Here is a 144,179-nt window from a genome sequence, read left to right as displayed (position 1 = left end):
GGATGGGAGGAAAGAATTGGGAATACTCTGTAAAACTGCCTCTACTACCAGGGAAGCACTACCATGTTAGCGAGAGTGTACCTGAAGTGAAAATGAATATTGCAACTTCAAACAACCTTTAATAAACTTAAAAGTCACAAAGTATGTGTGAGAGAATCTTCCTCTTCTCCTCTCTCAGTACTGTCCAATTTGCTTTTCTGTGTCCAGGCATGGTGGGCAGGTCTCCCAAGTTAGGTTTCATCTCATTGGTGGGAAAGATATACAGCAATTTTCAATAATTCCAAGAGAATGGAATGAAAGCTGAACTCTGACATTTCAAAAATGCAATGTGCTCTTTACTTCAGCTTAATCAAAGTGAAAAAACAGGAATGTAAAAAATATACCAGGGAGCAGGGCAGAGATCATCCATCATAAAAAGTGCTCAAAAATCCTCTACTTGAAGCAGACTATTTTGAAAAGTGAACATGCAACCCAGAGGTTTTTGATCTCAGATGAAGCACGTTGAATAATCAAAAGTTTGTGCCTGTCTGCCATTTTCTGTAATAATAACAAGACAATCAGTGAAGTAAAAGCAATGGTTGCCGCAGTAGATGAAGAAATCAGCGTGTCATTAGACAAAATGTTTCCTTGTCTTTTTTACATGCATTCTCTCATCAGTTAAGTCATATCTCCATGAGCCTCAAAGTAAAATTATGGAAAAAAATAATAAATGGAAGGTGTAAACTGTAATTGTTTAAAAAAACATTTAAGAAGAATGTGGTTACAAAGTAGATAAAAATAGTTATGCACTTAAAGGAAATATGCCATCACTATTTGTTTCTCTTTCTAGCCAAACCAAATATGAGTTGGACAGATTCACACATGTTACTCTATTGGTATTGAAATGAGTATTTCAATTATCATTCCCTCCAATCTCTAATCAGAAATCCAATCTGTTCTTTCAGAAAAAAAGCTCCTGGCTTAAAATTTTTTAATCTCTGCAAAACTGTTTTACACCCACATTGTTTTCTTTAATAGCTCCATCCTCTTAACTGCTAAAGTTTTATGTGTATTTATGTAAGGCTTGGAGTGATCATGCATTATGCATCCTGCAGTTAGCTCCAGGGCAACAGGGGCAATGCTCCATGAATGCAAGGGCATCTATTGAAAGTTTATGGATGATTTGGCATCTTTCCTCCAAATTAGTAATGATTTTCAAGTGGAAAAAAATAGATCCCAATGTGAGAACAGAAAACAATATGAAAAGGAGACAAAAGTAAAAAATGTCTCCCCAAGGCTTCTATTCCAAAATATGTTACCATTTTTTTTTAATCTTTTTTTTATCTTGAATTTTATTTTACTGCAGTAAGGTTCCATGTACCGTTTTCCTGGGCCCAACTAGTAAACCTCAGAAAGTGTGCCATTCTCAATTTCCCTGCTTTTCTGGTATGAGTTACTATAACTTCTGCAAAAGTCTCCTACCTTGTCTTCCTGCTGCTCTCCTTGCCCCAGAGTGTATCCTGCAAAAATAATTCTTAACACACAAGGCAGAAATCTGCTAGAGCCTTCTACAGTTCCAGTGTTAGGATGAAACCAAAACCTTCCAAAGGCCTAAGCGTCCTTCTGTGATCCTCATTCTTCTCCCTATTTTCTTCTTCCTCCTGCTCCTCCTCACCCACCCTGCTCCAGCACTCTAGCCTTTGCTGTTTCTAGACTATAATGGGCACAGTCCTTTCTGAAGGCTTTTGCACTGGTTATTCCATCTGCCAAGAAAGCTCCTAGCCCATATAACCAAAGTGGCTAATTTCCCTACCTCTTTTAGGAGTTCACACAAATGTCACCATCCTTGTGGTCACTACTTTGAATGCTTTATTTAAAATAGCCAATTTACTCCCACAGTTGCAATTTTGGTGCCCCATATTCTCATCTTATTTTCTTTGCTTATTTATTTGGTTGTTTTTTTCTTATTTGTGTCTCCCAGCTACAACATAGGAATTACAAAGGTGAACTCTTTGGATTTTGTTAGTTGATATCCCCAGCACCTATAGTACTGCCTGGTACACACGGGGCACAGAAGTATTTGTTGAATCAAATTGTTGAATTTCTTGACAACTTCCCCACCAACCTATTCCCTAGCATCATTCTTCCTATACATTCAATATTTGGCCAAACACAGAATCTCACAGATGATGAAAAAGAAGACTTTTAAATCCTTATTGCCTGCTATATTTCTGATAAATTGTAACCATTTGGTTGATGACCATAATAATAGATAATATAAGCAATGTATTTAATTTTTTTTTCAAATGAGCAACAGAGCATAAACCAATGTAAATTGCTCACAATTTATATTTCCACCCACTGCATTTCCTCTGATAAGAACCAGAGATCAACAGTCCTTTTATATAGTAGAATCCATCATCAACTGAGGCCAAGAAACTGGACCTTCGAACAATATGAATCAAGAAGAATGGTGCTGGGGCATTTTGTTCTACCACATAGTTAAGCTTTCTGTTAATACTAATAATATCTGACATTTCTTTGATTCTAAAAGAATCATGGCATTGACTAATCTTGTGCACAAAGCAGCAGGTCTTTTTTCACTGCCATCAATTGTCAGAGACCTGTCAGTTTTAGAACACTAGATGACAGACTTGTATCCTTTTGCTTCCTCGGAGTATGTCAGTTTTATTTCCACATATTGCTGATTACCTAATTTTCACTTGTATACATATTGGAGATGTTGTGGTTGATGTGATGTGCAGAATACGAAATTCTAATTCATTACTCATTTGGAAACCTAAAACTTTGAAATAAATAGTAGTAGGACTTCCCAAAATCTTTTTGAATGTCCTGGTGAAGTGTTGCTTGGTCCAACTACAATGTTTCATGTATAGTTGAGATAGTAATTCACATTAAGAAATAGAAACCTTGGGGTGCTGGGGTGGTTCAGTGGGTTAAGCCTCTGCCTTCAGCTCAAGTCATGATCTCAGGGTCCTGGGATTGAGCCCCGCATCGGGCTCTCTGCTCAGCGGGGAGCCTGCTTCCCCCTCTCTTTCTGCCAGCTGCTGTGCCTACTTGTAATCTCTCTCTCTCTCTGTCAAATAAACAAATAAAATCTTTAAAAAAATGAAATAGAAATCTCAGTTTCTCTTAGCCTATAAATTCTAGATTTTACTCCCTGACAAAACAAAACAAAACACACACACACACACACACACACACACACACACACACACAGTACAAATACCATTTAGAGAGCAGGAAGTCATTCTTCGTCTGCTCCTGACTGGCACTAGACTTAGAGCAGTCATATCGCTCTCCAACCTCCTTGAGCAAACAATACAGCATTCTTGGAGAGTGAACTAGAGTTTGTCATGTCTCCTTTTAGTTGTCACCTTTGGCATGATCATATCTGACATGCTTTCTACTGTTGCAAAGATTTTCCCACTTACTATCTTTATGTAGCTTTATAACAGCCCTGTAAAAAGATGTGATCCATCTTACTCCCCAAATGTTCTGTGAAAAGAAATTAAGACGTTAAAAGATCAAATGCTTTCCATAAGGTCAAATGTTGAGGTTAATGCATTTTAGGGAAACAATCCTTGTGCCCTGCGTTTTATCTCTTTTCTTTTAAGTATTATTCTACATGTTGTGCAGTACACATGCAGAATCATTCCTATGATAAAACATGAATTCAGTGCTAAATCTGAAATAGCCTCCATGCTTCAATCTGCATTTGTTTAATCTCGTCTTTTATGGATCTCCACTGTTACTGCTGGTTATCCCCAGAAGGTTTTCACATGTGGTCTCAAACAAACCATATCCATCTGGCATGGGGATCTTCTGCCAGCCTGAACTGGGTGACCCCATGCCCACTGAGCAGGCACCATCTCCATGTGTTCTCAGTTAATGCTTCTCTAGGAGATGACTGTCTTACTGAGCTGTAATACCCAACACCAGACCAACAGCCTGCTGCTTCCTGTTGGTCCTCATTGGCCATCTTCTCTCAGAAATGGGAAGAATGGTCCTTTTCCATGAGGCTCTGACCACATAGATTGGGTAGAGAAGCCTCATTATTTTTTTTTCTCTTCTTAGCCTCCCTTTTCTCTTACTCTAAACATATGAAAAGATGCTCAGCATCACTAATCATTAGAAAAATGCAAATAAAAACCACAGTGAAACCTCACCCCCACTGGATTGGCTTACTATGAAGAAAAAAAAAAAAAAAAAAGGCTGGTCAGGATGTAAAGAAATTGGAACCCTGTGCATTGATTAACGGTAGAATCTAAAAAGTTATAATCATTCTGGAAAACAACATGGGGGTTCCTCAAAAAACTTAACATAGAATCACCATTTCATCCAGTAATTCAACTTCTGGAGATTATATATATATATATATATATATATATATATATATATATATATTCAGCATCACTAATCATCACTATCTAGAATTGTCAAATTCCTAGAGACCAAAAGTAGAAGAGTGGCTACCAGAGGTGGGTAGGGGGAGATGGTGAGTTGATATTTAAAGGGTACAGAATTTGAGTTTTGGAAGATGAATAATGACAGACAGTGGTGATGATTGAACAACATGAAGTGTGAATACACTTTAGTTTCCATTTGTTCAAAATTCTTTAACTAGTCCCCAAAACCCTACACTATCAACATCATTTCATCCAGTGCGCATTAAGCTTGTATGTTTATGCCCTAAAGGGATCTTGTTGCAGCTAGCAGAACATATCTTTTGTTTATCATAGCCTTTCTATATGTTATTCCTTCTAGATGAACTGTTCTACTACATTCAGAATTTTATACTTTTACCAAAAAAGCAACACACATATAAGTATTTTGTGTTTTGAAAACTTACAAAATCTATGTAATAGTATTAAATATATATTTGCAACTACTTTTTCATACATTATCTTACGTATTTTAACTTTATATCTGAGATAATTCATTTTAATTACTATGTAGAATTTTATTGCAGTAATACACTAGAGTTAATTTATCTGTCTCCATACTGAGGGAAATTAATATATTTTCCCTCTAATTACTTATATTTATTTCCAGATGAACTTCTGAAAGAGTTTGTTAAGAGTACTATGAGTAGAAGCAAAGTTGATGGATATTAAAATATGATATATGAGCATCATCAAGTTTGTTATTTTGCCAAATTGAATCTTTTGGCAGCTACAATTTACAACCTCATAAGCAACCTGTAAAAATGCTCATTTTACTGCATCCTTGCCAGCAACTAGCATTACAGATTTTCAAAACATTTTTTTCCGAGTCTGAAAAGTGAGGAATTATATATTTTTGCGTAATTTACATTTCACTGATCAACAGTAGTGCTGAGCATCTTATAATATGTATATTTGCCTTTTGGATTCTTATGTAAATTGATTGTTCAAAACCTTGTTCCCTTTTGCAATTGTGTTGATTTGTCCTTATTAAGTTTTAGGAGTTCTTTTTATATTCTAATTAAAAATCTTTTATTGCTTGTGTGTGTATCTTGGCAAGTCTGTCACTTTATTTCTACAGTGTTTATAATATTTTGACTATAGTTTTCAAAGGACAATCTAGCTTATTTGCACATATTTATAGTTTGCACTTATTGGGTCTTAATAAATCCTATCCTATTGCTAGATTCACAACAATATTTTGATATATTTGTTTAAGAGTATAAAAGGTTTGGTTATAATATACAGAGTGAAGTAGGCATCAATTTTATTTCCATATAAGGATCAAATTGTCACAATACTGTTTTTTGAGTGTCCCATATTCTCCTGTAATGTGATATGGTTCTTTCCTAATTATCTGGATCCTATATATACATGGGAACTTATATATAGGTTCTCTACTGCTTTCCTTCAGTCTGTTTATCTAGATCTGCAACTATCATGATGTTTTAATTATTTTTGTGTTAATTAAATCTTTATATACTGTAAAGAAAATCTTTGTTCTTATTTTTTCTCTGCCTTGAATATTCTTAGTCCTTACTCTTCTATGAATATTAATACATACTTCTAATTCTATGATATATTTTATCATTTGCCAGTTTCCAGATTCTTTGATTTTATATACAATTTTATTACTTATAAATAATAACAATTACCACATACTTTTTAAACCTTGCATATTTTCTTTCTTTTTCTTATTTCACTTCATTTACTCAATTCTCCAGTAAAATGATGAGTAGTAATTAAGAAACAGATTTTTTTTTATTGTCCCTGAATTTAAGGGAATTTGTCTAATGCTTCACCATCAAGTACAATATATTTGACCAATTTGATTGGATATCTATTATTAATTCAAAGAAATTCTGTTATAGTACTACATTTGTTAATACTGAATTTTATCAAAAGTTTTTTCTCCCATGTGTTTGTTTTCCTCTTTAATTTGGTAATATGATGAATTGCTTTAATACATTTTCAAAATTAAATCATCCTTGCAGGTTGAAATAAATACTTCTTGGATTTTTAATACATTGCTGAATTGAATTTCCCTCTATTTTATTAAGGTTTATTGCATCTATATTTATGCTTGAAAGTGGTACATAATTTTGGTTACTTGTCCTTGTCTGGCTTTGAATCAGATTTATATTAGCATTATAAAGTGATCTGAGGAGCATTCTAATATAGAGTAGGATTGTCTGTTTTTTGAAGATTTCATACAATTTCCTTAGCCTGATGGATATTTTAATAGTAGAGGATTGGGGAAATTGTGAACTACTTATTCAACTTATTTGATGGTTTTAGACCCTTCTAGTTTTGTTACTTTTTAAAGCAGTGTTTCTGTTAAATTTTGAGCTGATATAAAATAGATTCATCACATGATAGGTGGGATCTATAATACCTCATCTTTCTTATCTTTTAGCACTCTTTAGTACTGTAAGTCAGTCCCTGCTCAGGCCTCCAAGCCTCTGTTTGCTGTTTTCCCTCTAACTCTCTAGTTGCCCTGTGCAGTCTCCACTCAGGTTTCCCTCATCTACCTAAGATCTTCATGTGGAGTGCCCCAGTGATCAGCCTTAGTATCTTTTCAGGTGACACTCATTTCCAGGTGGTTTCATCCGATCTGATGCATTTATATCTTCAGCTCAGATCTCTTCCTTGAACTTCAACTCATATTCTAACTGGCTAGCTGGTATCTCCATCTGGATATTCAATAAGCATCTCCAAGTTAAAATGCTAGAGCTTGTGCCCTGATTTCACCCAGCTAACTACTCTTCTTGCAGTCTTCTCCCTCAGTGCAACTCCACCTTGATTACAACCTTGGAACAGACACTGAGCAGAGGTACCAGCTAAGCCCTATATAGATTCCTGACTCACAGAAACTGTGAAATGATTAATGTCTGTTGTTCTAAGCTACAGTGTTTTGGGATGTTTTATATAGCAATAGATAACTAATACAAAGTAGATTCATTTTTTTTTTTCCTATTCTTTGAAAGTACTTGTGTAAGATTGATGGATTTTCTTACTTCACAGTTTGGTAGAATTGATATGTAAAGCCATCTGTCCTAGGGCATTCTTTTGAGGGAGGTTTGTAATTATAGTTTCAAAATTTCTTTAGTAGTCATATTAAATATTTCTCCTAGTGACAGATTTAGTAGGTTTTATTTCGCTTTATGTGTCAGATGCTTAGAAATTGTAGCTCTAGGATGAAGTACAAAAAAAATACACTAATTGAAAAGATGATGATGGCAAATATTTACAGCTATCTTAAGGGCACCGTATCATAAATGGAAGAAGGTCAAGATTGGTGTCGATCATAGCTCTTCAAACTTTCTTAAGCCTCAGGTTTTTTCCTTTCTTTCTAACCACAACTCAATTACAAGTATATTCAACTGTGCTAGTCAGGGTTCTTCAGAACCTGAACTGATATTCATGTATATAAGCATATGCATTGTATTTACATATAAAGTAGTAATATTTGATACAAAATTCAACCAGAAGCCTGAGTTGGCATTTAACAAATGTTTTCTAAGGAATATTTTAATATAGGGGTGACTGGGTGGCTCATTGGGTTAAGCCTCTGCCTTCAGCTCAGGTCATAATCTCAAGGTCTTAGGATTGAGTCCTACATTGGGCTCTATGCTCATTTGGGAGCCTGCTTTCCCACCTCTCTCTCTGCCTGTTTATGATCTCTCTCTCTCTCTCTCTCTCTGTCAAATAAATCTTTTTTAAATAAGAAATATTTTCATATATATTATAATCTTATAAAATGGGTAAGGGTTGGAAGTGGTAAACATTTATGATATAGGCCTTGCTAACAGGGATATCTACTACATTATGATTGGTCTTTAAATTTTGTATCATTTATGAAAAGAGTTGAAGTGTAAAGTGATTCATTTATTGAGTAAGAAGGGTTTTATTGTAAAAGATGTTAAAGAGTTTATCTTTGGGTACCTTAGAACTATAATTTTGAGAATTTCTCTAATGGTACAAAAACATTTTGATTTAGTTTAAATCAGAATGATTTTATTTCTAAGGATTTTGAAATGAAAGAAATAATAAACAGCCAGTGTACAAACCTGTAAGTTTACTTATAAGAAATGACCTTCAAACAAATCCCTTTGCTGTAATTCAGAGGATCCTTGATCCTCTAAATAGTAATAATAATTTGGTAAACACTTCACCACCTAAGAAGTTCTTGAAGCAGCCCAGCACATTTTCATCTTAGCTTCCTAATCTTGATAAATTCTTTTTCCAGTAAAGAAAAAGAAAAAAAAATTCAGATAGGATATTACCTAATAGCCTTGCATTGTAAGTACTCATAGGACCTGAGGAAAAACAATAGCAATGATCAACTGTTGGAATTAAACAAGTTTCCTAACTAAAAAGTCTTTAGTTACTTCCTTTTATACTAGTATATGACCATTTATCTCATAAGATTTCTGTGGGAAAATCACCAGAGTAACCAGAGGAAAGAGACAGACCAAAGTTAAATAAAGATACTGTAAGCATGAATTATAAACTACCAGAAACTCTGTGTTTCTTCTTCCTTAAAGAAAATGCCATATTTTGAACTAAACAGTCTATGAGCATTTTCATAAGCAGACTACATTTTTCCTCATAAACCAGATAACCTGACAGAAATCTCAGAAACAGGGGTGCCTGAATGTCTCAGTTGGTTAAGTGTCTGAATTTGGCTCAGGTCATAATCCCAAGGTCCGGGGATCAAGTCCCACGTGGGGCTCTCTGCTCAGCAGGGAGCCCACTTCTCCCTCTTCCTCTGCCTGCAGCTCTCCCTGCCCATGCTTCCCACGCTCTCTCTCTCTCTCTCTCTGTCAAATAAATATATAAAATCTTAAAAAAAAAAAAGAATCTCAGAAATAGGGATAGAATGTGTTTTCAGAAGAAAACAACACTACATTTATTTTCATGAACTTTTGAGGACACCAGAGAGGACAGAAGGTTCTGATAATGTTGTCAAGCTACTGGTGTTAATGCACAGGGAAGGGATGGTGCCATACTATTTTCCCATCAGAACCTTAGATGGTACTTTGATACAGTAGACTTCAACCTTCTGTGTGTATAAAAATAACTTCAGAGCTCTGCTGATGTGTACATGAGACATAACAATAGACTAAAAGATAAAGTAAAATTCCTTTTTCTACCACTCCTCCCCATGGCAACCATGACTATCATGAATACACAAATATAAACATTCATAAACACCCAGCATACCCAGACATGCTTCCCAGTCCAAAGATTTGGACCAAAGATTATTCCAGATAGGGTCCTACAGCTCTGTGATCCTTTTAAGAAAAAGGTGGTGTGAACTCAACATGTAGGTCAGTGCTATTCATCTAGAAAACATATTACTATTAAAGACCTCTTGCACATGACCATCTCAGTTAACACTTACAGATATCTGTTAATAGAAGTATTCTTATCAATACCATCATCATAATAGATCATGCAACTCTCCTGTTCAAAATCACTCATTTCTCTCCATTATTTTAGGTTAACCTAGGTCATTTCATGGTAAGAGCAAAGAACTTTGCCTTCATGCTAAGCTGGACTTTTGCATGTGGTCTTTTCTGTAGCCATTTAATCTCCCTTTACTCTTCCATAATGGTCTGCTTCTGTCAACCGCCCTTTAAACGTAAAGAATCTTGGCACACTTTCACAATTGTTTATTTCAGCACATCTTATACATCACTAAGATTTATTTTTATTTTTGAGACGATAATACAGCCACATGGTAAAAAATCAAATAAAACTGGAGATATTATTCATAAAGGTAAGATTTTCCCATCTCGCCCCTTTCTAGACTTAGAGCTTAAAGGCAACGTTTTTTTTTTAAAATGCCTATTTATTTTTAGTTCTCTGGCAAGTATCCCCATAATTCAAAGTCACATGCTTTCACTTCTATTTCTTGATTTATAATTTTAAATCATATTCATCACGCTCATGATATGAAAAAAAAAGATTTACCTTCACTTATGCTGCCATTCAATCCCTCTGTTCACTTCCCAGTTTAATTATTTTAAATATAGATAATCAATAGCCATATCCCTGGGGTACCCTAAAAAGCGTTCCCAGTTTCAAATTCAAATGCCCATCTACCTTTAGATAATCAACTGTCTAAAATCATGTCACAAATTTGTTTTCAAGATATTGAGAAAAAGATTTCTTAACTGTTTTAATCACTTTCTCATTTTGGGGAGTCACTGGCACATTTATCCTCCATTATTATCAGATTAAGCTTTTCTTTCCTTTTTTTATTCAAGAAACATCCATCTCAAAGCAGATGCTCCCAGACCTTTCCTTCATTGCCCTCCTTTACTAGACCAATTTTTTTCCTACAGTGCCTGTCTTTCATTTTCTTGGTTTATTCTCTCCTTTTGCTAGAAGTATCTCTAGCAACTTATAAACAGTTAACAGAAGGTAGACTAACTAAATTTCTGAATGACTAAATATGTTGTTCTTCTGTTCTTCCACTTGATTAAGTACAGAACTTTACACAGACCATTATTACCCCTCAAAACACTAAAAACTCCATTGTCCATTGTGTATGGTATCCCCTGCTGCAGATGAACAGTTTAATGGCAGAGTTTTTTTTTTTCCTTTCTTTGCTTCTTGATTGTTTCCTGTCCCATGCTGGAAGTATTGTAATCTCTTTACTGATGCCTTGGTGAAATTCAAGATTATATATGTTTATTTGTGGTTGTTTTCTTCATTGTACTAAATGGGCATTCAGTGAGACTTTTCAATCTGAAGAAAAAGTCATGTGCTTCTTCAGTTCTAGAAAAGTTTGTTTTGTTTTGTTTTTAATATTTCTTTGCTAATTTCTTCCTTTCCATTTTTTTTACTGTACCTCTTCCTTTTATATTTTTAATTTATATGTCTTTTTATTCTACATGATGAGAACATGTATTTCCAAAATAAAATAGACTTTATCTAGTTGGATTAACTCCTCCAAAAGGAACCATATTTTTTCAGGCTAAAAGTCATTAGAGAAAAACATTCCAATTGTCTTACATGGAGTGTTTGCCAGGGAACAAATACTGACTACCTGTACTTTCAATGTATGGGTGAGACAAGCTTATTGAGGCTATTACAGTTGTCTTCCCCACTAATTTTTTTTGGGAGGGGGGTAAATTCTCACTCACACTGTCTGCTAATTTTGTTGTCTCTTAGTTTATGGTGTTCTATGGCCTGGCAAAGAATGCCCACCTCCCCATATACATCCTACCTAAATTGCAATTTGTCTTATCTGCCATCCACGACTACCCAATTGCCATTTCTACAGAAATTTATTAGTAATTCTCATTACATTGTATGTGGTGCTGTGGAACTATTGCTGTTTTGGCCCCTGACAATTTGTTTCAGTAAGATGTCAATAGGGAATAAAAACAAATGTGCATGCCCTATTTACCACCACGAATTAGCTATTTTCTAACATCTCAACATCTCATTTGTTAAGTTACTGGAAATAAATTTATTTTTATATGGGGGTATTTTTATTGTAAAAGCCAGGCTGCTTTTAATAGAGTCAAACATTAATCAAGTTTCTAAAAGGAACCAGACACTGTGGATAGTAGATTCAAATGCACTGTAGATCTAAATGTATTAGGCAAACAATACCGTTTTCAGACACAGACACAGAAGGATAGCTTTGTAGTCTTGATATAGTTAAATATTTCTTAATAAAAAAATTTAAGGTGCCATTCATTTTAAAAAAAGCTACCTTTTATTAAAATCTAGAAATGTTTTTAATCAGAACACTAATAAGAGAGTTGAAAGGCAACCCACATCAGGAAAGGAAAGTAGAATGCATATAGATTATTTTAAAAACTATAAACATTAAGAAAGAAAAGTAGTTAAAAGACTTGAAAAAAGGATATATAAATGACAACAACAAAGACAACAAAGAAGAAGGAAGGCAAGTGGGGGGAGAGGAGACAAAGGATAATTGATTTCACTAGTTGATAGAGAATGCAAATTAATACCATAGGAGATACAGCACTAACCTACTAGAATAGCTAGATTGAAACACACAGATCTTGATGAGGATGTGGAACAAAGGGAAAGAACACTCTGCTGGTGGGAGAGTAAGCTGCAAACCACTTTGGACAAGTTTGGCAGAATCTGCTAAATCTGAGCGTACACATACTCTCACCCAGGAATGGCATTCTTAGATATATGCCTGACATAAGTTTTCTCATTAAAAAGTATGGATTAGGGGCGCCTGGGTGGCTCAGTGGGTTAAGCCTCTGCCTTCGGCTCAGGTCATGATCTCAGGGTCCTGGGATCGAGCCCCGCGTCGGGCTCTCTGCTCAGCGGGGAGCCTGCTTCCTCCTCTCTCTCTGCCTGCCTCTCTGCCTGCTTGTGATCTCTGTCTGTCAAATAAATAAATAAAATCTTTAAAAAAAAAAAAAAAAAAAAGTATGGATTAAGTGTTCATAGAAATGTTATTGTTCTTAGCCCTAAGCTGAAGCTATTCGAATAATTCAAATACTCAAATATAGACTGGAAAGAAAAAAATATAGCATTCATATGATATACATATGATATGTACATATGTATGATCTACATATTGATATGATTATTAAATAGCATAACACTGAATAAAAAAGAATGCAGATACTAAAGAGTATGTGGTATGTGATTCCATAAATGTGTACTTTCTATAAACTGTAAAAAGTACAATAATAGGCAAAATTCATCTATGTTATTAGATGAACAGCATTCTAAGGTGCGGGAAATTAGCGTTTTTCTGAGGATTGATAAGGTTCTATTTCTTGATCTAGGTACTTATTCTATATATGTGTTCAGCTTGTGAAAATTTGTTGATACTCTGTACACTTGTTTGTATGCTTATCATGTTTCAATCAAAAGTTACAAAAATAATTCAGGTTGTGATGGGAAGACAAGAGGGCTAAGTATTGAATAAATCTGGTTATATGTTAATGATTGTTGAAATGAGTGATGAGTACATGAGTTCATTCTACTATTCTCCCTACCTCCATGTGTTTGAAATTTTCCCAAATAAAAAGGTAAAAAAAGAAAAAAAAAGTTAAAAAAAGAGGTCTTTCTTACTTGCAGATATGTCTGCAATTTACGTCACCAAAGATAACTTGTGGAAAAGTAAACATAATAGATCATGGTGGTTACTATTATATTCCAAGTGCCTGTAACAGTGTGTGGCACATAGTATCACTCAATAAATACTTGCTAAATGAAATAATGATTGAATCTAGAAGAACACATATTTGAGATAATTAAACTGTGGCAAAAAGGTATAATAAAACCCCCAAAGTCTAAATTAGGAGATTTTGGTTGTGTTGTATAAGTGCAGAAAAGATAAAATATGGCTTTCATTTATTCAGTTTCTACATTCTTTCCCATAGATTAGAAATCTAAATAACTTTCTTAAATAAAAATAAGCCCCCTGTGATATATGTAACAATGTTTGTCTTTTGTGTGAAGTAAATGCCTCTGCTTTACAATCCTATCTAAGCCACTCATTTCTTTGTGCTTTCTTCCATCACAAACAGGAGCCCTTAAACTCCAGGTAGCCAGTAGTGTATGTCATTTAAAAATACTGTGAGTTACTAGTTCCAAAGGATGAGAACATATATGAATTTGCATAGTATTTGATTTTCTTAAGATGACAGAATCAGCTTTTGGAATATTTACATTATTTTGTGCAAAACAATTTTGATTAAATATGTAACTTTTCAGATTTCCTGTTTCTCATAAAATAGATACCTACTAAACTCATCTCTTTTAAAATGTTAATAGCAAATCCCCCAAAATAACAAATTCCTCTAAAATATTTGTATGGTAGTTTATTTATATTTCAGTCGATTCTGAAGTTTAAAACTATGGTTACAAGTTCTAGTTCAAGTACATTTAACATCAGTTATAAAGACCTATAAAATACTTCGTTATTGAGTTGCTTAGTTTCACCTCCTATATTATATGCCTTCATTCATGTTTCTCACATATGTAAATAAAATATATCTACATTATCATCAAATAAATATAAAAAAATGGATTTTAAAGATTAAATATATGAATGCAACTATAAGCTTCTTAACGTTTCAAGTTTATGTATTTAAGATGTTTGAGGTATAACATATGTAGTATTTATATAAATGTTGACATAATGACCAAAAAAACCCAGTGGATTTGGACCCAAATTGAAAAGTGCTCTCTACTCCAAATCAAATTAATAAAAAAAGATATGACATTTCAGTGACCTGAAAGAAAGTCCTAAGCTATAAGATATCTTTACTGGTTTTAAAATAAGAATAGTATATACTCAGATTATAAAATATTAAAAACTGCTTTAAAATAAAAATCTGAAGCTTGAAAATCTACTTTTTTAAAAAGCTTGTTTTCCATTCACTCTTATATACACCAAATGTGTTTACTTGATAAAGACTCCAGAAGGTATTTGGTTATGTTTTCAAGCAACATTTTATATTGATTGCAGGACATTTGGCCAACAGTAATTAGTAGTGGAGTTTCACCACCTACTTAAATGCAATCTGTTTTACAGTAAAAGTGCTTACTTTAGAGTGTAGATTTTGCATCCCTTATTAAACAGGAACTCTAAGGCAATGACAAAGAAAGGATGATTTGAAGCTTGGATTCCATATTCATGGAAATTCTAGTCTTATCCCCCTCCAATCCATTCTCTAAACTTAAGTAGAAAATGAGCATTCTAAAATATGAATTTGATTAAATTACAATCCTATTTAAAACCCTCCATTGACTCCCAAATATTTCTTTAAGAAAAAGTCCTTAATCATTCCTAAGCCTTTGTCTTCTGTCCTCTGAATACTCCTTCAGTATCATTTTGAGGACTGCTTCTCTCACATTCAACTACAGTTCTTCACATGTGCCAGGGTTTCTTTTGTCTTCAATATATTCAGTCTTCTTCTGGAATTTCCCCACTCAATTCTACCAAAGTGTAGCTTCTAAAATTCCAATTCACTTTCCCTGTGAATTTCCAATTCACATTTCCCTAACTTCTGAGGACTAAGTTAATGGGTTCTTCTATAGGCATTCGTAGCATAAGAATTTATAGTAATTATCAAGCTTATCTCCCTAAGTTGCAATTGCCTGTTTATTTGTCTATCTCCACCATTTCTCTAGAAATTTCCTTTTGAGAGTATGGATTTATTTTTCTTTTGCAATCATGTGCAAAGTATTTAACACAATGTCTAGCACATGATAAGTTATCAATAAATATTTGTTGAGATAACAAATGAAAATATTATGAGACACAGATATTGTTAGTTTAAATCCTGAATATATTGGTCATAAACAGTTCAAATGCAGTTCCATATTATCGTAAATGTTCACCATCCTGAAGGTTAATACTTCAGGCAAACATACTTTTTCAAGTTAAATCTGTAACATCCAGTTCTCCAGTCCTTAAAATTTACATACTAGACATTGAAATGTAATTTATTCTCCCATATTGAACTTGTTATTAAATGACTTATAAGGACAAGTAAACACTTTTCAAAAAGTCTACCTTAAAGAGATAAAAACAAAAAATATCTGACCAGCTAGTTAGGTTTAAGAAAGATCAATGATTTGTCAAATACTCTGGCTTCTTCTGTTTTCCCCTTCCAAGTCACATGAATTGTTTGCCACCTGAGTATTTGTCATTTTTATTTCAAGGTTTGCAAATGTCAAATACAACTTGGATCTCTGACCAACAAATAATTTATAGCTGGGGATTTTTTCTCAATGGACAACTCCCTCCTATGTAAAACTAGCAGTGCCAATTATAGTAACTAACCAATCATATTTGTTTATAGTAACAAAACCAAACAACTACCTGAAAGTTCTTGTCATAGCTGGTTCACTAAACGGAAAATAGTTTATGCATCCCTGGGGGGGGACATTAGAAATTGACTTCAGGGAAAGCGTTGTCTATGTACTTGTTATTCAAAATTCCTCTTCCTGACAAGATCCAACTTGTGACAAGAAACTAAACAAGCATGCTTACATTCTAACACCCAAAGAAAACTGGAAAAGACTAGAAATTATACAGCTAGACTCCTATATAGAATAAGGACTATTTGGGGCTAGAAGATCATCCAAATCATTCAAACAATCCTGTCCATGCTCTGTTGGTGATTCAAGCTATCTTGTTAATGGTCAAGACTATATTCCGTGTTTAGAGATAAGGCAAATTTGTACTCAGGAAATAAAAATCCTATCTTCTCTGAGATGATCTTACTTAAATAAAAACAAAAACGAACAAACAAACAAAAATTAACCTTTTAAGTTCTATCTACTTGACTTAAGGTACTTTAAATATTATATGCTTTGACTTCCAGGATATCTGATTTTTATTTCCTTTTTCCTTCCTGTAATAAAAAAATAAATATGACTCCATTTTTTAATGTTAACAGCCAACAGATTTCAAGCCCCACCCGTCTCTCTTCCCTTTCAGCTCCACATCTGGGTAAGGTGGTAACAAAGCCTGGGTGCACTTTCCTTTGGTGCCAGTGGAAAGTTCAAACCACACATGCCCCAGCTTGTGGCAGAACACTTACCCAATTCTCACCCCCTAACCACCATAAAACCCCAAGCCATTCTCCTTTCCTGATCACTCAGGCTATTTCAAACCTGCCTGAGAAGCCTGTCCTGCTTTCCCTACAGAAAACCTAATTATATGAATTATAAACCTTTTCATACCCTCTTGGTGACTATTTGAACACAAGAGTTTCAATATCCACACCAAATTTTGTGTGACCACATTATGTCACACATTGTCTATAAATGGAAATCAGTACCAGAAGGCTGTGGACCTATAGAACATATTTTAAATATGGGTGAGAAAAAAAGAAAATGAAGTTTAAAAAAAATTCAAAACAGGCTAACCCCACTTAAGAAATAAAATGTGTCACAATGATCCCAAACAAACCTATCTATGTACTTCATTACCAAATAATGTGGATAATAGTGGTGAATGCATGATACCCAAGGACTATTAATCAGTTTATAGGGCAAAAGTGGAAGGTATGTAAAAAGAAATGAAGCAGATAGAACTGTGCAACTGCATATATTTTTAATGCCAAGAAGAAGTTAAAATAAAGCTATACGTCACCATGAGAAGAACAAAATCCTAGGAAACAACTTATAAGGTAATACAGCATTATATTCTAACATGTTCTCGTTCCTTGTCAATATAAAATAGAAGATATGTTCTGTAGAAGGAAAAAAAGATTACCACCACTTATTTTTTTTTACCACCACTTATTTAAAAATTATTTTAAAATAACTAATTTAAGACAGAGAAGTTAATACCTTCCTCAAGTGTCAGAACATTTTTAAAAGTTAGCTATATTAGGTATAATTTACATACAATAAAACACACACATTTGAAGTGAACAGTTTGATGTTTCAATAGATGTTTACGCCCGTATAACTGGTGTAGAAAATGTTGGGGTTCGGAGCCAATGACCAAGATAGAATTCTTGAGACATGTTCATTGCAAAAAGTGGTTTTATTAAAATAAAGCACAGGGATAAGACCTGTGGGCAGAAAGGGCTGCACTGGGGTTGTGACAGGTGACTGATTATAAGAGGGGTTGGAGGGGTTAGGGATAGTGTAAATCTCTAAGTAATTTTGGAAGCAAGCTTTCCAGGACCTTGAAGGGGCTAGCTATTGTTAGGAAAATGTCATTTTTACTGTCTAGTTAAAACTCAATCATGTAACTGTTTAGATGCATATCAGAGGGTCATATGCTTGGAGAATAATTGCTAACATGTATCTTGGGAAGTATAGATAAAGGAAGTTTTCAAAGAAATTTTTATATATTAAAAAAAGATTTACAGGATCCTGGGGAATAAGGATAATGTTAAGATTGCCTTCTGCTTGTAGCAAAGTATCAATATCAAGGGAAATGAGTTCCCAGAGGAAGGTTACTCTACCTGTTTCAGGGACTTATCAATGGGCTCTAGGCAGTAAGGAAATATAACTTTTTCTTTTGCCTTTGTTTTCCACATCATAACCACCATTTAATAATCAAGATAAATATTTAATCACCCAGAAAGTGTTTCTGTGTCCCTTTGCAGTCAATCCATCTCCCAACTTCTTCCCATAAAATGCAGATGTGATTTCTATCACGCTGAAATTCTTGACATTCACCTAAATAGAATTATACTGTATATATTTGTGTATAAAATATTTTTTCATGGAGATTTTGAGACTAATCCACTTTGTTTTATTATTTGCATTGCTGTATAGCATTCCACTCTAAAATAAACAATTATCTGTCCATTCACCTCTGATGGGCATTTGGGTTGTGTCAAGTATTTTGGCCTTTATAAGTAAAGATGCTATAAACATTCAGGTGCAAGTTTTTAAATATGAGGTCATATTTTTTTTCTTACTTGTTTTTATAGTTTTTGCTTTTATACTTAGTCATTGTTAATTACAAATTAATTTTCTCACTGGTGAAAGGTAGAATTCAGGACTGATTATTTTTCCTTTTAGAAGTCCATTTTTTCCAATATCATCTGCAGGGAAAAAAAAAAAAAGAAAACTATCCATTGGATTATCTTGGTATTCTTGTAGAAAAAAATGAACATATATGTGTGTGTCTACTTATGGATTCTATTTTGTTCTAATAATTTTTGTGTTTATCCTTACCCAAATACCATACAGTTTAATAAGAAAAGCTTTTTTTTTTTTAAAGATTTTATTTATTTGACAGAGATCACAAGTAGGCAGAGAGGCAGGCAGAGAGAGAGAGGAAGGGAAGCAGGCTCCCCGCTGAGCAGAGAGCCCGATGTGGGGCTTGATCTCAGAACCCTGAGATCATGACCTGAGCCAAAGGCAGAGGCTTTAACCCACTGAGCCACCCAGGCACCCCAATAAGAAAAGCTTTTTAAAATTTCTTGAAATCAGGAAGTATAAGTCCTTCAAATAGTTTTTGTTTGTTTGTTTATTTTTCCAAAACTGATTTGGCTATTCTAGTTGCCTGCATTTTCTTTCTTTCTTTTTTTTTTAATATTTTATTTATTTATTTGACAGAGATAGATCACAAGTAGGCAGAGAGGCAGGCAGAGAGAGAGAGGGAGAAGAGGCTCCCTGCTGAGCAGAGAGCCTGATGCGGGGCTCTATCCCAGGACCCTGAGATCATGACCCGAGCCGAAGGCAGAGGCTTAACCCTCTGAGCCACCCAGGTGCCCCAAGTTGCCTGCATTTTCAAGTACATTTGAAGAGCAATTCCAGTTTGTATAAAATATTTTCTAAGATTTTAACTGACCATTGTGTTATATCTACAGATCAATGTGAAGAGAAATAAGGGAATAGACATTTTAACAATACTAAGTCTTCCAGTTCATGAATATGGTATAACTCACCATTTAGTTAAATATTTCATTTTTCTTAGCAACGTTTTGTAGTTTTCAGTGAAGATGTCTTGGTAAATTTTCACTAATTCATTCCCAAGCATTTATTTTGTATGTTATTGTAAACAAAAACTGTTAAACTGACTTAATTATTATAGGTTTTTTTTCTAAATTGCATAGGACTTCCTATATAATCACACCTTCTATAAATTGCAAATTTCTTTTTTCTCCATTTTGTATATCTTTTAACTTCTTATTGTCACCTTACTCTGCTACCTATAACCAAGTACACTACTTTGAATAAAAGAGGTAGAGAACGGGCATCCTTGACTTCTTCCAAATCTTAGGGAGAAAGCATTCAATATTAACCAGTGTGTGTAATGTTAGCAGTAGGATTTTCATATATATCCCTTATCAGATTAAGAAAATTACATACTATTCCTAGTTTGCAGAGAGCTTTTGTCATTGAGAGGATTGAGTTTTGTCAAATCCTTTCTCTATATTCATTGAGTTGATCACACTATTTTTTCCCCTTATTCTGGGGAATTGCATTGATTTTTGAATATTGAAACCAAGTTTGCTTTCTTTGCATTCCTTCCTTTTCTTGGTAATAATAATACATTATCATTTTTTAAAATATTGGTGTGCTAAAATTTTATTGAGGATTTTTATACTTATGATGATGAAGAATATCAATTTTATCAATGATTTTGAGAAGTCAATTGTTGCCATGGATAAATTTCTCAGTGTTCTAGTTTACAATTTTTAAGTTTTTCCAGTTTATAATTTACAACATGTTTTTAGCTTGTTAAAATGGAAAATTCCACTATTTCCATCCATAGACTCCTCTAGAAGTATCCCATACAAAAGATGAAATATGTTGCATTTTCAATATCTTTTATTTAAAAATACACTTTTTTTGCTTGAACTTTCTTTTGTGATACATGGGTTATTTAGTAGAGTATAATTTAAGTCTGAAATATGGGGATTTTATGTTTGTTGTTTGTTACTGAATTCTAATTTAACCCACTCTGGTCAAAGAATGACAGTGTATGATTTCTAGCTTTGTTTTTGTTTTTGTTTTTCTAACATCTTTGGAAAAACCAAGGTGTTCCTAATGTTCTCTCTCTTGGCAAGACTCACACTCTAAACTCTGTATCCTGTATGGATTTTGATGAGTTTATCTTAGGTCAGGTATAAAGTAAAACCTTCCCTAAAACCTGGTCATTACTCTTAAGAATGTTTTTTCTGTTGTCTTAATTGCATGTTTAGGGTGTTAAAATGATTTATTTACTCTGAATTCTGAACTAGAATTCTACCATCTCACAGCACTACTCAATGTCTAGTGTGTCTGTGCTTGTTTTCTGCTCTATCACAGCCAATTTTTGGCAAAACTTGCATAACCTCACCTTTTTCATGTTTGGTTTTACTTTTAATGAAGAATTCATAGGGATCCTTCTCATACAGCTCTACATACACTTCCCCATGCAATCCATTGCCTTCTAGTACCCTGTCCACCAGATTCCAGCTACTTCCACATCCTTAAACCTTGAAGTCTTCAATTCAGTCGATCTAGCATGATGTTCCTGTGTTCTAGCCATCAACATTACATTCAAGAAATTATCTTCATGCAGAGAGGCAGGGAGACCATGAGTCTCATCTCATGAGTTTCCCCTTTTTAAGAGATCACAATCTTGCTCTGCTTATTGTCTGATACCTGAAAACTATTTCGCATATTTCCCCAAGTGTCATAGTTTTGTTTTTTGTTTAAGTAAGAAGTTTAGTCCAATGCCACTTACTTCATTGGGCCAAAATGAAAGCCTGACTAATTGATTTTGTTTTAAATTCTTTGATCAGTATTTTCTATCAGTTCCAATTTGATTTAAAATCTATGAAAAATTATCTTATCCATACTCTTATCCCCTTAAATCATTCTTGTATAGAAAGATTTTTATGTTGGAAATTTATGCACTTTTCTAATATGAAAGGAATTGTATTTCATCAATTCTAAAGTTTAATAGTCTATGATAAATTCTTTAAAGTAATATCTGCATTTTATCTAGCCTAGCTCCTCATGAGATAACTACAACTCGAGAACCTTGAAGGGCCTCCCAAAGAAGTGAAAAAGGATTCTACCCTGTACTGGATCTTGTTTTCATTACAGGGAAATGGCTTTCTTCCCCTGATTCTATTGGGCTTACTCTATAAAGTTGGAAATTTGTGTACATTACTTATTACTGAGATTCCAAAATGTCTCACGGTGTAACCAATATAAATTAATTCTCAAATTCCCTTTTTATCCAAGGATTCAATCTCAGCTGAATTTGATATGTTATAGAAGTTACAGCAGTGATTAAACAGAAACATACCCAAACCACTCTAGAATCCTAGGAAGGTTATTTATTAGTAAAAGTGGCAGTGGTTGGGGGGTATGGGGTAGAGAGTGTTTGTTTTAAAAAATATGTTCCCTAGCTGAGGAAATGTAAGATATTTAGAAAAGCAGTTTTATATAGTCAGGCACCCAAAAGCTTAAAGGAAATACACCTCTGGGCAAGAAGATCTTATTGCTATGGGAAGAACAAAAGAAAAATGGAGAGGTTCTCCCTGAGATGTGTTAGCAAGAGTGGAGACCTGACCTTCTAACAGTCTCCAAGCAGGAGCGATTATTATGCAAATGGATGTGTCCAGCTGTTGTTCCTTTTTATGATGGATAAAATAAAAGGAAATAGGCTCAAATTGCAACATGGGGTACTAAGGTTTGGAAGCTTTGCAAATGGTTCTTTGCTTACTAGCCCAAGGAAAGTGACAGCTGATGGCAGGAGGGTATCAAGGAATACTGATTTCATCATTGATTTATGGTTTCTCCACCCCCAATCAGAATTCAGACTAGTTAATGCTAGACTGTTAGAATACTCACATATTAAATCACATGTAATATAGGTATTTTATATACAATAAAAAGTACAGAGGAAATGTTACAGATTATTAAAATTTTTAAATGCCCTTCCTACCTCCCTGATTTGATTTCTTTTTTAAAGTGCTTTAGTTCAATGGTTTCTTATTACTATATACTATAATAATAATAAAAATAGCTTATGTGAATTTAGACTTTTCAATGTCTTTTTGCCTATATTAACTAATTTGTTCTTCAGATAGACTTATTTCCATTTTATAGAACAGGAAACTAAGGTCAATAAAAGATGGGTGCCTTGACTAAGTGAGTATTGATTGATAAGGTCTTGGACCACTATTTCAATATCAGCCTTCTCTTGCTCAGTCTAATTTTTCCACTTAAGCTTCTGGTGGTCTCTCAACAGAGTGGCGATGTATAGTCCCTAAAATTCCTCAGGAGGGTACCAAGGGGCTTGACCAGAAAAGCCAATCACAGTTCTTGCCATACCCCCAGACCTTTCTAGAAACTCTTCTCAGGAACTTGAGACTAGAGATAACCTGAGAAAATAAAACAACAGCACGTTCTGCTAGAAAGACTAAGAGCTATCATGATAACCTAAATAGGAAGCAGAAATTATAAAAATTCAGAGTAAGATAGGCAATACAAAAGGAATCACCAATTAGAAGGTGAAAAAGGCAGATGGTAGTCGAGTATCAGGAAAAAAGGGGAGACTGAAAAAGAACAATGTATCAGAGCAGTGCAGGTTCAACACAAAACATTGAAAGGATTGGAGATCATTTCCCCCTACGTCCCTGTCATAGTCTCTGATTCTGAGTGTCCTCCTAGGGGAACTCTCCATAAGGCATGTTTCTTATGGTCCCCCTTCTTCCTGAAGGCAGTCTCCACTGTACTCCCTTGTGATGTGCTCCTTCTGAAGCTGTAATGTTGAGACCTTCTTGGCTATCTGGGTGTGTATATCTTCCCACTATCCTTACCATCCCCAATATTTGAGGGTTTTTTTGGAAAGATTTTCAGTCCCTTGCTATCAAATAAATCAAGTAACAAAGCACTGACTTCAGCATTTTATAAAGAGTTAACATTGGGATGCCTGATGGCTCAGTCAGTTAAGTGACTGACTCTTGGTTTTGGCTCAGGTCATCATCTCATGGGTTGTGAGACCATTCCTCACATAGGGCTTCACCCTCAACGGGTGAAGATTGAAGATTCTTTTCCTCTGTCCCTCTCCCCACTTTTTTTCTTTCTATCTCTCTCAAATAAATAAATCTTAAAAAAAAAAAAAAAAAGAGTTAACGTTTGGTGCCTGGGTGGCTCACTTGGTTAAGCAACTGCCTTCGGCCCAGGTCATGATCCTGGAGTCGTGGGATTGAGTACCACATCAGGGTCCTTGCTTAGCAGGGAGTCTGCTTCTCCCGCTGACCTCTCTCCTCTCATGCTCTCTCTCTCTCTCTTTCTTTCTCTCTCTCTCTCAAATAAATAAATAAAATCTTAAAAAAAAATCAAAATCAAAAACAAAAACAAAACAATGTGGATAATTCAGAACAGAAATGTTTGAGAAAAAATAATTTAAAATACTAGTGATTTTAAGTTACACCAGGACATTTAGTTAGTAGGATACTTAGAAATCTGTCTTGTTGTGAAAGAAAAGTGTGAGGGCGCCTGTGTGGCTCAGTTGGTTAAGCAACTGCCTTTGGCTCAGGTCATGATCTTGAAGTCCTGGGATTGAGTCCCACACTGGGATCCCTACTCAGCAGGGAGTCTGCTTCTCCCTCTGACCTCTCCCCTCTCATGCTATCTCTCTCAAATAAATAAGTAAAATCTTAAAATAAATAAATAAAAGTGTATATTTGAGATAGGGAGATGAGTAGATGGCTTTTCCTACATATATCTTATTTCTTTGACATACTATAGCTGTTATTGATGGTCACTACGGCAAAATTATTCCTTTTAATCATTTTATTATTTCAATCATTTAAGGTACCTATCTTTTGTATGCCTTGCTAGCTATAATGAAAGCCCTTAATGAATTGAAGAATTCTGTATCATTTTCTTTACATATTCTTGCAAAGTGCCTAAACTGTGTGCCATTCTGAACTCACAGCGTATCATTGAAAAAGTCATGAAGTAAATAAAATGCTTTAGGAATGGTAGGAGGAGTTTTATATCCTTTGGCATTTAATATTCATAAAAAATTTAATAATTGTTATTATATTTGAGAATAGGGCATCTGAGAATGACAGGTGATATTGCTGTTATCCCACAATTGTGGGATTGTAGAGCTGGAGTTTGAAACCAGCATCTCTGATTTAATAGCCTCTAATATTTCCACCACCCAACACTAGCTCCCATCAATTCCTCCATTTATTCATACAACATAAATTTATGCAGAGATGACTCTGCTGGGCATTGTTCTAGGAACTAGGGGTACATACTAAATAAAAACAAAACTAACACTCCCTATATTATGAAGCTTCTATTCTAATGACTCTTTTGAACTTTATGGTTCATCAATTGTTTCCAAATCAGTGATCTCTATTCACATTTTCTCTCTCATCTTGAGTGTATGCAAAATTGGTATCCCACCACGTCAGCATTTTTCATACAGCTCTATGCCACCCACCCAATACAGACCTCCATTTTCAAGCTTAAGAAATGGGCTTATCTCTGAAGTCAGTTAAGGCACATACATATCCAAAAGGTAGAAATGGTAGATAATTATTTTCAGATTTTATGGCTTTTGTTAATACATCTTATTCTTTCCAAACCACATTTTGAAATTAATTTTCAATTGGCAAAACCTTCTGTTTTGTATTGAATTATTTCCCCCCTAAAGATATGATGAAATCCTAACTCCCAGTATCTCAGATTGGGATTTTATTTGGAAATAGTGTTGCTGCAATTAGTTAAAATGAGATCATAGCAGAGTAGGGTGGGCCCCTAATCCAACATGACCAGTGTCTTTATTTAAATGGGTAATTTAGACACAAATTCAGAGGGGAAACAATCAGAAGAGATTCAGGAAGAACACAACCATGTGACAAGGGAGGCAGAGGTTGGAATGATGTATATACAAGCCATCAAAACCAAGGATTGCCTGCAAACACTGAAAATTGGAAGAATCAAGGAAAGATTCTCCACTACAGGTTTCAGAGAGAGCACAACCCTGATGACATCTTGATTTGGGACTTCTAGACTCTAAAACTGTGAGTCAGTAAACTTCTGTTGTTTTAAGCCATCCAGTTTTCGTAACTTGTTACAGCAGGCCTAGAAATGAATACACCTTCCTTTTTCTCTTTTCCTCATATACCCTCTTCTCTCTTATTCATTCTTCCTTCTTCCCTCTAATTCTCCCTGTACTTTTCCTTATTCTGTTCTGTCACCCCTTACTCACCTTCTGTTAAAGATCCTGTTGGCAAGAATTAAAAAATCACTCTGCCACCATTTCTTCCTAGATTGATTTCCAGGTTTGACATCTTCCTGGCAGTTCCCTTGCAGGATCTACTGTCAAAGTTACTTAATAAAGATTCCCCTTTTATTTATGAGTGTTAAGGAATGCCTAGAAGGTTTAGAAACTCTCCTCTCAGTCCATATTACAAAATGCATGAGCTGATGGGAAAGTCTCAGAGCAATGTTGCTGTTCCCACTTAAAGATGCTGAGGCATATGTTTCATTGGTCCTCTGGCATCTTTATGTCTTCAAATATATGCAATCTCCTTCCTTCAGAGAATTATTCAGTGCACTACAAACGATTAGCAAGTCCCTGAACATGTGAACATGTGGATGCTTACCAGTCCCAGGTAGACAGGACATTTTTCCTCAGGCCTCAGTGTCATAACTAATCACGTTTCCCTCTCATGGAGGCACTGGGCCACTTTACGAAGCGATTTTCTACTCCAGATAATCACACTACCCTGCTGGCTATGCAAATAATTCAGTGTAGGGCATCCTTCCCAAAAACCTTTACTCAAGGAAATGTTATTTCAAAACCTGATTTTGTGCAACTAAAAAGGAACACTTGTCACTGCCCATTTCCTTCTCTGAACATCTCTGCTTGCAAAGTTTTCTTGGTTACTTTTCCCTTTGATGTCAGGAATAATAAAGAAGAGGAAAAAGGCACAAAAACATTAGCAAGACCTCACCTCTTTTTTTAGTCAATGTAGCTTATGTATATAATACACATTTTAAAAAAGAAACAATATTTTGACACACTGTATTTTCTTTAATAAATAATTATAAAGTGTTTTTATTATTCCTAGGGATTGATATAAAAGGGACAGCTAAAAACAAAATAATCCATTTCCTTATAGAGCTTTCACTCTAGTAAGGGAAGCAGACAAGCCCACAGATGACCACCTTTCATGCACAGGCCATGTGGTACAGGCTGGCTGGTATACTGGAAAAATGTGCAGACACTAAAGTCCAGAATGCTTGGGTTCAAATCTTGGCTCAGCCACTTGCAAGTCTCTGAACTTGAGCAAATTACTTAAGCTTCTTCAGCTCCAGTTTTCTCACCTGTAACTAAATCCCCCAGTCATAAGGCTATTTTGAGGGATTTACAAGTTAATGTCCATAATGCATTAGCATAGTTCTGGACACATAAGGAACTCCAAGGAACAGTAAGCGTCTATCTACAAGGGGAAAAGCAGTTGGGCAGAGGGCCTAAAGGAAAGTAGCTCATCACAATAGGATGGAGTACTGTGGAGTATTAACAATCTGGAAGCTATTCAACTTTGGCTGTGCAGAGTAACCTCACAAATCCGCTTAACTCTCTCCACAGAGACCAACTAGTGACAACAAGCAAAAGAGGAGGAAAAAAAAAAAAAAAAGCTAAAGGGAAAATGAAACAATGACTTAAAAAGAGGCAGTGACATTATCGCCACCTGCCCTCTTTCCTTCTCCTGAGGCATTAGCAGCTGCTCCAAGGAGAACACTATCTGTGTCATACACAGCAATTACTTGGTTGATTTTCTGCAGGGAGTTGCTATTTTTCTGTTGACAAGGCACGTTGAATCGATCATTTGGCATTACATCATATTCAATTTACTGTCTCATAACACTTTATGTGTTTTATATAAAGAGTTGTGTGCCAGGGGGCTCTGATGATGTTGAAAATGCATCATTTCAGTCACTTACCTCCACTGCTAATGGTTTTGCTGCCAGCTTTTTAAACTTGAATTAATTTGGCGATTTAGCACTCAAGTAGAAAAAAGTAGAAAATCTACTTTTGAACATAGGTAAAGCCAGCTGGAGGCTGAGGTATAAGGAAGGGAATTTGTTTTGTCAGAGGCTGTGATGCCAAAGTTTTACCATTTGTGATGCCAACTTTTTTTTTAAATAAACTTTTAATTTTAAAGTCGACTTACAGAAAAGTTGTGAAGTTAGTTCTGAGGATTTCCACAGATCTAACACTCAGTTTTTGCTGTTGTTAACATCTTATATTACTTATGGTACATATGAGGCAACCAATAAAGCAAATTCAATGCATTATTATTAACCAAATTTCATACATTATTCAAGTTTACTTAGTTTTTACCTGATGTCCTTTTCTGTCCCAGACTCTCATTCAGAATACCACATTCCATTCAGTCCTCATGTCCTGACAACAGAATACCACATTCCTTAGGCTCCTCATGGCTCTAACAGTTTCTCAGATTTGTCTTGTTTGTAATGACTTTGGTGGTTTTGAGGAATACTGGTCAGGCACTTTAAAAATTGTCCCTAATTTTTTTAATAATATTTTTCCTCATGATTAGATTGAGATCAGAGGTGTTGGGGAAAAAGACCACAGAAAGAAAGCTCTATTTTTGTCATCATTTCAAAGGTACCCACTATCAACAAGACTCATCATTGTTGACGTCAGCCCTCATGGCTTGGCTGAGGGAGTGTCTATCAGGTTTTTCCACTGCAAAATTACTCTTTTCTTCCCCCTTTCCATACTGTGCTTTTTGGAAGGATGTTACTTAAGACTTTGGGTTTATGTGCCACTTCGTTAGTAAAGTGTCTACATAAACTATGTGGAGTTCTTCTGCACTTGAGATTTGTCTCTTCTCCCCCATTCTTTTATTTAATCATTTATCAGTATGCAGCCACAGATATTTAGTTTATACTTTGGGTTATAATCCAACACTACATCATTGATTTTCTTGCTCAAATTGCTCCAGCTTTGGCTATGGGAACTCTTCCTGCTGTCTCTTGTGTCCCTTTTACATACTTCTGGTGTCATAGTAGATAATTTGTTTGTTTTAATACTTTTTTACTTTCTGGACACACAACATACCCCAGTCTAATATTGCTCTAGTCCTGGATTCAGCCATTTATCCAAGAAGCACTGGTTCATTTTATCAGCGAATGTATGAGAAACTTGCTATTAGAGTATCATTGCTTCTGATAACAGCTTATTTTACCACCGATTATTCCTCCGAATTCCCTAGGAACCATGGGGACTCAGACTGCTGCAGGCCCTGCCCTATAGTGGCTCACCCATGACAACTCTACAACATCAGCTTGTCAGCTCCAGAATCCTCTTTTTCCTGCCCCCCATCCAAAGTTACCCACTTTTGTTCTATTCCTTTTCTGCTCTTGCAGTCAGCTTCCAAAGATAGTTATCTGAACTTTGCACAGAGTATTCCTAGTGATTTTCAATAAATGTTTGTTACACTGAATTGAATCTGATAATCTAATTCCCATTAAGTTGTCAAAAACTGATAATGGATTAAAGTGTCACTACTCACACAAGATAATTGAATTTTTAATAGAGAACTTCTGGAGACACAGTTATTCCCCAAGGAAATGACACCAAAATGTAGCAGATCCTTGGAAGATGTATGCAAGCAGGTAAACCTAATTTTAGTGGGTGCTGGCCAGCATTTTGAAAAATTAAAGAAAACAGAAAATATAATGTACCACTCGCAATTAGAATAAATATTGTTTTGTGAAACTTTGGGGATATGTGCGTGTGTACACTGAGTCATGATGTACATTGCATCACAGTGTATAAATGACTATGTTCTGCTACCATTTTATAAAAGGATATAGAGAAGATTAGAAATCTTATGGATTTCTATGCCAAATCCTAATTTGGCAAAACAAATAATTTTGGTTCCATTTTTTTCTTCCATTCCTTTAGAAATATTTCACAATCCTTGATATGGTCAGTGGCATGCCATACTGGTGAGTTTGGCCATGCTGTGGTCTGATTTATGGATATAAAAAGATATGATCCATATGTAATAGGAGATCATATTCAAAGAATCTTTTACTTTCTGGTTTCCTATCTTTATTAGGATTTATCCTCATCCATCTAGATAGCCAGATAAGAAACAAGATAATATAGTATAATGATTAGAATGCAGGCTCTGGTTTCTTCATGACACAAGCTCTGCCATTTCTTAACTGTACTTCTTGAGACCAGTAACCGCAGTTGCCTTATATATGAAATGGGGCTAGTTGTGGTATTTACTTCATTGGCTTAATGTGACAGAAACATTATTACAGTGTGCATTCAATATATATCGTAAATAAGTCAGTATTTTGTGAACTGTAGATTCTAACTCCTAAGAAGATAATGAAATCAATGTGATGGGTTGCCTGGAACATTAAATAATAAAATAGACTTAACAGAATGACAGAGTATATCCAGGTAGTTAGAGTAAATTTGATTCCCAAAGCTTTCGTTCATTCGTTCTGTGTGTGCGTGTGTGTGTGTGTGTGTGTGTGTGGCACGCACCCATGTTCACTTGTATGTTTATGTCTATTGTACAGATGCTGGGTCATTAGGTAAAATACATTTCCTACTGATGGTCATAATCAGAAATATTTGAAGTGTCAGACAGATCTTTCCTCTCCCAAAACTAAATTAATCATCCTCCCCAATCCTTCAACTCTAAGCTCAGTTGTTTATCTTTCAGATAATGTTCCTTTACTTCCCTGTAAATCTATTTTTTTAAATCTTTTATCACATCATGAATCCCTGAGTTCCACCATTTATCAGAGCTGTAATTTTACATTTGTTTGCATAATTGTTTGATTAATAACTGCATCTCTCTTTTATGCTGTAAGTTCACTGACAGTCATGACTGGTCATTTTTGCTCACTTCTCTATTCCATGAACCTAACACAATATCTGGCACATGGAAGATGCTCAATAATTATTAAATGAGTGAATGAATGACTGTATCCTCCATTCCTCTAATACCGTCGATGTATAAAGCCATTAAGTCCTATGAATTCTTTCTTCTTAATATCTCTCAGATTCATTCACCTCACCACAACCTTTAGGGAACTTAATTCTTTTTGCCTGAATTTCAGCAATATCCTTCTAACTGGTTCCCTTATCTATGCCCTGCTGCTTTTCCTCCCACTCCAATACAATTAATTTTCTCCCTTAGTGCTTTTTGACTAAGATAAAAATATAATCAAACCACCTCTCAGCTTAGTATCTTTCAATGGCATCTAATTGCCCTTAGGAAGAAGTTCAAGCCTCTTATCATGCAGGGGGTATAGGCATTCACAATCACAAATGCCATTGTGCAAAGTTTTAACTTCTTTTTTTTTTTTTTTTTAAGATTTTATTTATTTCTTTGACAGACAGAGATCTCACGCAGGCAGAAAGGCAGGCAGACAGAGGGGGAAGCAGGCTCCCTGCCGAGCAGAGAGCCTGATGGCGGGGCTCAATCCCAGGACCCTGAGATCATGACCTGAGCCAAAGGCAGAGGCCCAACCCACTGAGGCACCCAGGAGCCCCATTAACTTTATTTTCTTATAACTCTGTTTGATTTTCTGATTCCAAACTATATATGCCTGATTTTAGTCACTTTCATGTAAACCTAGTCCAACTTAGTGATTTCTCAGTCATTTAATACCTATATTTCAGTCACCTAAAGATTATATATAACCCTCTTATTTTTATTTTTTGCACTACTTCTCTTAGGGGTTGAATCTAATCTTTGGGAGATTAAGTGAGGATGGTGGAGTGACTTACATAATTATCTCTCCATGTTTGAAGGAGAGGGCTTTTCCTTGGTCTCAATCTGCTTCAGATCTAATTCTGAATGTGTTCTCTTATTCTCAGTTGGACACAAACAACTCCATCAAAGACATTTGACTATCAGAGTCACAGTTTTGTTTTGTTTGTTTGTTTTTTAAGATTTTTATTTATCTATTTGACAGAGAGAGAAATGCGCAACAAGCAGGCAGAACAGAAGGCAGAAGGGAAGAGAGAAGCAGACTCCCCGCTCAGCAGAGAGTCCCAAGTGGAACTCAATCCCAGAACCCTGAGATTACAACCCAGGCCAAAGGCAGATGCTTAACTGACTGTGCTACCCAGGCGCCCCAGAGTCACAGTTTTGAGGAAACACTGCTTTTCCCTTCTTTGAATTCCGCAAACATCAAGGCCTCAAGGGGGGATTCTATTCTGTAAGAGCCCCTTGTATTTCTCTGTACTTGCTAAACCTTCTAGAATATGGTCCAACTGTAAATTCTCTCCAAAGCTTATAGACATTTTAGTGTCAGGTGTGAAAGGAAAAACTAAACTATGCCCACTTGCATCCTTAATTTTACCTTTGAAATTTATAACTCATAAATTTATCTTTGTTCATTTCATTCTTCCCATTTGAAAATGTCCTTTGGAGTTAATGGTAATCCAAAGCCTTCCATTGGAACGTGGATCGTTGCAGTTGGGAATTACTTGATTTTATCATGCACAATTCTAAGCATTTTCTTGTATTATTTCATTTAATTTTTACAACAGACTTCTGAGGAAAGTGGACTTATTTTTCTTATTGTAACCAATGAGGAAACAAAAGTACAGAAAAGAAGCAACCTGTTTATGGCTGTGCAGTATATGGTAAGCCAAAATCTGACCCAGGAACTCTTCATCTGGAATCTTTGTTGTCAATCCTTTCACTATTATTTTGCTACACTGCAAACACATTTTGCATCTCAAATCTTGCTACCAGATGCTCTAACTTCTGGGTGGAATGTTCTTTCTCCATTGTCCTTCCTCTTATCATTTGAAATTCAATTCACCACATTATCCCCTCTAAAAGAAAGTTTTCTCCTTTATCACCTATCACCCTCCCCACTCTAGTCCAATTCTGAATGCTCCAATGGATGGTTTAACTAGCTCTAGATTTGTCTCCCACTAACCTATGAGCTTACTGAAACCAAGAAAAGAACCTTATATTCTTGATATCTGTATTCCAATGCCTAAGGTAGTGCCTGGCATATAAAAAGTGTTTAGAACAATTTGTTATATAAATTAATAATGAATGAAAAAGTTTGAAAGCCAAAGGTACTCCACAGTGTTAAGGTAGAAACAATAGTAACTTTAAGAAATGGGAAACATGACAGGTTTAAATGCTTGTTTAATAATAATATACAATTTTACTTTTAGATCACAGACACACTTGGGTAAAAAGACAGTGAGTAAAAATTAGCTCCTCTGAGGCTAATGAGCTTCACTGTCCTTCAATATCCATCTTGTTCCCTCGGCTTTGAAGAAAACATCTAAAATAGTATACTAGATGTTTTCTCAGACATTTCTATCATTCATGGATTTGAGGTTACTGAAATACTAACACAATAACATTCTTTCTACAGCTTGCAAGGATTATCCATGCTCTTCCTGGAAATTAATCCTCAGAATCCCTAGGGATCTGGTTTTAAGCAATAACTATGGAAAGAGTCATGTGGGCAGAAGCCCGTGGGATGTGAAAAACTGAAGCAGCCACAGCACTGAGTCACAATTAGTTACAGCACATCCAGGAGAAGCAAAAAGACTTTTGTATTCCAAGGCATCTGGAATCTTGATCAATTCCCAACCACTTTCCCCACCAGAAATATCAATACTGGATGAGAAAAGGAGAAACGTGAGTCATACCTACTACACAAGCACTCATATTCTCCAGCCAAATGGCTAATTTTCAAGGCTACCTACAGCAAATACTCAAGCCTAAAAATTGCCAGAACTTGCCACTAGCCCATTCAGCAAAGACACATCTGTTCTGCTCTCCATATTCTCTAGGACAAGCACCTATTAAAGACCAGCAGTTGATTTATTAAGAAAAGATAAATCAAGAATTCCAGTAAAATGTTTTTCAAATGTCAGAGACACAAAAGGCTAAACTAATGACTTGAAAATAATTGCTTGGGATTTGACCAAGAATCAAGTGATTAGCATTCAACACCATCACTTTTGCATAAAGAAGGAAAATAAAATACGCCAAAAAGAATGGAAACTTTCTGGGAGTGAATAAAATAACAATAGCATATTTGAGGAAATCTGCATAATATGCTGTATCTTTAAGTGCAATTATCAAATGTTGATATAATATGCAGTTTGCTAATTGAATTTCTGAATTTAGTGTATGAAATATTGAAGGCAGTTTAATAAGCACAATAGTGGGGAATGGTTTCCAAGTGCAAATAGGTAATGGTGGAACAATTTAGGTACGATGAATGGTATCAAATTTTTCAGGCATGCATATATATCTCTAAGCAAATGCAAAAAATAATCATAGATTTGAAGATTCCTTCCTCCTCTATTTTTATTGTAGTAATCTCTTCTTGTAAATCTTTTATTAACTTTTAAATAAAATTGTGTCTTCAAATATCTTAATAACCAGTTTCTGAATCATCAACTATCTATGCAGGGTATTTAGCAAAACCTTCACATTTTTAAATAAAATTTTTACTTATTGTTATTCTTTGACTTTCAATTCTTCATTTGTCTGGAGGTTGGGAGAAAATAAAAGCTTCAGGAGGCAATCTAGCTGCACAATCCAGCTACATCACCCATCTCCCTACTGTACATATCATCAAACTGTTCTCAAGTTTTTAAGGTCAAATGCTATGGTCCTTCCCTGTGTCTCCAAAGACACATGCAAGCTAAGCGTAACTGGAAGCAGAAAATTAATAATCAACTGACTTTACTAATATGCCTCCCAGAACATGGCAAAATTGTGTCAGTTCCCTCATATAATGAGGCTTTTCTGGTTTTTTTTTTTTTTTTGGTCCCGGGTATTCTCCAATTCTAACTAATCAATCTTTAAGCTGGTTAAGAGTCAACATGGTATATAATTATTTTTCCAATGATATTAGCCAGCTTCCAAATATTTAATAAGCCTGTTTTCAAGATGCAGTACATAGCAAGAGGTAATGAGAATTGTTACATGTTATAATCTGGGTATTAATGACCATCTGGGAAAGCTGATAGCCCAAGGAAATATCCTATGGTGACTTTATGATTTCTATTATAGCTCATTTGTTTTATTTTAATTAGGTAAGAAAAGAAAAGAAATCTCTTCCCCACTGTGGCTGTCTGAAGGAATAATAGTGCCCTGGGCAACAGGTATGGCCATTTTTAATGAATTGGCAACAGAAATAAGATTCAGTTTCTTGGACCTGATTAACCCTTGGGGAAAGGGGAATCTTGAAAATACCATACAAATTGTCAGTGTCCAACCTTCTTAAAAAAAAAAAAAAAATATATATATATATATATGTACCCACACACTAGATATTTATACATATATAAACATATATTCATATATATGAATTTATATAAAATTTGTATTACATAAAAATATATAAATGAAACAACTTATGTCTAATTATAAAGCATTTGCAAAGTATTTTTTAATGTGTTTCAAGATTTTCTGACGAATCATCTGCAGAATATAGTGGATGTTTGCAGAACAAAATATTATGCTTTCTGACAAAATGTTGTGAGTGCTCTTTGATTATCATATCCAAAATACTGCCTTTCCAACAATAAACGAAGTTGGCTTTTATAATGTTAAGTAGATTGCATGTGTTTAATAGTGAATGGTTATAAAGATGTGCAGATTTTCAATGCTGTTATTTGGTTGGTTAATTTAAAATAAATGAATATTGAAATTTCATGAGTCTTCAGAAATTCTTATTGTATATTATACATTATAATCAGAAATGGGACATTTCAAAGCATGAAACACCAAGCAAGATCCTTTGTACCATAAAATATTACATATAAATTAGAAATAAATTGTTCACTAAAGGAAACAAATATTTTGCTTGCCTATTGGGGCAGAGATAGTTTATGAGAAAGATAAAATAGGACAAAGACAAGAAGAAATGAAGAAAGGCAGTAAATAGTATTGAGTGCAAAAGATGGAAAACCTATGGAGATAATAAAAAGAAGGCACTAAATGTGGAAAAATGATAACAAGATATTGCTCCACAAACATAGTAATAATAATAATAATAAAATAGATTCAATTTATTCAAAGGAAAGCTCCCTAATTTTTTGTTCTAAGGGATCATGAACATGTGTGTTTAATTTTTTTTTTTTCCCAGAGCTATTTAAATGAATACTTTATGGGCACTACCTCATTAATCTTTTATTACTTACTGTGCAGAATATAATTACTTCTATTTTACATTTGAAGAAACACGTTTATGGTCTATACTGATGTAGAGCATTGCTGTTGTTCAAAAAACAGGAATTGGGAATAAAGATGACAATCTGGCTCCACTTACCAAAACATGGACAGGACATAAATTTGGTTGGCAAAATGTAAAAGGAGATCCAATATGCTTTGTGTAATTTTTGTACATGTGAACTAAAGTGACAGATGATAATGAGAAATGTATCTCTGCCCCCATTTCTGAATATAAATAACTTTGTGAAACTATATCAAGTTTTCTGTGTGTGGAAGGGAAGTTACTTTTTTTTTTTAATTAAAAAAAATATATATATATATCAGTTTTGCAAAACAACTGGTATACCACAAAGAAAATCAGCAGATAGAACTATGTGTAAGTGAGAAATTTAATACTTGCTAGGTGATGACTTAAGTTTGGGAACCTCCACATACATTTTATTTTTGTTCCTATTGATCAAAACATTTTTGAACATCGTATTTAGAATATATTTTGAGCAAGTGTCACATTCTTACAGCTGTCCCTTGGAACATTAACTCCATCCATATTAGATAGTTATTATTTAGAGGAACAACCAAAAATTATGTAATGTCAATTCCAGAACCTTGCTACAGCAAATGTATTCTAGAAAAATGCAAAAACTTGTTACATGACACACTAAAAAGGGAAACCATGAAACTACGCCTCTAAAAATTCAAAATACATATAAGCACAGCTATTCACTGACACATTGTTTGTAATTACAAAATACTGGAAACAATCTAAATGCTCATACATATTTTTTTAAGATTTTATTTATTTATTTTACAGGGACAGACACAGCGAGAGAAGGAACATAAGCAGGGGAAGTGGGAGAGGGAGAAGCAAGCAGGCTTCCTGCCAAGCAGGGAGCCCGATGCAGAACTCGGTTCCAGGACCCTGAGCCAAAGGCAGCTGCTTAACAACTGAGCCACTCAGGTGCCCCTAAATGCTCACACATTTAAAAGTGGTTTAATTAAACAATAAACACAATGTAAATGCAGCTGTAAAATGAAAGAGGAAGATCTCAATGAAGTTATATAGAATATTTCCAGGGTACACTGCTAAATGAAAAAAATAATAGTACAAAAGACACTCTACTATATATTCCCTATCCTAAAAGACAGAAAAGAATATAAAAGTATATACAAAAATATACACATTTATCTGCTCATTAATGAAAAAAATGAAAGAAAAACAGATAAGATTGTCAGAAATGAATGAATGTGTTTACCCCCAGGGGATGAGTGAGAATGGCACAGAAAGATTAAGGAATGAGGACACAGTAGAAGAAATTTCTTTGAATATATCTTTGAGCTATGACATTTACAATTGAGTTAATATTTCACATACTCAAAAAATAAATTAAAAATTTAGATCAATAGGTAATGTGGGATAGTTGGAAATGGACTAGAAATCGTAAAAAGCAAAAACAAAAAACTTTTTCTTACTACAAATGAATTACATAACCACACTAAAGGGAACAAAGAAAAAAAAAAAAAACTAACCAAACTTAGTACAACGGTATTTAACAACATAATCTAAGCAAGTTAAAACTGTACACTACCGTTGCAATCAAGTTAGTAAACTTGCTTTTCATAGATCTAGGTTACCAATTCTCAAAATATGTGTATTCTAGAGCAAATAAGTGAATATATTGTGGATAATAAGAGCCAAATTTCTTATGTTATATAAAAGTGTTATAAATAAGGAAAGGGGGAAGGTCAGAATCAATTTTGAGGAGTTGAATTGGAATTAAAGATACCAGGATGAAATAATTCATTTGTAATATAGATATTTGATGATAAATGAAACAGAACTCAACATGAATATTCAATGTCAGGACAATTTCAGTGATTTAATAGATAATCATATTAATGAGTTATGTGATGGCTAATTTTATGTGTCAACTTGACTGGCCTTGGGGTCCCCAAACTGAACATTTTTTGGAGTGTGTATGCAAAAGTATTTTTTGATGAGATTAATATCTAAATTAGTGGATTCAATAAAGCAGGTTGCCCTCTCTAATATAGGTGGGTATCAATCCACTGAGAAACTGAATAGAACAAAAGTTGGAGGAGGGAGGGATTTGTCCTGTTTGCTTCCTGACTGCCTACTTGAACACAACATCTCATCTCACCTTCTCCAGCCCCCAAACAGGATTTATACCATTGGTTCTCCTGGTTCTCAGGCCTTCAGAATCAGTCTGGAACTTACAGGACCAGCTTTCCTGGGTTTCCATTTTGTAGATGCCAGATGCCTCCATAATCACATGAGCCAAGATAGATCCATGCATCTATCAGTCTGTCTGTCCATCTGTCCATCTATCTATCTATCCAACTAGTTCAGTTTATCCACAGAACTCTGATGAATATAGATTATAACTTATACTCTGATTGATTGAATAAAATTTATAACCAAATAAATATCCATGAGTCGAGACAGATAAACAAATAAATAAATGTGGAAAAAGAGAAAGCTCTACAAAGATACATATGAAGAGACAGAGAAACCTGGCAGATAGTACCTTAACTAGGTGATCATAGCTCATATTGCCATCAATAAGAAATATCTACATCATATACCTTCCAATATGATGCACTGAGAAATGTTCATCATCATTTCTGGGCTATTCCTGCCCCAAATTACTAAACTGAATTTAATCATGTGAAAACATGTCAAACCTAACTTGAGGGACATTGTACAAAAAACAAAACAAAACAAAACAAAAAACTGGCCATTACTCATGAAAGATTAAAAAAAAAAAAAAAAAGACCTGAAAAACTGTTTCCAGATTAAAGGAGACTAAAGTGATATAACAACTGTGTGATACTGAATCAGAACCTGGTCAAGAAAACAAGGGCATTAATGGGACAATGCATAATATGTAAATAATGTCTATAGATTGGCTACTGCTGTTGTATCAGGAATTTCTGGGTTTGATAACTGGCCATGGTTATGTAAGATGTTGACAGTTGGGAAAGTTGGATGAAATTAACAAGGACACTCTTAGTACTATCTTTGTAACATTCCAAGTCTGAAATTATTTCAAAATTAATTTTTAAGTATTAATATTAAAATAAACACACATACACACAATGGTACAACTAACTGTAAGACATGAAGACAGACTAATAGTTTTGAAACTCCAGATCTCAATGCATAATCAAGTGATACCAAGGTAGCACAACAGCAGCAGACTATTCAACTTGGGGTCCAATAATTACAGAAGGAAAAATTCTGAACACACCATGTTTGAATGTAAGAAAAAATTTCAAACAGCAGACACTGCAGCTTTACATTTTAAAAGACCATTTTCTTAAGTCAGGATTGGATACAAGTGTTTGCCATATTTGTTTTTGCCTCAAGACACTTATAAAACTTGACATCACTTAAAAGCAAAGGGTAATGATATGTCAGTGCCAAAACTATCCACACTACATAATGTAATAGTCTGCACTAAGACAGAAGACCTTAGAATTTTTTCTTAGATATTTACAACATCACAAGTTGTAAATATTTAGCACACATACTCTTGTCCATTGTTGGCAACTATTGGACAAGGCAGAGTAAGATAAGTTGGCCCCAGATCTGAAACAAGTCATAGTTTGAAGCAAACATTCCAGATCTACATAAATGTCTGTGAAACTAGAGGGGAAATAAGGGAACATACGGAGAACACACAAATTCTAGAGGTCTACATAGCTAACTTCAGAAGTACAAGACAAAATGAAACAAGTTAATACAAAGAAGCCAGAAAGCCATCAATGTCCCCATCTGGGAGATGAGCAAGACAGGAATAAGCAAATAAATGTTAATCATGATCTAGATGGACAAGCGGCAAAAGGAATGAGTATAATCCTCAGGCCATATTCCTTTCAAGTACAGGTACATAATAGTTACTCAATAAATATAAGTTATTCCTATTATACTAACATGAGCTTTCCTTTCTTTTTGTATCTTCTTTCATATTTCTATTTGAGGAATGTTTTATGATGAACATTACATATACGTTCTTATATGTAATTTATAAATGAGTATGTTGTATGGAAGTTACCTAAAAATTTTGTACTAGTGGGATAGAGGGTTGCTACTCAACACGTATAAAGTTTCAGTTATATAAGATGAATAAGTGCTAGAGATCTACTGAACAATGCTCTGTCTGTACTTAGCAATAGTGTACTGTGCACTTAAAAAATCGTCAGAAGGGTGGATCTCAAGCATTCCTATCATAATATAAATAAATAAATAAATAAATAAGAGAATGTGATTTTACAAATGTTGGTGATATCAGAAATTGTGTTTCTCGCTCCATTCTTTTTTTTTTTAATGATTTCAGTTATTTATTTGAGAGAGAGGGAGAGTATGAGCAGGGGGAGGGTTACAGAGACAAGCAGACTCCTCACTGATCATGGAGCCTGATATAGGGCTTGAGATAGGGCTTGACCTGGGTCTTGACCTGGGGTTTGATGCGGGGCTTGAGCTCAAACCTAAGCCAAAGCCAGACACCTAACTGACTGAGCCACCCATGAGCTCCACTTGTTTTATTCTTATTTGACACACTATGTATATATATATATATATATGTGTGTGTGTGTATATATATATACACACACATATATATATATATATATAAATGTTTGCACTTGGATATATGTAAATTATGTTTTGGTTACAAAAAGAGATAGTGTTTACAATCATTTTGGTTAGAAATTCTCCAAATTAAATATGGGTCAAATCACATATATGGTCAATTTGCACACCAGTGACTGTCAAGAATTTGTCTGACCCTGCTGGCTTCTTGGATCTACATTTCTCTCTTAATCTAGCCATACAAAGCTAAGTACTCTATTTAAGAATTAGAACAAAAACAAAGCAACACCAGTGAACTCATCTATGACCTCTGACCTTTGACCTAGCATCGCATTTCCTACTGGTTTAGAGCAAGATTGAGCCCACAGGTGACAATCTTGGGAAGAAAGTATGTCACAGAATTAGTGCTAAATCTCTTCCTTCATGAGGTGAAGTTGAAAAACTCAGTTGACCACAGAAATATTCATCAGAAAATATTTATCCTTCTGGTTGCCAAAGTTGCAGAAAACATGTCCACACATAGCCTCCATGTTAGGAGAAAATGCATTCTAAAATGGCATCCTAGATAGCTATGTGTGAAGAATATCTTCTTCCTAAGATCATTTAAGTTCAGCAACCTTTATGTCTGCAACATTAATCTCTTGCTATGGAGCTATCTCTGCTGAATAGAAATCCATGTACTACAAGAAGATACCCTTAAACCTCAATGTGATTTAGCATTCAAAGACTACATCTTTCACCTTTGCTTTTAACCCACCTATTCATTGTAAATGGCTTACAAGATCATACTTGAATGGTTTCTTGTAATTACCTGTTGAGAAAAGAAATCATGTACAACAGGGTGAGAGGTCCACTGAAGAACAAGAGGCCGACCTGAGGCACCGCAGGGGAAATGCCCTGCCCTATCAGTGAGGACAGTTAAAATAATCCCAGGTCTTCTGTGTTAGCCTAGGAGCCATCGAGCTTACAAAGGGAGGAAAGAAAACTCAGGAAGCTGCTCTATGGGCAGGGCAGGCAGGGAGTGCCAGGAGTATAGTCTCTACAAACGATTTATTCCAGTGAATGTCTTCCCTTGAAAAACTTACTTTTCAAAAAAGTAATTAGTCACATTATTATCTGAAAATATTTACTCTTTCTTCTGTCTTTACGTAGTTTCAAGCCAATAAGAATCCCTAAATACATTGTTTTAATATTTCTCAAAAAGGAAAAATGTAGACAGAAAACCGAGCAAGTTAATGTTACAAAACTGAGATCTAGAGCAGATACCGCTGACATAGCTGAGAAGGTCACATGAGTGCAAAGCCTTAGGGGATCCTTCCTGCACCCTGTCTGCTCCCCTTGTCCGTATTTTGATAAACCCTTCAAAAAATATTCTCACCCTTAAAGAGTCCTCGCTACTTTATCCTGCCCTGTAAGTTTTGTGTTTTATTGTCTTGCAATGAAGAATATTTTATAGCTCATGGATATCCAAATGACCTTTCTTCAGTTTCTGGTTGAAACCACACTGATGAAATGCCTTTCACTATAGCAGTAGCCTCACATTTTGCCTCCTGTAGCCACTTTTGTCTTTCCCATTGTGATGGTAATTTTATGTGTCAACTTGACTGGACCACAGAGTGCCCAGTTATAAATTGATAAACTGAGTAAAGCAGATGGCTCTCCTTAATGTGGGTGGATGTCAGACAATCAGTTGAAGGCATAAGTAGAATAAAAAGGTTGAACTTCTTCTGAATAAGAAGGTATTCCACCTGCCTGACTGTCTTGAGCTAGAATTGCCCCCCACCTTTGGACTTCGAACTAAAACATCGGCTCTTCCTGAATCTCAAGCTTGTCAGCCTATGGACTGGAATTACACCACTGGCTCTCCTAGGTGTTCCAGTTTGTCCACAGACCTTGGGACCTGTCAGCCTCCATAATCACATGAGATAATTCCTTACAATAAGTCTATATGTATATATGCCATAATGATATAGCTGTATGTATATAGGATATACATATAGATGCATTATATATAACCTATACAGAGAGAAATATACATATGTATCCTCTTGGTTCTGTTTCTCTGGAGAGCTCTAACATACCCACCATATCTACTCAAACAAATATCTATCTCCTCTCAAAGATGCAAAACACACATTCTATGATACATAATAATTCTTTTTCTTTTTTTATTTCTTTTGTCTTTGAGAGAATTGTCCTGCTACAAAAAAATGACTAAAAATTAATATCTGCTACCATTCCCAGTCCCAGATAATTTAAGTATTTATATTACGCTTTACTTCAAAGGAAAAGGAGAAAGAAAGAAAGAAAGAAAGAAAGAAAGAAAGAAAGAAAGAAAGAAAGAAAGAAAGAAAAAGAGACAGAAGAAAAGAAAGTTTGAGTATTCAAATAAATTGACTTCTGCTTACCTACTACTTAGGACAGTCTAATGATTCCTTCGAGTAACACGACTAAGAAAGAGATAACAATAAGTAAATTGGGGGTGCCTGGGTGGCTCAGTGGGTTAAGCCTCTGCCTTCAGCCCAGGTCATAATCCCAGGGTCGTAGGATCGAGCCCCGCATCGGGCTTTCTGCTCAGCAGGGAGCCTGGTTCCCCCCTCTCTCTGCCTGCCTCTCTTCCTTCTTGTGATCTCTCTCTCTGTGTCACACAAAACAAAACAAAACAATAAGTAAATTGATGTTTTCAATAAATGTAGCATATCTAATATATTTCTGAGTATAGTCCTAAATTTCTAGGAACACTGTCAAATATTATGTGTCACATATTAACAAGATTTTAGTTATTCATATCAATGAAAATCAAGATCATCAGGAAAGCCCTTACAGGATTACAGATGAAAAAGAAAAACAAAAACAAAAGAGAGGGAGGGAGGGAGATAGGGAGGAAGGGAGGCAGGGAGGAAGGAAGAAAGGAAGGAAGGAAGGAAGGGAGGAAGAGGGATGAAGAAAGACAAACTTGAAGTGATATTTAAAAGGCCTATCTGTTTTGATGAGTGGGCATCACAAAGAACACAGATATTTTTCTTATTATACCCTCACACCATAGTTCTGACCACCACTTCTCCCTCTTTCTTCTAAGCAGCCCTTTTGGACACAGTTCTTGTTCTACAACTCAGTCTTCCCGAGGGATCATAGACTTACCTGTCTGCACACCACCCACTTCTCAAGGAAGGTGAAGAAAACTCTATATACACATTTTAGTCTAATTAGAAATCCGAGTTGTCTGGGATGCTGGGGTGGCTCAGTTAGTTGGTAGCCTACCTTTGGCTCAAGTCATGATCCCAAGGTCCTGGGATGGAATTCCGCTTTGGGCTCCTTGCTCAGGGGGAGGCTGCTTCTCCCTCTGCCATTCCCGCTGCTTGTTCCCTATCTCTCTCTCTATGTAAAATAAATAAAATCTTAAAATAAATAAATAAATTATTATTTTTTTTTTTTAAAAGAGAGATCCCAATTGTCACCATCAATAGGTGGTGATCTCAGATTAACTAGCAAATCTCAGTATTTCTCTAATCACTGGCTGGCTGCGAGAAAATTTAGTGTTGTGATCTCACTAAGAGTGCAGCCCAAAATAGAAAATAATTAAAACAGCAGCTGAAACTGAAGAAAGGACATACCTTTGCACATGGTCCTTTCTCATAGTTTTATTATTTTTATTCATACTGTAGACATTTCTCTCTCCCCTACTTATAACTAGATTTTTTAAAGCAGACACGTGACTTTGTTCTTTTTTATCACCAACCCACTGCATGACACACATATGCAGAAAAATGTTACTCATTTGAAAAATCATTTAAATTCAAATGTTGAAGTTCAATTTGATTACTTTCCTGATATTTAAACTTATAAACTTTCTTTCAGGTTCCATCATATTCTTTGCTCTTAGAAAGATCCCAGACAACTTTTGGGCAGAAAAGTATCAGCCTTCCTATCTTTATGATTCTTTATTTCACTTTCTCAGACTAGAAATGTAGTTTTGCCAGTTCCTACTGCCTGGGAGTCCAGATCGCCTATTGTTGTGGTTTTTGCTCTACTGTGTCTAGGAAGTTGTCTAGGAAGTCAATACTTCCTCCCAAACCAGACGTTCTCCCTAATATGACAGCATTCCTTTAGCCTTAAAACATAAATCTCATTCAGAATTTCACATACCATCATCATGAAATAAATAACAGTTCATCATCTGAGTAGACATATTTCCAGTTAGCCCCAAAATATGTAACTTTAGAGAGTAAGGAGAGCTATGAAGAAGCTTTAACTTAGATATATTATCAACTTAGATATATTATCTTACTTAGATATATTAGAATTTCTCATGGTTTGGAAATATTTTGCATTTGCTTCTCTTAGCATATCACTCTATCATCTCCAAATATAGGTGATCAAATGGTGATAATTTATCTTCTGCTGCTAATCATTTTTCTTATATTTTGAGTAACACATACTCTTGCATAAACTTCATAGTAACATCAGAAAAAAAAAAAAAGGTTGTAAAATACATATTACACCTCAGTAAGATTTTGCATTGTTAAGTATATATTCCAAGTCCAGAATATCCACCATCTTATCTCAGCCTCACCAGTCATTCTGGTTAAAATTTCAGACATACAGCTCTGTTAGCCTCCACAGTCAAAATAGAAGTACCCATATTTAAAATTCAAAAACTTTCTGGCAACCAGTATGAACAGATTGCTAATTTTTTCACCCCCAATAAATCTGCAACATTCATATGGTATGTTAAAAAGTATGGTTTTCAAAGTCATCTATTTTCTGTCCTCATTTGCTAATGTTAATAGATACAATGTTATTTATTTATTTTATGAGTTGCCTTCCAACAGAAAACAGCTTTCTCACATTTGTATATTAAATAGCAGTAACCAAACACATTTCATACAGTGATTATCTGTTCAGTCCCATCAAAACAGTCACATGCCTGTCCCATATCAATCCAAAATGCACTTTACCTGGTCATGACTGGTTTCTTCTCCTCCAACACTGTATTTTAACCTGAGACCTAGTGACTTCAATTAAATTTTTCCAAAGCTATTTTTTTTTCTTACTTCCCAAGGATAAGAAGTAATATTATGAAACTAGAATTGCTCCAAATACTTATAATTTCTTATTCAATAGCCACTTTGAGTCAACCACTTAGTCTGATTCTGAGTAGGCATACATGGATTATGTATGATGACTATATCTACCTCGTGAATTTACTGTGGATGCTAAAAAGTATATATCTGTTCATATATATATATATATATATACATATATAAATATATATATTTCATATATATATGAAAGTAAATAATACAATGTTAAGTGACTTATATGTGTTATTCAAGGAGATTAAAAAGTATTCTATGAATAAGCCACCTAACTACAGATAATCCTCATGACTTTATCTTGGAACACAATCAGAACCTTAGAACATAATTTCTGCCTATGGCCGGAAGTAAAAGAGAAGAATATCAGAGGAGTGACACCAGCAACACTACCAAATAAGACTTCCCTTACTTTTAACCCTTATCAAGAACAACAATTTGGCATCCAGCCATGAACAAAGCGACTTTGTGGGAGCTGTGGGATCAAGCACAAAGGCCTCAAAGGAGTTCTGCTCACCCTTTATAGGCTAATAGACATACAGACTTCAGTCATGGCTGTGGACCCTGCAAAGGCACGCATACTAGCTCTACCTTCTGTTACCTGTGGTCTGGGAGCCTCTGGAGAACATAGTTTTAACAATCACCCATTGACAAGAAAGCCTTTATAGAAGTCTAGGGTAGATTATATATCACAAAATAAGTTATTTAAGAAGACAGAAATCATATCAATTATCTTTTCTGATCATAATATGATGAAATCAGACATCAATAATGGGAAGAAAACTGGAAAAATCACAAATATGTAGGGACTAAACAACATGCTACTTAACAACCAATGGGACTCAGGAAAAAATTAAGACAAATCAAAAAATATCTTGAGACAAATGAAAATGGAAACACAACATATTAAAACTTAGGGGATGCAGCAAAATCATACCTAACAGAAAAATAAGAGCAATAAATACCTACACCAAGAGAATGAAAGAGGTCAAATAACCACTTAACTTATACCTCAAGGAACTAAAGAAAGAGGAATAACTAAGCCCAAAGTTAGCAGAAGGAATAAAATAGCAAAGATAAGGGCAGAAATAAATGAAACAGACCTGAAAAAAACAATAGAAAAGATCAATTAAACTAATAACTAGTTTTTTGAAAAGAAAAACAATATTGACAAACCTTTAGGTAGATTAATTTAAAAAGACTCAAAAATAACAGAAATGAAAGAGACATTTCAACTAAAATCTCAAAACATATAACCTACCAAAACTGAATCACGAAGAAATAGAAAATATAAAAAGACTGATAATGAGTAAGGTGACTTGAATTAGTAATCAAACATCTCCCAACAAAGAAAAGCTTAGGACTAGATAGTTTCCCAGGTGAATTTTACCATTCATTTAAGGAAGAATTAACACTATCTTTCTCAAACACTTCCCAAAAAATTGATGTGGAGGAAACACTCCCAAATTTGTTTTATGATGCCAATATTACTCTGATATCAAAGCCAGGAAAAGACACTAACAGGAAAAAAAAAAAAAATGGAACCCTAATAATAAATATCCCTTATGCATATAGATGCAAAAGTTCTCAATAAAATATTAGCAAACACAGGGGCACCTGGGTGGCTCAGTGGGTTGAGCCATTGCCTTCGGCTCTGGTCATGATCTCAGGGGTCCTGGGATCGAGTCCCGCATCGGGCTCTCTGCTTGGTGAGGAGCCTGCTTCTCTCTCTCTCTCTCTCTCTCTCTCTGCCTGCCTCTCTGCCTACTTGTGATCTCTCTCTGTCAAATAAATAAATAAATAAATAAATAAAATCTTTTAAAAAAAAAAAAGTATTAGCAAACACAGGATGCCTGAGTGGCTCAGTTAAGTGTCTGCCTTCAGCTCAGGTCATGATCCCAGGGTCCTGGGATCAAGCCCTGCATTGGGCTCCCTGTTCAGCAGGAAGTCTGCTTCTCCCTCAGCCTACTGTTCCCCCCACTGTGCTCTCTTTCTCTGACAAATAAATAAAATCTTCAAAAAAATATATATTAGTAAACCCAATTCAACAGTACATTAAAAGGTTGCACACCATGAGCCCCCTGGGATGCAAAGATAATTCAACATCCATAAATAAATAAATGGGATACACGATATTAGTGGAATTTTTATTCCACTCATATGATGATCTCAACAGATGCAGAAAAAGCACTTGATAAACTTGAAAAGGAAGAAGTACAAATGTTTTTGTTTGCAAATGATTGATTTTATATATACAAATTCTTAAAGACTCCACCAAAACCTGTTAGAACCAATCAACAAGTTCAGTAAAGTTGTAAGATACAAAATTAACATATAGATATCTGTTGTGTTTCTATACACTAACTATATCTGAAAAAGAAATAAAGGAACAATCCCATTTATAATAGCAACAAAAAGAATAAAATACTTAAGAGTAAATTTAATCAAGGAGGTGAAAGATCTAAAAATTATAAGACATTGATGAAAGAAATTGAAAAAAGCACAAAGAAATGTAAAGATATTCTGTGCCCACACTGCTTAACCAGAATTTATCACCATTATTTGTTTTGTTGTGTTGTGTTTTTTTGTTGCTTTTTTTTACAAGTCCCCAGTGTTAGCATCAGTGATTCTCTGAGAAGGTTCTCTGAGAAGGTGCTTTGGATTTTTGTTTAGATCTGCCTCATGCAGGATAGGTTTGGGAGTAAATCTAGAGAAGGTAGTTCCCAAAGTGTCAATTCTCTTATTTCTTCCACTTCTGTAATTTAAAAGAAATGTTTTAAATAGTTGAATAACTTGAAAATCTATTAATAGCATAAAGGAGAGAAATGAGCTCATTGGCTCTAAAAATGCAGCAAAGGTTCAACATGGAAAATCCTAGGTTCTATTGTCTCTTGGCTGCTGAAGCTGTTATTACTACAGAAGTGTGTCTGTACATTTTTAAGGGGAAAATTATCACAATGATTTAAGTGATGAGGAGTAACCACTAAGCTCTTCATAAAAGACCCAAAATCTGGTTAGCATGAAGGGATGGTCTGCTAAGATACTTAAGCTTACCACAAGTTTCCTTTTTTTCATCTTCTCCTTCTTATTATCAAGGAAATTTCACAGACAGACCTGTAACCTAACAAACTTTAGCTTTAATGCTGTTGAAGTTATCTACACCTAATCAGTAAATTCAAACTTACCCACACACAAAGAGGAGACAGGGTGTAAATTGTCATGTATCCCATTTTCCAAGGCACTTAAGAATGTCGAACAGCTCTGTCATTTTACTATGTAAGTGAGACCAGATGTCACCAAAAAGTTCTGTACAGTAGATTTTCAGTGGAATAAAAAGCTTTATAGACATCCTTATTGCTTTTTGCTTGTCAAGAGAGAAAGACTGAAAATCCAAGCTGGATCACAAGGTAAGTATAAGGAGGAAATTTTTACCATAACTTTTGTGCAGTTGCTATTTCTCACTGCCTCCTCTTACTCAAGATGGAGACTCATAGGTCGCCCACCTATCCTCAACCACTTTCTTAGCTCTGGTAAAAACAGCTGTGGAAAAAAAATGTGGCTTTTCCTTCCCACTCCTTTCAGAATATACTGTCTCTATTTGTTAATTTTATCATATAACTCAGACTTTGGCACAGGCTTTTCACAGTTCTTGTTATCTGACTGTGGTTCTAATAACATATGACAATATTTTTTTTATTATACTCCCTGAAAAGTATCAAAAGATTTCATCTTCAAAAGGCCATTTTAACCAATACAATCTACCCATACTATTTTCTAACATAAAATCCACTTGAGATAGGTATAGCTCCAATAAGCTATAACCTTACAGTTACCAGAGTAATCCTTTCACCTAATATGGTACTGTGACTACATTCTGTAATACTCTTCTCCATCAGTTTTAAAGTGTTTATTTTACCTACATCTTGATTTTCAACTATGCAGGCATCTTTCCTGTTTATTAAAGTAAGATTTGATTGCATATATTAAAGTCTAATTTCAACAATTTCATCATACATTTTGAATGGGCAGACTTGAGAAGTTTTGTAATTCATGCCAGAACAGTAAATTTTGCAAATATAACTCATTCCCCCACTTATTCTAGTACCTCTTAAATACTTCTTTGGGTATTATACTTCATTAGCCTCTAGTTAGCTCTTCTTATTCACAGCCAAATTTAGCTTTCTTTGCATTTATTCAAGTATTTCAAGTATTCCCTTGTATTATTTTACATAAATAATGTAAGAAGAAGCCTAAGCCTTTCTCAAGTAACATAATCCCCTACAAACAATAGTCTCAATATATATGTTGGGTTCTTCCATATAACAGATGGGTGCCAAATGCCATTTATATAAAGCTTCATAGACCACCTGGACACCAAAAGGTGTTTATCAAGAGATTATCCTCTTTCATTTTATTTTTTATTTGTTTGTGCTTTTTGCTTTAGAGATTTTTTTTTTTAAATTCATTTCAGAGATTGAAAGAGTACAAGCAGGGGGAGAGGCAGAGGGAGAGAGAGAAGCAGACTCCCTGCTAAGCTGAGAGACTTGGGGCTCCATCCCAGACCCTGGGATCATGACCTGAGCCAAAGGTAGATGCTTAACCATCTGAGCCACCCAAGCACCCCTCTTCTTTAATTTTTAATACTTCTCATAACTAGATATATTGGCTCAAGTATGTTAAATATATATATGTAAATAAAATTTTTCATCTAGCTTTGTTAATCATTCTCTTGGCTTCTCTCATTTCAACAAAGCTCAGACATAACTCAATATAGTACAAAATAACATTTCTGTGACATTGTAATAAAGTCTCTATCCCAAAGACATCAATAAAGCAAGAAATTAAAAAATTTAAAAGTAAATGGAAGTAAATCAAATCAAGTCTTAGAGATATGGGTTATGCAGAGGCAAAGAAAACATGTAAATGGATTACTGACCAAAACAAGAAAAGGCAGCCAAAAAGTACCTAGAGCCCACAGAAAATGCAACCAATTTTAAAAAGATACTGCTGATGGGGCGCCTAGGTGGCTCTGTGGGTTAAAGCCTCTGCCTTGGCTCAGGTCATTTTCCCAGTGTCCTGGGATAGAGCCCAGCATCCGGCTCTCTGCTCGGCAGGGAGCCTGCTTCCCCCTCTCTGCCTGCCTCTCTGCCTACTTGTGATCTCTGTCTGACTTGTGATCTCTGTCTGTGAAATAAATAAATATAATATTAAAAAAATAAAAATAAAAATAAAGAAGATACTGCTAATTGAAGATACTATTGGACCTAGTTAATATAATATACCATTAAAATCAAGGAATAAAAAAAAAAATACTAAAGGTGTTTATCCCGTAAGTACTGATACATATTTCAATAGTGTAATTAATTAATTGTCAGTTATCCCAAAGAATGTGCCACTTTCTGTTTCTAGGGTTTTTTGTTTTTATTTTTGTTTGTTTGTTTATTTGTTTTTTAATTGATAAGCTGTATCCCACCATATACAAGTTATACAACCTCTATGGCCTTCAGTTTCTTCCTCTGTAAAATGACAAGGAGTTTATGGCTAAATATAGCTAAGATTGCTTCCAGCTTTTAAATTTTTTTTTTAAATTTTAGAACAGTTTTTGATTTACAGAAAAATTGCCAAGATGATATAGAGAATTCCTATAATACCCCAGACTTAGTTTCCTCTATTATTAACATCTTGCATTTGATGGAACACTTGTCACAATTTATGAGACAATATCAATATATTTTTTACTAAAGCCCATAATTTATTCAGATTTCCTTACTTTATATACCTACTGTCTTTGTCTATTACAAATCTTATCCAGGATACTAACATTGCATCTAGTCATCCTATCTCCTTGGGCTCCTCTTGATTGTGACAGATTTTCAAACTTCCCTTGTTTTTAATGACCTAGACAGTTTTTAAGAGTACTGGTCAGGTATTTGGTAAAGTGTTCCTTACACTTTACAACTTTATATAGTTGTCCTCCTAGCTTTTTAAAAACATCTTATCAATGATCTTTGTTGGCACACAGCAACAAACACATAGCACACCTATGAATAAATAAACAAATGGAAAACTAGATGTTTCATTCATGTATAGATAGTGATATATCAATATTAATTAAAAATTAATTATTCGGTGTGGATTTTGATATCAGATTGGTACTGTATTATTCCAGTTTAACAAAAACCAAGTTGGAGAATTTGATTATTTTTTCTTTCTGAATTGAATTTAGCAACATTTCAGAATAAGACCAATTTGGAAGTTTAATGAGAAAAAATAAAATATCATTGGAAAGTATTTACTGGTAAGAGAAATGCAAGTGTGGGAATGCAAAGGACATTTTTAAAATAGTGAGTGATGGTCAAATCATTACATTCAAATCATCTTCGTGTCCCACACAATTGGAGGAGGCATGCAAATATCAGTGAGGAATAGACCAAAAAATACAGTGAAAGACTAAGGATTCAGTATTCTGTTGGAATCAGGAAAATGAAATTAGATTATTCTGCCTATAGGGCAACAATGTGTTGGAAATGGAGTTATGCTAAACATAACCTTTCTTCAACCTTTATTCAAGGTAGTAGCTGAAAATTCTCTTTTCACACATAATTTCATCATGCAATTACCTCAGAGAAAAAAAGATAGCAAATATAACCTTGACTGGCAATGCAATCTTTTGAAGTAGCTTTCTTCTTTCCAAAAATCTGGGTCCTCCAGATATAATTTCAGACTAAATACAATGTACAATTTTCTGACAAGAAAATGGGTAATCACTATACTATTTAGTAATACACTGATCAATATATTTTGTTCTAATTCAGTAACGTAATAGCTATTTACAGAGTATTTGGTTGCATCACTACAATTTCAACTATGAGCTTGGCTAGATAATAAAACAATAGGCTTTTCCTCAATGAACTACTGCTCAGTTTTCACAATTTACTGTAAATATTAAGTTTAAAGAGAAAAGAACTTGCCATGTTATCAGTTCTTTCAGCCTGCTGTATTTTACCACAGTATAGCAAACTAATAATTATCAATCCTCAAATGCCTTTTTTTTTTTTTGCAAGTTAGTTTCAGTAAAGCAATTTAAAAGTTCCTTCATTTTTCTCAGTAGGGCTCAAGATAATATTCTTTTAATTGCAAGAATTGGAATGCCTGCTACTTTCCATTTTTAGTATAGTGCATTGACTTTTTCAGTCACTATTCCATTTTGTACTTTTCTGGTGATATTTACTTCACTGCTACTCTATTTCAGATAAATTAAGGAACACTTACTCTGATGCATTCAACATTGTTGAATGTTTTCTGTGTGCTGGGATCAGAAGTGCCTGTTAGAGATACAACAAGGTGAAGACACCTTTTTTAACCTAGCAACTAGGCACTCACAGTCTTACACAACAGAAGACAGAACTTTGCACCACAGAGAACAAGACCCCTTTAATCTATGTATGTAAGTCTTCTACAGATGCATAAAGATACTACTTAATACACATAACAAAACAGACACAATGAAAAATCTCTATCAATTATTAATATAGGTAAACTTAATTGGCTTGATTGTAATTTACTATTTTATCACATAAATATGAAATACCATGAAATCCAATAAAATATAAAACATAAAGATATAATTCCGACTGCAAAAGGCTGATTTCCGGGCAAACTAAATTTTTACCTTTTAAAGGATATGAAAAAGAGTATAGTCATTCAGTTAGAATCTGGGAAAATGGGTGTATTCCCTTGATTCCAGGTTTGCAAGTAGAGTTTCCTAGAGGCAGTGATATCAACTAAGTGGTTACATGATTGGCACAAAGCAACAAACACATAGCACACCTATGAATAAATAAACAAATGGAAAACTAGATGTTTCATTCATGTATAGAAAGTGATATATCAATATTAATTAAATTGATATACCAATTTATCCAATTTGATTTATCCAATGAGGATTGGAAATAATTAGCATGGGGGTATAGAAGTACCTTCTTAACCTCCTGTAAATGTGCCTCTCTGAAGTCAGATTAAGTAACACAGGAAAGTGATGGGAAGGTATTAGCAGTTAGCCCCATCTCAAAATGAAGCTCTTGACAAAGGAAATCCGAAACTTGAAAGAAATAAATTGGATCAAGAAAGGGTAAATGGAAAGTATATGCAATTCAAATACAGACAAGGGGAAGGTCTTAAAGCTATAGTTTGAGGCTGATGTGAGAATAAAGATAGGGTTCTCATGGAGCTCATAATGTGAAGGGTAAATTATATAAAAAGGAACTTAAAGGCAAGGAAGGCAGAGTCATCATTAACAAAGGCAGGACCGTGAAGAACATTGGTTACTTAGCATTTCCAAGGATGGCAACAGGCCCAATCATACACAAATTAATTAAAATCTAATTATTAAGTTGATAAATAAAGCAACTAGCAGAAGATAAAACTTAGCATTTCCTAAACCAGTGGTGGTTAACCACCGAAAAATATAACACACAAGTGATAAATGATTTTAGTACTCTCAGCCCCTCTAAGCATCCTTAAGCCAAGGCAATTGAATATGGCAACAGACTTACTAAGATCTGCAATTCTGATCTCTAGAAAGTTTTGGGGTGCTCCTTGTAATACCATAACTTTTTGGCTATCTTTTTCATTGAAAGGAGCATCTCACTGGGTGAGAAGTGGATGGAATATGATAAATAGAGAACTAACCAAGATCAAAGGTTTGGGGACAGGGAGGAGAGCAAAAATGAGATAATATGAGACACAATCAGAGATGTGGTTATTCAGTAACAACTCAGCTGTTAAGAACTCTCCAGGAAGCAAAGTACTTTCTGGTCAGCGAACACTTGGTTCAAAGCTTACCTTCATACTTGTGATATGATCTTGAGTAAGTTATTTACTTCTATAGTCTCTTTTTTGAGTTTTTAATATGAAAACAAGATTAATACTACTTCATTGATCTGAGGATAAACAAAACAACGTACAACAATGTGCTCTGCACTAATGCCAAGTATACAATAAACATTTTAATAAACGAATCTCTTCTTTCTTCTCTGTATATTCATATTTTCCACATATTTGAGATATTACACTGTATTTACCAAAACAATTTTTTCATATTTCAGCCAATATATGTCTTAACTGTTTTATGTTTTCCTTCCTTCTTATACAACTGCCTATGATTACCTCTTAAGCTTTCCAATGTCAGTATTTTAAATATCAATATATTTTTTTATAACACACTTGTTCATGAGTCCATTCATTAAATGGTCCCAAGTTCCTATGAGTTGTTTAACTGAGTTAGCTTTGAAAATATTTTTGTTAATGAATTCTGGACTATAAATGAAAACTTTGTTTCAAGTGACACCTGTATAGTATTTATACTTCTAATTATACTTTTTCCCCCAAATGATATCCCCCAAAAGAAAGCCCTCAAGTGAAGGATGGCTAGAACTCTGAACAGACAATAATGCTCCAGACTATGTATTTTCAAAAATTACTAATATAAAACCCATCAACTTTTTAATGAATCAAATTACATACATAATACTATGATCTGAGTTTATCTATAAAGCTTAAGTAAAAGTACCCATTTTCCCTCTTATACATAGCCATTTATAATCAACAACCCGATAAAACTAAGATTCAAATCATATCTATAGTAATATCTACTTAAGTCCGAAGACTCATGTTACAAAGCAGAGTGTTGGTACCTTGGCTCATATGAATAGTCACTGTGAATCAAAAATACTCCTCTTACAAGTACATATGTTAGGTGTTGAGCAAGGAACACAATTAAAGAGTCATGATATAACTGCTTGGAATCATTGCTAGAAAGAACATATTCAGTGTTCTCACTAAAAATAATAAATGTGATGCTGAAACATTTTGGTAAAACTTATTTAACTCTTAATAGTCAGGAAAAAAGAGAGACTCTTTTTTTAATTTAGAGTTCAAAATAAGAAGATATCATTACTGCTTAAGTAGCTGCTTAAAATGACATTTATCTGACATTTTCACCTATATAGAAAGGCATCTTTCCTTTAAAAAATGTCATTCAAGGGTTATTACATATTAGTTGTGAACTGTATCCTGACTTCCGGTAATACATGTTCTCAAAGGCCATACCTTACAACTCTTACATCATTGAAAATACAGTATACCTAGACTTTTTTTTTTTCTAAGTCCTTAATTTTGATAAAAGGTTTGACAAAGGAATTCTGTGGGTAAACAGTACATATTCAGGTATCCTCTGTCCATTAGTTGAGGCATTACAGTGGCTGGCCTAATTGCTGATAGCATAAATCGCACAACAAAAAAACACAACATAAGGCCTAATAAAATCTTCATAATTACTTTTTTTTTTTTTTAAAGATTTTATTTATTTATTTGACAGACAGAGATCACAGGTAGGAGAGAGGCAGGCAGAGAGAGAGGGGAAAGTAGGCTCCCTGCTGAGCAGAGAGCCAGATGCAGGGCTCCATCCCAGGACCCTGGGATCATGACCTGAGCGGAAGGCAGAGGCTTTAACCCACTAAGCCACCCAGGTGCCCCCACAATTACTTTTATAAAGCTAATATAACCATAACATTGAAACATGAACTAGATGTTACAGAGGAAAAATATGACTAATTCTTACATGTCAACAAAAAAGTTTTTTTAAAGATACATTAAATTAAGCAATATATTAAAATAATAATGAAATAGATGTTAGCAAAAAATTCCGAGTGAAAATATATTAATATTAGGCTACAAATTAGTGTAATCATACAAATAAGATGATTAAAGGATGAAAATAATGGGATACCTTTAGGGATATGGAGACTATAAGGTCACAAACCTGGTATTGCTAAGGGCCAAAATTATAAGCAGTTGGCTAAGACCTTTTCAATGTGCTTGAAATTTTGAAACACAATTAAGAAAAGCATGGATACCTAATGAATATTTAGAGATTCCCATAAATTAACTGAATGGAACTGCTCACACTCTAAGGTTTTTAAGACATTAAAGTTCGGTTGGAGGTGAGTTAGTTCCATGCTATGAAGTCCCGAGAAAGGATACCAAGGAAGGCAACTCCTGCAGGACACAGCAGTGAGCTGTAAGGTTTGCATAACTTTTCACTGCAATGGATTTCTCTTTTTGTGATGCTTAAAAATGAAGATTGCTAAACAGATGGATTCTAACTCATTTTGGAAAACAACACAAGGGAAAAAAAATACAACTTTCAAGAGAAATGCAATAGGTCAATCACTAACCAGTTGAAAAGAAAAAGGGAAAAAAATATATTACAGGGCCACCTGTCATTTAGTTTGGGTGCCTGTATTTGTTTGTTGTTTTGTTTTTCTACTGTAAAAAGCAGGAGATTAAAAGTAGATATTTGTCCAAATAAATTAGAATGTTTTATTCACTAATAACTTGTCAGACCTAGCAGACAGGAATTTAGACAAATTTGTCTAAAGATGAGTACTAATGTTCATTTCATAGTAGCTCATCCTGCTATCGTTAAAATGTACCCTCTTTATAGTAAATAAATAAATGAAGCCAATTAAACTCAATGAGAGTCTCAGGATATCTACACCAGCAGTCAATTACTGTTTGAGAAAATAGCTCTAATAAGTCTCAGATTTTTTTTTTTAAAGTAGAAGTTCATCATCGCTTTCTTCCTAAAACAGCATTTTTAAGCACATTTTTAAAGAAAAAAATATCATTCTCCCACTCAAGAAAGCTGATCTAGAATGTTTTGCTATTTGCAATTTATTATTTCCTATAACATATCAAAAGGCACCACTGTTAAGAACTAGCTTTGGCCATTGTAAATTACAATGCCAAAGAAGCTTTATATCAATGACTAACCATCTACCTTCTTACCAAAGGAAGAAATAAAAGATAATAATCAATAATTGGAAGGTAAAAGACATGAAACTTCTCTTGTTTATGTCATAAGAGAAGACTTTGACTATTCACATGCATATAAAATATGGTAGTTGTTTTAATTTTACTTTGGTAACTATACAAAATAATTTAAATAGCTTTACTTCTAGCTCCACAAGAAAGGATCATTATTAGTAAATTTTGGGAAATCAAGTTTACATCTGTTTCAGTAAGAGTGATGTGGATCATTTATATTTAAAAGATGGCATATGAGATACATATATCTTAAAATTCAGTTATTGAATAATAATAGGCCACAACTTTAAACATTTATATCTCTAAACAATGAAAGATTAACCCAGTGCAGACAGAGGCTACTACCAGGGAAAGGATGGCAGGAGACTATTTAATTTCCTTGTAACCTTAGTGATAGACCACCTAGAATTTAAAAATGTATATATTACTAACAGGGGGGATCCTCATCTATGGAACACTTTAAGTCTAACATACCTTGCGCATCTAAAATTGCTTATGTTAAAAGAGCCTGGCCTCATGGTATCTAGCTCCCTAGAAAATGCCCCCATATACCATGGATTTATCAGAGAATAAAATGGAAGTGTTTGGGGGCGCCTGGGTAGCTAAGTGGTAAGTGTCTGACTCTTGATTTTGGCTTGGATCATGATCTCAGGGTTGTGAGATCAATCCCCAAGTCGGGCTGTGCACTGGGCTTGGAGCCTGCTTGAGATTCTCCAGTTTCCCTCTTCCTCTGCCCCTAGCTCCCTGCTCATGGTCTTCCAAGCTCGTTCTCTCTCTCTCTCAAAAATTTAAAAAAAAATTAAAAATTAAAAAATGAAGGTGTTGCATGACATAAGCCTCCAATTCTGTGTGAAGGGATTGTGCTTCTCATTTAGAAAACTTCTCTCTTAATTGGGCTATTATTAAAAGTTAAGACATAGTTATTATTATTAAATATTATTAAAAGTTAACACATAGGTATAAAAGGTTGTATGTCATTCACCCTTGAGAATTGAGAAAACTGCCTTTTTATCTTTATTTTTATTTTTTAAAGATTTTATTTATTTGTTTGACAGAGATCACAAGTAGGCAGAGAAGCAGGCAGAGAGAAAGGAGGAAGCAGGCTCCCTCTGAGCAGAGAGCCTGATGCGGGGCTCGATCCCAGGGTCCTGGGATCATGACCTGAGCCGAAGGCAGAGGCTTTAACCCACTGAGCCACCCAGACGCCCCCTGCCTTTTTGAATTATTTTTTAATTTTGGGGGGATTGCGGAGAGTTACCCTGGGAACTTGTGATTGCCGACGGTATTTGTAGATCATGCTATGAACATTAATTTTATAGTCAGCTTGAGCCTCACATATTTATATAGTTTTATTATATCGTTCTTATACTTGGGGAACAAAAAATTATAATAGTAAAGTTCTGATATTGAACAAGATTTAAACACGTTACCACAAATATACAAGGGGAAAGTCACGATGAAATGAGTACATGATAAAAAAATATTTAGTCAGTTCTAGCAATCATTTAAATATTTATTTTTCAAAATATATATGTATCATTAAGGTTTCAATACAGAAAAAAAAAAAAAAGATGTTCCAAGTGTTTTGAGCAGTAAGAGATATAAGAAATTAAGGTTGATGATTATCAGAAAGGCTGAGAAATTGGAGTCAGCTGGTAATAGCAACGTAGTACATCCAGTCAGCTGACCAGGAAGTGGTGGTTGCCTGCTGCCCTCCACCCCCAGGCTGCCCCCCCCCCCCCCCCCCCCCCCCCCCCCCCCCCCCCAGCCCTTCCAGTGGTCAGGAAGATACAAGAAATTTCTGCTATTTTGGCCGATTCAAACTCTGGGTGTAACCAGGTAGTGGTACCTGGGCTCCACCTCTACAACAACTCCTCTCTATTGGAGTATGCAAATCAACCTCCACCAACGGAAGCTCCTCTGTACTTTCTCTGCTTTCCAAAGCTCATGTCAGTGCATCTCACTGGCAGAATTAAATCTGATTTACCACTGACATGACCAGGGAGTCTGGGAAATACAGATTTTGGGTTTTAGGATACTGAGTCTACAGAGAGTATAAAAGTGTGGCAATAGATGCTTGATTGCCCATAGATGTTTTTCAGCTCAATATATGTGTAGATTGATTAAATATATTTAATATCATTGCGTTACCACAAAGTTTTAACGGTGATATTTACTGACTTAGAGCTCAAGCTCTGTACTGACAGTCTTCAAATCATCTATCAGCTACCCATGGTGTGAGCTCAGATAATTAATCTATTTTTTTCCAAAAGATCTCCATGAGAAGCTAGTATAATAATTTTTCTTCTTACATATGAGGAACTGAACCTTACTTCAGGAATTAACGACATAAAGCTATGTTTGCATGTTTGTAGTAAATAACACCTATCACACGTACTGATACATAATAATAACTCAATAAATGTAAGCTATTCCCAATATATCAACATGGCCCATTTTATATATCTATATACATCCAGGTAATAAGATTATAGCAGAAATATTCAAACTACATCTTTCCATTATTATCTGTTTATATCATCCATTAAAAATATACTTTCATTTTTCCTTATGTATTTTTCATTTATAAAATGAAAAAAAATGCATTAATTGTTTAAGTGGACTATAGCTAATCATTTGGGTTGAGGATTTTAAAGTTGGTATAAGACAATTCATTAATATGCTAAAATCCATATTCAGAAATTAATCCACTTGCAAATGAACTATAGCTCCCTCAAAATGACTGATATTGCCAGATTTAGAGATCTTAATTGTATAATTTGAAAATCATTAATATTAATAACAAAATTAGTTTATTGAGTTTATAATTATTCCTAAAACATTTTAGTTATTTTTAATAATGGCATAGATATTACAGTTAATTTTATAGTTTTAAACACAAATGAGTTACTCCATTCTTCTTGGTGTCCCAAAATGCATGTATTTGATTTTGAGGATATGGATTATTAATTTTTTTAATTGTAATTTTAAAAATTTGCTATTTCTTCTCTGTGCTCCCAAAGAATTCAGTGTTTCTCTGTCATCATTTATCACCTGATGCTTGAACAGTCCTGTCACCATATAAGAAAGACGTACCAACATGTAGTAGCTACCAGAACCTGGAAAATTGGCTTCTTTAAGTACTCAATCAACAAAGCTAGCGATCCTAATAAGGCACATGCACACACTAATACACACACGATTAAGACCCTGTTGGGGTGCCTGGGTGGCTCAGTGGGTTAAAGCCTCTGCCTTCAGCTCAGGTCATGGTCTCAGGGTCCTGGGATTGAGCCCTGCATCGGGCTCTCTGCTCTGCGGACAGCCTGCTTCCTCCTCTCTCTCTGCCTGCCTCTCTACCTACTTGTGATCTCTGTCTGTCAAATAAATAAAATCTTAAAAAAAAAAAAAAAGACCCTGTTTACTAGGAGAAAGTATGAAAGTGTGATATCACCTCAAGTCTTTCAAATTTCAGATAAATGCCCCTGGCTGGCTGCATTTAAGTCACATATGGAACCCAAGCTGCAAGAGAATCTGAGATAATGCTGTATATGTTATTGTGTATATAAATGATGTTATTGATTCTAACCTATTCTCTAAATAAGGACACAAGTGAAGGAATCATAATGTCCCCAAGTAGCAATCCTCTCTTGGTTACATGTGCTATCTACCTTCACTTCAGCACTTAATCTGTACCACTTCACAACCCAATAAGATGGTTAATATTATCCCCACTTTACACAGAAGAAATTGGGGCTCACATAGGGACCTCACATTGTCTTAGATCATGTGGCTAGCAAATCATAGTGTAGTTCTAACACTCTTCTGAGCATGTTATACCTGAACTCTATATTAAATTTGTTTTTAAATAAGTCCTGAATTAACTGCCATTATTTAGGCAGACTAGTAGGGTCGTACATAAAGATTTGATTCTTATAATGGTAATGGTCATAAATTATCTGAAACAATGTATTCCTACTTTAGGGAGAGAGAGCTAGGGAGAATAATAAATACATTAGAGGTATGTATTGTGATCCTAATTCACAAAATTGGGTACAAAAGAAAAATCTAATCTAAAAATTTAAAAGTAGATGGTCTACTTAGGTTTTCTTGCTTGAAGGTGTCCAGTGATTTTGTAGTGCATGAACAGATGATGAAACCTAGTGTGGGAGATGTTTAGTAACTTTCCTGAGATCACAAAGTAATTGGAAACTCTGTCTCTAATCACAAAGCCTGGGTTTGTTCCATTATACCAGATGCATTCATGACACAGCTTCAGAAACTGTAAAAATAATTTAATAAAGATTTTTAATATAAATTTTAAGGGGACTATTTTGTTTTCATTATATACTTATTATCTATTATTTTCCTATTATATATATATATATATATATATACTTGCTCATATATTTTTATTACAAAGTAATTATAATTGAAATATAGAGAAATGTTTACCATCTGAATTGGGTTGAATGGCGTCCCTATCCCCATCCCAAAAATGTATGTCAACCTAAAACCCCAGAATGTCACCTTATTTGGAAATTGGATCTTATGTGGAAAGATGTATTCAAGTTAAAATGAGGTCATACTAAATTAGGGTGGGCCCTAATCTAGTGACTGGTATCCTTATAAGAAGAGGAAAATTTAGGGGCTCTTTGGTGGTTCAGTCAGTAGAGCATATGACTCTTCATCTCAGGTCATGATCCCAGGGTCCTGGGATCAAGCCTCACATCGGGTTCCCTGCTCAGCAGGGAAGCCTGCTTCTCCCTCTCCCTCTGCCCCTGCCCCTGCTCTCTGTCTTTCTTAAATAAATAAATAAATAAATAAATAAAATCTTTTAAAAAAGAAAAAAAAAAGAGGAAAATTTGAAAATAGAGACATGAACATAGAAGAAACATACACACAAGGAGAACATCATGTGACAGCAGAAGCACAGATTCAAATGCTCAATCTGCAAGACAAGAGACAACAAAGTCTGCTAGTAACTACCTGAAGATAGAAAGGGGCCAGGCAGGATCCTCCCCTGGAGCCTTCAGAGGGAGGAGGGTCTGCTAGGACCTTGATTTCAGACTTCTAGTGTCAGAACTGTGAGACAATACATTTCTGTTGTTTAAAGCACCCAGTATGCAGTACTTTGTGCTTTGTTTGGTTTTGTTTGGCTTTATCCTCATTTTAATCTAATTATCCTATTAAAAAGGGGAAAATGCACAAGCATGACTCCCCCATCATATAGCACATATAATTAATATGTAAGGACAACTGAGTTACATCCATGAGAGATGGTGTGACCTTAAACATTTTGCAAACTTGTTTACTGATGTTAAATCTCAATTCCTATACCAAGAGAGCCAAAAGGAAAACAAACAAACAAACAAAAGAAATAGTAATACCCTCCTTAAGAGAAAGAATTTACAAAGATAATTGCTTTAAACCTACAAATTAAAGAGAGGGGGAAAAAAAAGAAAACAAAACTCAAAACTATCAAGTTTACCCACTTAGCACACAGCAGATCAAAATTAACCCAATCAGTAAAACAGGCATGAGCACTAACCGTTAAACACTGTCAGACACCTAAGCACTACTTAGGCTTAAGCACTTGGCAGAAAAGCAGTATACCAAAAACGTGCATTCCTCTTCTCGGACATCCATTCCTTTACCCACACATATATTTACCATTACTTGGACTAGGCAGCAACAAGGACAGCTAATCTCCTCTGGGAAACTAAGAAAATGAAAACTTGAGTTAAGAAGGGCCTATGAGGGGCGCCTGGGTGGCTCAGTGGGTTAAGCCTCTGCCTTCCGCTAAGGCCATGATCTGAGAGTCCTCCCATCAGGCCACACATGGCGCTCACTGCTCAGCGGGAACCTGCCTCCCCCCCCACCCCCCGCCTGCCTACCCCACTCTCTCTCTCTCTTGCCTGCCTCTGTGCCTACTTGTGATCTCTGTCAAATAAATGGATAAAATCTTAAAAAAAAAAAAAAAAAAGGATTGCAAAGCAACAATTTCAGGGACCGAAAGTTATTTGTATTGAGGGCCTACTACTTCATCCACTGAAATTAGCTCAACCAGGTGCTGGAAAACGGGTTCATAACTGAACGAGCAGAAGCAAAGCAACACTACTAACAAGCAGCTGGGAGGAGCGGCACAGGAGGGAGGACGTGATGTCCTCCCACGTCACCACCATACCGCTCTGGCCCACCATCTACCCATTGCACTGGACCTGAACACATTGCGGCCGCATGTTGCAGGAGCAGCGGCATCTCCTGTTAAGACATGGGCCACCCCCTGTTCCTGTGACCACCTCTTGGGCATAAGCCCGTGGCGACGGCACTGTCCCCGGGGCTCAGTCAGACTCAGGGAGATGCGAGTCAGCATGAGCAGACAGTCCTCCTCCTGGCAAAGCTGTCAGGGCTCAGAGCCCTGGGGTAGCCCAAAGGCCAGGAGGGGCAACCTGGGGGCAGAGGCCGCCACATTCCTCCAGATCCCACTGGGAGAATCCAAGTCACCGGCAGACTCGGGGTTCCCCCCACACTCCAAGACCACTCTCTGCCTGATGCTTGGTGGGACCACGTTGCTCTGCCTCATGTCAGGCCCTCCAGCAGAAAGGACAGGGTTCCAGAGGGGTCCCCCAGGGAAAAGAAAGGTGGGCCACGGCACCCCAGTGCCAGAAGGGCCAAGCAGCGCTCTCGCCATCTGGTTGGCTCACCTTCCCCTCAACTCCGGTAGGTACTCTCCAGGCCGCGTCATCTCCACATGCTTGTCCGAGTGTGGGGCACCATTTTAGGAAGAACAAGCCACTGGGGCAGCTGGCTGTGTCACGTCCTGTTTGTGGTACTTTGCTCCCACAGCCCAGAATGAATATGCCATCTAGTGATAGAATATATATTTTCACAGATTATTTTACAAATTATTTTACATATAAATACACATACATGTAGGGGCCTGGTTAGCCAGAGGGAGCCCTTTAGTTGTAAACTTAGACTGACCCCGCCCCTCCCAGAGGAACTTACTTGCAAACCCCAGATATAGGGGTGGGCCAGGCCAGATGGAGACATCCAATCAGTGGGGCACACATATATATACTGTGGTGAGCTGAACTCCCATTGGCCACCTGTGTGTGGGCCGGGCTCAACCACCTCTATAAAGGTTAGTCTGTGCCGCAGGGGTGGGGGGAGTAGTAGGAGGAGTTAGAATAGCTATTGCGATAGCTGTTAGAGTAGCCATAGGGAGCCATTAGGGTAGTCCTGCCGTAATAGTTGTCGGGAGCAGCCCAGCCATGAGCAGCCTCGTTGGCTAGCGGCCTGGCAGGGAAGCGGCCTCGTCAGAGCCGTGTCATGTGGAGCACTCTGTGTCGTAGGGGTTGTCATCCTCGTCGTCGTCGTCACTGTCCTTGTCGCCTCTTCCTCGTTGGGAGCGGCCTCACCAGGCGAGTGGCCTTGCTGGGGAGCGGCGTTATCGTCCTCGTCGTCATGGCCTCTTCATAAGAGATGCCCCCACCGGTCGGTTTGATTTTCGATGCTTGGCACGAAATAAAGCTTTGTTTGATTTTTGCTGTGTGTCAGTCTTGTTCCTTTGATCACGACCCTAACAATACACATTTGAAAAATAGCCCATGAGGAATAAAAACATGTTCATATTTGGCCATAGAAACACATGCCTTATTATTTGTATTTATTTAGTGCATTGTTTTCTATCAAATATTTTGTAATCAGCTTATAGAATAAAATGCTGCAGAAATATATTCAGCTGAAATATTCAATACATAAGAATTAGCAATTATTTAAACATTTATGAAAATAGTTATTTGGTATATTAATATCTTCATTTAGAATTAATTTGCATATCTTAATTTTTATGTCATTAATTCTTATCTACACATTTCTTCAATGTGAATGGTATTGATTTTCTATATTTAACTTCTTGAAAATATAGTTGTGATTGAAATGTAGATCTTAAAATCTAAGGGGGAAAAACAGTGAATCTTATGTAGCAATGTGAGATTAAAGGAAATTTTAGCTTGATTCTTGACTTAACATAAATGTGTCTTTCTGACTTAAAAGTCCCTTAACTGTGTAAATGTATGGCATAAAGCACTGCCTTTTGTGAAATGAAAAATTTAGTAGATAATTAATCATGCCAATTGTTTTAAGATGGGTATTCATTTTTAATGCATAATTTGAATGAAAACTACCAAATTACAGAAATAACACGTGAAATCTCTGGCTTATGGGCATTTGGGGAAAGCTAAAGGATAGCAGTGAACATAAAACGTCCAGAAGAGATCACTTCAAAAGCTTTTTCCTCTCATATTAGAGAATGTTTTGCTGTTCAAATTCTGCTTTTTTGAACAAGAAGACATTCTCTAATACAAATCCTGGGAAATAAGAAGATGAAAGCCCCACATCCGAAAAGATGTGAGAAATTGTATGATTTTAACCCTACGTGGATTAAGGCAAAAACTGAGTAGGTTAGTTTGCAGTGTGTAGTGAATATAGCAAGAATCTATAGAAATGATATATAACTCTTAAAATCATGAATTATTGCTCTATTTTTTCCTACTGCTTGGTATATTTTTGTTGGCATTGGTTTTTAAATAACCATAATTTTAGTCTCTTTTTCTCTAAAAGAATCATAAATGAATGGAAAAATTAGAAGTACAATGTAAATATTTTTTATACTTTCTTGTCTATCATTCCCAGGTACTATGGCAGGTATTTTTTATAAACAAGGCCATTCTTCTTATAACCACAATAAAACCATCAAAACCAGAAGGTTTACCTTAGTAAGTTGCTATCATCTAATTATCAAAGTATACTCAGGTGTTGGCAATTGTCCCAAAAACATCTTTTACAGCTAAAGTATCCAATTCAGAATTACATGTTACATTTAGTTGTAATGTCTCTCTCATCTCTTTTAGTCTGGAACAGTTCATTAAATTTCATGAGATTGATATTTTTATAAATTACAAGGCTTTTTTTTTTTTTTTAAGATTTTATTTATTTATTTATTTGACAGAGAGAGATCACAAGCAGGCAGAGAGGCAGGCAGAGGGGGCGGGGGAAGCATGCTCCCTGCGGAACAGAGAGCCGGATGTGGGGCTTGCCTCCAGGACCCTGAGATCATGACCTGAGCCTAAGGCAGAGGCTTAACCCACTGAGCCACCCAGGTGCCCCAGGCCTTTTTTATTTATTTTTTTTTAAGATTATTTCTTTAGTTTGGTTTATCTGATATTGCCTTATGACTAGATTCAGAGCTGCATCTTTGACACGAATATCACAAAAATGATGCTGTATTCTTCTCACTGCATCCTATCAAATGGCAAAGTAGTTCGTTTTTGCCCCATTATTGATAGATAATGTTTAATAATTTAAGATGGTGTTTTCCAATCTTGTCTACTGTAAGATAACTCTTTTTCCCTTTGTGATTATAGTTATTTTGTGGGAAGGTATTTTGAAACTATGTAAATATCCCATTCCTTTAAAAAATTTTCAAATCATTCATTTATTTTTCTAATATTTGTCTACTCATCGTTCCCTAATTTATTTGTGTATTATAATCTACATTGTCATTTCTTTGAGTCTCAAGTTATCCAGATTTGGTCAGTGGGAGTTCATCTAACCTAGTTTTTCTATTCTCTTGGGATATTTTATCATTTTTAAGCATTTTCTTCCCAGTGCTCTAGACATTCCAGGCTCATATTCCCTTCCCCAGCCATAATAGCAGCTATTTCTGCAATGTACTTTTTTTCCTCTTATATAGAAAGTGGTAATAGAATTATCTGTATACTAGATGGGTTAATTGTTTTAGGTTAGCAATTATTTCTGAAGACCGTAGTGACTAGAACTTGGGAATATATGCATCAATTTACATATGCATTAGTTTATTTATTATCTATTTATCCATCCGTCCATCTCTCTATTGAAAAGCCATGAGTTCACTTCTAATTTGAGCCCAACACTACAGTTTATTCTGGTTTTCTTTGTTTCTAGGTTTATAACTACTATTGTTGTCAGTGAGAAACATATCTACTGTTTTATTTAATATATTTATATATTTGATTAATAGTCCGTATGTAGGCTATGTCTATTTGCGCTGCCATCCCTTCTCCTATGTAGGTACCTGTTAAAGTTCTGACACCCTGATGTAGGTTATAAACTATATGACACCATTATCATTCTGCTTAGATTCTAAAGTCCCACACCAATGTATCCTTCCATAAGGGCATAAAGTTTCAGTAGGAGTATAAATTGTTTATGGAAGCAGTCTGATAATATGTATAAAAATCTAAACTATAACTGTCTTTGGAAACCTTTTCCGTGCTAGGAAGTTAACCTAAATAAATACACTTACATGTACGCAAAGTTGGATGTACAAGGCTTTTAGTATACCTAAAAGTGACTAAGTGCATAAACATACTCCAAGATAGAAAGGGGAAAGTCAAGCATATAAATTGAAAATGAGTACCCATTAATTAAGACAGAAAGAGAAAAGCATTTGAGATACAAGTTTAGAGAAATAGAATAACTATATAAAAACAACTGCCAATAAACCAAAACTGTAAGGGAAAGAGAGAGAGGGAGAGAGAGGGAAGAAGGAGGAGGAGGAGGAGGGGGAACAAAAGATGACCATGACAGAGAGTGAAGGAGGAAGGAAGGGAAGAAGATGGTAGAAAGATAGATAGATAGATAATAGAAAAGAAGCACTTCACACCAAAAGCATTCTATTTTAGACAAAATATTCTCACAGTTATACAGCTATATTTTAATAGGCACATAGAGCATACACATGAACTTTTATCCAGATTGAATCTCTTAAGTAGCTTACCTTCTCTGTCTTTGCCCATTTTATGTCATCTTTCTACCTGGACCATGCCACAACACACGTGTTTATCCTTGCCCCTCCCCCAAATCCCAGAAGCCCCAGAATCCTTTATCAACGTGACAGATACTTTTGCCGTAGCAATCCTTGACTTGCTCCACCTGAAAATACTGAGTGCTTTAAAATTTTCCCTTCTTCTGATGTAAACAAATATGCATGTAAGTTGTTTCTTAGAAGAGAATTACCTACATAATTTGGGAATTAAACTTGAGGTGATAGGATTACCTTTCTCAGACCATATTTGCATATTAGCAAATGCCTTCTATCCTTAACCCCTTACCCAGGGCCAAGGGCAAAGACAACATTAGAGGAGGGTAACCCCATTTTGCTCACTTCTGTAGGATTCTGTTTTGGTTTACTGCATTATTTTGGTAAGTTCTTAATTGAAATATGTAAATGAGTAAATAAAACTTCTGATTTGTATGCAACAAAATGTAATGCACACTATATCCCACACTTTTCTATTCTTTAACTTTATTTACTTGTAAATACCACTTTACTCTTAGGAAATAGCAGTATGGTAACTTGAGGGAGAATATCCTAGAAGCTCAGAATTACCTGGATGTCTCATTCCACACAAACTCATCCTTTTCCAAGTTTAAAATGTGGCAAACTCCACAGAAAGAATTGGCCAGTTCAAAACATAAAATCTTCATTATAATCTGAAATCCTCTCCTTCACTCTCCTTTCAAATTTCTTTCACATATAGGAACACCTGTTTTCTACCCAGAAGAACTTAGTAAGATAACTAGCTATAGTTTTGGCAGTTTGGAGAAATATAACTTTCCCTGATGTCTCTATACTGGAACCTTTTTTTTTTTTTTTTTAATTTAAATCTCTCATTCTTCCCATTGGGAAAAATTTACTACAGATAATTCAAGAAAATTTCATTTATTTAAAGGCCTTTCTTCCTTCTGTTCAACTACATTTATAGGAGCTTATAGAGGGTTGCAGCATTGGATTGGTAGATTGTTAAGGGAGGAAGTCCCTAGCTTCCTTCATGATCCTTATTAATCTAAGATGTACACACTGAAACAGCCTCACTTTCAACTGCCTTCTCATTATTGTTCTATGCAGGTAATTACAGCTCAGTGCATGCTCTGACAAGTCATCACCATGTTTCACTCTTTTTTAGCTACTTCCTTGCCACTCTCAGACCACAGGAGACATAAGCTACACTGGAACTTTGAGGCTATGCCAAGCTCACCTGCCAGCATTGCCATCTTTTCATGGCAACCAGAAACTCCACAGAGAAGGTGAGCAACTTGTCTCTCTAACCCTGAGGTATCAGGTTTGTCTAACAGTATTTAATCAGCTATGTTCTGTTATTACTCTCTCTCTTCCTTTAGGCTATATAAATTTTAGCTAGTCCGGATGAAGGGTGAGGATGTCTTGTGTCTGATAGAGTACATATAGTTTCCAATCAATTGTGTAGCCTTGGGTGTTAAGCTTAAGAAATATAAAAGACAAATATTTAATTATATTATTCTACATCTTTCTTTCCCTAGAGACAAAAAAACAGTTGCCCCTGGTGGGAAGGATAATTGGGTCCATTGAAAAATCAAAAGAAAATTTCAGTTTTTAAAAAAAATTTGCTTAGTGCATAAAGAATTCCTAAAGCATCCAATAGCAAACTTCCTTCTCTGTTGCCCTTTTTGACTTCCTGTGTTTATACTTATTCTTAGAGCTGCTTTTTAAAAGCAACTGGAGAGTGTGATTTATAACTTTCAGCCTGAAAATGTCAGAAAAAGTGGCCAACACCAAGTCTTGCTCTGTGAAGTTTAAAACATCATGAAAATTATGTTCCTCCCCTCTACCAAATTGTTGTCTCCAAAACCCACAACTGCCTCATGGGCTGGGGTAATGATGAAGACATAGTAACAAACCTATACCTGCCTGGAGAGTTTCTTAAATATGCTGATTCTTGAACGACAATCCAGGGTTACAATATCATCATTTTTAGAAGAGAGAAAAGCTAGTATTCATACTTAATAAACAATTAAAATAATTATTTCTTTCAGTTTGGAATATTCTATCCTAGAAGATATTAGCTATTATATGTGAGCTATAAAAACTGGCCATACAAATGTAAAAAATAAAATAAAAGCCTTCAGATAGCTATTATTTCAAACCAATTTGGGCTACATTAAAAAAAAAAACACTCAAAGGGATAATTATAAAAAAATCTCAGAAAATATTAAGGACCCCATTCCCATGCACACACACTGGAAAAAAAATAGCATAATAGCGCAAATCAATGTCCTCAGACATTTACAATCTCATCTCCATAGGATCATTGATAATTCCAGAGAATACCCCAGTCTTTTTACTGAGAATATAGAACAATGGAAGAATTGAGTGGGTAACAAAAACTAAATCTAAGTATCTAACAATGGATGAACTTGTTAAATAATGTTGTTTAAGGAATTTTAAATGCCATAAAATTAAACCATTCAACAGTATTTAATGAAATTCTTCTAAATTAGGCAGTATGCTAATGTATTAAAATATTATACTCCTACATCTATTTATATGGAAAACTTGCTTATAACAGATTTTTAAGTATAAGGGTTAATAAGAAATAGTCAGCATATTATGATTTATATCAAAAATACACATAGAGGGATGGCTCAGTCAGTTAAGTGTCTGCCTTGGGCTCAGGTTATGATTCTAGGGTCCTGGGATCAAACTCGTCATTGGGCTCCCTGCTCAGTGGAGAGCCTGCTTCTCCCTCTCCTCCCTACTAGTGCTTTCTCTATCTCTGTCTCTGTCTCTCAAAGAAATAAATAAAACCTAAAAAAAAAATACACATAGAGATATGAGCTTTAGATGGACACAAAGATGAAAAACTTAATATTGATTATGAGTTAGGATCCTAGGTAATTTTTAATTTTATTTTTATCTATTTTCTACATGTGTTCATCTTTGTTTCAGCCAGGCTCACCACTCTACCTTATTCCTCCCAGTAGACATGTCAGGTGGCAACTTGTTATTTTCACCTTCTTACCTGCTCCATTTTGTTTTGATGAATGATGCAGTCTTGAGAAATGACATTCAGGGTGTCAAGGGGTTTGATGATCAGGTAGTTTTGGCTATACTTTGGATTTAAAATTGAGGCCCAAAAGCCTGAGCCAGTAGGTTTTGAATGAAATTTCTTTTACTCAAATTTTCTATCCCTTTTCTTTGTTTTTTCTTTGATTATCTTCTCTTTGATACCTCCTGTCATCTCTTTTTTTTATTCATTTTTCTTTCTTGTGTATTTCTTCAATTCATACTTCCTTCTCTCTGACTGTCTTATTATTTGTTTCCTGTGGAGTTTTTTGCCTTCATCCCCAAACTTATAACACTTCTTTCATTATTACATCAAATGACCAAAGTTAATATCACTTTATAACATATTTATTTCAGAAGTATGTGGGGAGTGCTGAATTATATGTTTTCATATAAAATAATTATTTGTTAGAAATACAGAGTCATACATATAACATGAAGTTCAGAGAGACCAAATGTCAGGTGTTTCTGTAGATTGTTCAGTTTTCTGTTGTTGGAAAAATGAAATACAAAAACATAAGAACACTGAGATTTTTTACTACTCTTGACCCCAGCAGCAACTTGGTCTTGCAGAAATATAATGACCTGTGACATTAGGCAAGTAGGGGGAAACGCACTCTTAATGTATGAAGGCAAGAGATTAGTCTGTATACGTATGCATGTATATATGTATATATATAGAGAGAGAGGGAGGGATAGAGGGGTATGATTTTTAGGAGAAATATGAATTTCTCATTTAACTCAAAAGGGGAGAACTTTCCATAAATGAATTAGACTTCAGAGAGAACATACCCATAGGCAGGCAAACAACACATGTCAGCGACAGCAGAAAGGGAGCTGGAGCCTGTTTCTCTCATGTAAAAGAGTAGCAGACATGGCTGTGCAAGGTAGACCAAACTTCTTTCTTGTTCCCACCAGCCGAGAAGCACTTCTGAAAACTGAACTGCAATTAATGGGGTTTGTTTCCCAAACTGAAAAAATATTTTAAGTCAAGGCCACTAACTAATCACTGTCCTCTAGCAGACTGTTATGTTCCAGTTACTAACACATACCTGCCTTCATCTTCCCTACACAGTGAGTTTGCTGTTCATCAGAAAGAGAGGACAGAGACTAAGAGGATTATTTCAGTATTGAGGAGCAATTGACCTTGACAAAGGATACATGTTGAGGACTCTGGAAAGGCAAAGTTAGTTTAAGAGCAGCAGGAAATAAGAGATGAAAAGGAGAGTTGAGGAAATAAGAAAAAGCAGGTATGTTTTTGTGAGAAACTTTCAAAAAGTTGAGGGAGTATTCATGAATGGCCCCAAGAAAAGAAAGCCTAAGCAACCATGTCCTGTCTCTTGTGTTGTGTGAGGGAACAGGACATCTAGAGATTAGATCTGCCACTTCCTTTTTGTTCACTCCATCCCAAAACACAATTTTAGTGTAAAATGTCTTCTGTTTGAAGCACCAACTGTGGTTCCTATTTTTCTGACTGGTACATAGGCTCATTGTGAAGACAGATGTTAAACAAATGGACCCAAAATAAATATAATCATAGAGTTCACAGATGAAAAAAGAAAAAAAATACTTACATAATCTCATAACAAGTTTATGGATCTATTTTAGATTGTGGGTGGACCCGGATATGTTGTGATGAATAATCTCCTTTATTTGTACTCTTGTCCTCAGAGTTTTTAGTTACTTGGTTGGCTTCAATTTTCACACCTCAGTTGCATCTCAAATTGTCATTACTTCTTCTGACTTCTTTCTCGACTGTTCTCTTATTCTTTCCTCTCTCCTACTTCCTGGATATCCCTAATGGCTTCCATCTCAAATTCAAAAAGTTCAAGAATCTTATCACCTTCCCCTACAATTTCTTTGTTGCTTGTCCTTTATCCACATTTGTACATCAGTCTCTTTATTGTCACAGGAGCCAAAAACTCTGGTTCATTCCTTTTTAAAAAAATTTGTTTTAGGGAGAGAGTATGGGAAGGGAGAGGAGAAAGATTCTGAAGTGAACTCAGCACTGAGAGGGGAGCCTGACAGCAGGCTCAATCTCATGACCACAAGATCATTACCTGAGCTGAAACCAGAGTTGATGCTTAATTCTGAGTCAACTGAGCCACCCAGGTATCCCACTCTAGTTCATTTCTATTAGACTAATTGGGTGAATACTATTTGCTAAACCTCACAATAAATATCCTAGCTTCCAATTCTCCCCAACTTGGTCCATGTAAATATACTCTTCGTAAATCTTTAAACACAATTCTGGCTGTATCACTCATTTTTTCAGACTCCTTCAGCAGCTTTCATGCATTGACCACAACTCTGACATCAGGGCCATCTGAGAATCACCTATAACCATTTTTTAAATTTCATTCCACAACTCTTCTGTGATCTAACCATATTGGACTTCTTGTACTTTGTCAGATGTGCTCTGAAGCTTTCCGCCTGCCTGATTTTTGCTCAGTTTATTCTAAGGGAAATATTCCACTTTTTATCTTTTGTGTCTTAAGTATACACATTTCTATTATTATGTTAAACTTCGTATCCTCTGTAAAGGAATTCCTAATGCATTTTGATTGACATAATTGCTCTATTAAATTTTCATTATTTTTTTTTCTTCTTAGAATTCACATGACATTGTTCATGCATTTCTTTATGTGATTTTAATCTTCTCCCATTCTTCCTTGATGTTTGAGATCTCTTATTCATCTGTGTATTCCTAAGTGTTTGTGGTGTGGGTGCTTAGCACTGCATCAAAACCCCTCAAAGAAGTTGAATAATACAAGCAGTACAATTACAAATGGCAGCATCCAGTAAGTGACTATGATGCAGAAGAGGCATTTCCCATTAGCTTGGGAAGCCTGTTTTCAAAGGATTAATTGTACATCATGGTGATGCTCTCAGGAAACAGGTGAACTGTGTTTCTCCCCAGCAGGCTTAACAGCTAAGGACTCGACACTTCAGATTTGCGTCATTGCACGTGCTGGAACTAAGCCAGGGAATCAGTTAGGCAAATCTTTATTTTAACCTTGCTGCACTTTCAGAGAAGGATCATTTGATAAGCTGAGAACTTCCCCAGATCAATCTGTTACAGCTATGGTAATGGCTGGAGAAATCTAGTAAGCTCAGAACTCTCTTCCTGCAGATCTTTTCTCTCTCCCTCATTCCTTCCTTCCTACCCTCCGCCCTTTATTTTTTAATACATTGAGTTCTACTTGCAACAGTCACATATGTTATTTCACTTCTCAAGTATGCCTTAAAAACTTAAAGAATACAGTTTAGACCTCTTCATGAACCATTGGATACTTAAAATTTTTGTCAGATCAAATTCCTTTTCTTCAAAATAGAAATATAAATTTGTTTGTGCTCTGACTGGTGAACAGAAGAAGACTAGAAAACTGCCTGATGATGGTGTCTATCTGTGAAAGTTAGCTGGCATTATCAGAGGGCTCTTATAAATGTCAGATCATTTAATCAAATAGAGTAAAGAGAGTAAAACTTAAGTTTCTCAATTCTTCTACCAATAGGAAGTGGGAGGCAGTGGGAATTAATCATTTGGTTCTTTATGTCATTTGATTCTAACAGACTGAATTTCCTCTGACAAGGAAGGTGGCATGTGGCGTGTAATAATCTTTAAAAACCAGCATAGCTTGGCTTTGATACAATATTCTCTGAAAACAAAAGTCTACACCTCAATCTCAGGTTTCAATAGCAGCATATAAAAATTCTGTTGGCAAGAAATATAAAAAGGAAATTTTATATTCAGTTTCGTCGAATGCCTTTCAACTCACTTCTTACTGTTTCTTTTAGTTTCCTTTTGTACAATTCTTAGAAGAAAAATGAATCAAAAAGAAAATAAATGATTTTTCTATGTAATGTTTATACAGACACTTAACGCAGTGATTGGATGATGATCCTCTAAGTTAGCAGTATGAAAATAGTTTTAAAATTAAATTGAATGCTGGGGAAAATTTTTAAATGAAACAGACAGGCAAGTATCATCAGTTAATTTAATCCACAAGTATGATATCTCCTCTGAGTAAATGTATTAAGGGGAGCCTGGTTGGCTCAGTGTGTTTAACGTCTGCCCTCAGCTCAGGTCATGGTCCTAGGGTCCTGAGATGGAGCCCTACATCGTGCTCCCTGCTGGTGGGGACTCTGCTTCTCCCTCACCTCCCTGCTCATGCTCTCTCTTGCTCTGTCTCAAATAAATAAACAAAACCATTTTTAAAAATTAGAAATTAATTAATTAATTAATGAAATGATAAGAATCTGTGCTACTTGGGTAACATTTTAATGCAAAGTAGTTTTCTGTAAGCAGTAAAATTAAACACACATTTATTTAAAACAACAACAACTCTTGGCTTTCCAAATAGGCCTGGAAATATTTCTAAAATTCACTTTCTTAGACAAAACAAGAGATGTAGACCTCAAAAGCAGAAAAGAGAAGAAAAATGGACATGATACTGAATGGGATTAGAATGAACTTCACTAGGTCATGGTAATATTTTTGTTACCTTAGAGGATAAATAGTGATTTATCCCTATCTTGAATATTTTCAGATATTCAATTTTCAGATAACATCAATAAATTGATGTTTACACACAATCACAAATCTAGCATTTTATTTTACATTCTTATTCATTCATTTTTTCAAATCTATATACATTAGTATTCCAAATAAAAATCAAATATATGAGGAGCAACTATCATCATTTATCTTTTTTTGGGGGGGGTGAGGCCACATGACCACCCATCATCATTTACCAAAATAAAATATAACATAGTGCTTAAAAAATAGTAGTTACTCTTATATCTGTGGATGACAATAGACACCTTAAAATTACCTTTGGTAGTCTACTCAATTCCTGCCAAGAAGTTTGCTGACCCCTTCTTTTTTTTTTTTTTTTTTAATATTTATGTCTATTGTTATATTAACACATTTTACCTAGTTCTATAGTCAATAAAAAAAGAAATTAACCAACTAAAATAAGTTAATTGTTGCTTTATACTTTTAGGATATAGTGTCTCCAAAATGTATTTTTTTTTCAGCTACACAAATGCTAAAAAAAATCTTTGATAATACAATTTTATGGTTTTGAAAATGAAAATATTGTATTGTAAATCTATGTCCAGCCAAAAAAATACTTTTGGGATGGAGGTCACAGAAATATAGTTCTAGACATCAAAAACCTGAAAAGTTTGTCTTGTATGAATTTTTATTTTAAGGCAAAAATATGAGAGAGATAGAATTTTATTTAAGGAGAATGTAATGAAATAAAAATGATTAGTAAAACAAAAAGTGCTCTTGTGAAGTAATGAGGATACAAATATAGAGGTACAAATAATTTAAGGAACTAAAATAAATTAGAGATCCAGAGAATATTTACATTTTAAGACTATGTAAAAAAACTTAAAAAGTTAAATGACAAATTTCTTGGAAAATGCTAACATCCAAATCATAACAGGAAAAATTGAGCTAGTAATTTAAAACCTACCCCTGAAACACCCATTATCCATATAGTTTTGTTGCAGGGTCATCAAGGGCAAAGGCCAAGAAAAAATTATTGTATGCTGCAACTTAGTAAGTTTATTTAAGTAGCATGGAGACAGGACCCATGGGCAGAAGGAACTGCACCATTGCTGTATGAATCTCACAGTTGTATGCTTAGTGCTCAAGGCAGAGGGGAAAAACAGAGAGTATTCTCTGAATACTACTCATAAAACTATTCTTGGAAGATTTCTCTGGTGCTTATCACTCAGTTTAATATTAACTGTCAGTGAGATATACAGGCAGTCATGAGACCCTTTAAGAATGTGGCAACCAGGGCATATCTGATCCTTCAAAACTATGCAAGTCAGCCTTCCAGGCTAAAGGTGAACATTTTTCTGCTTCTATACCCCATCATCCTCCCACCCCTCCCCCCAACCAATTTTCAGTCTTTAAATCTTTAAGATGTTGAAGGGTGAAGGGCTCATCTTCTGTAAATTCTTCAAGTTGACAGGGGTCATAGAGATGGCCAATATCTGTCCCTACAAGTCACTATTATAGAAGGCCTTGCTGTAGAGTTCGGAGTGGATGTTGAGTAGTTTTTTTGAGTAGTAAGAGTCATCTGTTGGCTGAGTGGAGTCAGAACTGTTTGCACATATCTTGACAATAGGAGAGAACAAAGCAAAAGAGACAACACATTAGGATTATGATTATAATAAAAATAAGAAGTATGATAAGAAGACATTTTAAGGTAAACCATAGTCCACCTCCCACCCAACCAAAAATTTAACCAGTCATTGAGAGAATTAGGGGTCAGGCATTGCCTTAATTTGGGTATGCATGTCTGCCAAAATTTTGGATACATTAGCAGAGCCATTTAGGATATATATACAACATTTAGTGTCAATATTAGCATAATAATTTTCCTTTTGACTTACAGTCAGGATATCAAAAGCCATTAGGTTTTGGAGGGCCACTTTTTGAATTTGTGGGTGACTTTGTGTTGGGTTTGGTTAAAGGTAGCTGCTGTATGTTTGATAATGTTTGATACTTGTAGTTTTATATCCATAGTGGTGGCTGCCAGGACATATGGCTAAGGTATAAAACCATTAAGAAAACTTCTTTACCTGAGATCTAGCCTTAACAATATCTTAATTAGAGGAATCACTGGCAAGTGGGAGATGACTTGTCCCAGGAGATAAGGGCATCCCCAAGTGCATTATCCAATCCAATTACCATCCATTATCTCCACAATTTCATAGTCAACCCCATGTAGTGGGGTGCACTCCAACTTTTAAGGAGTGATTTCACATAGAATTGATTGAGGTGATAGTTGAGTTATACAATGATGAGGAGTTTCCATCCCATTCTTTAGCTGTTTAAATAATCATGTACCCATAGGGTCTCTATTACTGTCCCCACAGAGGAAAGACCCAAAGAATGTCTGTATTTGAGCTATTGCAGCAATTTCGTTGAAGTTTACCTCAAGTCATATTCAAAAATAATTAGAACTAGATTCTAACATCAACCAAGTTTTAATTGAAACATAATTTTTCTTGGGGCACCTGGGTGGCTCAGTTGGTTAAGTATCTGCCTTCAGCTCATGTCCTAGCCCCCATCTGGGATGGAGCCCCATGTTGCTTTGGACTCCCTGCTCAGAGGGGAGTCTCCTTCTCACTCTCTCTGTGCCACCTGCCCCCCCCAACTTGTGTTTTCTATCAAATAAATAAATAAAATCTTTAAGAAAAAAGGAAACATAATTTTTCTCTATAAATTCACCCTTTTTTCCTGAGGTAGCCAAATCAAGACTAATTCGTTTATAAAACAATTCCTGTTTTAACAAACCTGGCCTAATTATATATGTAAACACAGAAAGAAAATTGATTGATCTTATAGATCATTAAAATGTTCTTTGTTGGAACGTTTTATAAGGAATCTCTATATTGAACTTTTAATATCCACTCAAGGCTAGAAGAAAGCCAAATAATGTCATCAGACTTGCCTTCAATACCTGTAAATTTGGGCAAATTTCTGTTCACGAGGTCCCTAAAATATCTTTAGTTTCCTGTACCTGCCAGGAAGTGATATTCTTTTTTTTTTTTTTAATTTTATTTTTTATAAACATATAATATATTTTTATCCCCAAGGGTACAGGTCTGTGAATCGCCAGGTTTACACACTTCACAGCACTCACCATAGCACATACCCTCCCCAGTGTCCATAACCCCACCCCCCTCTCCGAAACCCCCTACCCCCATCAACCCTCAGTTTGTTTTGTGAGATTAAGGGTCACTTATAGTTTGTTTCCCTCCCAATCCCATCTTGTTTCATTTATTCTTCTACTCCCTTAAACCCCCCATGTTGCATCTCCTCTCCCTCATATCAGGGAGATCATATGATAGTTGTTTTTCTCTGACTGACTTATTTCGCTAAGCATGATACCCTCTAGTTCCATTCAGGTCATCGCAAATGGCAAGATTTAATTTCTTTTGATGGCTGCATAGTATTCCATTGTGTATATATACCACATCTTCTTTATCCATTCATCTGTTGATGGACATCTAGGTTCTTTCCATAGTTTGGCTATTGTAGACATTGCTGCTATAAACATTCAGGTGCACATGCCCCTTCGGATCACTACATTTGTATCTTTAGGGTAAATACCCAGCAGTGCAATTGCTGGGTCATAGGGTAGTTCTATTTTCAACATTTTGAGGAACCTCCATGCTGTTTTCCAGAGTAGTTGCACCAGCTTGCATTCCCACCAACAGTGTAGGAGGGTTCCCCTTTCTCCGCATCCTCGCCAGCATCTGTCATTTCCGGACTTGTTAATTTCAGCCATTCTGACTGGTGTGAGGTGATATCTCATTGTGGTTTTGATTTGTATTACCCTGATGCCGAGTGAGATGGAGCACTTTTTCATGTGTCTGTTGGCCATCCGGAGGTCTTCTTTGCAGAAATGTCTGTTCATGTCTTCTGCCCATTTCTTGATTGGATTATTTGTTCTTTGGGTGTTGAGTTTGCTAAGTTCTTTATAGGTTTTGGACACTAGCCCTTTATCTGATATGTCATTTGCAAATATCTTCTCCAATTCTGTCAGTTGTCTTTTGGTTTTGTTAACTGTTCCCTTTGCTGTGCAAAAGCTTTTGATCTTGATAAAATCCCAATAGTTCATTTTTGCCCTTGCTTCCCTTGCCTTTGGCAATGTTCCTAGGAAGATGTTGCTGCGGCTGAGGTCGAAGAGGTTGCTGCCTGTGTTCTCCTCAAGGATTTGGATGGATTCCTTTCTCACATTGAGGTCCTTCATCCATTTTGAGTCTATTATCGTGTGTGGTGTAAGGAAATGATCCAATTTCATTTTTCTGCATGTGGCTGTCCAATTTTCCCAACACCATTTATTGAAGAGGCTGTCTTTTTTCCATTGGACATTCTTTCCTGCTTTGTCGAAGATTAGTTGACCATAGAGTTGAGGGTCTATTTCTGGGCTCTCTATTCTGTTCCATTGATCGATGTGTCTGTTTTTGTGCCAGTACCATGCTGTCTTGATGATGACAGCTTTGTAATAAAGCTTGAAGTCCGGAATTGTGATGCCACCGACTTTGGCTTTCTTTTTCAATATTCCTTTAGCTATTCGAGGTCTTTTCTGGTTCCATATAGATTTTAGGATTATTTGTTCCATTTCTTTCAAAATAATGGATGGTACTTTGATAGGAATTGCATTAAATGTGTAGATTGCTTTAGGTAGCATAGACATTTTCACAATATTTGTTCTTCCAATCCAGGAGCATGGAACATTTTTCCATTTCTTTGTGTCTTCCTCAATTTCTTTCATGAGCACTTTATAGGTTTCTGTGTATAGATTCTTAGTCTCTTTGGTTAGGTTTATTCCTAGGTATCTTATAGTTTTGGGTGCAATTGTAAATGGGATTGACTCCTTAATTTCTCTTTCTTCTGTCTTGTTGTTGGTGTAGAGAAATGCAACTGATTTCTGTGCATTGATTTTATATCCTGACACTTTACTGAATTCCTGTACAAGTTCTAGCAGTTTTGGAGTGGAGTCTTTTGGGTTTTCCACATATAGTATCATATCTTCTGCAAAGAGTGATAGTTTGACTTCTTCTTTGCCGATTTGGATGCCTTTAATTTCTTTTTGTTGTCTGATTGCTGAGGCTAGGACTTCTAGTACTATGTTGAATAGCAGTGGTGATAACGGACATCCCTGCCATGTTCCTGACCTTAGCAGAAAAGCTTTCAGTTTTTCTCCATTGAGAATGATATTTGCAGTGGGTTTTTCATAGATGGCTTTGATAATATTGAGGTATGTGCGTTCTATCCCTACACTTTGAAGAGTTTTGATCAGGAATGGATGCTGGACTTTGTCAATGCTTTTTTAGCATCTATGGAGAGTATCATATTGTTCTTGTTCTTTCTTTTATTAATGTGTTGTATCACATTGATTGATTTGCGGATGTTGAACCAACCTTGCAGCCCTGGAATAAATCCCACTTGGTCGTGGTGAATAATCCTTTTAATGTACTGTTGAATCCTATTGGCTAGTATTTTGGTGAGAATATTCACATCTGTATTCATCAAGGATATTGGTCTGTAGTTCTCTTTTTTGATGGGATCCTTGTCTGGTTTTGGGATCAAGGTGATGCTGGCCTCATAAAATGAGTTTGGAAGTTTTCCTTCCATTTCTATTTTTTGGAACAGTTTCAGGAGAATAGGAACTAGTTCTTCTTTAAATGTTTGGTAGAATTCCCCCGGGAAGCCATCTGGGCCTGGGCTTTTGTTTGTTTGGAGGTTTTTGATGACTGTTTCGATCTCCTTACTGGTTATGGGTCTGTTCAGGCTTTCTATTTCTTCCTGGTTCAGTTGTGGTAGTTTATATGTCTCTAGGAATGCATCCATTTCTTCCAGATTGTCTAATTTGTTAGCGTAGAGTTGCTCATACTATGTACTTATAATTGTCTGTATTTCTTTGGTGTTAGTTGTGATCTCTCCTCTTTCATTCATGATTTTATTTATTTGGGTCCTTTCTGTTTTCTTTTTGATAAGTCTGGCCAGGGGTTTATCAATCTTATTAATTCTTTCAAAGAACCAGCTCCTAGTTTTGTTGATTTGTTCTATTGTTTTTTTGGTTTCTATTTCATTGATTTCTGCTCTGATCTTTATGATTTCTCTTCTCCTGCTGGGTTTAGGGTTTCTTTCTTGTTCTTTCTCCAGCTCCTTTAGGTGTAGGGTTAGGTTGTGTACCTGAGACCTTTCTTGTTTCTTGAGAAAGGCTTGTACCGCTGTATATTTTCCTCTCAGGACTGCCTTTGTTGTGTCCCACAGATTTTGAACCGTTGTGTTTTCATTATCATTTGTTTCCATGAATTTTTTCAATTCTTCTTTAATTTCCTGGTTGACCCATTCATTCTTTAGAAGGATGCTGTTTAGTCTCCATGTATTTGGGTTCTTTCCAGATTTCCTCTTGTGATTGAGTTCTAGCTTCAGAGCATTGTGGTCTGAAAATATGCAGGGAATGATCCCAATCTTTTGATACCGGTTGAGACCTGATTTAGGACAGGGGATGTCATCTATTCTGGAGAATGTTCCATGGGCACTAGTGAAGAATGTGTATTCTGTTGCTTTGGGATGAAATGTTCTGAATGTATCTGTGATGTTCATCTGGTCCAGTGTGTCATTTAAGGCCTTTATTTCCTTGTTGATCTTTTGCTTGGATGATCTGTCCATTTCAGTGAGGGGAGTGTTAAAGTCCCCTACTATTACTGTATGATTGTTGATGTGTTTCTTTGATTTTGTTATTAATTGGTTTATATAGTTGGCTGCTCCCACGTTAGGGGCATAGATATTTAAAATTGTTAGATCTTCTTGTTGGAAAGATCCTTTGAATATGATATAGTGTCCGTCCTCATCTCTTATTATAGTCTTTGGCTTAAAATCTAATAGATCTGATATAAGGATTGCCACTCCTGCTTTCTTCTGATGTCCATTAGCATGGTAAATTCTTTTCCACCCCCTCACTTTTAATCTGGAGGTGTCTTCGGGTTTAAAATGAGTTTCTTGTAGGCAACATATAGATGGGTTTTGTTTTATTTATCCATTCTGATACCCTGTGTCTTTTGATTGGGCATTTAGCCCATTAACATTCAAGTTAACTATTGAGAGATATGAATTTAGTGCCATTGTATTGCCTGCAAGGTGAATGTTATTGTATATTGTCTCTGTTCCTCTCTGATCTACTACTTTTAGGGTCTCTCTTTGCTTAGAGGACCCCTTTCAATATTTCCTGTAGAGCTGGTTTGGTGTTTGCAAATTCTTTCAGTTTTTGTTTGTCCTGGAAGCTTTTAATCTCTCCTTCTATTTTCAATGATAGCCTAGCTGGATATAGTATTCTTGGCTGCATGTTTTTTTCATTTAGTGCTCCGAATATATCATGCCAGCTCTTTCTGGCCTACCAGGTCTCTGTGGATAAGTCTGCTGCCAATCTAATATTTTTACCATTGTATGTTACAGACTTCTTTTCCTGGGCTGCTTTCAGGATTTTCTCTTTGTCACTGAGACTTGTAAATTTTACTATTAGGTGATGGGGTGTCGACCTATTCTTACTGATTTTGAGGGGGGTTCTCTGAACCTCCTGGATTTTGATGCTTGTTCCCTTTGCCATATTGGGGAAATTCTCTCCAATAATTCTCTCCAATGTACTTTCTGTTCCCCTCTCTCTTTCTTCTTCTTCTGGAATTCCAGTTATTCTAATGTTGTTTCGTCTTATGGTGTCACTTATCTCTCGAATTCTGCCCTTGTGGTCCAGTAGCTGTTTTTCCCTCTTTTGCTCAGCTTCTTTATTCTCTGTCATTTGGTCTTCTATATCGCTAATTCTTTCTTCTGCCTCATTTATCCTAGCAGTGAGAGCCTCCATTTTTTATTGCACCTCATTAACTTTTTTGATTTCAACTTGGTTAGATTTTAGTTCTTTTATTTCTCCAGCAAGGGCTTTTATATCTCCCGAGAGGGTTTCTCTAATATCTTCCATGCCTTTTTCGAGCCTGGCTAGAACCTTGAGAATCGTAATTCTGAACTCTAGATCTGACATATTACCAATGTCTGTATTGATTAGGTCCCTAGCCTTTGGTACTGCCTCTTGTTCTTTTTTTTGTGGTGAATTTTTCCACCTTGTCATTTTGTCCAGATAAAAGTATATGAAGGAGCAATTAAAATACTAAAAGGGTGGCAACAACCCCAGGGAAATGTGCTTTAACCAAATCAGAAGAGATCCCAAATTGTGAGGGGGGAGAAAGGGGATAAAAAGAGGTTCAGAAAGAAAAAAAAAAAAGGAACAATTCAAAAAAGAAAACCAATAAAGAAAAAATATAAAAAGGAAAAAAAATATATATATATTAGATAAACTAGTTAAAAAACGTTAAAAAGAAAAGGGTAAAAGTTAAAAAAATTTAGCAGAAGTAGAGAAAAAAATTGAAAAAGAAAAAAAATTAAATTAACTGCAAGGCTAAAGAATCATGGGGAGAAAGCCATGAGTTCTGTGCTTTCCTTTCTCCTCCTCTAGAATTTCACTGCTCTCCTTGGTATTGAAACTGAGCTCCTTGGTAGGTGAACTAGATCTTGGCTGGGTTTCTTGTTGATCTTCTGGGGGAGGGGCCTGTTGTGGTGATTCTCAAGTGTCTTTGCCCCAGGTGGAGTTGCACTGCCCTTATCCAGGGCCGGGCTGAGTAATCCGCTCGGGTTTGCTTTCAGGAGCTTTTGTTCCCTGAGCGCTTTCTGTAGAGTTCTGGAGGGTGGGAATGAAGATGGCGGCCTCCCAGTCTCCGGTCCTGAGGAGCCGAGAGCCCGGGACCCTATTCCTCAGTGCGCCCTCAGAGAACAGCGCCCAATTACTCCCGTCACCCTGGCCTCTGTCCACGCTCCGAACTGACCGAGCCTGCGACCAGTTCAAGGTAACCCCGAGCTTAGAGCTCACTTCTCGGCTCTGTCTCTGTAGCCGGCTTCCCCGTTCTAATACCTGCAAGCTCTGCGACACTCAGACACCCCTGATCCTTCTGTGACCCTGCAGGATCTGAGGCCACGCTGACCCCGCGTGGGCTTCACCCCGGTTAAGCCCTGGAGCGATGTCCCTCAGCAGAACAGACTTTTAAACGTCCTGATTTTGTGCTCTGTTGCTCCGCCGCTTGCTGGGAGCCGGCCCCTCCCCCCACGGTCTATCTTCCCGTGGCTTTGGATTCACTTCTCCGCCAGTCTTACTTTTCAGAAAGTGGTTGATTTTCTGTTTCTAGAATTGCTGTTCTTCTTCTCTTCGATCTCCCGTTGGATTTGTAGGTGTTTGCAATCTTTAGATAAGCTATCTAGCTGATCTCCTGCTACCTGAAGTAGTCTCAGCCTGCTACTTCTCCGCCATCTTGACTCCTCCCTAGGAAGTGTCATTCTTTATTCACCTAGTAAGACTGCTGTGAACTCTGTAAGAAAAGTATCATGCCAACATTTCCAAGTGGTTGCATTGGCTCCATAAAGTCAACCTTAATCCCTTAAAGCTATCTGGTCATATCTGAGTCTGTGCATATCTCTCTCAAATGTAATATTCTAGTCAAAGCCTTGAAAATATAACCAATATTTCCAATTGTATCCTTTTGCAAGGAGAACAGATTCTTTTTGAACTTATGCTAATAACTAAAATTATCCTGAAAGAAAAGGCTTTCTGAAATCTGGAGGGCTTGGGTGGGAGAAAAGTTAAACGCTTCAATCTGTTTACAAAAGAACATTTTATCATCTTCCTCCATTCAGTCCTGTTAATTTTTGTTCTATTTGAATGCAGCTTCCCCATTAGTTCTAGAAATTCTTACCCATTTAGTTTTATGATTTTTAAAGATCTAAAATAAGCCTGTATTTGTCAAAGGCCCTTCTTATGAATCTCCTTGAAGACAAAACACATTTTGCGAAAGCATCAGCACCATAACTATAAATAACAACAAACCCAGAAATGGACCTAGTTCTAGAGGAGAGTTCGTTAAATGTATCTGACAAGGAAGCCCAGTTATTTCTGTGAAACATTGTATTTTAATAATTATAATGTCAAATAATGACTTTATAACGGAGCATATTAAAACTTTGGGAATATCATATATTTTCTAGAACACTTTTGCATTTACCCATACAGCATAACATAAGTTTTATCATCATTTGTTTGACCATGCCTCCCATGTAACTTAACATAGCAAATAAACAAGGCTAATTAGATTTCCTTTATCATTTAAATCTTGGAGAAATTTGTCAAAAACCTTAGAAAGTTTTAAAGTACATCCCTACATAGTATTAAAGATCATAATAAACCTAATATTTGTATTTAATTAAGGTGGCAATAAGGGGTTCTATAGGAAGTTATATAGTTGTTAGTAAAACAAGCTCCCTAACATTGAGAATTTTAACTTTTCAAAGACCGAATAAAAACAAAACTTAGAAACTGGTTTTCTGGGAAGATAAAGAAAAGAGAAAAACTTTGTTTACATTTTCTTATCAAGAGCAGACCATCAACCCAAGAAAACTGTCTTTTAACAAAAGTAAAAGCAGAATTTCAGTCTTATACCATTGGTGCTTTTAAAATCCACTGATTTCAGCTTTAGTCCTGACCACACATATAGTTTTTTTCCAAAACTCTCCCTTCACAAATCTTCTACAACTTCCTTCATTCAGATTTTGTCCCAAGCCTTTGCTCTCTAAATAACCAGTCTTCTTTTAGGACAAAAATAATTTGTTTTCCTCAACAAAATCTATTCCCATTCCTTAATTTTTTTCTTACTAAAAACACATCTTTCTTGCATACAGACTGACTTCCCTTATTTCCATCAGTTTTAATTACACTTAGCAGAATTTTAAGTCTTAGAAATCTTAGCCTCCAAAGAAGATTAAGTAGTAACAAATTGTGTTGTTTGTTACACCAGAATTCTTTAGATCAGCAAGTTTATAAATATATTTCATAATTTATAAAAACAGATGTTTTTTCATAGTGTACTCTTTTAATAAAACAAGCATGTTTACCAGCAGGCCCAAATATTCTGCAACAAGAAGTCAAAGCAGATAAACTTACTTTCAGCAAACAATATTTTAGTATTTTTTGGAAAAGACCTAGCTATCCAATGAATTCAGTTTATCATTTAGCAAAATTTCAAAGTTTCAGGTTACCAAAGACTTTGAAAACTATTTGAAAGTTTTACATATAAACCTTTTTATTTATTCAACCTACTTGTTCTTAACAAGTAAAGAATAAATTCTTAACTAGCTCTCTTTTGTGAGACAGACAAAACTAACCATCATTTTAAGTCATCTTTTTTGTTGACAAATTACAACAGAGATAACATGAACTTATTTGACCTTCAGTAAACCTTGCTAGAATAAAAATATTATATTTAAGGCACCTGGGTGGCTCAGTTGGTTGAGCAACTGCCTTCAGCTTAGGTCCCAGGATCAAGTCCCACATTAGGATCCCTGCTCAGCAGGGAGTCTGCTTCTCCCTCTGACCTTCTCCCCTCTTATGCTTTCTCTCTCTCTCATTCTGTCTCTCACATAAATAAATAAAATCTTTAAAAATATTAATTAATGCTAATAAATCTAAAGAAATGCCTAAATTAAACTAACAAATTTTAATAAGCTTAAATACCAAATATGTTATACCTGGGTCCTCAAAAAGTCAATCAGTTTGTTCCTCATTGTCATTTTGTACCTTGGGTACCTGAGGGTAGATCTGAAGTGGGTGGTTTTAGTCCAGTGAGGGGAGTTCTTTGCTCCTTGATACCAAAGTTAGGAGGAGCAGGAGCCAATGGTGCTAGAGGTATAGAGGATGGTTTATGAGTGGGTTATGCAAGCTGCACTTAATGATGATACAGAAATAGAAGGGGGGTGGAGGCAGAGGATGTGGGTGCTCCTGGCTAAGCTGGAGGTGAATAAAAGCCCAGAGGGAGAGAAAAAGGATTCCCAGTCCTAAAACTGGTGAGCTCAAACAGATGAGAAGACATATGGTTTTTCCTCCAAAAAGAAAAAAAAAAAAATAGGCAGTCCAAGTCAGGTCAAAGAACAGAGAGTCTTCCCAGAACAAAAGGAATTTCAGTAGCTGTTTGGGACTATTCCTTGAGACTTGTCCCAGATCAACTAACCACAGATGATTGAGTCCAACTTTCCTAGCCATTAACCCAGGAAATGAATGAAGAAAAAAACTCTACACAATAAGAGTCAGGCAATGTTCGTCTAGTCCTCTCAAGATACATGCTAGATCTGACACACAAAAGAAGAAACACGGAAGAAATGAGTGACTTCGGAAGAACAGAGGAAGACATGTATGGGATCTTGGCAGCAACCTCTTTACAAGAGAGATAGTGGGTGTTGTGGTGGTGGGAGAGAATAGAGAATGTGACAGAACACAGAGAAAGTAGAGGATTAACAGAAGTAGAAAAGCCTGAAACAGCTGAACTGATGGTGGATTGAGGGTTAGAGAGTGAGGCATATGGACAAATGAGGGTTTGGATATAGGGCCATAAAAGCCTGACCATATAGGTTTTTGGTCAATTCCTACAAAATGAAGTGAGTACTTTAATTAGAACTACATTACCAAAATATCTGTTGACGTCCAATGGTGACCCATCAGGAATATTGCAGAAGGTTCTTGGGGTTCAGAGTGGCAGGAGGCATTCCTCTTTCTTGACTGTTCTGAGAAAGGATGTTGAACTCCCTTCACTTCCCTATTCCATTCTAGACTACATTGGGTGCTGGTGAATGGACTGAAATGCCACAGAGACTGGGGCTACCTCTTTGCAGTTTGGGGGAGTCCATATATTTGGTGACCAATAATGATACCCTTTGTAGATCTCTAGTTCTATTATTAATGACCGGGGTAAAGGTCCTGCCCTTTGTTAAGAAGGGGGCAGCTATTTTTTTTTTTTTATTCAGCATCATATATCTAAGCTAGAAGTACTTTTTTTTTTTTTTTAAAGATTTTATTTATTTACTTGACAGAGAGAGAGATCACAAGGAGGCAGAGAGGCAGGCAGAGAGAGAGGAGGAAGCAGGCTCCCTGCTGAGCAGAGAGCCCGATGCGGGGCTCGATCCCAGGACCCTGGGACCATGACCTGAGCTGAAGGCCAGAGGCTTAACCCACTGAACCACCCAGGTGCCCCACTAGAAGTACTTTTAATCTGAGAGCAGGACCTAGAATACCAAACAGACCATGGTAAGGACAAATGAAAGATAAGAAAAAAATGAAAGTATGGAACTCTTACCTAATCTGAGCAACTTTCTTGTGAGCTTTATCATGATCCAGTCCCAAGGGAGTGATCCCCTGTTGGGTGAGTTCCCCAACTGGGTAATAGCTCTAATTGGTCCCTTTCAGGAAGCACTCAGTAAGACATATCTTAAATTTTAATATTCATCAAAGGTCACACCAGGTTATTTAGGAGGAAACCTTACACAGTAGTCTTGAGATCCATGGCCATCCTAACAACATGTATGGCCGGCCGTCTCATGCCCAAGAAGAGTACAGGGATTAAAAGAACAGGTAAAACAGAGAGACCCTGATTTCTGAGCCCAGTGCCCTTGTTACCAAGGTACTAGTGTGCCTGTGGGAGGCAGGAGAGTGTCCTTCCCCATAGTGTAGTCACAGGCAGGAGTGCTCAGCAAGGCATATTCAGAAGTGTCAACTATTCAAGACATCTCCAGAAAAGAACAAGTAGAGGCTGGGGGAATAAAAGAGGCTAACCAAGTTACACCAACACTCTTGGATTCACTCTGTAATCCCTGAACGGGGCCACCAAAAATGTTGCAGGGTCATGGAATGCAAAGACCAAGAAAGAATTCTTGGGATGTTGTAAAGTGCATCGTAGTAATTTTACTTAAATAGCATAGCATAGTATAGTGGTGCCTGGGTGGCTCAGTTGTCAAGCATCTGCCTTTAGTTCAGGTCATGATCCCAGTGTCCTGGAATCGAGCCCCACCTGGGGCTCCCTGTTCCACAGGAAGCCTGCTTCTCCCTCTCCTGCTTCCCCAGCTTGTATTCCCTCTCTCACTGTCTCTCTGTCAAATAAATAAATAAAATCATTAAATAGCACAGTATAGGACCCATGAACAAAAGGGCAGCTCCTTTGCTCTATTAAGCTAGTGGTTATATGCTTAGTGCTCAAGGAGGAGGGGACATACAGAGAGTATTATATCATACATGTCTTCTTCAAATTTATACTCATAAAACTACCTTTGTAAGCTTTCTCTAGTGCTTATCATTCACTTTGTTATTGACTATCAGTGAGATAGGCAGTCATGGGACCCTTTAAGAATGTAGCAACCAGCATGTATTTGATCCTTGTCAGAAATATACAGGCAGTAGGCCAGCCTTCCAGACTAAAAGGGAACATTTTTTTCTGCTTCTGTCCTTCATCAGTTTAACTGATAACTTCTAGTTTTATTAGTGACATGTATTTTAATCTCATATAAATTATTTCACAATGTACAAATGTACAAAAAGATAACAAAAACTTTGTTTCCAGGAGAATGACAGTCTAAACACTATGAATAGCCCTTTTGCTAAAGACAGATGTAAGTGTTGAAATTTCTCTCTCTCTTTTTCTCTCTCTCCCTCTCCATCCCCCCCTCTGTTTGTCTGTCTGTCTCTATACAGCATGCATAACTAAGCTGACAAAGAAGTATGGAATCTATAAAACAAAATGAAAGTAGGAGTCCTGGGATATAAATTAAGACACCTATAGACCCATGGTTTGTATTTTGTTGGCTTCCCAAAGTATTATGAGGTATAGTGGTTAGGTTTATGGCCTATGTAAGATAAAAACTGGTGTAAGAGATTTATGCATAAAGCTGGAGTCCCAAAGAGTCATACCATCCTTGTAAGACAGAATGAAAAGTACATCATACAGAATAGGACAGCAAGAAAACTTACCTGCTTCAACTCTGTACTGAATGAAGAGCTAATTTTTTTTTTTTTTAAGAGCCAAGAATTCTATCCCGAGAATTTGTAACCATAAGCCAGACTCCAAGTAGGTTTTAAACTAAGTTCAAGTCACCTGAGTTGACTAAAATGCTTCATAATAAAGACTTCAGTTTTGATGTTTGACTAATGACAGCTTTCAAACCCCACAACTCCCCTATCCCCTTTGCCTCACATTTTGGGAAGCTGATTAAAAAAAAAAAAAAAAAAACCCATCCTGTTCCCTCCCTTGGTGCCAGGGAGAAGTCAAAACCATGCAAACCCAAGCCCTCTAGTGGAACACTTAGTCCAGCCCCACCTCTCAACCACATTCTTACTTTCATTCTCACTAGTACCTGCCCTGTTCTCCCCAGAAAGTCTCATGGAGTGACTAATAAATCTTGGCACATGCTCTTGGTGCATATGGTGTCATCACTGTTGATATCTGAACAATTCCTTTGGGAGAAGTCCTTCGCATCCTCCATGGGTTTACTGTAAAACATCCACACTTAAAACTACAGTGAAATTGTAGATTTTTTATGTATTTATTTTCTTTTTTTTTTTTTTCTGGCAGTGGATGCTGTTGGTGGTGTACCAGATCCCTTTTATAGGGCCAGTGCACACAGATGCTATAGTTTTGGCTATTAGTAGCTCACATCTGTTTCCTTCTGCAAAGAATTGGCCAGCATCAAATGAGAATGGCCTTTTCCAGTCAGGAACCATCCCTCAGCCAGTGGTTAACATACTGGGGGTAGGGGGTATTAAGAATTGTGAAGATTGTGAGATTTCACCCTACTTATAAGCTAACAAATTAGCTTGCCACAGTTTTATAATGCTAGCAAAAGATATAGAATTTCATGGTCAAAGACAAAATAAAATAAAATAATGTTTCTAAATTTGTATGCTCCCAGAAGCAGTCTTAAAATACCATAAAGCAAATATTGACAAAATTAAAGCAGAAATTAATAAATTCATTATCATGGTAGGAGATTTTAAACACATCTATCTTAGTAATTGAGAGATCTGACAAGCCAAAAAATCTGTAAGCATCTGTACAGTTTCAATAAAACAATCAGCAAGTTTAATTTAATGGACAGTTCCATAATAGTGTATTCAACAAAAGAGTATGGAACTATTACCCAACTGTCAGATACTAAGCTGCAAAGCCAGTTTCAACAAATTCCAAAAAATTTCTGTCATGCAAATCACATTCTCTGGCTACATGCGACTATTAGAAGTCAAGAACAAAACAATAACTAGAAACATCCAAAACTGTTATAGGTGTTGAACATAACTTTAAATATTTCATGTAATAAAAAGAAAAACTCACAATGGGTATCAGACTTTATTTAGAAATTAGTGATAATGAAATTATTGCATATCCAATCTCAAGTGGTATAACTAAACCAATTATTAGCTTAAAATTGTAAGGGAAATTTTAAGGGAAAAAAAAAAGACTAAATATTAATGGTACTTTTGTTCAAGCCAAAAATGAAATTGTCTGATTCTTGATTTTGGCTCAGGTCATGATCTCAGGGGCTGAAATTGAGCCTTGAGTTGGGCTCCACACTGGGCATGAAGCCTGCTTAAGATTCTCTTTCTCCCTCTGCCAGCCCTCCCCCAAAAAAATCAAAGAATTATTTTATTTCCTCTACTTCTCTCAGCTTTCACATCCAGTTCATCAGAAACCTCTAAAACTCATACTGTATCTGTCCAATTTTCTACATTTTCTCTGCAACTACTATGTTCCAAGTCACTCTTCTCTCTTGCCTGTGGTATTTCAACAGCAATGGTTTTCCTGCTCCCTTCTTGCCTTCCTAAAATCCATTCTCCCTGGAGTAGTCACCATGATCTTTAAAAGCATACATTAGATCACATTGCTCCCATGTGAAAACAGAGTGGCCTGTTCTTTAATTGCAGGACTGGTTCTTTTAATTATTCTCATCTGTTCTAATTTTCTGTGCTCTAGGTTCTCTCCTCAGAGTCTCACAACACAGTAATCGAGCAGCTGGCTGGACTGTGTTCTCATCTATAGCTCAAGGTCCTCTTCTAAGACTGTTCGTGTGGTTGGCATAAGCTAATTTCTTGCAGGTATAGAACTGAGGTTCACATTTTCTTGCAGCCTGTTGATTAGAGTTCTCTTAGCATCTAAAGCCTGCCCTCAGGTCTTCCCTATGTGACTCTTTCACAACCAGGGATATTTCTCCGAAGGCAGTAGTAGAATACTCTTTCTCCAACTGATGAAGATGGAAGCTTACACAACATAATGGAATAAAAGGAGTTATGGTGCCATACTTTTGCCATAGAATGTAATCCAATCAGGGGGCACCTATCCCATCATATTTACAGGTCTGCCTACACTCAGAAGCAAAGGAAGTATACAGAATACATGTACCAGCCAGTGGGAATCTTTTTTTTTTCTTTTAAGTTTTTATTTAAATTACAGTTAGTTAACATACAGTGTAGTATTAGTTTCAGGTGTACAATATATACAAGTGATTCAACACTTCCATACAACACCCAGTGCTCATCACATCAAGTGTACTCCTTAATCCCCACCACTTCTTTTACCCATTCCCCCCTCCCCGTCACCTACTTCCCCTCTGGTAACCATCAGTTTGTTCTCTATAGGTAAAAGTCTCTTTCTTGGTTCATCTCCCTGTTTTTATTTTCCCTTTATATGGGTAAAATCATATGGTATTTGTCTTTTTCTGACTTAGCATAATACTCTTTAGCTCTATCCATATTGTTACAAATGGCAAAATTTCATTCTTTCTTATGGCTAATATTCCATTGTGTGTGCGTGTGTGTGTGTGTGTGTGTGTGTGTGTGTGTGTGTACACCACATCTTTTTTACCTGTTCATCAGTTGAAAAACATTGGGCTATTTCCATATTTTTACTATTTTGTAGATAATGCTGCTATAAACATCAGGTGCATGTATCCCTTTGAATTAATATTTTTGTATTCTTTGGGTAAATACCTAGTAGTGCAACTGCTGGATGATAAGGCAGCTCTATTTTTAATCTTGTGAGGAACCTCCATGCTGTTTTTCAGAGTGGCTGCAGCAGTTCGCATTCTCAGCAGCGGTGTAAGAGCCTTCCCGTTTCTCCACATCCTCACCAATACCTGCTGTTTCTTGTGTCGGTGGGAATCTTGATGTCATCTTAAAATTCTGCTTTCCATCCTATCCTTTTAAAAATCTCTTCTGAATAATTAAAATAGTTATCATTCTGTTACCTTTTTAAATTTTTAGTTTACTTATTTTTGTAATTCCTCCTTGGTATCTAATCATCATTAGATAGATCCCTTGCCTGTGGTTTCCACTGCTGTTTTTCCATTTATAGAGCAGAGCCTAAAACATGGAAGATAATGCTGCATGCATGTGTGGCTACATAATATGATATGATGCTATATATATATATATAGATATATGTAATTGTAGGGGAGGAAAACTAATTTCCCCTCTACCTTTCTAGATTCTTGGTGGAGCAACACACCTCTCCCCTTAATACAAGATAGATTAACAGGAGAAAAGCAGAGGTTTAATAACATTTGGGGAATGGAGGAAGGGACTGTTAATTGAAGGTTATCAGGAAAAAAATAGTGAACAAGGACAAAGGTGTGATGCAGTTTTAAGTGCTGGCCTTCTCCATTGATAGGAGTTTCAAGATATTAGTCATCCTCCTCTTCCTGGTACAGAGAAGGAGACAACCTTATAAATGGAGATTTTTCTTATAAACGTAATTATTTTTTTAACAAAAGGTCAACTTCCATTCCTGCAGTTTCAGAGCTTTGTCTGTATCTGCTCTTTCTCAGAAATAACCAGCTCTAGATAATCCTTTTGCCAGATTTTGCCATGGCATATTTTGTCTTTTCCACCATACATTTGAGGGAAAAACTATCTTTGTCCCTAACTTACAACTTACAACTTAACATCAGAATGAAATATGGATGAGATATGAGATAAAATGAAAAGGTATAAAGTACATATAATATGAAGCGAAACACACATACATCCATTCCTTGTAAACTGAGGAGGCATAGCTATGAATGATACAAAATTCAAGACCCATAAACTAAAAAAGTAAAACACTTAATTAGATGATAATATTTCTGTACACTGAAAAACACCATTAAAAAGTTTTTAAAAAATATAAACTACAGATTTATAAAACATTAAAGAATATATACCATGTAATTTAATAACAATGATATATAATGAGAATATACAAAGTTTTAAGACAGACACAAATATAACAATTTTTATAAATGGATCAAGGTTATTATCAGAAAACTCTCAGAGGAAGAAATGAAAAGGGGCATTACTAATAATCAGGTAAAAAGTGTTATAATTTTCTATCAATGTATTAAATATTATGAGAGTGAGGGGCCATTTTTTTTCCACCTTCTTATTGGTAAAGGTAAAAAAAATAATGTTACTTCACATTGCTAAGAAAAACTTCTTACATCCAGTCAGTAGGGAGATAAATTGAGACAATATCTCTGAGAAGAAATTAGGCAATCAATAGCAGAATTTCTTTTGATCCATCAGGAGCTTGGAATTAATAAGCATCATTTAAAATTATTGTCTTAATAAATAATTGGAAATGCCAATTTTTTCTTAATTAAATAATATGCTAAATTAATAAAATGCAACCTAACTTATTCATTTAAAATAATTTATTTTAGAATTATTTAATTTATTCAATTAAAATTAAAACGCTGATACCGATTTTTATTTGTTATGGAGTATCAGGCATTTGAAATATACTTATCCATATATGTAGAATTACATAGATGGACATATACAACTAATTTAATATCCCTCTATCTGAAAGGTGAAAAAGGTTTATGAACCATTTTATTTTAACTATAACACCTTTATGTTTTAAAAGAAGAAATGAACAAATAAAGCTCCCTGCCAAAAAGTTCAAGTAATCTGCTCAAAGTTAGTAGCACAGCTAATGAAAGAAAGATTTTTTCTGTATTATATGACATGGGAAACAAAGTCAGAAGAAAAGTTATTTAATTTCCTTACTACCTACAGCCCACTGAGAAGTCCTTGAAACAGGCAGAGTGACATTATTCTAGGGACTCAGCTGCCTTTGCTAAGGGCAAAAGGCAAGCCTAGTCTACCCACCCCCCCCCCCCTGCACCAGGATCCTGTAAATCTACTTTAACATATAAAAATTCCTTTAGAAATTTCCTTTATCTCTAAACCCCCAAGACACATGTTGGCAATCACCCCCCAAGCATATGGCCTACCAATATACATTTGAAGGCTCTCATGACTAAGATTTTATTAGGCAATAATAAATGACATTTTCCCACCAACAGCTGCCCCCCCCCAAGGTCCTGGAAACCTTGCTTCCAAAATTCCTCAGAGACTTACGCTGTCCCAGACCTCTTCCCAACTTGAAACTATATAATGAGCCATTCCTCATGACCCCAGTGCAGCTCTTTTTGCCCACGAGTCCTGTCCCTGTGCTTTAATAAAGTCACCTTTTTGCACCAAAGACATCTCAAGAATTTCTTGGCCATCAGTGTCAAACTCTAACATCTTTCCTACATCATTATACACTAATGTTTTCTTTGCTTTTCATCATAACTTTGCAGCTTGTATACTGCAAAACATGTTTGAATGTTAGTTTTAAAGAAGTCATTTTCAACTAGCCACTAAGCCCTTTAAAGTAGCATTTAAAATATAAAGCATACAAATTCTCAAAATCAGTCAAACATGGAAATATCAGATATCTAGGATTATATTTGTCTTCGACACAGTAAGTTCTAAATAAATAGCTACACAGCTTACCTGAACTGAACTCACTATACTAAAAAATCACTCCTCTTCCATCGAAGTTTTCCATAGTGCTTATAGTGAGATTATCTGCAAGTCTTTTGACCTTAGACCTGCAGACTTATGGAATGAAGAGGCTAAAGTGGGCTGAGGAGGTTATGATGAAGAAACAAAGCACAGGGAGCACACATTATAGCCTTAAAACATCCAATGTCAATGTAAAGGACTAGATTACATACAACCCAAGAAACAAAGTGCAGCTCATTGTTGCAATAGGCACCTATGAAAACACCCCCAGTTTTTCATTCCATTGGTTCTCAAACTTTTGACTGCATTAGAATCATCTGGAGGGTTGACACATAGATAGCTGAGATCCATCCTCAGAGTTCTGATTTGGAACTGGTAAAGGTAAAAAACAGTAATTGCACAGTTTCTCAGATGCTGCTGGTCCAGGACCACACTTGGCAAATCATGCTCTATTCTACTCTTCTAGTTTACTACTTCAGAGTTACAGCTTTCTAAAGTGCAAGTAGAGTCTTATTGCTCAAATTTAGACCCAATAGTTAAAACCGGAGATAGACAAGATTGCTTAAGTCATACTCGAACAAAACCCCATTGTGCTTATTTCTTATCATACATTGAGGCATCACTGAAGATGTTTTGCAATGACCTAGAACATCCCAACCACCAGACCAGAAACACCATGGAACAGAATGCCTAGAAGACCAAAACCCACATATCCCCTTCCCTGTCCATGATCATGGGATGAACACATATTTATCCCCACCAATGATCACATGCTCCCTGCCTGTGCTCTTGCACATACCCTCTCCCAACCTTTCTCTAAAACTATAGGTATCCATCTTACTGGCAGAGAGGTCAGTTGTCAAGGCTTGAGCCTGCTCTCTCCTCTGGCTGCCAGGACCTGAAATAAATTACTCCCTTTGTCTTTTCCAAACCCTCATCTCTTGAGTTATTATTGAATTCCCTTGTGATGAATTTATAGAAATTTGTTCAGCAACAGTGTTGGCAAACCCAGCCAGGAGTAGTGCTTCCAATTTTTCCAGCCCTTGGGATTCCCCAGGGAGGAGCAGTTGGCCATAGTAGTATGCCGGGGCTTACTGGTTCCTTTTCTTGAATTTGTAGCTGTGATAGATCATTTCAGCATCAAAAGGATATAGATAGAGTATAGATATAGATGCAATGTAGATATCAAATTATATAGAGATAGATGTGTAGTTTACCAGTATTCCTCCCACCCACAAAATGTCATCTCTACAGGTCAATAAATATTTATTGAGAATTATTCTGGAAGCACTAAGAAAGCTGTGATAAAAACAGAATATATTATTTCCTACCCTCAGAGAACCTATATACAAATAGAGAACTTAAGACAAAGAATACAAAAGCAAATACATAAAAGAAACAATGCAGTTGTGTAAAAGGTATTTAAGAAGATAAAATATGGTAACATGATAGAAAGTGCCAAGGCCTGGTATATCAAGAATGATTTGCAGGGATGGCTCTTGAAAGGGATAACATTTAAGTTATGAAAGAAAAAACTAAGTAAGACTCAAAACTAAAAAACCTCTCATTAATAATATGGAGAGAAGACTATTCTAAGCAGAAGAAATAGAAAATTCAAAGCCCTGGCATAGAACTGAGATTGGAGAAATCATAGGTAAGAAAGTAAAACGTGTATATCTTGGACTTTGCAATGGGAATAGAAAACAAGGGTATGATTATGTCCACTTCTGAATCCCCAAGCCTAGACCAGGGCTTGGTACACAGAAAATACTCAATATGCTTCTTTGCTTGCTTGTTTGTATTTTAAGAAATAACTATATTAATGATTAAATGAACCAATGAATAAGTTTTGGATATGGATTTCAGTGAATGATATCCCACATGCAAATAGAACTATCATTATTTTTTATAGCTTGTGTTTAATATCACAAAGGACAGAATAAATTGTCAACTTTTATTCTCAAATTCCTCCTATAAGTAAGACTCAAAGGACAATTTGTTATTATAATTAAAACTATACTATAGAAAGTGAAAATTTAACATGGTTTTGACTTTGAAAAGTGCAAGGAATCTGTGAGCCACAAGAATACTGCAGAGATAAAAATATTTCTAAAAATATTGACAGGTATGCATTTACTTTCAGTGCTTGAGACTGTACTATGGTGATAAGATGAAAAGTACAAAATGTTTACAGCCTTCTTTTTGACCAACATGGGAAAGGGTGGAAAAATAAAGTATCATATAAACTGAGACTATTTTTGTTATGTCTATGAGTAATGGTGAACTTTGGTTCATTTTCTCTTCATATTTTCTTTTTCTTAAAAGATTTTATATAAAAGATTTTATTTATGTATCTGAGAGAATGAGAGAGAAAGAACACAAGCAAGGGGTACAGAAGGCAGAGATAGGAATAAGTAGACTCCTTAATGAGCAGGGAGCCCAAAGTGGGCCTCTATTCCAGGACCTGGGGATAATGACCCCAGCAAAAGGTAGATGCTTAACCAACTGAGCCATCTAGACATCCCTTCTTTTAATGTTTTCATTACTACTAAGTAACTTAATACACAATATTCAAAGCGTTTTGCTCTTATATATACATTAAGAGCAAGAATTAAAATTTTAAAACAAACCTCCTCATGTAGTTGTTATCTGATTGGATGAATAGCTATTATTTATTTTATGTTTTCTTTTTTTAATTATAAAAATATCACATCCTACATAAAAAAGTCAAATTCACAAACAGATACAATAGAAAGTAAAAAACCAAAAAAACAACCTTCACAACTTTTCACCTTCCTGCCTCACCACAACAGTTTAGCAGATAATATTCTACCTCTCTCTATGAATCTTTAAATTATATATTAAATATCTGCATTTAATTAAATATATATTGTTTTAAGTGCACACAGAGGCTGATGTGAAGGGATGATAAAAAAAAATATATATCCCATGCAATGATAACCAAAAGAGAACTGGAATGATTATATTTACATTGCACAAAATAGACTTTAAGTCAGAAACTCTCAGAAGAGACAAAAAAGAGCATAACATAGGGGTGCCTGGATAGCTCAGTCGTTAGACATCTGCCTTTAGCTCAGGTTGTGATCCCAGATTCCTGGGATGGAGCCCTGAATTGGGCTCCTTGCTTGCAGGGAGCCTGCTTCTCCGTATCCAGCTCCCCTATGCTTGTGTTCCCTCTCTATCTCTCTCTGTCATAAATAAATAAAATATTAAAAAAAAGGTCATAACATAATGTAAAGGGGTCAATTAATCAAGAGGATATAACAATTGTAAATATATAAGCACCCAACATTGGAACACCTAAATATATTAAGCAACTATTAACAGCATTGAAGGGAAATAAACAACTATACAACAATATTCCGCTTTCAACACAGAATACATCATCCAGACAGAAAACCAATATGGAAACCGTGGACTTGAATAGTACTATAAAGCAAATGAAGCTAATAGATATTAACAGAATGAAGGCTAAAAGTCATCTAGTTGTTGCAATGGCTGTAGAAAAATCTTTTGAAAAATACTCTTTCATGATAAAAAACATTTAACAAAGTAGGAATAGAAGAAAAAAATAACTCAGCAGAATACAGTTATATATGACAAACCCACAGCTAAAATAAAACCCAGTGATAAAAAGCAGAAAGTTTTTCCTTTAAGATCAAGAACAAGACAAGAATCCCCACCCCCACCATTCCTATTCAACAAAATACAGGATGTCTTAGCCAGAGCAATTAGATAAGAGGAAGAAATTATAGGCATCCAAATTGGAAAGGAAAAAAGTGCAAGTGTTTTTATTTATAGTTTACATATCTTAAGTACAGAAAATCTTAAGGATGCCACTAAATAACTGTTTAAACCAATAAATTAAGTAAAGTTGCAAGATACAACATCAACATACAGAAATCCATTGCATTTCTATGCATTAACAATAAACTATCAAAAAATTAAGAAAGCAATTCCATTTACAATAGCATCAAAAAGAACAAAATACTTAAGAATAAATTTAAGCATAGAGGTAAAAGACCTGTACACTGAAAACTATGAGATATTGATGAAAGAAAATGAAGAAGATGCAAACAAATGTAATGATACTCTGTTTTTATGGATTGGAAGAGTTAATATTAATTGTACATACTACATTTTGGGGATTCAATACAATTCCTATCAAAATTCCAAAGGTATTTTTCACAGAAATAGAAAAAATATCACAGTTTTTTTTTACAAAATGACAAAGGTCCAAAATAGCCAAAGCAGTTTTGAACAAGAAAAACAAAACTGGAGGCATCATACTTTCTGACTTCACGTTATATTACAAAGCTACGGTAATCAAAGCAGTAAGGGACTAGAATCAAAACAACATATAGACCAATAGAACAGAGAGCCCAGAGATTAATCCACATATTTACAGTCAACAGATCTTAGACAAGGGTGCCAGGAACATACAATAAAAGATGGATGGTCTTCGGGTGCCTGGGTAGCTCAGGCAGTTAAGCATCCAACTCTGTTCTTGACTCAGGCTATGATCTCAGGATCCTTGGGCTCAAACCCCACATCAGGAGATTGCTTGAGATCCTCTCCCTCTCCCTATGCCTCCCACTCCCACAGCTCTCTCTCTTTCTGTCTCAAATAAAAAAATTAAAAAATAAAAGGATAGTCTGTCAATAAATGGTCATTGCAGAAACTGGTTATCCATATCTGGAAGAATAAATAAGCTATCATATGTGTACAAAAAATTCACACCATATACAAAAATTAACTCAAAATAAATTAAAGATTTAAATGTCAGACATGAATATGCAGAACTACTATAATAAAACATAGAGAAAAATTTCTTGACATTGGGCAGTCATTTTTTGGATATGAAACTAAAAGCACTGGTAATAAAAAGCAAAAATAGACAAATGGAATTGCATTAAACTAAAAAACTTCAGCACAGCAAAAGAAGCATTCAACTTGTGAAAGAGACCACCTACAAAATGAAGGAAAATATTTGCAAACCACATATCTGATATATAAGGAACTCATGGTTCTCAATATCAAAAAGCAAATTACCTGATTAAAAAGGACTTTATTGGGTGCCTGGGTGACTCAGTGGGTTAAGCCTCTGCCTTCAGCTTGGGTCATGGTCTCAGGGTCCTGGGATAAAGGCCCATGTCAGGCTCTCTGCTCAGCAGGGAGCCTGTTTTCCCCTCTCTCTCTGCCTGCTTCTCTGCCTAGTTGTGACCTCTCTCTCTCTCTGTCAAATAAATAAATAAATAAATCTTTAAGGAAAAAAAAAAAAGGACTTTATTTATCCAAAGAAGGCATACAAATGGCCAATGGGCACACGAAAATGTGCTCAGCATCATTAATCATCAGAGAAATGCAAACCAAAACCACAATTAGACATTACCTCATACCTGTTAAGATGGCTTTTATTGAAAAGACAAAAGATAACAAGTGTCTGTAAAGGTGTGGGAAAAAGAGAACCCTTGTACACTGTTCGTTGGAATATAATTTAGTACAGCCATTATGGAAAGCAGTATCAAATTGCCTCAAAAATTAAAAATAAAACTGAGATATGACCCAGCCATCCCACTTTTGGGTATATATCCAAAGAAAATTAAATTGGTATCTTTAAGAGATATCTGCACTCCCATGTTCACTGCTGCATTATTCACAATGGCCAACATATGGAAACAATTGAAGTGTCTGCTGACAGATGAATGAATAAGGAAAATGTGGTAAATAGGTGCACTGGACTAGTACTCATTCTTAAGAAAAGGAAGTAAATAAACTCTGCCATTTGCTGCAATTTGGATAAACCCAGAAGACATGATGCTAAATGAAAGAAGCCAGACACAGAAAGACAGATATTTCATAATCTCACTAATATGTGGATTCTAAAATGTCTAACTCATAAAAACAGAGAGTAGAACTGTATTAACCAGGGGTTGGAAGGTGAGGGAAATGGGAAGATGTTGGTCAATGGAGACAAAATTTCTGTTATGCAGGATGAATATATTCTGGAGAGCTAACATACAGCATGATGACTAGTTTATAATGCTGTATTGTGTACTTGAATTTTCTAAGAGAGTACATCTTAAGTGTTCTCACAACACACAAAAGAATGCGGTAATTATGTAAGGTAATGGATATATAAATTAGCTGGATTGTGGCATTTTTCACAGAAATAGAAAAAAAAGTGTATATTAAAACATCACATTGTACCTCTTAAACATATGCAATTTTTGTTTGTCAATTATACCTCAACAAAACTGGTAGGAATAAAACATACAGTGCAAAAATATATATGTTAAATGTGTGTATATTTCTAAGTACACATATATTTTTTATGTTCTATCACCTACATTTAAAAAAATCTAAAAAAAAAAAAAAGCCTATTAGGCCTGGGAAAGGATAATAATAATATATAAAAAGGTGACTCTCATACAGATATAATAATAACACTTATTATAAAGTTTATTTAACTCTATTAATGAGGGGACTGGTAAGATGTTAATGACCCATTCAAAGGAGAATCTGAAGAAAACGCACATTTATATATCAGAGACATTGAAGGAATATGCAAATAGAGGCAAAATTGGCTTCTTTCACATTGGGAGAGGGAAGTAAATTGAACCTCTACAGGACAGAATTAGCATATCTATAAACAAGATTTTGCATTGTTATCAATTATCTATAATTTAGAGTTTTAAAATAGCTCAAAAGCAATATAATGCTAGAATTGAATAACCAAGATGTGTGAGCTCTAACAATGCATAATTTTCCATTGAAGCACAAATTTCCCCTTACAAAACAAGTAGAAAAAAGCATTTTATTACGCATACCAGTTAAATCTTTTCAGCCAACTTCTAATAGGTTATCCATGGAAACAACTAGAAATGTTCCTTTATGTTTCAAAACTTTTTATGTGAAATTCCACACACAACTATGTATATGCACACACATATATTCTTTCTAGGATGTAGCATGTATAACATGCATAATGTAGAACATTCATGTTATTGTTACCTGCCCCTGGAATTGAACACAATAAACTGAAGCTCAGAGACTTGCAGAATATAATCTATGATGCTAAAGTTGTAGATCTAGAATTCACCTTCCCCCCAAAATTGCACCATTTTCTTCTACTTCTGAATATTCTGAATTTAGGACTGGTGTGGAACTACATACAGTCCTGTGAGAATAGTGGTTTCCTAAACTGCTGATCAATGAGATGAGATCTGAAAGTTGTCTACACTATTCTTTGTAGGTTCTATGCTGTTTAAAGGAAAAAAAAAAAAAGTATTAAAAAAAGTAGGAAATAAAATGAATATAACCATGTCAAAAATACCTCACCTGTCTCAAGTGACATTCTTTTTCCTAAATAGGAATATTGACCTTCACCAAAACCTTTTTCTGCTTACTTGTTAGATCTACTGTCTAAATATAGCCCAAGCCTAGCCATTTTTCCAGAATCTGCGGGAGTTGCCTTCTGCCACATCTAACTTCGAAATGATAATCCTTTGACAGCCCTTCTGTTAGTTGTTTAGTCTTTACATTCTGATGCACCCAAATTTGCAGTCATCCAGGTGGAATCAAAATCTGGAAGTGATTTATCACTTTGAAGAAACTAGACACATTCTTTCATAGTCCTTTCTTTTTTTCCTCCCCCTTCCCTAATTCCTACCCCAAGAGACAAAGGAATGTATAAACTTGACAAACAATAAATCAGTAAATGAATCAGCATCTCAGACAGAAAGAGTTTAGACTCAAAGACAAAAAGAAGTTCAAAAAAGAAACAACCTGATCAGTTTCATTAGCATTTCAATAGAATGTGGGCCTTCAGAAGAGGGTGGAGTAAGATTCCACCAAGTGTCATTGAAAATGAACACTTTGGAACTCTTGACAAGCTGGGGAAGAAGGTAATCATTTTACTTAATTTGTTTTTAGGTTCACTCATTTATAAGAACTAACAGTTCCATTGCTCTTGGCAAAATACAACTGTGATTGCAGCTTTTCTATTCACTGCACTGGAAATATCAGTGAGTGTCTCCAACTGGGAGTGAGATATTGGCAGTATATCCACATATTATGTGCTTATCCATATTATTTTTCTCTTCTACCCTTTGGTAGTCCAATTTTGATATACTTTAAAAAATTATAAATAATACAATCAACCAAATCATTGTCTTATAAGAGTATAGATACAAATAAATATATTAATTCAGCAACCCAGAGTCTGCTGAGTTGTACTAATCGCACCAATGGGTGTTTAATGTGGTTAATTTCAAACACAGCAGGATTTAACTATGTATATACTCTGATGCTATATAATTCTGAGTAAGAAGGCATTTGAGCATGAAAATAACAAATTATATACTCCATGTATTATATATACTTTCTTTTCCCCAAATAGCTCTCCTAATCTTTCATTATAGTTAAATAATTAAACACTAGGTTAATTGTTTATATACAGGAGTTGAGAATTGATTTCCATTCACACTGGCACAAACCCATGAATACTGTATCTTTTTGATAGTATCTTTTTTGAATTTTAAACATCTTAGAATTTGTTTTTCTTTGCTGAAAAGCAAAGTACATGAATTCACCTTACTAGGACTACTGCACATTTTTTTTTTTCTCTTAAGAGTTGGGAGAATAATCTAAAAGGATCAAAATGGAGTCATGGAATCATGCAGAGGCAGCACATGGATTCTTGTTCTTGTTTCTCAACTCTGAGCTCGTTGGATAAGGACCAAGACTAATAATGTAAGACAAAAGAAAAATCAGTAATGATATAGTAATATAGCAGTAATTTAGTGTTAATACAATATAATCTTATATTGAAGGGGTTATCTCATTTTTAATTGTCTTAGAGTCTATATATGATGTAGTAGGAATTACATAAAAATGTCTATGTACAATAACTGGAAGATGGTGAACAAAAATAAAAATATGTGAGAAAATAAAAGTTATGAGTAATTTAAACACTTTAATTTATTGTGTTCTAATGAAAATAATATTTTAGATCTGATTAAAGTAGTTCCATTGTCCTTAAGATATGCATATCAGCAATGGAAATATTAAAATTTAGCAATTAGGGGTGCCTGGGTAGCTCAGTGGGTTAAGCCTCGCTCAGCCCAGGTCATGATCTCAGGGTCCTGGGATAGAGCCCTGCATCCCCCTCACTCTCTGCCTGCCTCTCTGACTACTTATGATCTCTCTCTCTCTCTCTCTCTCTCTGTGTCAAATAAATAAATAAAACTTTTAAAAATTAAAAAAAACAAAATTTAGCAATTATGTCATCAGTATCTAGTGTACATCTAGTATTATTCTTAGACTTATAGAGAGAAAATATAGTATAAAATGCCTGCCATAAAATCTATCCCAGTTTAGCTTAGAGAATAAAAACTCACTTTGGACTGTAACTAAGAATGCTACAAAGGACTAATTCCTTTTCCAATTCTCAATCAATTTGCAGTGGTGATGTATAGCTGATGTTCACGAACTATTGGATGTCTTTGTATCACCAAAATAAGAAGAACCATAATGTAGCTACTATTTAGGAAATACTTGCTATATGCCAGGCACTGAGTTAATCATTTCACATTCCTTATTTAACACAATTAATTTTGAGTTATTTTCCTATACCTTTTAACAAATAATGAAAATTGCAGAGATGAAGCACAATTCTCAAAGTCTCAAGGGTACTATACATTAGAAGAAGGATGTAAATACCATTCTATTTGTGCCCACTCCCTGTGCTTTTTATCACTCCATAAAGCCCCTTCTACAGAGGATGTATGATCCTGGCATGGAGTGTGACTCAGGGGGAGGACAGAGGGAAGACATAACTGAAAGGAATCAGGGTTGGGTGAGTGGGAGGAGATAAATGAAAACATGACACTCAAGCCACAGAAGACCTTTTGCTCATATGACCTAAATTCTACACAAACAGAAAGATAACTTGATGGGAAAAATAAATAAACAGCTTACATTATTTTCAAAACACAGTATGCTCATAGTTGACTAATATTAATAATGTGTTCTTTCTGGCGGTGCAGTTTATCTTAGGTGCCATCAAATGGGGGAAATAACAGAATCAGGACCTTAGATCTTGGCAGAAATTTAGGAGAACCAGCTAAGTAAGGTCACAGTGGGCCTGCAGGCTCCAGCCTGACCTTTTGGATCTGATTTTGATAAAACTGAGTCGTTTTACAGGTTGAATATTTCCTTACTTCCTAAGCCTTTAGTATGTCAATAACCCTAATAAAAAACAAGATTATCATAATGGCCGATTACATGCTTCTCACACCCAGTCCATACATGCCTAGTCCTGCCTATTTTCACCTTTATCAGAGATCTACTCCTTATTAATAACATACAGAGACTTCAATGTTTATAAACAAATTCAAGTGAAATCTGAAATTTTCTTTAAAATACTCCAGGAAAAAGTCGGAGTGGCCTAGATGAAACAAGAATGAAAAATTTCTGATAGTATTAAAGTTGTAGAAGACTACAGGAAGGTTCTTTACAGTACTCTCCCCCGCTTTATTTCCCGAATAAAAATAAACAGAAAAGAGAAAAATGTTGAAAGGCAAATGTAGAAGTCAGATCAAGATCTCTATTGATACCAATATAGAGATCTTCATTCTGAACAGACCATGGTTAGGTTAATTTTGAACTGTTTTGTGGGGGTGGGTATGTGTATACATAGTTGTACTTTTGAATATGCACCATGCTTAATCAGTCTGTTAAAAAACAGAATTCCTCTCCTGGTACTTGTATTCCCTCTGGTGCGCTCACTTTTGTAGAAATAATATTCTCCCCTTTATTTGACACTTTGATACTAAAATTTCACATTATGAATAAAGCAATACATTGGGGAGAATTGAGCTGTGTTTCAGAAACAAGACTGTAAGTCCTCTGTAAGCTATTTTCTCAACAGTCTTAAGTTGAGGAGGATTTAAGGATTTATTCTGCCTTTCAGCATTAGCTTCATAAATACTTGCCTGTTCTTTTTATGAGTAAAGAAAGGAATCCTTTACGTGGAAACACAGCACATGGAATGCCCTAGAATCTGCAAAACATTTAGAAGAAATACAGCGATTCTGTCCCTGAAGCTTGTCATTTTAAGGTTAGACAGTTCAAGCAATTCAGTTTCAGATTTCTTCAATTAATAAAAGGGGAATTTTCTGAAAATGTCTTGGTATGGAAAACTTAGTTTACAGTTAAAAATAAAAGAAACTGAAAAGTTTAGGAGGAGAGGCAGTGACAAGAGTATTTATTTAAAGTGAGGGCTATAAGGGCGCCTGGGTGGCTCAGTGGGTTAAGCCTCTGCCTTCGGCTCAGGTCATGATCTCAGGGTCCTGGGATTGAGCCCTGCATAGGGCTCTCCGTTCAGCGGGGAGCCTGCTTCCCTTCCTCTCTCTCTGCCTGCCTGTCTGCCTTCTTGTGATCTCTCTCTCTGTCAAATAAATAAAATCTTTAAAAAAAATAAATAAAGTGAGGGCTATAAACGATAAACAAATGACAACTAGGGCAGAATGAAAGATGATCTAGAATGAAAAACAGTGATGAAAAGCTGGCAGGTAGGTATTGGGCAAGCTTACCTCCCTACTACTCCCACTGTAGGAAAGAAACAGAGTGGGAGACTGGGCTGATAAGGCAGAGGCATGCCCTTCTCCAGCTCATCAGTGGACTGTGCACTGACATGACCCAGTGTTGGTAATGGTTATCTTCAAATGATTTTTTTTATATGCAAAGGAATATCTACCTAGAAACTAATAATATACCATATATTAACTACTTGAATTTAAATAAAAAATAAAATTAAATAAAATGAATTTTTTTTAAATGGAATTTTAAAAAAATGAGATTTGGAAACTCTGTGGATGTATGGGTGTGTACATGTGCATGCATATATGCACTTGTGGGTACTTTCCAATTAGCACAAATAAATCATGCTTAATAAATATCTCAGTAAAAACTGAGCCTTAATATTAAGTGTCAGTGATAATTTTTATAATAATTCATTTGTATCGATAATAATATATATTACAGAGTTGCCAAACTTCTCTTAAAAGACTTTGGTTCTACCAACAGTATTCAAGAGGTCTGAGTTGCTCTAATAACCTATTTTCAATGGGTAGGAGATTTAACAAATCAAATGACATTTAATTGCAAATGGATACTTGCTATTTTCTAAACCAAGTACCAAGTAGAATAAAAATGATTCAGTACTTTTTCTTATATTTCTTATACAAATATTTTTTTCATCTATGTAGAATTTTACATTGTTCCAAATCCATGTGAGCTGGTCATTAAAACAATAATAAAGGAGAAATGAAAATAAATGTGAAGATTTATATATCACAGAAAAAAAATCTTTTATATAGGCCTCACTAATTATAGTTATATGTTTTGAGTTTTTCTAAGTAGCCAAATTATAAAAGTATGTGAGCTTGAGGTAAATGAAGCTAATATGTAATCAATCCATGTAAAATAATTCAGTGATAATAAATATCAAGAGAAAAAAAGAAAAGAAAAACTCTAGGCAGATCTTTGGTTTTGTGAGTTTATGAGGGTTTGGACTTTTTAAAAAAAATTTAACTTTTTAATTTTTTTAAAATGTACTCCAGTGATTGGTTGTCAAGGTATAACAAGAGACAAGAAATGGTCCCAATTATCAGTGTAGAATGCCAGTCACATTTCATTTTTAATCCACCACACCAAGAAATACAACATATTAACACAACATCTGAAGATAAATTGCTATTTCTATTTACTGAATTAAGTTTCTGCCTCTGAGTAATTAAAAGTTTTGAACTTTGAAAAGCTTTATTTGAACACTATGTTATATCCTTTTCTTTTTTAATTATTTTTTTAGAGATTTTATTTATTTATTTGACAGAGAGAGATCACAAGTAGGCAGAGAGGCAGGCAGAGAGAGAGGAGGAAGCAGGCACCCCACCAAGCGGAGAGCCCAATGTGGGACTCAATCCCAGGACCCTGAGATCATGACCCAAGCCGAAGGCAGAGACTTAACACTTTGAGTCACCCAGGCGCCCTCTTTTTTAACTTTTAATTTAGGTTCCTAAGTCTCTATCAAGTATCATTTGAATCACTGTTCAGTACTTTCTGGTTTAACCTTCTTTCTAGAAGAGGATTAGTATGAAGTTAATAATATAATTGTATCATCCTAATTGGTATGGATAAATTATACATTAATTGTGCAATTTTTTAGTATCTAGAACTCATTTGATATAATTAGAATTCAATTATTTAATTGCTAATTGGAATTAAATCAGGTTATTTGGGTCTTAAGATGATATAAGGTAAATACTTTGTGGAAAATGAAGTCAGTATTGTTTCCATACTTCAGGTATTTATAATATAAAGGGCATATTATATAAGAATGAAGTGAGTCAGGATTGTAAAGGAAAAAGGATAGAGTGCAACAGAAACCTCTATATCATTAGCTTCCATAACCAAAATCCTAACATCCCTTTCCAATCACTGACTGGGAAGGCACTGCATATTTTTTCATGAGCCTATATTCAAAACCATTTTAAATTTGCCTTACTTACCTTCCCAGCCACAAAAATAAATCAAATTTATTTATGTAGAGTGATACCTGGTTTCTGACCAAAACTTTTATGTTTAATGAGGCTCATTATTCACCAGGATGGCATCCAAATTTTTGGTTATTTCAAAAAAGAAATTCATTCTCAAACAAGGAAGATTTGCTCACCTCAAGGATATTACAGTGATTGTGTCTCAGGTTTTAGAAGAAATAGATGTAAAACATGAGAATAAATATGACATCCTTTAAATTATATAATTCCCAGGTACTCAATTTTATCTTGGGTATAACAAATTGGATAGGTGGATATTAGAGAGTTTGTTGAAATTTCAGACATTATTTTATCCTCTTGAACATCACAAAACAGTGTTCTACACAGAGTAGATGCTTAAAAAACTAAATTACTTGTCATAGTCAAAGTAATATTTGGTGAGCCACTTGATTTTTGGAACTCCAAAGTGGCAAGCGTGGTAGATTCTGACTTGTTTCCGTCATCTAAGTTGTGACCTTCCTATTCTTGGTCTCATATTTGTGCACTTGAACACACATACACATACAAAAGTAAGGTCATTGCAAGAATCATTCTTTACCTTTAATGAAAGTTCTCAGTGATATACCAAGTACAGCTAAAATGACATTAATGGATTTGACAAAAATATATAATCAGAATTATTATTTAGTCACCTGAATTTACTTTAGAATGATGTTGGTTAAAATATGAAATTATTCTCCAACCTACATCCTTTATACTCTCTTTCAAGGCTTACAAGGACATATTTGGCTATATGCTTTAATTAACACCATAGAATTACTTCTTTTTGGTGTAGTGTTCCCAAAATTTAAGTAAAATTTCCTTGGTAAAATATTTTGTGGGTGGATATTGTAACCCTTGATGGATCAAATGCAATTGATTGGATGGATATAATAAATTATTTGCAATAGAGTGACAGTCTGTTTCTATACCTAAAATAATATTAGGACTTGATCAAAAATAAAACTTAGAGGTAGTATATTATTACCCAGACAACTAAATAAGAAAATAGAGATTATAATTAACTCACAATCTAATTAAATTATGATGCCAAAAAATAAATTTGATTTTGTTATCAATTATTTTCATAGTGTAGTAACATGTGTTTTTTATATTTTTTGAAATGAAAGCTGATTTTTTTAACTCAAAGTGGTCAGCTGTTTTCTAACCATAACTTTATATGACTGAAATTATTGTTTTAAAATTTTCAGAAGCTTTTCACTTAAACAAATAAAAAGCTTCTGTAATGAAATAGTAAAATAGTCTCACTGTAATTATAGCCTGTGGTACATATCGTAGCGAAGAGTTTTTATATTAAGTAAAGTTACCCTAATTTTTTAGTTTATATAATACTGCCATAAAACATAAGCTGTACTTTAAAATGCAAATGTGTATGTACATTTCAGCTAAAGCTGCATTATAATAGTCATTCATCCAAATGTTGTACCAGGTTGAATACAGTCTCTGTCCTCCAGGAATTTAGATGTAAGCTTCAAAACACATTATTTTCATATTCTAAATGCTGTATGGGGTGGTGGGGGGCGCCTGGGTGGCTCAGTGGGTTAAAGCCTCTGCCTTTGGCTCAGGTCATGATACAACATTTGTTGGATTGCTGGTGATTAATTTATGAGCCTACTCCATCACCAAAACATTTAAGTCTGGGGAATTCCTTAATATATGTGCTGCCGAAGCAAGCACTGGGGAATTCCTTAAAGATCGAGAATTCCCTTTGACAAAACTTACCAATGTGGTTAAAAAGATGAAAAGTTTCTCTTTCCTTTTTTCTTTTCATCTTCCTTTTTTCTCTCTTACATGCACACACATAAATATATAATCATCAAAAATATAATTAGGTATTATTATGCCCATTTTTGCATATTAAGAAACAGATACTTGAATAGGTGTTATTTCCAAGATCACAAAATTGGTAAGCACTGGAATCAATACTCTATGTTGGTTGTGCCAGCCTCGAAAGCCTATATGATATTCTCATTTTCTCCCTTATTCAAGGGAAACCAATTAATATTTGTTATGTGCATTTAATTTTATGAAACAGCACAATATCTTGCTCTTGGGAGCCTCCAGCTCAAATATGTAATTTGTCATCCCTCCTTTAAAAGCCATGGTCCTACTTTTTTTATCACCCAGGAAATAGGAAGCAACACAGTCTCAAAATTGATTCTTATAAACAAATAATTTTCATAAATGATATTCATATGTGTGGCACAAACAGGACTTTTGAATGTAGAAAATTGGGGAAAGATTATAAGGGCTATAATTAGCTGTTAGAACTTAACTACCATTGCAATTTTCAACATATTTAATAGCTTAATTAGAAAAACCAACATTTATTAATGCCTATAATGTGTTAAGTACTGTGTTAGGCACTGGGGAGTCCATGACAAGCCATAACCATTGTTTTTGTCTTCAAAGAAAAAGAAAAATTTAATAAAGAATTACAGTAAAGTTTGTTAAATATTATGAAAATATATTTCAGGGGATTTTAAGTTAATCTGAAGTGGTTAGGGCAAGTTTCAGGTAGAAGAGAAGTTAAGTTTAGACAAAAGGAAGGTGTAAGAATTAATGAGATGAAAAGGGATGGGTAATGCCAAAACGTAATCCATTGGCAGGTGGCCCCATGTCATTAAGGGATGCAGCTTTTAAGAATGAAACAGTAAAACAAAGAGAAGGTTATAATTTGTTATATCAGAGGTCCTGTCTCTCACAGTTTGCTATTCAATGTCAAGAAATTAAAAAAAAAAAAACAAAAAAAACACCAGAAGCTTTGTAACAGGCATAATATTTCACATTTACAATAGTCCATATAACAGAGGTATAAAAAAAGTAATTTTTTTGACTAATTTTTTGAAGCTTTGTCAGATGACTTATTGTTTGAGCTTTCAGGTAAATTCAGTCCTACTGCACAATTTTTCAGGTCACTTCAGAAGACGTTAGCCACTTCAGGAGCATTTCAGTGATGCTCGAAGTTTCATTTTTATACCATTGTTTTCTCCTTAAAAGGTCTTTCTTCCTTCCCATTTTACTTGTAAAGTCATGTGAAACAGTCCGTGGGCACTGGTTCCCATTAGTGGTTCAGCACAGAGCATGTGAGTTGATGGCAAGGGAAGGAAATGTCTTATCCCTTTAGGGTCTTAGCTGAACAGAGTTGGTCTAGGCTAGCCCATGCTCCGGTTTGTATTGTGGACAGAGCCAGGTATTGGCCTTGGCTCATATCCAGCCCCTGGGAGTTCCCCATGGGCAGGGCATGTGCACCTTTCTGAGGTGAGGACCCTTTTCCTTGGAGTAGTTCTTGACTCACTCTCCCATCTAGTCCGACAGTTCACTTTAGGCCTCTGGGGGAACTTACAGATCTTCTCATGCCCCCTTCAGACCTGTGGAAAACTAATAAGCTTATCTAAGAACCTCTCATGCCTAGATGTCACTGTCTTTCTCCAGGGCATATTTGTGGGTTTCCTTTCTTGTGCTGTAATTAGAAAACATGTCTCTTCTTCGTTTAGACTTGTCCTGGTCTTGCAAGGAATTCTTGCGTTCCTTCCTCTTGACTTACATTGGAAGAGGGAACACAAATACCACAAATACTCTTCCTTTCTCTACCTTTTCTCTCAGTGTGCACTTTATGCCTACCTCAGGTTTCTCAACCCTGACACTGTTGGCATTTGAGGCCTGATAATTCTTTGTTGTGGGAGGGTGTCCTGTGCACTGTAGGATGGTTAGCAACAACCTGGCCTCTACTCACTAGGAACCACTATCACCTCTCCAACTATAATAATAAAAAATGTGTTCAGACATGGCTAATAGCCCCATGTAGGCAAATTGCCACGTTACTGCTTTCTCCACAAAGTAGCAATTTTGTCTACTCCAGGGCAAAGGAGATAAACTGATTCTATCAAAATAAGTTCATTTAAAAATATTTTTAATCTTATGCCTAGAATCTAGGTTTTATTTTTCTTCTCTAATCTCAGGGAGACTATAGAGTTTGCTGAACACTGGTAAAAATCTCTCCTTTGTCCCCCAGGGGTAATTTTTTTTTTTTAAGATTTTATTTATTTATGTGAAAGAGCGGAATGAGAGAGAGAGAAAAAGCTGGGGGGGGGGGGCGCTGCAGAGGCAGAGGGAAAGGAAGAGTCCCTGCTGAGCAGGGACCCTTCCTCCCCACAATATGGAACTCCATCCGCGGACCTGGAATCATGACCTGAGCAGAAGGCAGACATGTAACCGACTGAGCCATCTAGGCTCTACACCCCAGGGGTAATTGTAACCCCAAATCTTTAAGATTGAGTCAGAAGTCAGCAGAACAAACACTTGTCAATGGTTCGTGTTTCTATGCCACAAGTTAGTAGTTTATATATCATCTTCCCCAATAGTTTTACCAAACATCTAAAAAAGGATTCATAGTAAAAAGTTAAGTAATTAAAACATTTCTAAGATTTTAATCAATGCAATTATTTATTTATTTATTAATTTTTAAATTTTGTATGTATTCCACTTTTTAAAAATAGCCCAGCAACAGCTATGGCTCTCCCTGGATAAATCTCTTTATTAGCCCGTCCTACATTTCCATTCTTTTTCCTTGGACTCAGTTATTGTCAGATTGTTTATACGTAGAATCCCAAGCTGTCATTATTACTCCATGCTACTGATCTATCACATTGTTTCTCCTCTACTTTCTACCCTCTGCTCTTTCTACGGTGACAGAGGCAGAATCATTCTGAGAACCAGCCCATATAAGTCTTGGTCAGACCAAGCTATACTTGTATTAATGTGATACACAACCCAGAGATAGACTTCTAGGAACCACATGTATCATTTTGGTCTGTCTAAAAGCAGTTGTTTTCCATCCTGTAGCTGTGTGCTTAGTAGTTTTGCAATTAATTTATGATATATTTTGGAGTAAAGGAGAAAAGCAATTTGCAAGGGGAATACAACTTTAAGTTTAATGCAAACTAATGTACAATCAATCAACAGTATTAAAAGAGAGAGTACTGCAACCATTGTGGATATACTAGGCTAGTTCATTTTCATGTTCTGACTATAAATGTCTGGGTTCACACATTATTATAAACAGGAATCTAAATCACGGCAGCCAGTTTAAAAGCATAAACAAAACATTAATAGGAACAACAAAATTAGGAGCAATAATGCATTTTCAAATAAGGGTATTTATCCTGCTATGTTCTAAAAACCCAAACACATAACTAACCTGATAGCATAATTCTTGAAATATGCATTATATCAAAGACTAATTATTTTTCTATAAAAATACAGTAACAGGATTAAGTTTTAAAAGGTCACTTCTATTGTAAAATGAAGCTAATTAAAATTATACATAAAACTGGTGAGGTTAAAAATTTGTTTCTGAGTTCTTATTCATGTTGGAAATTCCAATATCTAGTACAATTTCAGGTGCATAGTACATGCTTAATAAATAAAAATTAAATGAGTAGGAATTGAAGTTTTACAGAATAATATGAGTGCTAAATAAAGTAATGAGAGAGGAAGACACGTGTTATAATTTTGAAGTATGCCTGCATAAATAATGTGTTCAGTAAATGCTTGTGAACTGAGCTGAAAATGTTCTTATGGAAAAGATGAAGAGGGAAACCACAGAGTATTGACAAAGAGCTTACCACATGAGGTGGGCTCCCAATGAATTGGGCTTCCTGATACTTACATCACTGTATAACCCCTTTCCTTGAGTGGCTCTTTTCAAATGAAGGGAATATGGCATGAAAGGGTTTCATTTCTGAAATTAGGTCACAAAGAGCTGTGGCTTTCATCTCATTTGCACTCCCTCTGGCTCTTCCTGCTTGCTTGGTCAGATGAAGTCAGCTGCCTTGTTTTGAGCTACTTCATGGAGAGATCCACATGACAATGAACTGTGTGTGGCCTCTGGTAAGAGACAAGTTTAAAGCATGATGCTCCTCAAAAGCCAAAATGAATCCTAAAGATGGTAATAGCTGGAGCCTGCCAGCTAACGGCAGCTTGAGCTAAGTGCAGTCGTCTCTCTAAAGAAGATCTGATTCTTCACAGTGGAGAATCAAGGAAAATTGGCTAAAACATGGTACACTTGAACAGACTGGGCTTAGAAGGATGGGAGACTAGGGAGGAATGTGGCAAGGGAGCAGGAGAACTGCATGTTCAAAGGCACATAAACTTGAGGCAGCACTCTATATGGCACAAAAGGGCTAGAGAGAAAAATGCTCCAGGAGAAAAAAGTAATCTGAGAATGGAGGTGGGCAGGTGCCAGATAATGAAAGCCCGTGTGCCTCAGATAGCTAAAACTTCATCTTAAAAGGTATAATAATAATGAAGAGTTAAGGATTTATATCAGTGAATTATAAGAAGATTGACATGTTTATAAAGCTTTTGTTCTGAATCAAAATAAGGAAAATGGCCAGTTCATTGTAGGTTTCTGAACTCATGAACCAGTATATAAAAACATAACCTGTTTGTTCCATGATAAAACATGATGAATAGTAATTATTGCAAGGCGTTGATTTGCACTGGGACTGATACTTGAATGTATTGACTTCTAAAGGAAGATGACAGTCTCTTGGAAGTCCAGCTTAAGTTTCTAAGATGGATGGGATATATGGAGATTAAAGTAGTTTCTGGCCAGTTCCTCTGATTTGCCTAATATCTGAGAAACTACTAGAATACAACTTGAACCATGTACACCACTGTGCTCTAGACCCAGATTTATCTGATTAATTGGGAGGGACTTGGAAGAAGACAACAAAGATAAGACTTTCAGGATGAACAAGAGGAACATAGAAGAAAAATCACCATCAATAAGAAGGCTCACAGCTTATTGGGCTTCCTGTACTCAGAAAAATGCTGGATACATGAAGAGGGCAGGAAAGTTACATCAGAAGTTACCTACTCTCTGAAAATACCTTTGTTCCCTGGGAAGGAAGAAGTTCTGTTAAACAGAAAGAATTGTTTCACAAAGTCCCAGAGACCCTGTGGATATGCTCCATTTGTGACAGACTTTGAAATAACACCCGATGATACCACCCTACAGGAATTCATGACCTTTGCTTGTCTTACTAGCTTCATCTTATATATACCCTTGTTATCTGCTGCTTATCTTCAGAAATTTTATAAATGTCACAATCTTACTGATTTCTAGACTAGATCAGTGCCCTCGTTAGTCTGTTTTCTGTCATTCTTAAATAAGTTATTTTATTACAATTTTTATAACATTATCTTTGTAATTGAATATTGTTTATTTAATTAGGTGTTTATTTAATTAATTAGATCATTATATCAACCATATTTTTTCTTTAATTAGAATTTAAGCTTTAAGAGGGCAGAAATTATATCTATGTATCTAGCATGATACAGGTACACACTAAGTACCAAATAAATATTTAGTGAAAAAGTAGGTGTATAGAACTGGCATGTATAAAATATCTCACCCTATATTCCAAATTTCATTAAATGACATCCAGAATTGTCTAAACTGGAAACCCCTGGAGTCATAACTCTACCTAAGAAGTCTCAGGCTCCTTCAACCACTGCTGCTCCCAATCTGGCCAATCACTCACCAGTTCTGAAAAAAACATAGCATGCATGGGAATTTGTGGGAATTTGTGACCAACTGTCTGAGGCTAAAAGCTAAAATCAGGCTCTGCTGGTTTTACTTCACAAATACTTGTGGATTCATCTCCTCTTCATCACTACTACACTAATATCTTAATGGAAAACAGTACTGTACCAATTAGACTCCTATAATCATTTTTAATTTTACAAATAAAATAATGGCCTTCTAATTAGTGTCCTGTATTTTTATGTATACAACTTTTATATATTAATTATATATAATTTTATATGTAATTTATATATAATTATGTATGTAATTACATATAACATATATAATTATGTATATTTTATACATATAATTACCTATAATTTAATGCTTTTAGTTAAATATATTCTTTAACTCTGCAAGTTAAATAACTTGTAAAAACTTTGCAAGTTAAATTTTTAAGTCTAATGCCTTTAATGCTCATAATAACACTTGGGAGAAAGCTATCCTAGTTTTAATCCCATTTTTACAGATAGAGATATTAAGACAGGTGCATAACTTTCTAAAGGACATCTAGCTTGTAAATGGAAGTTGCTGGCAGAATTCAAATCTGTTAATAGGTTGGAAAATAATGGAAATGGTGGAACTAGTGAGATTGGGAGGTAAAATTGTGTTTGCAAATTCCACACTCCTAAAGAACTATTGTTGCTGCCCCTGACTGAAATTTATCTTTCATATATTTGGCATAATTATCTTTCTAAAACATAGATGTGATTCTGCCATACTCCCATCCCCCCCCCCCACCCCACAGCCCCCTCACCCCCACCCCCACCAGTGGGGACAAGGGGATACAAACTAAGTCCTTTAGTCTGAAATACAGGTCTTTCAAGAGCCTGATGTCTTTCAGATTCCCTGGTTGTCTCCTGCCACTCCTGGTTTTCACCTTGCTGACTTGCCTTACACAGCTATTCCCTTACCTGCTTCACATGTGCTTCAGCATATTTGCTTCCCCAGGAAAAGCTTCCCTCATTTCTGAGTTTGGATGCTTGGATAAATGTCAGCCATCCTTCAAAATTTAGCTTAGGTACTATCTAATCTAGACAACTTCTATTATTTTACTTTCTCTATTATTTTAAAGAAAAAAACTTTTAGTTCATGTACTTCTCTCCTCAATGGATTGTAAGCACTTCAAGAGCAAGAACTATATCTCATAGTTTGACATCCAATGGCAGTCAGTGATTGGCACAAGGTAGACACTTGAAAAGTAATTATCAAAGAGCACTAAGAAGGGATGAGTAGGAAGCCAAGACAAAACAAATCTGTATTGACTTAGAGCTAACACTGTAACAGACATTTCAAACTTGTCATTTCATCCACTGCTTGTGAAAAGTAGAATCTATATGGTGTTAGCAGTTCTATTTTATAGATAAAAAAACAAATGTTCATTGAAATTAAATAACTTTCCCATTTTTATTATTAGTGGAATTCAAATGTAGTTTTGACTCCACAGTTAGAGTACTAGATATTATGTATAATAAAGCTTTCCTGGAAAAAAAAAATCTTTATAATGATGACTACCATTTATGGTGTAATTACCATGTCCAACATATTGTGCCAAGCACATTTCTTTCATTCTATTCATTCAAGTGTTTATAAATCTCATGCTATAACCAGGAATATTCTAGTTACTGGGAATATTAACAATAAATAAAACAGGACAAAGTCCTTGTCCTTTACGGAATTTACATTTAGGAGGAAAAGGAGAAGACAATAAATTGATAAATTCATAATACACCAACTGGTTGATAAGAGCCTTGGAGAAAGATGATGTCTGAATGGATATAGGGTGTGCAGGGGGCAAGTGGAAGGGTTGCATTTGTAAATAATGTGGTAGTGAAGGTCTTACTCAGTGACATTTGAGTTGGGACTGGAAAGAGACATCATGTGCTGCCTGGCATGTGGACAACCAGGAAGCTAACATAGCAGGAATGGGAGAAGGGTAGGGAATGTTAGTGAGAGGTGAAGTCAGAGAGGTAGGGGTTAGGGTTGGAGGTGCAGACTGGGTAGGGTGCTGGATGGCACTCTTAGACTTTGACTTACATGGTTTGGAAAATTACAGCAGAAAAATGACACAGTCTGATAGGATTTGAAAACATCTCTCTTGCTACTGTACTGAGAAAATACTTCAAGGTGTCAAGGTCCACAAACAGTCTAGTTAAGAAGGTATTCAATAATTAATGTCAGAGATTGGGGTAGCTAAAATCAGGTGGCAGTGGAGATATGAAAGTGCAGAAATTTTGAATATATTTCAAATAGGAAACAGAAAGAATTTGGTATGGATTAGATGTAGTCTGTGAAAGAAAAAGGAGTCAAAGGTAAATATCGCTCTTGTTCTTGATTCAAAATGTAAAATGGACATGTAAAAAAAAAAGGTCTAATAAGATTCAGTAGAATGTGAAAACATTTAATACACTTATCATTATTTCTGTATAGCAATACAATTTTGATATTTCAATATTATTTGAAGAGAAGTCTATATTGGGGATAAATTATGTAAGTGGTCAAAATTGCTATTTCAAAAATTTCAAAAAAATGGTTATCAGAGTCTATCTTTAATTTATTTTATTATTTATATTGGTACTTGTCATACTTAGTGAGAGTGTAGTATGTCTCAAGGAAATTTCCAATCAGGAAATTTTTTTTTCACTTTTTAATCCAGTGGCAGTGAAACATCAAATGACTAGCAGTAGGAAGCAATCATAATGCCTCAGATGTGATTCTTGGGAGAATGAAGCTACTTTCATAGCCTGTGAAAGACAGGACTTGTCATGTTTATTGCCTGAGAAGACCTTGAGCTCTTTTTATCCAGTATGCATGTATAAAGTTAGAGTTTTAACTAAGGCTATTGAAGAGTAATATAAAAATAATCACCAAGGACACTACCATTGTTTTGAGCTGTATGTGTCTTTGTGTGACTGTAAAAGTGATATAACAAAGCAATCCAATGGATCCAATGTGAAACCAGAGAAGAAAAAAGGATAGAAGCCACAGTGAATGTAGAATTAAGAAGGTGTCATTAAGATCACAGAAGTAAAGGAAATACTTTTTTTTTTTTTTTCCCCCTTTCTGGTGGTGTGAACACCTGAAAAAGAACTCAATTAGACCAACAATCAATGGCAATACTTCTTTGGTTATGCTTATTAGGTGATTCTAGTTTAGATTCCAACTGAGCTGGAGGTACCTCAAGGGAAGAAATGTCAGCAAAATATAATGCTATTGATCTGACATTTACTCATGAAATTATCTTCCAACAATCTTCGCTGAGACATCCTATTACTACCTTTATTTTTTTTCCACAATGCACAGAAAAGTAAACTCAGTTCATCTCTAACATTAGAAATGCTATAGGAATTTGGCGTGAACTTTCATTGCTGTTTCAACATCGTATAAGCATTAGTTAGGTAAGGCAAGGGAGAGATGACTGTAAGTGGGATTGATTATTTCTCAGGAGAGGAAAGAGGGAAGATGAGGTAGATAATAATAAATCAGATTCTCTCCACTTAGCAGTCAACAGCTGGCTGTGAATCCAATGCATATGAAAGTTCAGTGGCAGTTGTCAGTACTGGATAGTCATTTGTTAAATGATGTGAAAGATTTGGTGTTTAAAGTAGCAAGTATAAGATGGGAAACATAATAAGACTTAAAAAAAAGGAAAATACATTATTAGTCAAATGAAACTTCCCCTGTCAAATAGTCACTCTGGAAGAATGTACAGTAATAGAATACGTATATCATTGATAAAAATTTGGGGAACTGATCTTTTGGAATTGTCCTGGGGGTAAGTTTTTAACACTACCCAAGAAAATGAAGAAAATGAACAGAAAATTCAAACTAAAAGATTACCAAAGGAAATGAAGCAGAATAATAAAAGCTGCCAAAGTAAATAGCCTCGAGCAAGGGTTTGGGATAAAGCATGAATTACCATGAATTACCACCAACACTCTACTCTGCTTTTCTTCCTTCCCCTACAGTCCAGTACTCCATAGACTAGTAGACACAAAGAATAACAGATTCTTGCTAAAATGGGATAATTACTAATGTCATTGTTACAAAAGTATGGAGAACCTATTCTAATCCAAAAGTGAACTAAGTGTCTTGCGATTGTTCAAGTTTGAGCAAATCTTAATAAAAACTCCTATCTGCTCAGCTCTAGCCTAATGACACTCAATGAGTTACACCCACAGAATGACGAACAACTTAATATTCTCTTTTATATGAAGCCATAGAAAATAAATGATTTTAAAACCAGATTATCAGTTTTGTAAGTTTGTAAGTGTGAGTTACTTTTTGATATATCCAATCACTAACACAACTTAGCATCTTGAGACAGGATTTCCCAAATCCTTCTTGGTTTCCATGTTGTAAGTGCACAGACTTTCCACTTCAACTTAGTAAACTTGGAAGATAATAAAAGATGAGTAAGGTGGGGAGTCCAATAAGCACACACACAGAGAGTAAAGGAATAGATATTAAAAAGTTTATTCTAAAGGCAAGAAGAATTGAAACAGTTTCTATACCTTGAATCACAAGCAGTTCAGAGTGGAAGAGGTGATAGCCTGAGGGTTATGGCACATTGTAACATTCTGAGTAGGTGTTGATGTATTTTTAACTGTGGGGGGAAAAGCAGGCTGATTTACTTCACTTGGAACCAGAAACTGGCCCTGGCAGGTGTTTTACCGCATTAAGCATATGGGCCTCAAAATGTCGATGACACCCCTACTGCTTTCATTTTTTAAGTCAGCCTATTAATAACATCTGACAGCTGGGTCAAAAGCATATGCTATTTAGCCTTATTGTGACAGTTTGGCTCGTCAGGACACCCCCAGTGATTATTCAACCTTGAGACTTGCGATCTTGTGTCTTCTGAAATTATGACTGCTCAACAGAGTAAAACAACCTATAAATTCCAGCCAGAACACTTTATAAGGTTGTCTATATACCATAACTGAATTTACTGGCCACATAGTCAAATCCTTTTATGTGTGAAGCAAAATCAGCCTTTGGAGTAGATGGAGTGGGTGGATCTATAATGTTACAATTTAAGGGGTCTTGACACAGAATACTTCTCAATACAAACACCCCCAGAGATGGTACACACCATTTATCCTCATCTACTGATACATAATTAGAAAATCTTTACAATTAGGTTGAGTATACAGAGGAGGAGTTTAAAGAGTTTAAGGGGGAGGTCGTTTAAGAAATGGAGCACAAAAGGAGATGGGAATCTACACTAAAAAAAGATGACTGGTAGTACTAACTGTAAAATCTAATTTTGCCTGGGACTCCCTGTGTGAACTGTTTTATGCCCTGAGCATTCGCTCTTCATTGTCCATTTACTCATCACCATCAAAGGAGACTAAATACCAAGTATTAATGCATAACACACAATTGTTGGGAATCTGGTATGGCACAAGTATCGAACACCCGGGTTAGTGGAACAGAGAAAAATAGCCAAAGTCAACATCCATCCCTCAAAACAGACACTGGAGCAGGGAAGCTCGGAAAAAGATAAAGAGGAGTATGGTGTGTGTGAGCATGAATACTTTCCTCTGTTTATGGACCAATAACCCAGAGTTCTATTTGTTGGATTCCACAAACACAACGGAATAACAAATCCCACTCAAAGAAAACAAAATAAAAACACTCCTAGATACTATTTGTTTGTTTTTGTTAGTATTCTCTCTCCATCTTTTCTAAATGAATCTAGATTCTTTGATAAGTGAACCCCCTGAGTGGGCAGAAGTAGGGCCAGAAGAGACATGGTGCAGAGCCAACACTTATTTTCAGCATGTTATTAAAAACTGTTGGCATGATTCTTCTAATCTCAAACACTCCCTACCCAATAGGGTACGAGATAAGCATCAGAGTGCTTCCCATTATAGGAATAAGAGCAATAAAATAAGAATTTTATGACCAATATTTTGATGCTCAGGCCAGAGTCCCTGCCAGGATATCTCCCAAAGGTGTTTTCTGAAATGAATTTTGAGGACTGCAAAATCTTGGAACACCCTGACCATCAAGTATCAGTAATAAAGTCAGCATTAAAATTATTGATTTGTGGGGAGAAAAACGCAGCTTCCCCCTTTCTTGAAAGATGAACCAGAGCAAAATAGCAGTAGAGACACCTCCTTTCACAGAGGTGTCTCTGTTTCATTTGCTCCCCATAATGCCAGAGATATTGACCATTCCAACTAAGTACTCCTCACTGAAACCTGAAGCCGTGTGTGTGTGTGTGTGTGTGTGTGTGTGTGTGTAAGTGTTTTCTATATATCTTCAGTGAACTGAAAATAAATGTTAAGTAATGGTATTCAACCCTAAACCCATAGTGACAATTTATATTTTATCACCAGGCTCAGTCGAGAAAGTTTAGCTAAATTCTGTCCATTTGTGTGGATGGGTAAGAGCTAAAATATGTCACTTGAATCAAGTTAGTAACTAACATATACATACAAAACTGGCTTAACTTTTAATTAAGACATTGGACCCCTAAGTAAAAGAAATCTACAAGTCATAAAAAATACATGGTCCTGCAGCAAATGTTTTAACTTTGGTCTTCTGAGGTATGCATTATAATTTGTTTGTTTTTTTGCTTTTGTTTTGTAGAATGCTTAGTAATGTGTCGGTAAAGCAGCTTTTCTGTCTCCAATAGCATCTGCTTTCCATGCAGTGAAACTGACTTACAATGAATCTGAGAGAGAAATGTGCTCTCATATACTATATTTGGAGTAATCCTTGGAAGCAAGTCCTTGCAGCCTCTGAAATACCATATAACCATAATAGCACCAATTTTTCCTTTCCCTCTGGTGACTGAAAAGAAAAAGTATGTTCCCCTCCCTCATCCCTGAACCAAAGACAGTATAGTGTAATTATTTATTTCACTATGATTTTCATTTTACCTGACACCATTTATATATCCAAGTTGAAAAGCCGTGAACTTAAATATTTTAACCAAAGATGGTATTAGAAGTGATTTTAATCACCTAAATTATTTTCTCTAAGCTTCAAAAGCTATCAGTGTTTTCTTACTCCTCATTGCCAAATGATGGAGGTTATATAACACTGATCATTTCCTTTTATATTAAAAAAATGAAATGCTAGTGTGAAAACATAAGTGTTTAATGTAACTACTGCTTCAGTAAAGAAAATACATGGTCAGGAAAGGAGATATCAGCAAGAGAAATGCTTGCCAGCTTGCTGACAGCCTGCCTCAAAGTCCTCATGTATTTCTGCCCGGTAAGCACATCATCGCTGGATGTCAGGACATCCTATGTGGTCAAAGTCTGTAAGAGCTGCCACATTGGCTAGTCATAGCCATTGTCACTTTAGTTTGGGTGTTTCACCTCTGGAGATTTTAGAACCGTCCCATAAACCTTCCTTTCTCCCTCTTCTGTTATGAACACCAGCCACCATTTCTGTAATGATTCTGTTTACTTATCTGAAGAATGTAGTGTATTTTATTTCTTTGGTGCATTGAGACACTAAACATATATAAAATATCTTACCTTTCCAAGTCAAATTGAGGTCATCTCAAGACCTATTTTCTCCAAAGTAAGTTCATGAAAACTGGATATTGTTAGGCAGCTGCAATGTTCACAGCTGGCCTTCGGAAGGGGATAAATCTGAAGCCACCACCAGGACCTACTCCTTTGTTCCTCTCCACCTCTTAAACTCCTGCCTCAGTTACGTGTCAGATGACAGGAATCAGCAGTTTCAGGAGAGCAGGGACATGCTGTGGGGGAAAGACTAGAGAACAAGATGCTGGCAGTGTCTCTGTTCATATCATTGAAATTCATGGAAACCAGAGTTTGCAAAGGAACTTTATAAAATGGATTCAATGCTATATGTCTTATTCCTGTCCACCAGCAATCCCTTTTTATAGAGACTATACTAGGAACTGATATACCAGAAGTTCCACGTTTTACCCTTCCTGTTTTGCCCTTCACAGGAGATGGAACTCAAGTATTAAGTGGAAAACTTCTCTCAAATATAGATATATAAAATTTTATTCAAGCAACAAATCAGTTTCTGGAGCCCCAGGAGTGAAGGAGCACGATTATCTGACATTTTAGCCCTTTCTGTCCACTCTGCAATATTGATTTTAAACACATGGTCCATAGTTTCTCGCTGGGCTTTTGTTACTCACTAGCTGAGACTATAGACAATTTAATACTCCACATAGTTCCACTGTATGAAAAATGAGAAAAGTTGTTATGCTTCCCCATAGGTTTTTTTTTTTTTTGCCTTTATAAAGTGAAAATACAATGCAAAAACATTTAGCACAATATCTGACACATGATAAGCCAATAAAGTTAGCTGTTACTGTCATTATTCCTGTGTCAGTATCTTGTTCTGCCCTCTTACGACATACTAATAATATGCTACTTCCCTTTGTTCTCTTCTGTTGTTTTCGAACACCCTTATGTTAGCATTTCTCCTTCTTTACTTTGTTTTCTTCTCTAATTCCAGCTTCTGTTCAGTGATATCCTAGCATTTTTAGCATGGCCTAATTTTCACTTCTCAGCTGAGTCTTCCCTGATCCTTTCAACTAGGCCAGATTCTTAGGTTATTTATTTTCAAAGGATGTTATTGTTTTTATTCAGGGTCAAAATGAATATGTCTGTTTTATGTCTATTTCACTACTGTGATATTAAACTCCAGGAAAGCAAGAACAGCTCATTTTCTTGCTCACCATTTTATTCCTAATGCCTGAAAAGCTGTTTGAGTCATATGGAGATCTCCACAAATATATTTGAAACAAAAAGAATCAATCAACAAATGAATGCTGTTACTTGTAGGCCATTCTTAATTTATCATCTCTTAAGAAACTCTGCTTCTTAAAAACCATGATGATCACTATCTTGTCTGCATCATTCAGATCATTTTCAAAATAGAGTTTCAGGATATTACATCAACTTCCTCTATGATATCAACTTCTAATTCAAATACTTATTTTTCCATTTCATCTCTTTTATTATCTGTAATGTTGTATACTTTCCCCTTAGCAAATTAATCATTCATTCATGCATTTGAAATGTTCAAAGATAGTGCTAAAAGACTGGGGGTAAAAACCTCATTGTCTTATTCTTGTTGTTTGCTCATTTATTTTGGTTTGTTTCTTTACTTGTCTGGTAGGGGCAGACATATAATAAGGCTAATATAAATGAGTGAGTTTAATGATAATGTCGGCACAAGGAATCCTAAGAGAATGGTATAGGGATTCTCCATGAATCTGAGAGAAGAGTGTCAGGAAATTTCCCAGAATGGGGTAGAGGAGGAAAGGGAAACTAATACAGGACTAGAGGCAACGGGAGCAACATTGCCTCTGATGGGACTCTAAGATGATTGCTGGAACTATTGCATAAAGTCAGAGGCAGAGCAACTCAGAGACCATGCTGGCATATTGGTAAAGTGAGATCACGGGGGACTTTGAATATCATGCTGGAGAATCTTTGCTCTCTCCTGAACGGTGGATCATTAAAGGATTTCAAGAAGAGGGGTGACGTTGTCCAGCTTGTTTCTAAGATTTAGTGCTGAAAGCTCTATGGAGGATTTGGGGTAGCTGAGTCCACAAGGCCACTGCAGTAGTTGAGGCAGACTGCAGTCCTGATCACAAGATTCAGTGTGGTGTTGCAGGAGAAGGTCTTGGAGAATGTAAAGTCCCAGAAAAGCATAAGGGTGATGAACAAATAGTCAAGGCTAGAAAAGGAAAGGAAGGTAAGAAAGGCACATATGGATGGGAGCAGGGAACGCAATGTGGGTTAGGAAGCCCCTGTGAGTTTAAAAGCAAAGAACGGTGGGAGAGCCATGCCCACTGAGCTGTTCCGTTCTTGCAGTTTAGAATTTCTTGAGAAGCAGTTCTGAGTCTTCCCTCAAGAATTACATCCCTACTATCATCACTGCTATCTGGCAGGAGATCAATAGGACTAATTTATTTATGTCCTTTGTCCCACAGCTTTAAGCTCTTCCCTCCAGAAATCAGCTTGGCTCACTCCCTCACAACTACCACCTGTTTTCTAAGGACACTCACTTTAGGGAATTTTCTCAATCATTCTTTTTATTTTTTATTTTTTTAAAGATTTTATTTATTTATTTGACAGACAGATCACAAGTAGGCAAAGAGGTAGGCAGAGAGAGAGAGGAGAAAGCAGGCTCCCTGCTGAGCAGAGAGCCCGATGTGGGGCTCGATCCCAGGACCCTGAGATCATGACCTGAGCCTTTAACCCACTAAGCCACCCAGGTGCCCCTCAATCATTCTTTTTAAAATAGCATCTTCCACAGGCTCACCACACTTTTCTGTCCAGCTTCAGCTCTCTTTTTCACAAAACTGATTACCATGATACATATAAGTACACAGAAACCTTGGAGATACTGTGGGTTCTGTTCCAGACCACTGCAATAAAGCAAATATTGCAATAAAGTGAGTCAAATGAGTTTTTTGTTTTCCCTGTGCTTATGAAAGATATATTTAGACTATACTATAGTCTCTTATGTGTGCAATATCATTATTTCTAAAAAAAAAAAAAAGTATATATCTTAATAAAAAAGTAATTACTAAAAAATGCCAGGAGTGCCTGGGTGGCTCAGTCGTTAAGCATCTGCCTTCAGCTCAGGTCATGGTCCCAGGGTTCTGGGATTGAGCCACACATCAGGCTCCCTGCTCAGCAGAAAGTCTGCTTCTCCCTCTCCCACTCCCCCTGCTTGTGTTCCCCCTCTCACTGTCTCTCTCACTATCAAATTAAAAAAAAAAAAATCTTAAAAAATGCCAACCATCATATGAACTTCCAGTGAGTCATAATCTTTTTGCTGGTGGAGGGTCTCACCTCAGTGTTGATGGCTGCTGACTGATGAGATAATAATTGCTGAAGGTTGTGGTGGCTGTGGCAACTTCTTAACATTAGACAGCAAAGTATACAACATCAAATGACTTTTCCTTTCATTATTTCTCTGTAGCATTGATGCTGTTTGATAGCATTTCACCCACAGTAGGATTCCTTTCAAAATAAAAGTCAAGACTCTCAAACCCTGACACACACTACTTTGTCAACTAAGTTTATGTAATATTCTAAATGTTTTATTTTCATATCAACAGTCTTCACAGCATCTGCACCAGGAGTGATTTCATCTCAAGAAACTACTTTCTTTGCTCATCTACAAGAAGTAACCCCTCATCCTTTCAAGTTTTATCATGAGATTACAACTATTCAGTTACATCTTCAGATTGACTTCTAATTCCACTTCTTTTGCTGTTTCCAGCACACCTGCAGTTAACTTCCTCCACTGAAGTCTTAACTCTTCAATTTGTAAAAAATGCAACATCTGTGAAGTGTGATAAAGCAAAGTGCAATAAAATGAGACGTGCCTGCATTTGGTTACCATTTGACCATTCCTACTATTTTTAAGTCTCATGAAAATATAAATTCTTATCTGTTTTGCTCACTGTGGTATCTTCAGTTCCTAGAACAATATTTGACACACAGTAGGTGCTCAAAAATATTAGTTACAGAATAATTGTTGTTGGTAACTTTTAGTGCCCAAAGATTACAGATTTCTATAAAATGTTGGAAAATAAAATGAGCCTGAAATACCTTGGAAAACGTTTTCCAGGTCCACAGAGGCCTAGGAAGGGTCCTGCCCTGCAGAGGGACTGCTTGGAAGTGTTCAGGGTGAAAAAGGAGATATAAGGGCAAGGACCCCTTTGAGGAATAGCAAATGCTTTGTTCTAACCCAAGGTACATGGTGTCTGACAGTATCCACTACTTAGGAAGCAAAGCCAGATTTGACAAGTGGGAGAGGAGCTTTCTGTTAATATTGTGTGTTATCCCTACTGCTCAATTTTACTCTAGCAGGAAAGGAATATTATCCCAGACAGACACTCACCAGTGAATCCCAAATACCTGCTATAAGCAAAACATATGCTGCTTTTAAATTATTTAAGTTCAGGGGCACCTGGGTGGCTCAGTGGGTTAAAGCCTCTGCCTTCAGCTCAGGTCATGATCCCAGGGTCCTGGGATCGAGCCCCGCATCAGGCTCTCTGCTCAGCAGGGAGCCTGCTTCCCCCTCTCTCTCTGCCAAATAAATAAATAAAATCTTTAAGATAAATAAATAAATAATTTAAGTTCATATTTAAAACTCTTAAAAATAGAAGGTAACAAAAATAATACCTTCTTTACCTATCTTTGACCTTCTCATCCCAAAAGAAAATGGACATTCTGCTCTTTGGACTATTAGTAAACATAGTGGTGAAGAAATCTTCAGATAGAGACTTTTCCTCATCTCCTACCCCTACCCCCAGACTACTATTGGCTCAGCTCCCGGATTCTCTCTGGCCATACCTTGGTATTCATTTTCCCCAGCCAGAAGATACATAAAGAGCTTTGAATATAATGGGTCTCTTACTGATTAAGAAGGATATAAGAAACTTGCTTTCTCCTTTTGTTTGTATGTATGCTTGATTACTACATGGACCTTCTTCATTAATTTGTGTTTGTTCAATTATTTACCTGGATTCTTGAATATGGTTTTCCTGAAACTAGTTGTTATAGTAAAAATGTCTATGCTATTTTCACCTATTAATGCAATAGAGAATACATTCTCTTGTTCCTTAATGAGTACTTTCTGTATTATAATTGGTTTCATTTATTAACTCTTATTAGAAATTAAGAAGGTGGGTCCTATTTTATTTAGCAGTCTATCACCCAGGAACTCAGCGTAATTGGAGTGTATTTAACAATAGGATATATAAGTGTGTTTTTACAAACACCAACCCTTCATTCTTATTGCTAAACTTCCCTGAAAATTTTTTAATCAAATCCTCATTGTCTCTTATGTGTTCTTCTAAACTGCAGATTTACAGAGGGCGGGAATTGTTGTCTTTGTTAAGCCGGTGTTTCTAAAGCACCAGCATCTTATGCCATGCCTCTTGGCAGTGAATAAATATTGATTTATGAAAACCATAAATTGGGAGATAATGATCTTCATTAATCAATGGGGAAGATGATAGAGAATTTACAGCTTCAATTCAGGGACAGTGAAACACTAAATAGAATATTTTAATTATTTCATTATCATCACCATTCAGTAACATCAGCAGATCAGGATTTGTGTGTGTCATGAGTGTGTATGTGTGAATAGACATGTATGTGATGAAATCTAAGCAGAATGAGGAGGAGGAGAGAGTCTGTTTGATTTTGAATGTCATGAAGTTTGCTGCTGAAAAGATTCAGTAATTTAGTCTTCCTCTCTTAGCTCTTTCTATTTCACTAGCCCTGGAACTCTCTCTGCTCCTATGTAGCAGCCAAGATTGCCATATTGTTCTTTGTTGGCAAGATCTTAAGCTTTCACTTCACTAATAGGAAGGAGATAAAATCCAAATTCAAAATTTGAAAAAGGAATAGTCATACTTTTTATCCTTTTAAACAATAATCATTCCCATTTTATAGCTTTCACTCTCATTTATGACAAGATGCATTTTGATATGCATTAGTTCTTAGATTTTAGAGGGTTTTAAAAACTATCTTAATTTTATTTCTGCTGAATAGCAGTCCTATTAGATTTTGCTTTAAAACTATGTTTTCATTATCAAATATGTTTGAGAAAAGTCAGAGTCCAACCATCTTTCAAAATCAGCAACGCTCATTCATTAAGTTGCAAAAAGTGTTATACAAAGTTTTTTAATTATTGAAACCAGTATTTTCTCATATTATTTAAATGTGAAAAAAAAATTTTAACATTTAAAATGGATTAGCATACTTTTGGGAAAGCTCTTAAACTTTATTTATTTTAATGAGGAGGAAAGTGTTTCCCCTGGAGGAGAAGCAGGGGAAGTAATGAATACAGCTAGAACATAAAGCCAAGGCTGTGGCTGCTTGGGGCAGGGGTCTCTCCACTACACTACAGAATGATTTATCCCTAATTCAACTTGATTCTGCAGTAGAAAGCCAAGTTTTTTTTTTTTTTTTTAATGATGATTCCTAGATCATTTCCAACATTGAGATATGAATTAAGCATAAAACAAATCACAGATATATATGGCTAAAAAAAATTCAATATTCCTCTCCTTATCATGTTCCAAGACTATAACTTTAAAACCACATGAGGAAAGAGAAACTCAATTTTTAAGGGTTTAAAGGGAATCCTAGGGGCACCTGGATGGCTCAGTCAGTTAAACGTCTAACTTTATCTCTGGTCATGATCTCAGGGTGTTGGGATCAAGCCCTGGGCTGGGCTATGTACTCAGCCACTCAGCAGGAGCCTGCTTCTTCCTCTCCCTCTGCCTCTACCCCCCACCTTGTTCTCTCTCTCAAATAAGTAAATAAAATCTTTTTAAAAAATAAGGAAATTCTAAAAATATTTCAGTTATTGCTGATACTTTTATTCTTTGGCATCTGAAAAATCACATTGATTGATTGGCCTTATTTAAGAAATTCTAGTAATTGTAAACCTTGTTATTAAGTCTAAAACTGGATACATTTTCATCTCCAGGTGTTTTTCAAGACAACGTTGATTTTTAATGGATTAATGAATAAAGCAATTTTGGTAAATACATAAAATGAAATCTTATGGAGCCCCCAGCCAGAATGATGTAGTGGTGCTCAACCAACTCACATGACATAGAAGAACCTTAAGATATTATGCTAAATGCAAGAAGCCAGACACAGAACACCACGTTATATTATTCTGTTTATACAAAATATCCAGAATCAATTAAATCTATAGAAATAGAATGTAGCTTGATGTTTGCCAGGGACTGAGGCCGAGGGAAATGGGGGAGAGACTGCTTGATGGGCACATAACCCAAAGGTTATGAAAATGTTTTGGAATTTGATACAAGTAATAGTTGCATAACATTGTGAATGTACTAAACGTCACTGGATTGTTCACTTTAAAATGGTTAATTTTATGTTATGTATATTTCACCTCAATTGAAAAAAGAAGATTGAGTTAAGCATCTGGTATCTGAGAGTTTTGCTCCAAATGTAGCCTCCAACTTTAGGCTGGAAAAAACCCTATGTCTCTTTTTTGTTGCTTGATGTTAAAATAGCACGTTTTTCTTGGCATCTCTGTCTTTCCCTTTCCTGCTTCCTAATCAGCATGTTTAACTTGAACAGAAAGGTTTCTTCTCTGTTGAGAAAAATTAACAGTGTATATTATTTTAAGAACATTGCACAAACCAACTTGAAGTCTAAATTAGATGCATTCTGAGCATAAATCCATTGCTCTCTTATATATGACCCTAAAATAAAATGGGTAACAATGTGCCGTCAGGAACTATAGAGGGAGGACACATGTGGAAGAAACATCTTTGAGTTAGGAAGCTCTAGAAATGGGAATGGAGGATGGAGGCTGTGTTAGCCACATGGTATGAGGCAGATTCCTTTGAAATCACCTTTGGAACGGAGAGGTAGAGGACACCTAAATAGGCAGGAAAATAGATGGCCAAATGTGAGATTTCTAAATGAGTTGTAAAAATATGTTTCTTCAGAAAAATGCATTTCAACTTTCAAAGTTTTGTATCAGCTCATCTCATTGCTGTTTGTGATGGTGGTGATTGTTTGGGTTCAGATGCAGATGCCTCAGTTCAAGGCATCATTGTCATTTGTCCATCTCAGGCATTTACTTGGTTTTATAACTTATATATTTATCTATTCACTCATGCCTTTGTATCCCATTGCACTCCACCCCCTCTTCCATGACAACCCCATCTGGTGGACTCACTATGTATCCTTCGTTCTTGCCGAGGACAGCCTTTTTATAGAGTGACTGAGGGAGAGCATCCTATGTAGTTCTCTTTTCATTTTTGTTCTTTCTGAACCTTGCCCTTTGTTAAAATTTCTCTTCTAATGTAACCCTTAAAGCAATTTTCTAGAAAAATAGTGGAGGATGGTGGGAAAAGGCCCAGGTTTAGAGACAGAAGACCTGTTTGGGATACCAGATTCAGTGGAGACCTAGGTACTTCTATGTTATGAGCAAATCTAATCTCAAGAGTCTTCTATAAAATCATTCCTTTTAACATTATAGTTTGACAAAAATTTCAGTCACAGAAATAGGTAATACACGTTTAAGAAAGCTCAACTCCCATCCCACTGTGGGAAGCCAATTCCCCTATGTTGGGCAATTCTAAGGTAGGGCTCTTAGCTGTGATAGCTGTAAATATGAATGTTCTAGGGAAAAAGTTCACAAAGTGAGCTGAGGAAATGCAGCTTCCAAATATACACACAGAACCTGTTTACAGTGTTTGTTTGTAGGCCAGTCTTTGAGAACTCAGCTTAGATATCCCCAAAGAGAGAATGTTTAATAGCTGTGAGCATATACCCAGGCCAAACCGTGGAACTTAGGTAACTGAGAAATAATATTAGTATTGCTAATATCATCAGGACTACAGCAAAGAATGGTTGGTGATACCTGTTGAGAATGAGGATTGACATTCTCTCTACGGGGATGTCCAAGCTGAGTCAGCATATTACTTTTCTCCCTTTTCCATCTTGCTGTCTGCCTACCTTCCTATTGCCTGGTTGCCTGGTGCTTGGTGAGAAGAAACACCATGACCCTGGAATTACTTCCTCTTTTTCTCATTTCCCAGCTTCAAATTCCTGCAACCATCTTGTTTTCTTTAGGAACAACACTTGGTGTCACTGGAAATGTTCAGTCTTTTTCTCATGTTACGTTTCTAGTCTCCACTGAAATGCAAGTTAATGAGTGCTTCTAATAATTTCTAATAATTTCTTAAGTGCTTCTAATAATTTCTGCTTTAAAAGAGTATCTTTGCTAATGCCAAATACCATTTACTCTTTGGTTTCTATATGACAGTACGATTGGGTTGTGGCATCTTTAAATTTCCTACACCCCACATCCAATGGTTTAAGGAGTTTTATCAGCTCTACCTTAAAAAATATACTTCAAATCTAGCTACATTCAATCTTCTCTACTGTTACTTGTGTATATATTTTTTGCCCCTCAATAGCTCATTTCGGCATCGAACAGCCCACATAGTCCTTTCAAAAGGTTAGTGGCTCTTATCAATACTCTGTTCAAAATCTCCAATGCCCTTTCCATTACAGTTAGAACAAAATCCAAAGACTTTCATGTGATCTTCTTCTCCCTCACATCTGTCTGCATTCTGTTGTTATCCCACCAGAGTCACTGTGTGCTTCTGAGCTCATTCATACCTCAGGTTCTTTGTACGTGTTGCTCTCTCTTCAGGATGTTTTCTTCCTGATAATAGGATGGCTGTATCCTTCTCTTAATTTATTCTTCTGCTCGTATTTTATTTCCTGGGACACAACTTTTCTTATCACCAAATAGCCTCTTCTTCCTTTATTGCTCTCTATCACCCTACCTTGTTTGATTTTCTTTATAGCATGTATCATTAATTAACAGTAAATTGTATTTGTTATTATTAGTTTATTCACTAGAAAAAGAGAGCTTATTCTCTTCACTGTTTTAGCAATAACACTTAGAACATACCTGGCATATAGAAGACAATAGTGAATGCTAAGATCAGTGTGGCCATTTAGATATAATTATTTTGTTAGAATCCAGTGAGAACAGCATGTTGCATAGGGATATCCTGGGAATTTAAATAAGTTTCCTATTTAAGATGGAGAAGAACAGTGACAGTAAAATGTGAAACAGGCAGAGAACATGAAGGTTAAGAGAAAGAAAATGTGTCAAATGGAAAGTAAAATAAAGAATTTTTTTTAATGGAGTACAAAGAATGAAAATAAAATCAGAAAAAAATTTGAAACAGAATTTAAGAGACTTAAGTTAATGGTGAACATATGCATGGAATTATTTAAAATGGGTGATAAAGTAAATTAATGATGAATATACTAAAATTTCAGTAATCAATAGGTTTTTAATGCTAATGAGACATTGTTTTCTCAAAGCATTTCAACATATGGTGACAGACTACAGTTCATAATGATATATTGTCCATAGCAATTAAATTATTTTCCTTGAAATTCTAAGGACTTTTTATTCACTTTGTTTTGATTGTTATGGCCTCTCAGAAAGTGAATTAAGTGGACAAACCTAAAAGGTTTTCATTTTGTTATTGTTGTTTTGAATCTGTTTATGATGATGTCATTAGAAGGGAACTGAGATTATTTTATAAATTCTGTTATCGTCGATTTGTTTGGAGTGAAGTATATTTCTCTCTTTTACTAAATACGTGAAATATAGTTAATATGTTACATAAAACAGAGACTTTGGCCTTAATGGCTATAATATGATTTTAGTGAAAAGATGTATGGCAAACCGTTAGGGTTTAATAAGCAATATCAATGCAAATAAAATCCAGAGACAAATTACAACAAGAATGTAGAGCCTACTATATAATTTTAACTATGAAGCTACCAAACACATCGAGTTACTTTTTCTCTCATGTTATAAAGTTAACATGATTTATGTTTCATGTATATTTATTGAATACCTATAAGTCATTGCAAGGCAGTATGGGAGGCATATATGCCTAACACAGTATTCCTACTCTCAAGAAATAGAAAACTTAATAAACGATAATGCATAGTTATAAATTATATTATCTGTTATGAAAATTAAATAACATATAGATATTTAGCATAGGAAATGTTTAAATAAATGTTGCTATCATACTTTATAATTTGGGAGAAACACCAGAATATCGTTTCAGAGTAGTAATGCTTGAGTTCAAATCACAGCTCTCTCCTCTGAGACACTGGCCTTGCTTCTCTAAGCTCCAGTGTCCTCTTCTGTAATTATAAATATGATAATTAATATAAATTACCTGGGATAGCACCTGGCACATAGATAGTACTCTGTAAATACCATTGTGCTCTGGCACAAACACCTTGTAATATTAATTCAACCTTCCAATTGTTTTTTCATTGGAAACTTATACTTGGTTTCTGCACATTGGAAAATGCTTTCCTGAGCATCTCAGGACTTCTATATAAGGAATATTAAAAACTCAGCTCTAGTCATGCCAGGTTGATTTTTTCCCTTTTAGTTCTGATGAACTGATGAAGAACAACATAATCGAAGGAAATATTCTGTACAAAGATCATTTTACAACCCATCATTAGGCACAACTACTCAGGTTTCACTGATTTCAGTAGATATTGCTCAGACTATCTTCTCCCCCCATACCATCATTATCCTCTAATAATAGAGTTTACAACACATTTTAAGAGACCAATAAAGATGAAAGTTTCTAAGAGAAAATTAATGAATTACCTTTTTCAAAACTTCATTAACTGTGAGAAACCTACTATTGACCATGATGTTAGTGGTAACTATTCTGTTGATTAGCATGTTTATAATTCATATAACAACTCATGGTTCTAAAGCATCTGATGATGACAAGCAATTATAATAATTACGCATTTTGTTTTATGTGCATAGTAGCACTAGGGCTATGTAACAGTAAAATAGGGTTGTAATTTAAAGTAATAGTTTACATTTTTATGCAGTTGAGAACTGTACTTCTGATTTGAAAAATCACAGAAAATTCTTACTTCTATTGGGTTGATTTAAATATGTTTGTCCGATCACATGCATGCCACTCCAAAGATAATTTCAAGGGGAAAAAAAAAAAAAAAAGATCAGAATTACTTAAGCTTTGGAATGGGCATGTATCTGCATCTACTAACCTTTCTATACACAATAAAATTCAATCCATACACAAACCAGTATTCAGGTCTGAAACAGTGGGAGATCTGAAAAGATCACTGTTTACATAGACATTAGAAAGTGCTTTCCAGGGGTGCCTGGGTGGCTCAGTGTGTTAAAGCCTCTGCCTTCGGCTCAGGTCATGATCCCAGGGTCCTGGGATCGAGCCCTGCTTCCCCCCCTCTCTCTCTCTGCCTGCCTCTCTGGCTGCTTGTGATCTCTTTCTGTCAAATAAACAAATAAAATCTTTTAATTTAAAAAGCCTATAATTGATATTTCATAGTGAGACTTTTTTTTAATGTGTACATACTGGAGTAGATATGCTGTCTACCTTTAACAACAGAAGCTCCTTTTTATAGGTTCTACAGCCTTTTTTGGGGAGGGCAACTAATTATAATTTTATTTTTTATTTATTTTTTATTTTTTTTATTCTGTTATGTTAGTCACCATACAGTACATCATTAGTTTTTGATGTAGGATTCCATGATTCATTCTTTGCATATAACACCCAGTGCACCATGCAATCTGTGCCCAGCCTTGAAGAAATGCCACAAGTCCCAACCACTTTTCTTGACAGTTTGCATCTACTCTGACTTCCTTTTCTGATCCTGCAAATTAAATACTGTCACTTGTAGCACTGAATCATGTCATTGCTAACATTGTACTAGCTGTAATTGATTTATGTAGGCAAGTTTCCAATAAAAAGATTTTCAGAGAAAACTTCTAGTGGCAGCCAGCTAAGAAGCTGCTTTAGGGGTGTGGAGAAAGAGGGGAAGGGGAGAGAGGAGTTGGCTCTGGCAGGTGCTGAGGAGGCAGTGACACAGTTGCCCATATCTTCACTATGGAAGTTCAGAATAGTTGGGATAATATCTACATTTTTGGCAGAATCCATGCCCATAAAATCTGCAGGTTAGAACTTAAAAAAATTCTTCCTTATGTAAGGTTGGCATCCAGAGTAAGGCATCATTTTTTTTTTTGACAAAAAAAGTCATTTTTCTGTGAGACATTTAATTAGTGGAGTCGTTTCTCTCTAAACTCTAAGTTTGACATCACCTCCTATTAGATGAGGTGAGGCCAACAGTATTGATTTTAGATGACTTATGCAGTTTTTCAGTAACCCCAAAGCCTGCTGTTTTTTAGTTAATATAACCTAGGGAGAAAACAGCATATATTTTGGGAGCAAATCCATATTTATTTTATGTTTCTGTGGGACCAAGATATCTACCTGTGTTTACAAAGTTTCTATGCCAGACTATTTTAAGGTGTAGGAAAAGTAATACCAAAAAAAGAACAAGTAAAATGTCTTCCATCGAATGCACTGAATACATTTAATTTCATATAAAATGCTGCTTCATTCCCCAACCTCTTTCAATTCCCTGAAGGTTAATGCCCACTAAAAATACAAACACAAATATTTATTTTTGTTTTCTTTGGATTAAAGAGACAATCTCTAAAGGGCATTTCAAATGCGTTTCATATTCAAAAATAATGCTGGATGTGACCTTAAGAAATGCCTCAATCCAGAAGTTTTCTTTGTGTTTATGCATTCACATTCACTGCTGGCCAGGTTGCTGGTTTTTATGGTTGAAAAACGCCCCACAAGGACAGTTCAGAAGGATTTTCATGGTATTTATATTACATAATATAAAATCATATCATCATCCAGAACTGATTGCAAATAAGAAAACTAATTTCAGTGTTTAGTCATTAACATTTTCCCTAGGAATACATCTAAACTATTAATGCTACAATCATAATAAATTCATTTTTCATATTTGTGGCATAGTATTTGTTAGTCTAAAGATACAATTAAACCATTCTCAGTGCCCAGAGGGTCTCCATGGTCTTACCACAGACTGCCTCCTTCTCGATTCTCACATGTCTTTCACTTACTCACTCCATTCTAGACACACTGGCCCTTCTGTGCGTGCCAAATGAACAATCACACTCTCCTTGATTCTGCATGTCCTGTCACTAAGCCTGGAGCATCCTTCCATCTCCACTCTTCACCCACCCCTACATTTGTTCACATGACTCACAGCCTCACTGGATTCAAATCTCTTTTCAAAAGTCATTTCTCTAGGGAGGCCTTCCCTTGCCACCTTATTTGATTGAATACCCCATCAATATTTACACACACTGCTTTAACTTTCTTCCTGGTTTATTGCCTTTCTTCTTCACTTGGATGTCAAGAGACCTAGAAGAGGGAAATGAGTTTTGTTTGGTGGTGTGCCTACAGCACCGGAAACAGTGCTGACACATGTACATGCTCAGTAAATATTTGCTGGATGAAACACAGGCTGCTCAGGGTGTGGAGCACTCTGATGTGTTAGCTCACTGAAGGCTCACAGGACCCTAGTGGTTGGTAAAAACCAATGAGAGAGTACCCGGGAGAAGTCGGGTATTCTGCCTATGACCAGGAGAGGGAAAGAAAATTAGAACTATTATACCCTCTCATCTCATAGCAAAGGCAGATTTGAACTAAAAGCAAAGTGGTGGTATGGTGTGATGTGTTCATATGACATCTGGTATAGGAGCTACGCAAAGCTGGTGTACTGTTTTTGAGTAAGCTCAGAAAATGTCCATGAGGCATTAACCATTACTGTGGCTGAGACCCCAAACTCCTGATCTCTAATTACAAATGCAAAAAAGGAATATGCAACCCCATATGCCACTAAAATTGCCCTCTGGATTCATTTCTACCTTGTGGTATGTATCTAACTCTGAGAAGATAGAATGAGAAAATTAGCTCTTGAAACTCATTTTCATAGTTTTGTGTTTTCAATCCCCAATGCTAATGATCTTTTAATGCAGATTTTATCTGTGAATTCTATTTATTGTGAGTGGTCATTAACATTTGCTAGCAAATGCATTTATTTATTCATGTTAGGAAATAGAAATGCAGAATATGTGTTGGATTCTTTATCAGCAGATAGCTCAAGAACATTCTTAGAATAATCTTGGCCACAAGTCTTAAACAAATAATAGACTCTTGTGTACCTGAAATACATGTTCCTTAAAGAAATCCCTGAATAAAGCAGTAGGTTTAGGTCAGTAGCAAGTTTATATAAATTAATAAATGCCAATTTCTTTGGGCTTAATAACTTTTCCTACAGGTTTGGTGGCTAAATATAAACCACCAGTCTTTAAAGTGGGAAGAAATCTTGCTTATTTCCATGAAAATATGTAACTTTTGATTGTTTAGCTCTAGAATAACACTGGTCCTCTCAGGATTAATTAAACACAAATTAATGACCCAATAGTTAGATGAAAACCATTATCCACTATGCTACCAATTAAAACAAAAACAGAAATGAATCTATGACAAAGGAGACCATCACTGATTATCCAAAACCATAAAAACTTCCATTATTTGCAGTCTCCATGACTCATCATTCAAATGTATGTGCAGTTCCAGCTACATTAGCATTTCCAAAAAAGCTTTTCTAATTCCTGGCCCAAATCCTCCCTCTTTCTCTAATCATGCCCTACATCCTGGCCACTGTCCTCACTTCTACTTTCTTGAGATGTTTTTACTACTGGTGACTGTCAAGCCATGTTCTTTTCACAAGAAATAACAGGGTTCAAAGGATGTGAAGATGTGGAGAAAAGGGAACTCTCCTATACTGCTGGTGGACATGTAAATTGGTGCAGCCACTAGAGGAAAGGGTATGACGATTACTCAAAAAAAAAAAAAAAAAAAAAAAAAAGAAAAAAGAAAAAGAAGTATCATATGATAAAGCAATTTTGCTTCTGAGTATTTAGCAAAAGAAAATAACACCAATTTGAAAAAATATATGTGCCCTTATGTTTATTACAGCATTATTTACAATAGCTAAGATATGGGGAAGCAACCTGAGTACCCATTGGTAAACAAATGGAGAAGAAGCTGTACTTGTGTGTATGTGTGTGTGTGTGTATACATATATTACTCAGTTATTAAAAAAGAAAAAATTCTTACCATCTTGCCATTTATGACAACATGGATGGACCTAGAAGTTATTATGCTAAGTGAAATAAGCCCAAGACAAATATCATATGATTTCACTTACATGTGGAATTTAAAAAACAAAACAAATAACAACAAAAGAAACAGACTCATAAATATAGAGAACAAACTAGTGCTTGCCAGAGAGGTTGGGAGTGGGAGATGGATGAAACAGGAGAAGGGGATTAAGAGGTACAAACTTTAAGTTACAAAGTAAATAAGTTATCAGAATGAGAAATACAGCATAGGGAATTCAGTCAATAATTAAAAGAAGAAATACATGTTTTGTTTGTTTTTTTTTTCTATATTGGAAGTTTCACTGAAAGGCAAGTCAGCTTCACAAACACCTTGAGTTAAAATACTACCAAAACTCAGTGGGTTTCTCTGTTTTATTTATTTATTTATTTATTTATTTATTTATTTATTTGACAGACAAAGATCACAAGTAGGCAGAGAGGCAGGCAGAGAGGGGGGGATCAGGCTCCCCACCGAGCAGGGATCCTGATGCGGGGCTCCATCCCCCTCCTGAGATCCTGACCTGAGCCAAAGGCAGAGGCTTTAACCCACTGAGCCAGCCAGGTGCCACTCCCTGTTGTTTTTAAATGCATTTGGGTCACAGTAGTGACTAGTTGTCTTGAACAGTCTCTCATCAAAGTAGTGTACAGGTCTGCTGCTTTAATTTGGCCACATTTTGTACATTTTGACCTGTACATCTAGGTCAAAAATTTTAAAAATTCACAGCTTCTGGTAAAAATGGTCTCCAGAGGTGATTCTTCCATTATTAATAAATTCCATTAATAGAACACAGAAGGATGTCCCTTGCAATGTAGACTGAAGACTGGGTCCTTTCTGGTTGCTCATCTCAGATAATCTCCATGGCAAAGTTAAAATATAAAAAGCTTCTTCATGACACTTTGAGGACCTCCTTGAATATAAACTTACATATATATAAGTAAGCCAAGTAGGTTATGTTTAAGACACTACAATAGCATCACTTAGCTTAATCCAAGCCAGTCATGAATTAGATACTTAGGAACTCTAATCTGTGTTATTCTCAGTCAGTAGCTTTGTTCTGTTCAAAGTTATTCTGGTTTCTCATCTCTCTGTATTTATAGTGATCACAATGATAAGTTTTTAGGATAAGTATAGCACATACTATATGCCTGGCTCCAATAAAATCACTTTGTACTATTTACTCAGCCTAACACTTATAGCAGAGACCTAAACTGTGATTGGCTCATAGGGTAGAATCAGTTCCAAACTCACGACATGAACCTTTGCAAGCCCTTTATAGAATAATGAGGAAAGAGAGGTAAGATGACAAGGAGGAGGATAAAAGGAAAAGGAAAAAAAAAAAAAAAAGGCAAAGGGATATTTGCCAGAAGGATAATAATAAAGAGATGAGATCATGTCAGATATGTAAGGTGCTCACAGAAAGTAACTGTTATATTTCCAGTGGCTGCTGCAATTTCTGCTTTACTTACACTTGACGATAGCTGTGCGGATGACTGACACAAAGACTCTGAGCTGTGAAAACTCTTGGTAAGCTTCCCTATACTAAAAAGGCACCAGACTTTCTCCCATTGGTGAGCGGACTGCAAACACCAAAGCTATTGATATCTTGCATTGCATGTATCCTCAATTTTAAAAATGTCTTGGATTTTTTTTGAGTACGTACTGTGTGTAAGGCAACATGTTATAAATATACATTATGAAGATATAGGAGAGATGGTTCTCACTCTTCACAATGTATTTTTGATGTTTCTCTTACCAAATCTTACCAGAGGAGTTTCTCTTCTCCATTGGTTGCCAGTGTGCTTGCCCTATAACATGTTTTGGCCAAGAGGATGTTATCATCATTGTGCAAACAAAAGCTTAACACTGGCTTGTTCAGTGAATGTCCTCTTTGTGACATGAGAACATATTCCCAATGGACACAGAAAGCAGATCATCATCTATCACCAAACTGAAGCAGAAATACTGCAGTTGAACTAATATTTATTAGAAACAAATGCTCATTATATCTTGACACCATGATTTCTGAGGCTGTTACATAGCAAAGGTAGACTGTTCACTAATAGAGATAGTAGGTCTGGTCCCTCTCTAAACTTATTTTAGACCTCCTTGTAACTCTCAGTGTTCCAAGCATTTTGACTCTCTTTCATGTCTTTAAACACATTACGTTTATTCTGACTTTGTGACCCTTGGGCAAGCTTTTCACTCTGCCTGGATTTTCTTTCCCATGGGTGGACTTGCTGCTCCTTCTCATCTTTCAGGTTTCTGCTTAACCATTTCCTACGTAGGGAGGCATTCTCAAACCACAATTTCTAAATGTCTAAATACAGACGCCGCCCC

The 144,179-nt window shown here is 35.6% G+C and overlaps 1 pseudogene; it reads left to right on the top strand.

Moving 5' to 3' along the window:
- Positions 1-64,122: 64,122 nt before the first annotated feature.
- On the top strand, positions 64,123-129,508 carry LOC116866943 (annotated as a pseudogene).
- The last annotated feature ends 14,671 nt before the right edge of the window (positions 129,509-144,179 follow it).

Source organism: Lontra canadensis, unplaced genomic scaffold (assembly GCF_010015895.1).
Source record: "Lontra canadensis isolate GAN:19392208 unplaced genomic scaffold, GSC_riverotter_1.0 scaffold11, whole genome shotgun sequence".
Lineage (NCBI taxonomy): Eukaryota > Metazoa > Chordata > Mammalia > Carnivora > Mustelidae > Lontra > Lontra canadensis.
The sequence above is the reverse complement of the archived record's forward strand: the minus strand, read 5'-3'. Positions and strand labels throughout refer to the sequence as shown.